Source organism: Talpa europaea, assembly GCF_964194135.1.
Source record: "Talpa europaea genome assembly, chromosome: 3".
Classification (NCBI taxonomy): Eukaryota; Metazoa; Chordata; class Mammalia; order Eulipotyphla; family Talpidae; genus Talpa; species Talpa europaea.
The window spans coordinates 462,123-585,312 of NC_140069.1; the positions used below are offsets into that span (position 1 = coordinate 462,123).

Consider the following 123,190-nt stretch of genomic DNA (forward strand, 5'->3'; position numbering starts at 1 on the left):
TGGGGGGTCCAGAGCTGGGCCCCTTCCCTCCCCTCTCCCCAGGGGGGTTCCGTCCCGGGGAGGCTCCCCTGCCCTTGGGCTGCCCCGGCAGACCCCCTTCCTCCCCGGCGGGGCCCGCGGCTGGCGTCCTGTTCCCGGCCGGTCAGCTCGCTCAGCGGGCCCCGCCGGGGAGGAAGGGGGTCCCGCCCGGGCCCTCCCCTCCAGCCTGCCCAGAGAAGCCCCTTCCCCATGGGAAGATGAGGGTCCAGTCTGCCGAGCCAGCTGGCCCGGCCAGCCCCCGGCCTGTCCCCGCCCCCGCAGGCTGCGCTTGCTTCATTTAGCTGCTGACCCCGCGCCCCTAAGGCCCCAGGCCTCTGGCTCCAGCCCTCTGGCTCCAGCCTTCTCTCGCCTCAGCTCCCTCATAAGTGCCTTCTGTGTTCTCCCTCAGGCCCCGGTTCTGGGGGGGAGGGGCTCACCCCGCCCAGCTCTCAGGCTGCGCTCTCCTGGGCTGCCCCACTCTGGGGGCCGCCTGTCTTGTCTGGGAAGCTCCAGCCCCTCCATTCGGCCCCGAGCTGGGCGTCTGCGTCGCCCCTCCCGCTCCAGCAGCCCCTGGCCTGGGGGCTCCCGCTGCCTCCACCCCCTGACTGAGTTTTGCATGTCCCATTGACCCGGGCCAGTGGGGTGGGGCCCCGGGCTCTCTGCTGCCTCCGGGAGGGCAGAACACTAACCCGACCAGGGTGGGCCTGCGGCGCTCGCCCCAATAAAAGCGATTCCAACCTCCCTGGAGTCCTGCGGCCTTTTCTTTCCTGGGGCCCTGGTGGGGCAGGCGGCGCCCGTGTCCTGGCTGACGGGCGGTGGGGCCAGGTGTCGGGCAAGAGAGGGCCTGGGCCTGGGGCCACTCTGCCTTGCCCCTTGCGCAGGCCAGGGTGTCCCTGGGGGCTCGCCCTGTGCCTGGAGGCCACCCCCTGCCTTGGGCGGGGAGCAGCGTGCTGCCCTGCCTACCCGCTGCGGGTGGGCGGCCTCCAGGGAAGGGTGTGGTCGTGGCTGGCCAGCTGAGGCTGCCGGGTGGGCACCTCCCATCCTCGGGGGTTTATTCCAGCTCCTGGGCAAGCTCACAGGAGGGGTGAGTGGGGCTCAACGCAGGGGACCCTGGCCCCGAGCGGGGCCGGCCACCCACTCTGCTGAGGGAGGGGCGGGCCTGAGGCCTGGTTTTCTGCTCACTTGAGGGGCGGGACGCCGACTGCCCAGCGTGTGGGGCCTGAGCCCACAAAATCTGGGCTGGAGCAGGGGTGCCTCCTCAGGGCCGAGTCCCGAGCCCAGCGAGTCCGCGCTGGTGGCCCTCCAGCCCCTTGGGCCTCCCGCCAGGGCACTGGGAAGGCCGAGAAGCCAGGCTGACCTGCAGTGGGCACCCCCTAGTCAGCCCTGGGCCAGGGTGCCCGGCAGCGAAAGTGCAGGTGCCAGCGTGTGCCCGTCCACGTCCAGATGTGCCCCGAGGCCGGCGGCCCCGCCCTCCCCCTGAGCCTTCACCCCGCGGGGGCCCCGGCCCCGGCTTCACGGCGGGGACTCGGCCAGGGCCAAGGCGGCTGCAGGGCCGCGCGAGGGGCGGGCGGGGCGGAGCCCCAAAAGGCCAAACCCGAGCCGGGGGCGGGCGCAGCGCGACACCGCCGGGGCCTGCGGCTGTAGCTGGGCGGGGGCTGGGCCGCGGCGGCTGGGGAACCCGGGCTCCGGAGCGGGCGCCCTCGGGCGCGTCGGGCCGCGGCGGGGATGGGCGCCGCCGGCCGGCAGGGGCGGCAGGGACGACGCCGGCCCCGCGCTTCACAGGCCCGACCCGGCCAGCGACGGCAGCCGCCGGCCCTGGCTTATAGCGGCTCTTGGGTGCCCCGCCCACAAGTCTGATTGGACCATTTTTCAATCCTGTGGCTGATTGGACCATTTAGCACCAATCACCTCATAGCCCACACCTGATTGGCCTATTCCACGATCCCGGAAGTACACAGTTGCATAAAAGGGCTCTGCGGGCTCTTGCTTATGGTGGAGCAGCAGGGTCGGGGCGCGGCTGCCCCCGCCCCCCCGCCCCCGCCCCCGCCCCCGCCCCCGCCCCCGCCCCCGCCCCCGCCCCCGCCCCCGCGGCCCCGGCTGAGGCTGCGGCTCGGGTAACAGCCCGGCTCCTCCGCTCAGACCGGCCGCCCCGGCGCCGACCCCGCCCCCCGCGAGGACGCGTCAGGGCCGCGCACCCCAGTCGCCCTAGCAAGGCCGCGCCCGCCCGCTCCGCCGGCACCCCGCGGGCTGCGGCGGCCTGGGGGCGCGCGCCCCAGCCCAGCCTCTGCGGAGGGGCCGCCCGGGGCCCAGGGCGCTGACCGAGGGCGGCGAGGGGGCAGGTTTGGGGCGCGGTGGGGCTCAGGGGCCTCCCCCAAAACGACACTTGGGGGACCCGCGCGGACCTGGGAGCAGAGGTCGCGCCCCGAGGGCTGCGCCCCAGGGGGGGCCTGGCCGAGGCCCCGCGGCTGCCCGGGGCGGGCGGGGCGGGCGGGGCGACGCCCGGCGCGGCCCTGGGAGACCGGGAAGGTCCCGGCGAGGGGGTCTCCGAGCAGGCGCGACTCGGCCGCGCTGCCCCGCCGACGGCCGGGACCTGACCCACGGGCCCCCCAGTGAAAGCGGGGGTCAGCGAGGCCCCCGGCCCCCCGGGGCACCGCGCAGCGGGGTGGGGTGGCGCTCTCGCTGCCCGGGCCGGGGGCGCGCTCGGGTCTGTGTCGCCCGCCCCCCGCCCCCCGCACCCCGAGGGAAGCGCGGTCTCCCAGGCCGAGCGCAGGGAACGGGCGTCCGCGGCTCTCCCGCCTCGCCGGAACCGCGGCCTGGGGGGGGGTGCGGGGGGCCTCGGCTTGGGGGGGCCTCGGCGGCGGGGGTCCCCTGGGCGGCGGGGGCGCGGGGACCCGAGGCGGTGCCTGTGGCGCACCCCCGGGCCCAGGGCGAGGGGACCCCAAGACGCGCAGCGTGTGAACGACACCCAGAAAGAGAATATGGTTTCGAGGGAGGACAGACACGGAAGAGGGAAGGGGGCGCCCGCCCAGAACCCGACGCCCGGCCCGGCCCGCCCGCGACCCGCGGCGCCAGGCGGGAGCCGGAGCAGCCTCGGCTGCCGCGGGGGCGGGCGCGGGCCTGAGGGGGGCTGCGCGCAGGGCCCCCCGGCCCCCCGGCCCCTTCTGGCTCTGCCTGTCACCCCAGATCACCACGGAGCCGCCCAGCAAAGCGGGGTGCGCGGCCGCCCACCTGTGACCGCAGCCCCCCGCTGCCGCCGCCCCGCCCTCGCCCCCCCCCTCTGTGAGGTCGCTGCCTCGCGGAGAAACCCGCCGGGAACCTCACCCGGGGACGCCTTTCCCGAGTCACCCCGAGGACCCCGGCTCTGCAAGACCCCGTCACTCTCACCTAGAAATTCCACTTTGGGTCGCCGCCCGGGAGCAACTCGAGGCTCCCGCACTGTGCAGCCTGGTCAAGTGGCCACGATGAAGGGGGTGTGCACACACACACACACGCCACACACACCACACACACCACACCAGCCATCCCACACCACACCGCAGACCACACACACACACACCACACCACCCCCCACCACACACACACCACACACACCACACCAGCCATCCCACACCACACACACACCACATGCACCACACACACCACACCACACCACACACACACCACACCACACACACACCAGCCAGCCCACACCACACCGCAGACCACACACACACACCACACCACCCCCCACCACACACACACCACACACACCACACCAGCCATCCCACACCACACACACACCACACACACACACCAGCCAGCCCACACCACACCGCAGACCACACACACACACCACACCACCCCCCACCACACACACACCACACACACCACACCAGCCATCCCACACCACACACACACCACACACACACACCAGCCAGCCCACACCACACCGCAGACCACACACACACACACCACACCACCCCCCACCACACACACACCACACACACCACACCAGCCATCCCACACCACACACACACCACATGCACCACACACACCACACCACACCACACACACACACACTACACCACCCCCCACCACACACACCACACACCAGCCATCCCACACCACACCGCAGACCACACACACACACCACACCACCCCCCACCACACACACACCACACACACCACACCAGCCATCCCACACCACACACACACCACATGCACCACACCAGCCATACCACACACACACACTACACCACCCCCCACCACACACACCACACACCAGCCATCCCACACCACACCACAGACCACACAAACACACCACACCACCCCCCACCACACCACACCACACACACACCAGCCATTCCACACCACACCACCCCCCACCACACACACACCACACACACACCACATGCACCACACACACCACACCACACACCAGCCATCCCACACCACACCACAGACCACACACACACACCACACCACCCCCCACCACACACACACCACATACGCCACACACACCACACCACACCACACATCACACACATATACCACACACACCACACCACACACATCACACATCACATCACAGAACACACACACCACACCACACACACCACCATACCACACCACAGACCACACACCACACCATACCACGCACACACCACACCACACACCACCCATACCATACCACACACACACCACAGACCACACACACCACACATACACACCACACCACAGACCATCCATACCACACCACACCACAGACCATACACACACCACACACACACCACACCACAGACCACACCACAGACCACACACACACCATACCACACATCACCCATACCATATCACAGACCACACCAACAGCACACACACCTCACCACACCACACATCACCCATACCATATCACAGACCACACCAACAGCACACACACCTTACCACACCACACACACACCACACCACACCACATACCACCCATACCGCACCACACCACACCACAGACCAAACAGCACACAGCACACACACCACACCACAGACCACACACACACCACACCACACCCACCACACACCACACCACACCACACACCACCCATACCACACCACAGACCAAACAGCACACACCACACCACACCCACACCAGAAACACACACACACCACACATCACATACCACACACACACACACTTATAAATATTTAACTTTTTAAAAAAAGATTTATTTATTTATGCATACAATAACTGGGGTGCTGGCCAGAGTTGTGGGGGGGAGAGGACTCCCCAGAGACAGAGTGGGGAGCAGACCAGGCGGATCCACTAAAAACCACTGCTGAGGGGAGCAGCGGGGAGACAGGAGAGGTCTGCTGCGCCCTGTGGGTTGCTCCCTGCCTGGGGATGGACTCAGGCCGCAGAGGCTGCTGGCAGCTCCATGTGCTGGACTGACCCTGCGCCCCCAGGGAGGCCCGGGAGTATTTGACCCTGCGCCCTCGTGGCAGACAGGAGGCTCACGGTCCTCACTGCCAAACTCCCTGTCGCCGCCGAAGGACGCGCCCTTCCTGCCGTCGCCCCCTCAACGAGGTGTCCCCATTGACACCCAGGCACTCTGCAGATGTGGGGGCATGCCAGGGGGCCTCTCCCACTCGGCACCACCCACTGGACAGCGAGCAGGCGACCCCCAGGTTTACACACATGGCGAGGGCGCTCACGGAGGGGCCGGCACCGGCAGCTGTGACGCCCCCGCACTGCCCGGCAAACCTCAAAACCGCGGTGCCCTGTGACCCTCTGCTCCAGCTCTGCAGATCCCGGGAGTGGAGGGCACCTGGGTGGGGGTGCAGAGCCCTTAGTGATGGGGCCCAATGTGTGGGCCCAAGGGAGGTTGCCACTGGGGAGGGACCCACTGGGAAGGCCCCGCGCAGGGGGCACCACGTGGCCAAGTGGCTGTGTCCCATGCACAGAGCTGAGCGGCAGAGGCGGTGGCACCGGCCTAGATGGCATGAGAGGGGGGTGCTCGTGCCAGGGGCTGAGGGTGAATCGCCTCAAGGACACGCGTGGCCTGGACAGTCTGCGGGCGCCACCTCGGGCCGCAGGAAGAGGGGGAGCGCTGTCCTGCCCGGCCAAGCAGAAGATGTGTCTGGAAACTGTGGAACGTGACTTCTCAGGAAAGGGGAGGGGGGCGGCCAGCGGGCACCCAACAGGAAGCAGTGCTGGAGGAACAAAGGGATCCTTTGTCAGGAAGCGGATGGGGCTGGCAGGGCAGGGCAGGCAGCATGGGGGGCAGGGGTAGGGCCTGCCAGCACTTGCAGTGGCTGGTTGCGGAGCCATCGCCACCCCCCCACCCCGCCGCTGTCTCTGCTGCTTGCTGTTCTGTGAAACCCCCGGGAGACAATTCAACATGCAGAACATCGTCCCTGAATCTGCGGACCTGCGTCGAGGACTCGCAGGCAGCCGCTGGCCCTAACGGCTGGGCCCTGGACATGGTGCTCAGGACCAGGCCCAGGGTGAGGCCTGTGAGGCCATGGCCCTCCCGGCTCACGTGGGTGGGCCCGGGGCGCCCCACTTGTCCGGAGGCCTCCCTGGGCCTGTCCCCAGGATGGGGGCATGTCTGCAGCCTCCTGGGAAGTAGCTCCCCACTCTGGTCTCCTCACAGAACATGAGGCTCGAATGTAGAATGTGCTGGAAGGTGGGCTGACGTGGGCTGCAATGCACACGCTGGGAAAACACCAACTCATCTTTCGGGAACCACGGAGACCGACTCGCTAGATGTATTTTGTGTATATTTTGAAACTGACGAAGAGAGGAGAGAAGAACAGCCGTGCCAGGAGCCTGCGTGGTGGTGGCGGCAGGCCCCGCGCCCGTCTGCTGCTGCTGCTGCGGGCTGGGCGGCTGCGGGAGTCGGCGGCTTAGATGGCAAAGTGCGGTCCACGCGGTCAGTTCCAGCTACTCACCCCACACCCACTGTGTGCGGCAGCTCACTGCGTCCCCACACTCGGCTTGGGGGGCCGACAGGGAGGCAGAGGCGGGAGCCATCGTGGCAACGTCGACCGCGACGGCCGTGACGATGATGATGGTGAAATAGCAGACCCGGGGGACGGAGCGGATCTGATTTCCGGAGTCGGTGTCTCCTTAGAGCCAACTCTCCGATTCTCAACAAAAGCAGTCCCAAGGCGGACGAAGAAACAGGGCCGCCCAGGCCGCTCTCAGGAGGAAGTGCGTGCACACAGCTGCCCGGACAGCCTGCTGTCAAATGCACGCGACAGACCTTCAAGCAGGAGCTGAGTGGCGCGCAAAGAGCTCGGCGAGGTGGTAGGGCACGTCCGGAGGATGGCGCGAGCGGAATGGAAATACTAATAGACGGAGAGCCGAGGAGAAACCGAAAAGAAACAGAAATGGAAAATTCCCTGGTAGGTTTCGAAGGCCGATTTGGGTGCCCGGAAGAATCGGGGCCCTGCAGAGAGAGCACTGGAGCAGACCGGGAAGGCTGGAAGACGGGGAACAGCCCCAGGACCAGCCAGCACGCCTGGGGCTCCGCGCAGGGGAGGGAGGCGGGGCAGGGAGAGAGAACACGGGAATAAGCGCCCGAAAACTCACCAAGCGGGATGAAAGGCGTGGAGGCGACCGATCCCAGAGCGCGCACAGAAGAGCGAGCGACCGAGCCTCGGCGGGCTTGCCTGGGCACCCGCGTCCGAGCCCTTGCAGGCAAGAGGCCGGCGGCCGGCCTGGCCAGCTGCTGAGAGGGAAAGCGCTGCCCGCCAGGAATCTCGGGGGTCCTTCAGACGTGAGGGATAAATCAAGAGAGTCCGGATCACCCGGCGCCGAGGGAGTCCCCCACCAGGGAGTTCCTCCTGAGGGGAGCCCTCGCCGGGGTCTGTGGGCCGACCCGGGAGGCCGCCGGACAGAGACGGACAGAGACGCGGCGGCTGATGTCCTGGGCGGCGGCTGATGTCCTGGGCGGCGGCTGATGTCACGGGCAGCGGCTGATGTCTTGGGCGGCGGCTGATGTCTTGGGCGGCGGCTGATGTCACGGGCGGCGGCTGATGTCTTGGGCGGCGGCCTGCGAGCGGACGGCGTGGCGCTGACACGAAGACAGGCGCAGAGGCCGAGGGACGAGCCGCGCTCGCGGGCGCCGAGGGACCCTGCACAAGGGCGCCGAGACCGATGCGCGATGACAGACTTTTCCGTAAATGACGCCGTGACAACCGGACACCCCCGCGCAAGATGAAGAGGCGCCCTCGCCTCCCGGCAGGTGTAAGAAGTGACTCAAAATGGATGAAAGGTGAAAAATACAGAGAACCCCCAGAAGGCCTGGCGGGACGAGGCTGCCTGTCTCTGGCCGGGCAGCGGCGGCTCAGCTGTGGCGGGCGGGCGGGCGGGCCGCGGCAGGGCAGGACGGACTCTGCGCTGGTGAAAATGTCGGGTTGCCCGGAAAGGCACCTGCGCCAGGAGCGCCCACGACGGCAGAGGACCCGCAGGCCAGGCAGGAGGCTCACGTCCGGAGGACAGGAGGGGCCCTGAGTGGACATTTCTCCAGAGAAGGCGGGGGCTGGCCAGGGGGCGCGGGACAAGGCCTGGTCGCCAGGGGGCCACCACCTCGCAGCCGCTGGGGCTTTATGAAACCCCGGAGACAAGGCTGGTGAGGGTGCGGAGTGAGAGTGTCGGCGGGCGCCGTGGGGCAAACACAGAGTAGGATGCCCCTTCCCTGAGGAATCAGAGGGGCCGCCCCCCACCCCGTGCCCCCCACCCCCCGCCGGCTCAGGAGACAGGCGGCCTCGCCCTCGGGCTGCCCGTACCTCATCGCCACGTCCCCGCAGCTGCAACGTGGTGAGGCGGGCACCTGCCGCGGACGCTGCGTCAGAGGCATTGCCTGGGCGTTGCGTGGGGCCTCGCGGGCACCGCTGGGCCGTCCTGCTGCGGCCTGGGTGGGCCTGAGCGCCGCCCGTGGAGTAACTGCCCAGCGCCCTGCACCGCGAGAGTCGGGCGTGGGGAACTTGGGGGCGTCAGAATCAGGGAGACGGAAAGTGGGGGCGCCAGGGGGCGCTTGGTGCGTGGTCGCAGCTTCCCCAGGTGGAGATTGCGGGGGTGAGGGGTACCGGCTGCACAGTGTGATTTGGGGCCAAGCTGTCAATTTCCTGCTGTGCGCTTTACATTGGGTCTGTTTGTTTTCCACAAGGATGAAATAAAGGGAACGGGAACAACTGTAGAACATCCGAGAAGACCGAAAAGCCAAGAATTGGAGAATGACTGAATCAATTTTTAAAATTGAATATAAAAACCAAGAGCCTCCCTGGGGGCGCAGGGGTTAAGCACCGCACTGTGAAGACCCACCCCGGCCAGGGCGCTCCCCACAGGGCGCAGCAGCCCTCTCCTGTCTCCCCGCAGCAGTGTGTTTCAGTCAGTCTGCCTGTTCTGCCCCCCACTCTGTCTCTGGGGAGTCCTCTCACCCCTGCACCTCTGGCCTGCACCTCAGCTCTTGTGTGCTTTTTTTTTTTCTTCTAAAAAGACAAAGAAAGAAAAACCAAGCATTTACCGGCTCTCCCGGCCACACCTGCCCCGAAATGAAATCTTCCCACCTGTGACCCAGGACGCCCATGGGCCCCGGCCACCCTGCACGCTGGCCCCGCAGCCCCGGGCGGTCTCGCGCCTTCGGGCTGGAGCCCCTTGGGCCGCGGGCTCCTGGGGCAGTGGCTGCCGCCAGAGCTGGGGGCCCGCGGAGCGCCGTTCCTGGGCCCCATGTGGGGGCCCCCGCCGGGCCTGGTCTGAGGACCCTGGGCTGGGGGCCATGCCGCCAGTGCCCCAGGTGAGGAGGGCTCCTGCTTGCGGGCGTTCTGCCCACACCTCCGTCCCCCTTTGTGGCTGCCCCAGGGCCAGGGGGCCCTCTGGGCTTCTCGCACCCAGGGGGAGCCCCCCCTCACCCCGCACATCGGGGGGTCGCTCCAGGCAGGCTCTGCCCAGGGAGGGGGACTGTCGGGCAGGAGGCAGCAGCGAGGAGCCCGGAGCAGAGCTGGCCTGGGGCGTGGCCGGCCAGAAGCTGCCCCCCCAACCCCCTCACCATGCCCAGAAGAGCCCACAGCTCAGGCGCGGGTATCCCCATACTCGCCCCCAGACTCAACGCGCACCCCCCAGACTTTGGTAACAGGAAGGACTTTGTGGGAACCTCGTGAAGCCTAAGTTGTTTTTTTTTAATTAATTTTCAATCCCGTGGGCTGAGAGAAGCTCCGCTGAGGCAGGGGCCCCGCGGAGTGGGAAAGCTGGGGAAAGCAGGCGCCTTGTTCCAGAATAAACATGGGGCGCTGCTGCCGACCCCCATCCCAGGGCCTCTCCCGTTTGATGTCAGAACCTTACCTAAGAAGACAGCCCCCCAGTGTCCCTTGGGGATCCGCTTGGAATGAGAACAATTCACTGTAACTGAGAGCCAGCCAGGCGCGGGTGCCGGGGTGACTTAGCACAGTGGGCAGCGCTGGACCCCTGTGGCACCTCGGTGGGGGTGGGGGGGTGAAGGGGTCCAGCAGGGAGAGGCCTCCTGCCCCAGCCCCGGCTCCCCTCTCTGTGGCCCTGTGGGACATGCCTGGAGGGGACCTGGGAGTTCCCACACCCCGTTTTATTAAGTTCTTTTATTGATAGGGGATATAACTTTAAAAAGCTCACACTATGAAGCTGACGGCAGCCACTGCAGCCTGAGTCCATCCCCAGCCAGGGAGCTGCCCACAGGGCACAGCAGACCTCTCCTGTCTCCCCGCTGCTCCCCTCAGCAGTGTGTGTCAGTGGATCCGCCTGTTCTGTTCCCCACTCTGTCTCGGGGGAGTCCTCTCACCCCCTGCACCTCTGCCCTGCACCCACGTTCTGTGCATAAATATATAAATCATTTTTAAAAAATTACCTCACAATCGATGGACACGGATGTGAGAGCTGGACTGTGCACCTGCAGCCGTTAAACTCAGGAGAACACACAGCCGTGACTTCCTGCCGCTTTGAGTCGGGAGAGGCTCCTTCCAGACGACACCGCGAACATGCGACACCACGGGGAGAATCATCAGACTCATTAAAATTAAAAACTTTGTTCTTCGAAGGACACCGACTATAAAGCAAAAAGACAACCCACAAAACGGGGGAGAACATTGGAGATCGTCTGATAATCGCATCTAGAATTCCTCTCAGAAGCCCTTGCGGCTCAGTGATAAACGACAGCCCGGCTACCAGCTGGCGGAGGCGAGCAGGCGTCCCCGGGGAGACGCGGCCAGACGTCGAGCCAGACCCAGCCGGCCCCGGGACGGCCACGTGGGGAAGGACAGGCGCCTGCGTGGCTGGAGGGAGTGACCTGGGGGAGCCGCCGGGGGCCAGCCCCGGCACCGGGGCCAAGCCAGGGCCGCAGGCCCCACGGCCCCTCCCCCAGAGACTGGCCGCCCGGACCTGGCCCGGCTGAGCCGGGTCCGCAGCAAGCCCACGGCCCAGGCCCCGCAGCAGAGAAACGTGCTCGTCCACACCGTGAACAACCCTCTGCTGCCGGGAGCCCCGAGATCCCACAGGGAGCCGGGCGCCCACTCATTCAGACGCTGGGCGGGCAGACACCGGGGACAGGAGGGCGACGGGGCATCCAGGCCCGGAGAGTGGACTGCATGGGGCTGTTGGGCCGGGATGGCGGAGAAGGCCCTGCCACCCTGTGCCAGGCCACACTGGGGAGCGGCGACTTCCACGGGGGTGAGGTGCGTTTCCAGGGGGCAGTGCTCAGACTTCTAGGCCTGCCGGCAGGCAGGAGACAAACCATCCCTGGCTTCAAGGCCTGGGGCTCTTCCACCCTGCCCAGGGCTTGGGGGACAAAGCACTCTGTCCTGTCCTAGCTCAGCCTCCAGTCAAGGGTTAGGTGAAGGTGCCCAGCACCCCGCAGTGAGCCCGAGGACTGCAGGCCAGGCAGCGAGATGGCCCAGGTCCCCAGCGCAGACCTGGCTTCCCAGGCGGCGACGTGGCCGTGCTCAGCCCGCGAGGAGATGTGCAGGGCCGGCTGCGGGGCCGCGCAAGAAGCCAATTCATTTAATTTAAGGACTTTTAGAGACTTGCCGATGTTGAGCCCGGAAACCAGCCAATGCCGACCCCGCTGCTCGTGGCCCTCGGTCCCCGCCCCGTCCGCCCAAGCGCCGCCACCGGGCAGGTCTCTCAAAGCCCAGGGCTCCTTCGTGAAATAGCGTCCACGGTCCCCTCATCGGACCCAACACGCGGTCGTCCTGCCGTCACCGCAGGGTCAGCCCCTGCCCCGCAGGTCCAGCGCGGCTGCACAGGCAGGAGCCAGCAGGCCTGCTGCCCGGGCTGGCCAGCCCTTGCAAACCGGAGCGTGGGGCCCAGAACAGGATCCGGGCTGGGTCCTTCAAACTCCAGCTTTCAACCCAGGACCCCAGGCCTAAAAGGTGTCCCCAAACCACCACACTGAGGGGCAGGGCAGGGCTGACTGGGGACGGGAGCCCAGGCTGAGCTTTCCCTGCAGAGGCCACACCACGGGTGGCGAGGGGTGGTGTTGGGGCTGGGCGGGGCTGGAGAGGCCACCCACTCTCCCTAGTGGTGGAGGGCACCTCGCCCGCTGGTCCTGGGCCTTGGTTTCCGGGCCCGCTGCGCCAGGTGGGCATGGGAGGGTGGGGCAGGCCGTGGGCGGCAGCATCTGGGGTGTGGCTTCCGGCCTCACTGCTTGGCCGGCAATGCCGCCTCCACTCTGTCTCCCAGCCTCGGCTTCTGCGTCCAGCGCCGCACAGGCCACGGACACTCTCTCCCTGGGTCACCCTGGAGATACACCCGCGGTCGGTCACAGCGCCACGGGGGGCTGGCGGCACCCTAGGACTTGTGGCTTGCGCCCCGCCCCATTCTCTCAGTCCGTGAGCTTTTCAAAAAGACTTCACAGTGTCGCAGTCACGCCGCGGGCTCCCTGTCTGACCCACCTCGCCCAGTGCCGAGTCTGCCTGAGCCTCGCAGAAGGCTGGACACCGTCGCACCACCCGCCCCTTTCTTCTCTTTCGGGAGTGTGTGAACACAGCCCCCACCCCGTGCAGCTGGGTCTCCCACTTCTAGGGAGACCGCGGGGTCAGCACCCCTGGAGTGCAGAGAGGAGCCTTGCCCGGGGGCCTGCCAGGCGCTGCTGGGGCTCCCTGCCAGGTGAGTGTCACCTCGTGTCTCCTTTACCCACGTGCATCCATGGCCCTTCTGCTGTGTCCACATCCTGGTCACTCTAAATAAGGCTGCAGTGAGCAAGGCCCGGGGCCCCTGGACTTGGCATGACAGAGGGCGGCGGCCGGATCACGTGGGGTCCTGTTCCTGGCTTTCACGGGCGGCCGTGCCAGCATTCCTCCCGCAGTGGACACAAGCCCTCCCACACGCCGCCGTGCTCCTCTCTGGGGTGGCCGCTCACGGGGCGAGGGGGCATTGTCGTGGTTTTGATTTGCATTTCCCTGATGATGGGTGATGTGGAGTAGTTTTTGAGTACTCATTGGCCATCTGTACATATTCTTTGGGAAAATGTCTGTTTAGATTTTCTGCCCATTTTTTTTTTAAAAAGATTTATTTTATACAAGAACCAGGGCACAGGCCAGATGCGCAGGAGGGTGAGAGGATTCACCAGAGACAGAGCGGGGAACAGAACAGGCAGACTGACGAAGAACACTGCTGAGGGGAGCGGCGGGCGAGACAGGAGAGGTCTGCGTGCCATGTGGGACCCTCGCCAGCCGGCTGGGATCAAACTGGCACTGTGGAGGCTGGGGACAGCTTCACAGCGCTGTGCTCAACCGCCTGTGCCACCAGGGGAGGCCCAGATTTTCTGCCCATTTTTAAATCAGATATTTCTTTTGCTTTTGGGTCATGTAAGTTCCTTATACATTTTAGATATTGACCCCTCGTTAGCCTTGCTGCAAGGACATTCTCCCTCCAGCTGCCTTTTTGCTGTGACATGGTTTCTTCTGCTGTGCAGAGAGGCCTTTCGGTTTGATGTGACCCCACCTGTTTAGTTTTGCATTTATTGTTTTTGCTTTTGGTGTCAGGTTCAAAAACATCCTTGCCAGGGCCTCCCTGGTGGCGCAGGGGTTAAGACGCAATCTATGAAGCAGGCACCGCAGCCACTGCAGCAAGTGTTTGATTCCCGGCCCACCAGGGAGAAACCAACATGGTGGGACAGAACTCTCCTGTCTGGCCCGCTGCTCCCCTCAGCAGTGTACTTCGGTCCGTCTGCCTGTTCTGTTCCCTGCTCTGTTTCTGGTGAATCCTCTCAACAACCCCCCCGCCCCGCATCTCTATCCTGTACCCCAATTCTTGTATAAAAATAAATAAATCTTGGGCCTCCCTGGTGGCGCAGCGGTTGAGCGCTGGGTTGCGAAGCTGCCCGCGGCCTCTGCGGCGCCGGTTCAATCCCCGGCTGCTCCCGGCCACCGGAGGAGGGTCCCACATGGCGCGCAGACCTCTCCTGCCGCCCGCTGCTCCCCTCAGCAGTGTCCTTCGGTCCTTCTGCCTGCTCTGCTCCCCGCTCTGGCTCTGGTGAATCCTCTCACCCTCCCGCGCTTCTGACTGTACCCAGTGCTTGAATAAATAAATAAATCAATCTTAAAAAAAAAAGAGTAAAACCTTCTAATTAAAAAAAAAAAAATCCTTGCCAAAATTGAGGTCAATGAGTTTACCACACTGCTTCCTTGTAGGAATTTTATGGTTTCAGGTCTTCAAGTTTTTAATACATTTTGAGTACATTTGTGTGTGTGATGTGATGTAAGACAGGAATCCAGTTCTCCCAACACCATCTGTGAAAGAAGCTGTCCTTTCCCTGTTGTACATTCTTATCTTTTTTGTCATAAATTAAGTGAACAAATGCACATGGGTATATTTGGGGGTTTTCTGTTCTGTCCATTGATCATGGTCTGGCCTTACGCCGATACCATACTGTTTTGATTACTGTAGCTTTGTGATATCGTTTGAAATCAAAGTGCACGACGTCTCCAGCTTAGTTCTTTCTCAAGGTTTTTTGACTTTTCAGGGTCTGTCGTGATGCCATATACATTTCAGGCTTGTTTTATTTCTGTGGAAAATGCCGTTGGAAGTTTGGGGGGAAGGCGCTGACCCCGGCGGCTCTGCCCCCGCACCTCCGGGCCGAGCGGGGGGACCCCCGCCCCCCCTCTGCAGGCGCCCGTCTGCCCGGAGATGCCCGCGCGCGCGTAAATCTTTGCTTAAAATCGTCTGTTGTGTTTGTTCCTTTTCAAATCCATCCAAGGCGCTTTCAGGGGGTGCGTTTAACCGTCCCTCGCGGCATCTGCTGCGGGGTGGGGCCGACCTCGCGCCCCCGTGCGCCCCCCCGCGCCCCCTGCGTCCCCCGCGCCCCCCGCGTGCGCCCCCCGCGCCCCCCGCGCACACGCCACACCGACCCCGCGGACTGTGGGGGCCTCGCGCGTCCTCTCTCCTCTCCTGGCTGCTCTGAAGTCACTTGCGGGGAGCCGTTTCCTCCCGAGGGGCGGGCCGGGGAGAGCCCGGTCCGGGCGGGCCGCCCCCCTTCGCGCCCGAGGCCGGGGCGCCGCCCCCCGCGCTCCCGCCCCCCGCCGCCCCGCCCGGCCCGACTCGCGCGGCCGCCGGCGCCCGCCCTTCCCGCGGGGCGCCCGAGGGGTTTCCCGGGGCCCCCGGCCTCCCTCCAGGTCAGCCCGCGCAGGCCGCGCCCCCTCCCCGCCGCCTCGCGCCGGCCAGCGGGGCTCCCGGGCTCCGCGCCCCGCCGCCCTTTCCGCCCGCCCAGCCGCCACCGGGGCAGCAACCCGCGGAGCCGCTGCCCCGGCTCCCCCCGGAGCCCCTCCCCGGAGCCCCTCCCCCTGCTCCCCCCCAGGTCCCCCGCTCCCCCCAGCCCCTCCCCGGAGCCCCTCCCCCTGCTCCCCCCCAGGTCCCCCGCTCCCCCCAGCCCCTCCCCGGAGCCCCTCCCCCTGCTCCCCCCCAGGTCCCCCGCTCCCCCCAGCCCCTCCCCGGAGCCCCTCCCCCTGCTCCCCCCCAGGTCCCCCCGCTCCCCCCAGCCCCTCCCCGGAGCCCCTCCCCCTGCTCCCCCCCAGGTCCCCCGCTCCCCCCAGCCCCTCCCCGGAGCCCCTCCCCCTGCTCCCCCCAGGTCCCCCGCTCCCCCCAGCCCCTCCCCGGAGCCCCTCCCCCTGCTCCCCCCCAGGTCCCCCCGCTCCCCCCAGCCCCTCCCCGGAGCCCCTCCCCCTGCTCCCCCCAGCCCCTCCCCGGAGCCCCTCCCCCTGCTCCCCCCCAGCTCCCCCCGCTCCCCCCAGCCCCTCCCCGGAGCCCCTCCCCCTGCTCCCCCCAGGTCCCCCGCTCCCCCCAGCCCCTCCCCGGAGCCCCTCCCCCTGCTCCCCCCAGCTCCCCCCGCTCCCCCCAGCCCCTCCCCGGAGCCCCTCCCCCTGCTCCCCCCAGGTCCCCCGCTCCCCCAGCCCCTCCCCGGAGCCCCTCCCCCTGCTCCCCCCCAGGTCCCCCGCTCCCCCCAGCCCCTCCCCGGAGCCCCTCCCCCTGCTCCCCCCCAGGTCCCCCCGCTCCCCCCAGCCCCTCCCCGGAGCCCCTCCCCCTGCTCCCCCCCAGGTCCCCCGCTCCCCCCAGCCCCTCCCCGGAGCCCCTCCCCCTGCTCCCCCCAGGTCCCCCGCTCCCCCCAGCCCCTCCCCGGAGCCCCTCCCCCTGCTCCCCCCCAGGTCCCCCCGCTCCCCCCAGCCCCTCCCCAGAGCCCCTCCCCCTGCTCCCCCCAGCCCCTCCCCGGAGCCCCTCCCCCTGCTCCCCCCCAGCTCCCCCCGCTCCCCCCAGCCCCTCCCCGGAGCCCCTCCCCCTGCTCCCCCCAGGTCCCCCGCTCCCCCCAGCCCCTCCCCGGAGCCCCTCCCCCTGCTCCCCCCAGCTCCCCCCGCTCCCCCCAGCCCCTCCCCGGAGCCCCTCCCCCTGCTCCCCCCCAGGTCCCCCGCTCCCCCCAGCCCCTCCCCGGAGCCCCTCCCCCTGCTCCCCCCCAGCTCCCCCGCTCCCCCCAGCCCCTCCCCGGAGCCCCTCCCCCTGCTCCCCCCCAGGTCCCCGCTCCCCCCAGCCCCTCCCCGGAGCCCCTCCCCCCGGAGCCCCTCCCCCGCTCCCCCCCAGCTCCCCCCAGCCCCTCCCCGGAGCCCCTCCCCCTGCTCCCCCCCAGCTCCCCCCCAGCTCCCCCCAGCCCCTCCCCGGAGCCCCTCCCCCTGCTCCCCCCCAGCTCCCCCCAGACCCTCCCCCGGAGCCCCTCCCCCTGCTCCCCCCCAGCTCCCCCCCAGCTCCCCCCAGACCCTCCCCGGAGCCCCTCCCCCCGGAGCCCCTCCCCGCTCCCCCCGCTCCCCCAGCCCCTCCCCCAGCCCCTCCCCCCCAGCCCCGCTCCCGCCACCTCCCCTGCTCCTCTCCCCCCACCCGTGGCCCCCCCCCCGCACCCCCTACCCCGTGGTGTCCCCTCCGAGGGCTCCCCCACTCCTGCCCCCTGAGGGCGCCCCCCTCCCCCCCTCATCACCCCTCCCCCTGCTCCGCCTCAGGCCAGTCCCGCCCCGGTTTTCCCACAGCGCCCTCAGCCAGGGGGGGGGGGGCTCTGCGGCTCTGGCGAGAGGACGCGCCCCTCAGGCGCGGCCCTGCCCCCCTCGGCCTGCCGCGCGGTGCGCCCCGCCTCGCCCCGCCTCGCCCCGCCTCGCCCCGCCTCGCCCCGCCTCGCCCCGCCTCGCCCCTGCCTGGCCGCGATCGCCCGCCGCGGCAGGGCAGGGACGGGGGGCTCGGCGCTCCCGCGGGTGGCCGCCCCGGCGCCGGCCCTTCTGCTGCTTCAGGCGGGCAGAGGCGCATCGGCGCGGGCTCCGTGGGCCCGGCCCGGCTCCGTGGGCTCCGTGGGCCCGGCCCGGCTCCGTGGGCTCCGTGGGCCCGGCCCGGCTCCGTGGGCTCCGTGGGCCCGGCGCGGCTCCGTGGGCTCCGTGGGCCCGGCCCGGCTCCGTGGGCTCCGTGGGCCCGGCCCGGCTCCGTGGGCTCCGTGGGCCCGGCGCGGCTCCGTGGGCTCCGTGGGCCCGGCCCGGCTCCGTGGGCTCCGTGGGCCCGGCCCGGCTCCGTGGGCTCCGTGGGCCCGGCCCGGCTCCGTGGGCTCCGTGGGCCCGGCCCGGCTCCGTGGGCTCCGTGGGCCCGGCCCGGCTCCGTGGGCTCCGTGGGCCCGGCCCGGCTCCGTGGGCTCCGTGGGCCCGGCCCGGCTCCGTGGGCTCCGTGGGCCCGGCCCGGCTCCGTGGGCGCGGCCGTGGGCGCAGGAGCAAGCGGGCGAGGGCGGCGCTCAGGAGGGGCCGCGCCCCCCGCCTGCGGGCCCACCTGCTCCCCCAGGCCGCAGAGAGGCGCCGGGAGGCCCGGGCGGCCGAGGCCAGGCCCTCGCAGGACTGCGCTCCTGACCAACCCGCCCCACGTCGGGAAGAGGCCACCAGGGCACACCTGCAAATACCCGCCGGCCTGGCCCTTCGGGGCGATGACCCCCGCGGCCACAGCGGTGGCGGCACGGCCCGGGGCTCCCCGCCCTCCTTGCCCGGGCCACGTCTCCGGGCTTCTGGGGGAGTCCTGGGCTCCCCTGCCCTCCTGGCCGGGAGATGCCCCTGGATCCGCACCCCTCGGGGCCCAGCTGGCAGCAGGCGCTGCAGGCCCAGGGGCCAGAGCCTGGGGCAGGCTGGGCTCCCACAAAGGGAGCGCTTGGGTGGGCCCTGCGGCCAGCCACCAGGGCACCTGCCCTCTGCCCCGGGCACCATGGACGCCAACCGCCAGGGCAAGGAGGTCAGTGGCCGCGGCTTCTCCGTGGCCCATGCCGCTGGCCAGCAGTATGGCCCAGCACGGGGCGGGGTGGGGGTCAGCCCTCCCATTTGATTTGACCCGGGCCTCACAGCCTCCAACCTGGGACCCGGAGCTGAGGGGTGCCGACCTTCTGAGGAAGGACACCCTGTAAGTCCTTTGTCCACACGGGGTGCCCAGGCCTGGGCCCAGGGCCAGTGTTGGCCAGGCCGACCTGGTCCCTGGAGTGAAGGCTCTGGAGGGAGCAGCTGCGTCCTGGCTCTGGAGCCAGAGGCGAGGGGCAGGGTGGGGGCAGGGTCTGAGGGGCAGCGCCTTGTGCTTTGCTCTTGGGGTCTCAGATGGCGGGTGGTCACCCCCCGCCTGGACCACCTGTAGGTAGGTGTCCATGTCCCCGTCGGCCTTCTCAGGGCTCCGGCCCTGGGCTCCGGCAGCTGGTTCCATCTGCAGGACTTGCCAAGTGAGGCCGTGGTCAGGCGGACGGCACGAGCGAGGGTTTGCGCCCTCGCGGCCAGCCCTGGCCACCCTGCGGACTTGCCCCTCCCTGAGCTGCCCAGGCAGCGGCGCGGCCTTTGCTCTGTCCAGAGGCAGCCTTGGCCGCCGCGCTCTGGAGGCCGGGCCCAGGGCGGGAGCCGGTGGTTTGGTCTCCACCTGATTTCACTGAGCAGGAGGGAGATGACCCATGGGGGACCTGCAGGGGCCCGTCCTGCTCTGCGTCCACGCACTTCTCAGAGGACGGTCCCCTGTGTCCCTTCCGGGGACAGTTGGGGTCTGGCCCTGACCAACAGATATATAAAAAGGGTAATTTGTTGGCAGGATAAGGGGCCTGGTGAGTCGTGGGGTTTGGGGGGAAATTGGGACAGTGGGGTACGGAGGGGTCCCCCAAGAGATGGGTGGCGCAGCTGCCTGGGCCCGACGGCGGCCGGTAGGGTGGGGGCTGAGGCCTGGTGCCACAGAGGGACAAAGAAATTCGGGCAGCGCCTTCCTTCTGTGTGGGGGGCCCCCAGGTATTCCCTGCCCACTCCCTGCCCCGACCTCGCCCCGAGGGCCACATCCTCGCCACCCAAGTGGCGTCACTGACCTGTCCTCATGCCCCAGGGCTCTGCTGTGCCCCTGTGCTGCGTGGCACTGGGGGCCACAGGCCCTGCCAGCTTCCGCAGTGAGGGGGATGCTTGCAGGAGGGAGGCCCCTCCCTGAGAACCACTTGTGGGGACATGGTGCCCCTGGGGTGGGGGCCTGGGCCTGGGCTCCTGAAAGCACACAGGGTGACCAGGGGCCATGGGGTCTGGGTGGAGGAGGCTTGTCAGGAAGTGAGGCCAGGAAAGGCCATGGGAATAGCAGGGGGGAGGGAGGGGAGTGGGAGGAGCTTGAGCCCCTCCTGGGGGCCAGGCCAGGAGGCTGGGGGCTCCCTGGGGCCGCAGTGCAGGCCTGCCAGGGACCCCAGCCCTGGGGGGATCTCTAGACCTCGACCTCTCGGCACAGGGCCTCCTGGGAGCCCCCGAGGTACAGCCAGCCGCTGCCCGTCCTCCCTGGCCTGCCCTCTGGTGCCCATGCCCGTCCTGGCGTCCCCTGGCCTGTGGCGCCCTGGCGTGGCCGCATCTCGGCAGGCACCTGGATCAGGCCCCGCCATGGAGCCTGGCTCCAGGGCAAGCCCCGCACAGTCCCCCACAAGGACGCGCCAGCCGGGGGGAGCTCTCCACACGCCTCACGGGAGGCCACTCAGCCGCTGGCCGCAGGTAACCCCGGAGCCTGCGTGGGGAGGCTGGGCGTGGGCACTGACCAGCATTTGGGCCCTGGCCAACCCCCATGCCTGGCCCCGCCCCCACTGCAGCTGCACGACCCCCCTAGAGCCAGGGATTGGGCCCTGCAAGTCAGGGCCTGGGAGGGAGGGGCAGGGCGGGGAGGCCTCTCCCGGGGGTTGGCGCCTTCTGCCCCACGTGCCTCAGCGGGCGAAGGCGAGGGGGGCCTGACCCTCGCGTCCGAAACCACAGCTGCAGGGCGGCCGGCCTTCTCCACGCCGCCCGCAGTCGGGGCACTGCCCACACGGCCGCCGCCCAAAGGTCTGGGCATCGTGGCAACCCCTGTGGGGGCGCTGTGCCGTGCGCCCCGCAGCCTCCAGGGCGACCTCCACGCTGGAGTGGAAAATGGGCCCCTGGGCCCGCTAGGGGCCTCAGGTGGGTGAGGTAGCCGGGAGGGCCCTGCTGCAGGGCGCGGATCCTCCAGGGGCAGCGCCTTCTCTGGGTCCTCTGGGACGAGAGACGCTGCCTTTCTGGCCCCCCCACCCCGTCGCTGGGCCACGCAGTCCCACTCCTCCGCGCGGGGCGGGACCAGGAGCCCGGCCCAGCCCCTCCTGCGAGCCCTGATCAACCAAGGGGCTGGGTTCCCTCCGCCTCTGCCCGTTGCTCTCCCCGCTGCCAGCCACTGGGCTGGGGATCCCACGTCCCTGAGCCCCACCCGCCACGGCCCCTACTCGACCCTGACTCTCCCAGGAAAGCCTCTTCTTGGCTCAGGGCCGCCTCTGCCGTCCAGGGGCCGTGGGGCCTCAGCCTGGATGGCTGTCCTGGAGGCACACTCCAGGGGGCTCGCAGAGGCCCAGGGACCAAAGCCGCAGGGCGGAGGGTGGCCGGTGTGGCCTGTGGGTGCAGGGTAGGGGGGGTGCGTGCGGGTGCCCCCACCCTCGGGCACACAGCACCAGTGAGGGGGGCTTGGGGAGCAGCCCACAGGCTCAGCCCAGGCCCTGATCTACAAGTAGGCCAGGCGCTGCCTGGAGACCCCAAGACCTTCCCGGGCCCCTGGCCAGCTAAAGCCCCCACCGCACCGGCCCTGGGGCTCTGGCGAAGTCAGGTCCAGCACCCTTGGGTGGGGACAAGTCTGCGGGCCAGGAGCCGGGGCACCACAGGAGGCCTGAGGAGGGGCCCAGGGTCAGATGGGGCTGGTCCAGGCCCCCTGGCCCCACAGATCTCCTGGTGGCGGGTGGACTCGAGGGCTGTGCCCTTCTAGCCCACGGCAGGTGCCCGGCTGGGGCGGGGGCTGAGAAGGGAGCAGGCAGGGCGGGTGGGCCGGGCGGGCATGTGGGACAGAAAGCCCCTCGGGGACAGGCGCCCGCCACCCTCCACCCACTGGCCTGCCCTGGCCTGCCTGCCCGCCCACCCCACCCAGCATTTCCGCGGAACGTTCCCCGGGCAACGGCACCACAAACCCAGGGAGGGAGCCAGCCTGGGCAGGGGCGGGAGCCCAGGGGGCCTGATGGGCGGGGCGGGGCCGGGTGGGGCGGCTCAGGCTCCGGGGCACCCATGCCCCCCAAAGGCCAGGCACCCCTTTCCCAGGCAGCGCCGGCTCCTGAGAGCCTGGCCCGACGGCAGTGGCCTGTGCCGGGCTGGTCCTGTCTGTTGGACGGTCTCCACCCCCGCGAGGGGCCCACGCCGGGTGGAGGAGCCAGTCAGACGTGGGTGGGGGCCACACCTCAACACCCAGCCCGGAGCATGTCAGGAGCTGCAGTGGCACCTCCCGGCGTCGCCCCTCGGCGGGCCAGGGGAGGGGGCTTCCTGGCCGGAACGGGGACTCTAGGTGTGGGGGCGCCGCGCCATGAGGCTCCTGGAAGCCAGACCTGACCAGTCTGGGGTGGGGGGAGTCCCTAAGGTGGGCGGGGGACGGCAGGGCATTGGGGCATGTGGAGGTCAGGGGGTGCTATCAGGGTCTGCTGAGGAGGGGCTGGTCCTGGCCCCTGGCTCCCCCAGAAGGGCTTGCAGGGGCGGTGAACGTCCCGTGTCCTCCACCATCAGGGACCCTCCGAGAAGGCCCGGCCCCAGCCAGCTGCCTCCCAGGCAGTGCGGTGGCCGCATGAGGGGCTTGGTGAGGCATGGGAGCCCCCCTCCAGCCCCCACTGCTCGTGCAGAGGGCCCCTCTCCAGCAGCGCCCCCCCTCCCTCATGATGAGGCTGGGGCCTGTTTCCCAGGGGGCTGGTGGCCAGGCAGGGGCGAGGCTGCGGCCTGACTGAGCCCCGGCTGCACAGGGGTGTCAGGGGGCCCCAGGGCCCCCAACCTCATTTCGATCTCCCTGGCCCCACCACAGCAGGGTCCCTCCCCCGCAGGCCACACCCCGGGGACACCCCCCGGCAGACTCCCTAGGATTCTGGGGCTGCGGAGCCCATGCAGTGGAGCGAGGGGCTGCAGGGACGGCCCAGGCCAGAGGCGGCGTCCTGGGTGGGGCAGCCTGGTGGGCGGCTGGCAGGCGACCCTGTGGCAGTCCCAGCCCTGGGCATGCTGGGCTGCACTGGACAGTGTGAAGGGGCTGCAGGCCTCCCGGGGAGCCCCGTCCCTGACCCACAGCCATCGCCGCTGCCCAACTGCCGGAGCAGGCAGGGTGAGGTGTCTGGACCCTGAGCCAAGGCCGGCTGCCCACTCGCGGAGGTGCATCTGGGCAGCAGGGGGGTAAAGAGGCCCCTCCCAGGCTTGGCTGTCCTCCCCAGCTCAGGGCGGCTGCCAGCTGGCCGAGCGGCTGGAGCGGCGGGTGCAGGGGGGGGGGAGGCCGTGGGCGCTGGCACACTCGTGCCTGCTCAGTGCGAGCCCCGCTCATCCCAGACGGCGGGACTCGCCGGGCCCGGGGGGCTGGACCAGGCAGGAGCTGGGGGCCACGGGCGAGGTGGGGCTGGGCGCTGTCCGGCCCTGTTCCTCTGCTGGGCAGCCTCTGGGGGTGCTGGTCAAAGGCTCGGTCCACCTACTGGGCTGAAGGCCACGTGGTAGCGGTGGCCGACTGGGCAGACCTGGAGGTTGGGGGCAGACAGGGCGGCCGAGATGCCACTGGGGTCGGGGAGGGGCGTGCCCCAGCCGTGGGGCTGAACCAGGTGGGCCGGGACCTGCGCTCCGAGGGGCTGTCTCAGCTGCCGGGCTGGGGCCAAGCTCCTGGCGTCCGGCTGGTGCCCGGCAGAGGGCCGCATGGTCAGGGCGCTGGCAGGGCTGGCGTGGGAGGGTCTGCTCCAGCCTCCCGTCAGGCTACCTGCTGCTCTGACCCCACCCCCCTGAGGCTGCACCTACAGGACCCTGTTCTGGATCTGGCTGGGTCCAGAGCGGCCCCGGGGTCAGGCCTTCGAGGACAGGTGTAAACTGGCCCCGCTGGCCTTCCCCACCCCGCCCTGAAGCAGGGCCCCTGCCCTGCCTGCCCCAGCAGTGGAGGGCCACTGAGGCCCAGGGCAGAGGTCCTGGCCATGGGCCGAGGGGATGGGCCGTAGTGCCCCTTGGAGCTCGTGGTCTGGCCCTCCCAAGGCCGTGCAGCCGCAGGTGCAGGCAGGAGGTGAGGCCCCTGATACAGGAGCTCCCGTGGGGGCCATGGGGTGAGTTCCCACACCGTGGGGTCAGCCTCCACCTGCCTGCCCCAGCCCCCCACCCCAGCCGCCCCACTCCAGACTCTGCCCCGGGTTGCACCTCCCTGGGGGAGCCGCAGGTACTCACCCCCCACGGCTGGGCCTGAGGGAACCGTGGCCGGAGGCTGCCTTCCCCGCAGCCACCACTGCACCGAGCCGTGCAGTGGGGCCTCTGACCTGCTGAGCTGGGCACAGCTCTGAGGGGCTCTGGGTGCCCGGCGGCAGCTTGGGCAGGGACACCAGGCCCAGGAAATGGCAGGTAGCATGGGAGGCAGGGGTGGGAGTGGGCCTAGGGTCCCCTGGGTGGTCTCCTGGCACCCCAGCGCCAGTTCCCTGGGGAGCCTCCCTGCTGCCTGGGGGTTGGAGGAGCTGCACGGGGCCCTGGTGCCTCCTGGGCCGAAGCGCTGGAGCAGAGGTGCCAGGAAAGCTCTGAGGCCAACCAGGGAGAAAGCAGGGCTCAGACTAGGGCCCATGCCCAGGACAGCCCCCTGGGGTGCCTAGAGGCTCTGAGCTGGAGGCCACTGCGGGGAGCTAGAGCCACCAGGAAAGAAGCAGCAGGGCGAGGACCGGCAGGCGCGGGGCAGGCGGGAGGCATGCGGCTTGTGCCCGCCGGAGGGGAGGGGCAGGCAGACACTCTGCCTGGGGTGCCGAGGGTACGAGGGATGCCATCCTGTGGCCTCCCCACTCTGCAGCCAGGGGCAGGCACGTGTCTGGATTCCAGGGTCCAGGAGGGACGCTCACTGCAAGGGTTCAGCTGCAAGAGGGAGCGGCTCAGACCACGCTGGCCCACGTACCGTCAGCACCGCCGCGCCTGCGGGCTCCATGGATGGGTCCCAGTGGCCAGCAAGCAGGGCTGAGTGGCTGACCTGCCCATGCCAGAGGTCAGGGCACCCCCGCAGCAGCCACACAGCGTGGCCAGTGTGGGGTGGGGACAGGGACCGGCCATCCAGTGAGGGCCCAGGGTGCCTCAGGAGGGTGGGCCCGGGGACCATGGGGGGCTCTGACCCCAGCGCCCTCCCTGGAGCACGGACCTGCCCTCTGTGCCTGCGCAGGGCCGTGGGGGGCTGGGTGGCCCAGGGTGAGGGTCTGGTGAGAACCACCGTGTGGGGGTAAGACGGCGGGGCGGGGGCTGAGGCCTCCGTGGGACTGGGAGCACCTTGGTCCTGGCCAGTGGGAGGAGTGGAGGGCCACTGAGACCACGTCACCCCAACCTTTGGGCAGCAGAGCGGAGGACCAGCCGGGAGCGTGCCCTGGGTGGAGCTCCCAAGGCTCTGGCCTGCACCCCTGCCCTGGGGCGGGCGCCTGGGCACCGCAGCTGCCCTGAGCACGGAGGCGGGGCCGGTGGGCTGAGGCCGTCCCTTCCGGACAGAGGCGCCAGCGTTTGGGCGCACAGAGACCTTTTCACTGGCCAAGGGCACAGAGGGGCACAGAGGGGCAGGCTCAGGGGCACCCTGAGGCCACCTGGCCGAAAAGACCCAGGACCGAGCGAGGCAGCAGCGCCAGGAGCCCGGCCGAGCCCCTGCGCGCGCCCTTCCCCGGCCCCCGCCGCCCTGGGGCCGCAGGGCGCTGCACAGCCGCGCGGGCAGGTGCGCCCGGCCCTGGCGGACGCGGTCCCGGCCGCGGGAGCGCCCACCCCGCGCGGGGCGGGAGAGGCCGCGGCCCCGCCGCTCCGCAAGCCCCAGCCGGGGCTCCCTCCTCGCCTGGGGGGCGTGTGTGGGGCGGGGCCGGCCGGGCCGGCTTCCCGGCACCTGCCCGCCCCACCCCCGGGGCGCCCCCGCCCCCCGCCGCCTCCAGGGTGGGAGGGGCCTCGCGCGGCTTCAAATGCTGCTGCCGGGAGGCCGCGGGGCGAGGCCAGCGACTGCCCGCGGAGCCAGCGCGGCGGCCAGCGGGGCACACGGCTGAGCAGCACCGAGCGGAGCCGACACCCCTGCGCGAGCTCTGGGCCTGACCCCGAGGTGGGTGCGGGGCAGGTCGCCCTCGGAGCTGGCTGGCCCCACACGGGGGCCTCCCCAGCCCTGGGTGCCAGGCAGGGGCGGGCAGCGGTGGCCTGCGAGGTGGGGGTCAGGCCTCCAGCGATCTCCCAGCAGGAGGGTGGCCTTCTGGGCTGGGCCCTGCCAGCTGGTTCCTCCCGGCCCCCTCCAGGGTGATCAGTGGAGAGGGTGGCCCCCGGTGCCAGGGGGGAGGAGGGCCCTGCCCACTGCGGGAGCCACCTGCCGCAGGCCCTGTGCCCGTCCCCAGGCCACACTGTCCAATTTGGCCCTGGGTGGGCAGGACCTTCCCAGAGGCTCGTGGCCGGGCAAAGGGCAAGGTGCTGCCTCGTGTGCGTTGGGGCAATCTGGACCCAGCACCCACCCGCCCCAGTCCTGGGCTGGGTGGGGAGCTGCCCTGCAGGGTGGTGGCAAAGGGCGGCCTCACCCAGGGCCTCACCCAAGGGCACCCGACTCATCCTGCTCAGGAATTGCTCTCCTGCCCTGGTGGCCCGAGGTGGGTCCTCCTCCCTGCCCCACCCCCACTCCTGAGGGCTCTGTCTGCCCAGCATCTTGGTTTCTGCGACGTGGGAGGGGCGCCAGTCTCCCATGCCCACCGGCCCCTCCCCTGTTGCCCCCCCCCCGGCTCATGGTCACCACAGAGCAGGGCCACCCCAGGGGCCCGATCCCACTGGGTGCAAGGGCCTCTCCTGCCCCGCCTTGGGCCCAACCCGGTGAGCGCACTGCTCTGACTGCCCTTCCCGGGCCGGCGGCTGCCCCTGGCTCCCGAGAGCACTCGGACCCCCACGGCACCGGCAAAGCCCACCTGAGAGGAGACAGGCCCTCGCGGCTACCTCTGGCAGCAAAGCAAGGTCAGGCAGGGTCTGGGCTGAGAGCCGGACACGGAGCAAGAGGGCAGGGCCTCCTGAGGCCGAGCAGGGTAGCGGGACGTTGTGGGCCCTGGACGGCCAGGGCAGCCGGTGTCAGCCACACCCAGGACACAGGGATTTGTCCCTGGGGGCAGCCCCAGTGGTGAGCAGAAAGCCCGGCGGGCCCAGCGCTGACGGGTCATGGGCCTCCCGGGGTCTGACTGGGCCCTTCAGCCAGGCCTCCGCTGCTGGGTGGTCCCCCGAGCGGCCCTCACCACCTCAGGCAGCAGCGCCAGCCCCGGCCACCCCTCAGGCCGCTCCCTGCAGTGGGTCACCCTCTTGGGCCAGGGCCCTCTGCTCACTGGCCCTGCCACACCCCCTGGTGGATGCGTTGTTCCCGGCGGCCAGAATGGCTGAACTCCCCGGCCCTAGGGCCGGGGCCTCAGGTCCCTGAGGGGTGGCAGGGCCAGGCCTGCCCTCCCCCAAGGCCCCCGTGCCGCCGTCCTGCTGGGCGGGAGTCCCCACGCGGAGCAGCAGCCTGAGCTGGCGCTGGGCGCGCCCTGGCCTCCCACTGGAGCTGCCTCAGCCTGCCCCACCAGGGGTCAGCACCCTCCGCTCCACCAGCCGGTGCTGTCCAGAGGGGCGCGCACAGCTGTTCATGCTTTCCCAAAGCCAGGGCTGCTTGGCAGTGCCCCCCATCCTACCACCTGTGTCCTGCCCACCTCCCAGCGCCTGTAGCTGTGCCTGGGGAGTGGCCGGCTGCTAGGAAGCCCCTGTCCTACTGTCCTACTCCTGCCACCCGCAGCCCCCCATCTCGCAGTTCCCCCTGCTCTGCAGCCCCCACACCCTGCAGCCCCCCCACAGCCCCCACACCCTGAAGCACACCCTCCCCACAGGACCCCCATCCCGCAGTTCCCCCAGCTCTGCAGCCCCCACACCCCACAGCCCCCCCCTGCAGGCCCCTTCCACCCCACAGCCCCCTACACCCTGCAGCACCCCCTGCAGCCCCGTCCAGGCCCAGAGCATCTGTATTGGTGACTGGGCTGGGAGCCAGTGTGGCTGTGGGCACCAGGGAACCCTGAATCAGGGGTGACAGGTGGAGCAGAGCAACCTGCAGGGGTGGGGGTGGGGAGTCACACAGGAAACGCATCTGCTGGGTTTGGAGGCAGAGTCTCCTTGCCAGGCTGGCCTGGGTGCCCTCTTGGCCAGAGCGTGGGTGCAGGAATGTGAGGGGCGGGCTACGGGGCGGGGGGGGGGTGCGTGGAGGGAGGCACAGAGGCAGGGCCTTGGGAAGCAGGGCCTGGCTGGAGGTCACCCAGGGGTGCAGGGGCCAAAGGGTGACTCTGGGGCAGGAAGATGTGAGGCCAGCCCCAGCGCAAGCAGAGCTGGGCTGAGTCCATCAGGCTGGAGGACGGGGCTGGGCCCAGGGGGCGCCCCAGGACCCCAGGGGGAGGGTGCAAGGGTTGAGGGTGCCGCTGGAGGAAAGGCCAGATGGCGTCCTCCAGGAGGAAGCCTGGCCCACTTCCTTCTGGCTCTGGCCAGCCTCAGGCTGAGCCCACCCCCCCACCCCCCGCCACGGGATGCTGACCCTTGACCCCAGGAGGCAGCCGCACAATCCTCACTGGGTGCCCTGTCTCAGCAGGGCCGCAGCTGACACCATGAACGGCCACGCCTCTCCTGTGGACATCCCGGTCACGGAGCCCACCCTTGTCCCCGAGGCCGTGAAGATGGTGCTGGGAGCCATCAGCCCCTCTGGGGCCCCGGCCGAGGTGCCACAGGCCCGGAGCATCGCCGGAGTGTATGTGGAGGCCTCTGGCCAAGTCCAGAGCATCTACGCCGCCATGAAGCAGGGCCTCTTGCCCAGTGGGCTGGGAGTGACTCTGCTAGAGGCCCAAGCGGCTACCGGGGGCCTCGTGAACCACACTCAAGGTCAGCTGCTGCCCGTGTCCGAGGCCCTGCAGCAGGGCCTGGTGGGTCTGGAGCTGAAGGAGAAGCTGCTGGCCGCTGAGCGTGCAGTCACGGGCTACCCTGACCCCTACGGGGGAGGGAAGCTGGCCCTCTTCCAGGCCATGGGGAAGGAGGTCGTGGACCCAGCCCTGGGGAGGAGCTGGCTGGAGGCCCAACTGGCCACAGGGGGCCTAGTGGACCCCACCCGAGGCGAGCGTGTGACCCCAGCACTGGCCTGCCAGCAGGGCCTGCTGGACCAGGAGACCTGGCTCAGCCTGTCCGAGCACAAGCCTGGTACGGGGACCCCAGTCTTCTTGGACCCCAACACTCTGGAGCGGCTGCCCTACCGCAAGCTGCTGGGCAGGTGTGTGCAGGACCCCACCACAGGACTGCCCCTCCTGCCCCTCAAGACCACTTTCTGTACCCTGAGCGGGGCGGTTAGCCTGGAGGAGCTGCTGCAGGCAGGCGTCTTGGATGAGGAGACAGCCCGCGGCTTGCGGGAGGGCAGTCTGGCTGTGTCTGATGTGAGCGCGCGCCCTGAGGTGCAGCGCAGCCTGCGGGGCACAGGCAGTGTGGCGGGGGCCGTCCTGCTGCCCGCCGGCCACAAGAAGAGCTTCTGCCAGGCCGCTGCCGAGCACCTGCTCCCCATGGGCACCGCCGTCCCACTCCTGGAGGCTCAGGCTGCCACCTACACGCTGGTAGACCCAGCCACGGGCCAGCAGCTGGGGGTGGACGAGGCGGTCAGGGCAGGCCTGGTGGGCCCTGAGCTGCACAGGCGCCTCCTGGAGGCAGAGCAGGCTGTGACAGGGTACCACGACCCCTTCACTGGCACCCGCATCCCCCTCTGCCAGGCCATGAAGAAGGGGCTAGTGGAGCAGTCACTGGCTCTGCGGCTGCTGGAGGCCCAGCTGGCCACAGGGGGGCTGATCTGTCCAGTCCGCAGGCTCCGGCTGTCCCCAGAGGCTGCCCTGCGCCTCGGCTGCCTGGACAGGGAGACCCAGCAGCAGCTCTCACAGGCAGCTGGCTTCTCAGACCCCAGCACCGGGAGCAGCCTCAGCTATGCGCAGCTGCAGGCCCGCTGCGTCACAGACCCCGAGACGGGGCTGGCCTTCCTGCCCCTGTCAGGGGGCGGCCTTGGGGAGGAGCCCTGGGGGGCCCCATTCATTGAGCACAGCACCCGGCAGGCCTTGAGCGAGGCCACGACCACTGTCTCGGTGGGCAAATTCCAGGGCCGCCCCACATCCCTGTGGGAGCTGCTCTTCTCCGAGGCTGTCCCCGCAGGGCAGCGGGCTACTCTGGCGCAGCAGCATCGGGAAGGGGCCCTGTCACTGCAGGAGCTGGCGGCCGTACTGAGGACCACCATGGAGCAGGCCGTGGCCACAGCCAAGGTCACCTTCGCTGGGCTGAGGGCCACGGTGACGCCGGGAGAGCTTCTAGAGGCCGAGATCATCGGCCGGGATGTGTACGAGCAGCTGCTGCGGGGCCAGGCCACGGCCCAGGATGTGGGCCGCCTGGACTCGGTGCACAGGTACCTGCAGGGCACGGGCTGCGTCGCGGGCCTGCTCCTGCCGGACACCCAGGAGCCAGTCAGCATCTACCAGGCTCGCGGGAAGGGGCTGCTGCGGCCGGGCACAGCACTCATCCTCCTTGAGGCCCAGGCTGCCACCGGCTTCCTCATCGACCCCAGGGAGAACCGCAGGCTCTCTGTGGAGGAGGCGCTGAGGGCCGGCATCATTGGCCCCGACGTGTTCGCCAAGCTGCTCTCGGCCGAGCGCGCCGTCACCGGCTACACCGACCCCTACACCGGCGAGCAGATCTCCCTGTTCCAGGCCATGCAGAAGGGGCTGATCGTGCGGGACCACGGCCTGCGCCTGCTCGAGGCCCAGATCGCCACGGGCGGCATCATCGACCCCGTGCACAGCCACCGCCTGCCCGTGGACGTGGCCTACCAGCGCGGCTACTTCGACGAGGACATGAGCCGCGTGCTGGCCGACCCGGGCGACGACACCAAGGGCTTCTTCGACCCCAACACGCACGAGAACCTCACCTACCTGCAGCTGCTGGAGCGCTGCGTGCAGGACCCCGACACCGGGCTGCGCCTCCTGCCGCTCAGCAGCACACGGCCCCAGCTGGTGGATGGTGCCACCCGCCGGGCCCTCCAGGGCCTGCTGCTGCTAGTGAGGCATGGGCGGTTCCAGGGCCTCAGGGTCTCCGCCTGGGAGCTGCTCAACTCTGAGTACTTTCGCGAGGACACCCGCAGGCAGCTCCTGCGCGGCTTCTGCCGGGGCCAGGTCTCGCTGGAGCAGGTGGCGCAGCTGCTAGAGACAGAGATGGGCAGGTGGGCGGATATCAGGCTGCCCGCCCTGCGGGGCCAGGTCACCGCCCACCAGCTCCTGGAGGCCGGCGTCATCGACCAGGAGCTGCTGGACCAGGTGCTGGCAGGGGCAGTGAGCCCCGAGGCCCTGCTCCGCCTGGACGCTGTCCGCAGGGCGCTGCGGGGCTCGGGGGCCGTGGGCGGGGTGCTCCTGCCCTCCTCCTGCCAGCAGCTCAGCATCTACCAGGCCATGAAGCAGAAGCTGCTGGGACCAGGCGTGGCCCTGGCCTTGCTGGAGGCCCAGGCTGCCACCGGTGCCGTGGTGGACCCCCGCAGTGGGGAGACCCTCTCAGTGGATGAGGCCGTGCGCCAGGAGCTAGTGGGGCCCGAGCTGTATGGCAGGCTGAGGCGGGCCGAGGGCGCCCTCACCGGCTTCAGAGACCCCTTCTCTGGGGGGCCCGTGTCCTTGTTCCAGGCCATGAAGAAGGGCCTTGTCCCCGTGAAACAGGCTGCCCGCCTCCTCGAGGCCCAGGTGGCCACAGGAGGGGTCATTGACCCCACTGGCCACTACCACCTCCCCATGTCCGTGGCCGCCCAGCGTGGCTTCATCGACCAGGAGATGGAATCAGCCTTGTGCCGCACCACAGAGACCTTCCCCACACCAGACGGCCGAGCTCTCACCAGCTATGCCAGGCTGCTGCAGCAGTGTGTGCGGGACGAGGCCACCGGCCTTCACCTCCTGCCCCTGCCCGAGGGTGCTCCCACCGTCCCCACAGACCAGCAGGTCCAGGAGGCCCTGCAGGCCACTCAGGGGGCCGAGGACGGCTCATCCCTCTGGGAGCTCCTGGGGTCCTGCCACTTCACTGAAGAGCAGCGCGAGGCCTTCCTGGAGGACTTTCGGGCTGGGAGGACAAACGTGCCTCAGCTGCGGGAGGCCGTGTGTGCGCAGCTGCAGGTGGCGGAGCTGCAGGCACAGGCCCATGTCACCCTGCCGGGCCCCAGGGGCGAGGTCCCCGCCGTCTGGCTGCTGGACGCTGGCATCATCACGCAGGAGACGCTAGAGGCGCTGGCCCAGGGCAGGCTGTCTCCCACTGAGGCCACGGAGCAGCCCGCAGTGAAGGCCTGCCTGTGGGGCACTGGCTGCGTGGCCGGGGTGCGGCTGCAGCCCTCGGGGGCCACGGTGAGCATCTCCCAGGCTGTGAGGGACGGGCTCCTGCCCGAGGGCCTGGGGCGGAGGCTGCTGGAGGCCCAGGTGGCCACCGGCTCACTGATTGACCCCATGAGCAATCAAAGACTGTCGGTGGAGGACGCAGTCAAAGTCGGCTTGGTGGATGGGGCGCTAAGCGAGCAGCTCGGGCAGGTGGAGCGGGTGGTGGCCGGACACACTGACCCCTGCTCCAGGGTCTCCCTCTCCTTGTGGCAGGCCATGGAGAAGGGGCTGGTGCCCCGGAGCGAGGGCCTCCCCCTGCTGCAGGCCCAGCTGGCCACAGGGGGCGCAATAGACCCTGTCTATGGGGTGCACCTTCCCCAGGCCACAGCCTGCAGGCGTGGCCTGCTGGATGGGCCAACGAGCCAGGCACTGACTGGGACAGATGAGGACAGCAAGTTCTTCTTCGACCCCCACAAGCGGGACAAGCTGACTTACCGGCAGCTCCTAGAGCGCTGTGTCCAGGACGCCGACACTGGTCTCTGGCTGCTGCCGCTGCCCCAGGATGCAGCGCTCGAGGTGGACGAGCACACGGCCGTGGCGCTGAGGGCCATGAAGGTGCCGGTGAACGCAGGCCGCTTCCAAGGCCACAGCGTGTCCCTCTGGGACCTCCTGCACTCAGAGTACGTCTCAGCCGACAGGCGGCGGGAGCTGGCCACCCTCTGCCAGTCTGGGAGGGCCACCGCCCTGCGCCAGGTGGTCAGTGCTGTCAGCACGCTGATTGAGGCCTCGGCAGGGCGGTCCCCCCAGCCTGCCTTCAGAGGACTGCGCAAGCAGGTGTCCGCCAGCGACATGTTCCGAGCCCAGCTCATCGACAAGAAGACACTGGACGAACTGACCCAGGGGAGGAAGACCGTGCAGGAGGTAACAGCCATGGACGGGGTGCGGCGCTTCTTGGAAGGGGGCAACTTCATCGCCGGGGTCCTGGTCCAGGACACGCAGGAGAAGATGAGCATCTCGGACGCGCTGCAGAGGGGCATCCTGCGGCCCGGCACGGCCCTGGTGCTGCTGGAGGCTCAGGCGGCCACCGGCTTCCTCATCGACCCCGTGCGCAACCGCAAGCTGACGGTGGAGGAGGCCTTTGCGGAGGGCATGTTCGGCAGGGAGACCTACCAGAAGCTGCTCTCGGCCGAGCGCGCCGTCACCGGCTACACCGACCCCTACACCGGCGAGCAGATCTCCCTGTTCCAGGCCATGCAGAAGGGGCTGATCGTGCGGGACCACGGCCTGCGCCTGCTCGAGGCCCAGATCGCCACGGGCGGCATCATCGACCCCGTGCACAGCCACCGCCTGCCCGTGGACGTGGCCTACCAGCGCGGCTACTTCGACGAGGACATGAGCCGCGTGCTGGCCGACCCGGGCGACGACACCAAGGGCTTCTTCGACCCCAACACGCACGAGAACCTCACCTACCTGCAGCTGCTGGAGCGCTGCGTGCAGGACCCCGACACCGGGCTCTACATGCTGCAGATAGTGAAGAAAGGTGAGACCTACTTGTACATCGACGGAGCCACCAGGCAGTTCCTGCAGTCAAAGACCATGGACCTGGGCCTGGGCAGGTTTGCCGGCCTGACAGTGTCTGTCTGGGACCTGCTGTCCTCTCCGTACTTTCCCGAGGACAGGAAGGGCAGCCTGGTCCAGGAGTACAGGGCCCAGAAGCTGCGCCTGGAGCAGCTGCTGGAGATCATCACCAAGACTGTGGAAGAGACGGAGCAGCGAGGGCTGGCGGTCAAGGTGGCGGGCATCGGTGGGGAGGTGACGGCCGCAGAGCTGTTCAACGCCGGCATCATCGACAAGAAGACCCTGGATGCACTGCCCATGGGGAGCTTGGGTGCGCAGGCCCTCTGCCAGCTGAAGCACGTGCGGCCCTACCTGGAGGGCAGTGGCTGCATCGCGGGGGTCACTGTGCCCGACACCCGGGAGGTCCTGAGCATCTACGAGGCCAGCAAGAAAGGACTCATCCCCATGGGGTTTGCGGTTCAACTGCTTGAGGCACAGGCAGCCACGGGGTTCTTGCTGGACCCCAAAAACCACCAGAGGCTGTCTCTGCGTGAGGCCCTGGCTGCTGGCCTCGTTGGTGAGGAATTGGAGGAAAGGCTCCTGGCAGCGGAGCAGGCAGCCAGGGGCTGCAGGGACCCGGCCACGGGCGACACACTGTCCCTCTTCCAGGCCATGGAGCAGAGGCTGGTCAGGAGGGACGAGGCCCTCAGGCTGCTTGAGGTGCAGATGGCCACGGGCGGTGTCCTCGACCCACGATACCACCACCGGCTCCCGCTGGACACGGCCTATAGACGCGGCTGTCTGCGTCCAGAGAGCCTGGCCCTGGTGGCTGACCAGCAGCACATGAACAAGCGGTTCCTGGACCCGAGCACACAGCAGAGGGCCACGTACCAGGAGCTCCAGGAGCGCAGCCGCCAGGAAGAAGGCACGGGCTGGCTGCTGTTCCCTGTGGTCGCAGGCGGGGAAAATGCCCAGGACATCGACGGGGCTACCAGGAGGGCTCTGGAGGCCCAGAGGGTGGAGGTGGCAGTAGGGCGGTTCCGGGGGCAGAAACCCTCAGTGTGGGAGCTGCTGAACTCTGAGTATGTGACAGAGGAGAAGAAGCTCGAGCTAGTGAGGGCGTACAAGCGGGACAGCCAGCGCACGCTGGAGGAGGTGGTGCGGACGGTGTCCCAAATGATCCACGCCCGGGAGACCCAGACTAGGCCACTGTGGTTCCGGGGGCTCAGGAGACAAGTCACCGCACTGGAGCTGTTCCATGCAGGTGTGATCTCTGCGGACACACTCCGGGACCTGGAGGGCGGAGGGCGCTCCACAGCAGACGTGGGTATGGCCCAGGAGGTGCGGCGCTACCTGGAGGGCACGGGCAGCATCGCCGGCGTGCTGCTGCCCCCCAAGGACAGCGCCGGGCGGCCCGAGAAGATGAGCATCTACGAGGCCATGTGGAGGGGTATCTTGCGGCCCGGAACGGCCCTGGTGCTGCTGGAGGCCCAGGCGGCCACCGGCTTCCTCCTCGACCCCGTGCGTGACCAGCGGCTAACCGTGGAGGCGGCGGTGGCCAGAGGAGTGGTTGGTGGTGAGCTCCGGGACAAGCTGCTCTCGGCCGAGCGCGCCGTCACCGGCTACACCGACCCCTACACCGGCGAGCAGATCTCCCTGTTCCAGGCCATGCAGAAGGGGCTGATCGTGCGGGACCACGGCCTGCGCCTGCTCGAGGCCCAGATCGCCACGGGCGGCATCATCGACCCCGTGCACAGCCACCGCCTGCCCGTGGACGTGGCCTACCAGCGCGGCTACTTCGACGAGGACATGAGCCGCGTGCTGGCCGACCCGGGCGACGACACCAAGGGCTTCTTCGACCCCAACACGCAGGAGAACCTCACCTACCTGCAGCTGCTGGAGCGCTGCGTGCAGGACCCCGACACCGGGCTCTACATGCTGCAGCTGGCCCCTGCGGGCTCCGCCCTGCACCAGCTGAGCCAGGAGCTGCGCCGGGCCCTGCGGGAGACGCAGCTGGCGCCGGGCGGGGGCGCCCCCCCGGGCCGGGCCCGCTCCGTGTGGGAGCTGCTCTTCTCCCGGGAGGTGTCCGAGAGCCAGCGGCAGGACCTGCTGCGCAGGTACGGGGCGGGCTCGCTGACCCCGCAGGAGGTGGGCGCCTCCCTCGCCGCACTGCTGGCCGGGGCCAAGACCGGCGGCCCGAGCCCGGCGCCCCCTGACGCCCGGGCGGCCCTGCGCACCGCCACCATGGAGGTCCGGGTGGGCCAGCTGCGAGGCCCGGCGGTGCCCGTGTGGGACGTGCTGGCGTCCGGCTACGTGAGCGGCGCCACGCGGGAGCAGCTGCTGGCCCAGTTCGGCTCGGGCGCGCTGGGCCTGCCCGCGCTGACCCGCAGGCTGACCACCATCATCGAGGAGGCCGAGCTGGCCCTGGACGGCCGGCACGCCGCCCCCGGCCAGCGGGGCCCGGCTGAGGGGGGCCAGGCGCCCCCCGCCGGCCCGGCCGACACCGAGCACGACGCCGCGGCCCGGCACGGCCAGGAGCAGGCCCTGCGAGCCGCCACCATGGAGCTGAGCGTCGGGCAGTTCCGGGGCCGTCCCGTGTCCGTGTGGGACGTGCTCTCCTCCTCCTACCTGAGCGCCGAGCGCCGGGCCCAGCTGCTGGCCCGGCACGCGGCCGGGGACCTGGGCCTGCCCGCCCTGGTGGCCGCCCTCACCCTGCTGGTGGAGGAGGCCGAGCAGCGGCTGGGCCGGCTGTCCTTCACCGGCCTGCGGCGCCAGGTGTCGGTCTCCGAGCTGCTGGCGTCCAGGATCCTGGGCCCCGACGCCCTGCGGGACCTGGTCCAGGGCGCCAAGACCCCGCGGGAGGTGGCGGCCACGGACGGCGTGCGGCGCTACCTGGAGGGCACGGGCAGCATCGCCGGCGTGCTGCTGCCCCCCAAGGACGGCGCCGGGCGGCCCGAGAAGATGAGCATCTCGGACGCGCTGCAGAGGGGCGTCCTGCGGCCCGGCACGGCCCTGGTGCTGCTGGAGGCCCAGGCGGCCACCGGCTTCCTCCTCGACCCCGTGCGCAACCGCAAGCTGACGGTGGAGGAGGCCTTTGCGGAGGGCGTGTTCGGCAGGGAGACCTACCAGAAGCTGCTCTCGGCCGAGCGCGCCGTCACCGGCTACACCGACCCCTACACCGGCGAGCAGATCTCCCTGTTCCAGGCCATGCAGAAGGGGCTGATCGTGCGGGACCACGGCCTGCGCCTGCTCGAGGCCCAGATCGCCACGGGCGGCATCATCGACCCCGTGCACAGCCACCGCCTGCCCGTGGACGTGGCCTACCAGCGCGGCTACTTCGACGAGGACATGAGCCGCGTGCTGGCCGACCCGGGCGACGACACCAAGGGCTTCTTCGACCCCAACACGCAGGAGAACCTCACCTACCTGCAGCTGCTGGAGCGCTGCGTGCAGGACCCCGACACCGGGCTCTACATGCTGCAGCTGGCCCCTGCGGGCTCCGCCCTGCACCAGCTGAGCCAGGAGCTGCGCCGGGCCCTGCGGGAGACGCAGCTGGCGCCGGGCGGGGGCGCCCCCCCGGGCCGGGCCCGCTCCGTGTGGGAGCTGCTCTTCTCCCGGGAGGTGTCCGAGAGCCAGCGGCAGGACCTGCTGCGCAGGTACGGGGCGGGCTCGCTGACCCCGCAGGAGGTGGGCGCCTCCCTCGCCGCACTGCTGGCCGGGGCCAAGACCGGCGGCCCGAGCCCGGCGCCCCCTGACGCCCGGGCGGCCCTGCGCACCGCCACCATGGAGGTCCGGGTGGGCCAGCTGCGAGGCCCGGCGGTGCCCGTGTGGGACGTGCTGGCGTCCGGCTACGTGAGCGGCGCCACGCGGGAGCAGCTGCTGGCCCAGTTCGGCTCGGGCGCGCTGGGCCTGCCCGCGCTGACCCGCAGGCTGACCACCATCATCGAGGAGGCCGAGCTGGCCCTGGACGGCCGGCACGCCGCCCCCGGCCAGCGGGGCCCGGCTGAGGGGGGCCAGGCGCCCCCCGCCGGCCCGGCCGACACCGAGCACGACGCCGCGGCCCGGCACGGCCAGGAGCAGGCCCTGCGAGCCGCCACCATGGAGCTGAGCGTCGGGCAGTTCCGGGGCCGTCCCGTGTCCGTGTGGGACGTGCTCTCCTCCTCCTACCTGAGCGCCGAGCGCCGGGCCCAGCTGCTGGCCCGGCACGCGGCCGGGGACCTGGGCCTGCCCGCCCTGGTGGCCGCCCTCACCCTGCTGGTGGAGGAGGCCGAGCAGCGGCTGGGCCGGCTGTCCTTCACCGGCCTGCGGCGCCAGGTGTCGGTCTCCGAGCTGCTGGCGTCCAGGATCCTGGGCCCCGACGCCCTGCGGGACCTGGTCCAGGGCGCCAAGACCCCGCGGGAGGTGGCGGCCACGGACGGCGTGCGGCGCTACCTGGAGGGCACGGGCAGCATCGCCGGCGTGCTGCTGCCCCCCAAGGACGGCGCCGGGCGGCCCGAGAAGATGAGCATCTCGGACGCGCTGCAGAGGGGCGTCCTGCGGCCCGGCACGGCCCTGGTGCTGCTGGAGGCCCAGGCGGCCACCGGCTTCCTCCTCGACCCCGTGCGCAACCGCAAGCTGACGGTGGAGGAGGCCTTTGCGGAGGGCGTGTTCGGCAGGGAGACCTACCAGAAGCTGCTCTCGGCCGAGCGCGCCGTCACCGGCTACACCGACCCCTACACCGGCGAGCAGATCTCCCTGTTCCAGGCCATGCAGAAGGGGCTGATCGTGCGGGACCACGGCCTGCGCCTGCTCGAGGCCCAGATCGCCACGGGCGGCATCATCGACCCCGTGCACAGCCACCGCCTGCCCGTGGACGTGGCCTACCAGCGCGGCTACTTCGACGAGGACATGAGCCGCGTGCTGGCCGACCCGGGCGACGACACCAAGGGCTTCTTCGACCCCAACACGCAGGAGAACCTCACCTACCTGCAGCTGCTGGAGCGCTGCGTGCAGGACCCCGACACCGGGCTCTACATGCTGCAGCTGGCCCCTGCGGGCTCCGCCCTGCACCAGCTGAGCCAGGAGCTGCGCCGGGCCCTGCGGGAGACGCAGCTGGCGCCGGGCGGGGGCGCCCCCCCGGGCCGGGCCCGCTCCGTGTGGGAGCTGCTCTTCTCCCGGGAGGTGTCCGAGAGCCAGCGGCAGGACCTGCTGCGCAGGTACGGGGCGGGCTCGCTGACCCCGCAGGAGGTGGGCGCCTCCCTCGCCGCACTGCTGGCCGGGGCCAAGACCGGCGGCCCGAGCCCGGCGCCCCCTGACGCCCGGGCGGCCCTGCGCACCGCCACCATGGAGGTCCGGGTGGGCCAGCTGCGAGGCCCGGCGGTGCCCGTGTGGGACGTGCTGGCGTCCGGCTACGTGAGCGGCGCCACGCGGGAGCAGCTGCTGGCCCAGTTCGGCTCGGGCGCGCTGGGCCTGCCCGCGCTGACCCGCAGGCTGACCACCATCATCGAGGAGGCCGAGCTGGCCCTGGACGGCCGGCACGCCGCCCCCGGCCAGCGGGGCCCGGCTGAGGGGGGCCAGGCGCCCCCCGCCGGCCCGGCCGACACCGAGCACGACGCCGCGGCCCGGCACGGCCAGGAGCAGGCCCTGCGAGCCGCCACCATGGAGCTGAGCGTCGGGCAGTTCCGGGGCCGTCCCGTGTCCGTGTGGGACGTGCTCTCCTCCTCCTACCTGAGCGCCGAGCGCCGGGCCCAGCTGCTGGCCCGGCACGCGGCCGGGGACCTGGGCCTGCCCGCCCTGGTGGCCGCCCTCACCCTGCTGGTGGAGGAGGCCGAGCAGCGGCTGGGCCGGCTGTCCTTCACCGGCCTGCGGCGCCAGGTGTCGGTCTCCGAGCTGCTGGCGTCCAGGATCCTGGGCCCCGACGCCCTGCGGGACCTGGTCCAGGGCGCCAAGACCCCGCGGGAGGTGGCGGCCACGGACGGCGTGCGGCGCTACCTGGAGGGCACGGGCAGCATCGCCGGCGTGCTGCTGCCCCCCAAGGACGGCGCCGGGCGGCCCGAGAAGATGAGCATCTCGGACGCGCTGCAGAGGGGCGTCCTGCGGCCCGGCACGGCCCTGGTGCTGCTGGAGGCCCAGGCGGCCACCGGCTTCCTCCTCGACCCCGTGCGCAACCGCAAGCTGACGGTGGAGGAGGCCTTTGCGGAGGGCGTGTTCGGCAGGGAGACCTACCAGAAGCTGCTCTCGGCCGAGCGCGCCGTCACCGGCTACACCGACCCCTACACCGGCGAGCAGATCTCCCTGTTCCAGGCCATGCAGAAGGGGCTGATCGTGCGGGACCACGGCCTGCGCCTGCTCGAGGCCCAGATCGCCACGGGCGGCATCATCGACCCCGTGCACAGCCACCGCCTGCCCGTGGACGTGGCCTACCAGCGCGGCTACTTCGACGAGGACATGAGCCGCGTGCTGGCCGACCCGGGCGACGACACCAAGGGCTTCTTCGACCCCAACACGCAGGAGAACCTCACCTACCTGCAGCTGCTGGAGCGCTGCGTGCAGGACCCCGACACCGGGCTCTACATGCTGCAGCTGGCCCCTGCGGGCTCCGCCCTGCACCAGCTGAGCCAGGAGCTGCGCCGGGCCCTGCGGGAGACGCAGCTGGCGCCGGGCGGGGGCGCCCCCCCGGGCCGGGCCCGCTCCGTGTGGGAGCTGCTCTTCTCCCGGGAGGTGTCCGAGAGCCAGCGGCAGGACCTGCTGCGCAGGTACGGGGCGGGCTCGCTGACCCCGCAGGAGGTGGGCGCCTCCCTCGCCGCACTGCTGGCCGGGGCCAAGACCGGCGGCCCGAGCCCGGCGCCCCCTGACGCCCGGGCGGCCCTGCGCACCGCCACCATGGAGGTCCGGGTGGGCCAGCTGCGAGGCCCGGCGGTGCCCGTGTGGGACGTGCTGGCGTCCGGCTACGTGAGCGGCGCCACGCGGGAGCAGCTGCTGGCCCAGTTCGGCTCGGGCGCGCTGGGCCTGCCCGCGCTGACCCGCAGGCTGACCACCATCATCGAGGAGGCCGAGCTGGCCCTGGACGGCCGGCACGCCGCCCCCGGCCAGCGGGGCCCGGCTGAGGGGGGCCAGGCGCCCCCCGCCGGCCCGGCCGACACCGAGCACGACGCCGCGGCCCGGCACGGCCAGGAGCAGGCCCTGCGAGCCGCCACCATGGAGCTGAGCGTCGGGCAGTTCCGGGGCCGTCCCGTGTCCGTGTGGGACGTGCTCTCCTCCTCCTACCTGAGCGCCGAGCGCCGGGCCCAGCTGCTGGCCCGGCACGCGGCCGGGGACCTGGGCCTGCCCGCCCTGGTGGCCGCCCTCACCCTGCTGGTGGAGGAGGCCGAGCAGCGGCTGGGCCGGCTGTCCTTCACCGGCCTGCGGCGCCAGGTGTCGGTCTCCGAGCTGCTGGCGTCCAGGATCCTGGGCCCCGACGCCCTGCGGGACCTGGTCCAGGGCGCCAAGACCCCGCGGGAGGTGGCGGCCACGGACGGCGTGCGGCGCTACCTGGAGGGCACGGGCAGCATCGCCGGCGTGCTGCTGCCCCCCAAGGACGGCGCCGGGCGGCCCGAGAAGATGAGCATCTCGGACGCGCTGCAGAGGGGCGTCCTGCGGCCCGGCACGGCCCTGGTGCTGCTGGAGGCCCAGGCGGCCACCGGCTTCCTCCTCGACCCCGTGCGCAACCGCAAGCTGACGGTGGAGGAGGCCTTTGCGGAGGGCGTGTTCGGCAGGGAGACCTACCAGAAGCTGCTCTCGGCCGAGCGCGCCGTCACCGGCTACACCGACCCCTACACCGGCGAGCAGATCTCCCTGTTCCAGGCCATGCAGAAGGGGCTGATCGTGCGGGACCACGGCCTGCGCCTGCTCGAGGCCCAGATCGCCACGGGCGGCATCATCGACCCCGTGCACAGCCACCGCCTGCCCGTGGACGTGGCCTACCAGCGCGGCTACTTCGACGAGGACATGAGCCGCGTGCTGGCCGACCCGGGCGACGACACCAAGGGCTTCTTCGACCCCAACACGCAGGAGAACCTCACCTACCTGCAGCTGCTGGAGCGCTGCGTGCAGGACCCCGACACCGGGCTCTACATGCTGCAGCTGGCCCCTGCGGGCTCCGCCCTGCACCAGCTGAGCCAGGAGCTGCGCCGGGCCCTGCGGGAGACGCAGCTGGCGCCGGGCGGGGGCGCCCCCCCGGGCCGGGCCCGCTCCGTGTGGGAGCTGCTCTTCTCCCGGGAGGTGTCCGAGAGCCAGCGGCAGGACCTGCTGCGCAGGTACGGGGCGGGCTCGCTGACCCCGCAGGAGGTGGGCGCCTCCCTCGCCGCACTGCTGGCCGGGGCCAAGACCGGCGGCCCGAGCCCGGCGCCCCCTGACGCCCGGGCGGCCCTGCGCACCGCCACCATGGAGGTCCGGGTGGGCCAGCTGCGAGGCCCGGCGGTGCCCGTGTGGGACGTGCTGGCGTCCGGCTACGTGAGCGGCGCCACGCGGGAGCAGCTGCTGGCCCAGTTCGGCTCGGGCGCGCTGGGCCTGCCCGCGCTGACCCGCAGGCTGACCACCATCATCGAGGAGGCCGAGCTGGCCCTGGACGGCCGGCACGCCGCCCCCGGCCAGCGGGGCCCGGCTGAGGGGGGCCAGGCGCCCCCCGCCGGCCCGGCCGACACCGAGCACGACGCCGCGGCCCGGCACGGCCAGGAGCAGGCCCTGCGAGCCGCCACCATGGAGCTGAGCGTCGGGCAGTTCCGGGGCCGTCCCGTGTCCGTGTGGGACGTGCTCTCCTCCTCCTACCTGAGCGCCGAGCGCCGGGCCCAGCTGCTGGCCCGGCACGCGGCCGGGGACCTGGGCCTGCCCGCCCTGGTGGCCGCCCTCACCCTGCTGGTGGAGGAGGCCGAGCAGCGGCTGGGCCGGCTGTCCTTCACCGGCCTGCGGCGCCAGGTGTCGGTCTCCGAGCTGCTGGCGTCCAGGATCCTGGGCCCCGACGCCCTGCGGGACCTGGTCCAGGGCGCCAAGACCCCGCGGGAGGTGGCGGCCACGGACGGCGTGCGGCGCTACCTGGAGGGCACGGGCAGCATCGCCGGCGTGCTGCTGCCCCCCAAGGACGGCGCCGGGCGGCCCGAGAAGATGAGCATCTCGGACGCGCTGCAGAGGGGCGTCCTGCGGCCCGGCACGGCCCTGGTGCTGCTGGAGGCCCAGGCGGCCACCGGCTTCCTCCTCGACCCCGTGCGCAACCGCAAGCTGACGGTGGAGGAGGCCTTTGCGGAGGGCGTGTTCGGCAGGGAGACCTACCAGAAGCTGCTCTCGGCCGAGCGCGCCGTCACCGGCTACACCGACCCCTACACCGGCGAGCAGATATCCCTGTTCCAGGCCATGCAGAAGGGGCTGATCGTGCGGGACCACGGCCTGCGCCTGCTCGAGGCCCAGATCGCCACGGGTGGCATCATCGACCCCGTGCACAGCCACCGCCTGCCCGTGGACGTGGCCTACCAGCGCGGCTACTTCGACGAGGACATGAGCCGCGTGCTGGCCGACCCGGGCGACGACACCAAGGGCTTCTTCGACCCCAACACGCAGGAGAACCTCACCTACCTGCAGCTGCTGGAGCGCTGCGTGCAGGACCCCGACACCGGGCTCTACCTGCTTTCTGTGTCTTGAGTGTGTAATTTTCTTTGCTCGCCCATATAAAATGCATTTTCCAATCCTCCCTGGTGGCGCAGAGGTTTGAGCGCTGCGCTGTGAGTCTGTCCGAGGCCTCTGCATTGCGGGTTCGATCCTGGCTGGCTGATGAGAATCCCAAGGTGCACCAGACCCATCCTGTCTGTCAGCTGCTCTCCTCAGCTGTGTATTTCTGTAGATCTTCCTGTTCTGCTCTCCGCTCTGGCTCTGGTGAATCCGATCAACCCCTGTGTCCTGGTGGTACCCCAGCTCTTGTATAAAAATAATAAATCAATCTTTACAAGAAAATTAAGAAATTGGGTCTCCCTGTGGCACAGCAATTGAGCGCTGTGCTGCGAAGCTGCCCGCAGCCTCTGTAGCGCCTGTTCAATCCCGGCCGGCAGGCGAGGGTCCCACATGGCGCAGACCTCTCCTGCCGCGCCCGCTGCTCCCCTCAGCAGTGTATTTTGTTTGTCTGCCTGTTCTGTTCCCTGCTCTGACTCTGGTGAATCCTCTCACCCTCCGGCGCTTCTGACTCTCCACAGTGCTTGTATAAATAAATAAATAAATTTTTTTAAATTAAAAAATTAAATGCATTTTCTGCCACATCCCTTTTTCCTGATGGTTTGCTTGTTTGTGTGTGTTGTTGATAGCCGCGCAGCCCTCCCTTGGAAATCCCTTTTCAGATTTTCCTTCTTGCACTTGTGCTCTCCGCCTGCCGCGCCCTGCCCGCTTCCTTGCGTGAGGACCTTCCTGCAGGCCTGAGCTGCTGCCTGTGCTGGCGCCCGTCGTTGGTGTTCCGTGTTTACGCCGGCTCCGTCCTTTCTCGACGACCTCACGTCCATCAGTTCCTGAGTTTTTCTTCAGACTGTCCTCCAGTCCCAGAGCCATGCCCTTTCTGGCTGGACCCAGGGCCCCCTTCCCCAGGCGGTTGGCGGTGCGGGCCCCACTCCAGCTGTCCCTTGGAGGTGCCGGTTCACATGAGTGTCCAGACCCTGCCTCCAGGAGCTGAGTTGGGGCCAGTGCAAGTCCCTCGTCCATAGCAGCTCTTCTGCACAGCAGGCAGAGGCAGACCTGCTGCCCCTTCATTCTTTTACTTTTTTTCAAAAGATTTATTTATTTATTATACAACTGGGGTGCAGGCCACAGGTGCAGGGGTGAGAGGACTCCCCAGAGACAGAGTGGGGAGCAGAACAGGTGGATCCACTGAAATCCACTGCTGAGGGGAGCAGCGGGGGGGACAGGAGAGGTCTGCTCGCCATGTGGGTAGCTCCCTGGCTGGGGATGGAACTTGGACTGCAGAGGCTGGGAAAGCTTCGTGGTGCTGAGACTGACCCTGCACCGCCGGGGAGGCGTGGGACTCATTCTTTCAGGGAACCTAAAAACCCATCCACTTCATAAAGGTTCTGAGGAATCCCCAGCTCAGTGCAAAGCCCCCCCACCCAGGGTGCTCCTGGGGTGCAGGGGTCCTCCTGCGAGCCCAGGGTGCTCCTCGGGTCCTTGGAGCCTAATTCCTTGGTCTCGGGGCTCAGGCCAGCTCCAGAACACGAACTGGTCACAATGTATGGAAAAATCTAGAAAAAGGTGGTCCCTCCAATTTGTTCCTATCAGTACTTCACGCAGGAGTGTCGCTCAGGCAGTCACGGCAGCAGAGCACCCCAGGAGGGGGCACCCCCGGAAGGCAGGCAGTGGCAGCGGGGCAGCCACAGACCGGCACCGCTCACCAGGATGCGCCTGGACACCGAAGCTAAAAGCAACACAGTCCCCCCCGCCCCGCCCTCTGCCCATGCGCACCCCCTGCACCCATGTGCCTGCCCTGTGGGGCCGCCCCGGGGCCCTGCCTGCCCTCCACCGATGCACCCCCCCCCATGTGCCTGTCCTGTGCGGGGCAGCGCATCCGGGAGTCCGGCACCTCCTGCCCAAGGGCCCGGGACTGGGCGCACGAGGCCCGCACCTCTGGCCGACACCCCGTCCTTCTCCAGAAATAGTAACCCTTGGGAAAAAGCAGCGAGAACCTCCTACGTCGGGACGGCTTTATTTGTGTTCTAATAAAAAATGCCGTTTTTGATGTGAGGCTCCCTGGGGGTGACCAGGCCCCGACCCACATAGCCCAAGGCGGCCTCGGGCTGTGGAAAAGTGAATTTCCATCATTCACACCAGGAGTTTGTGGGCAGAGGCAGCGAGGGAGGCAGCGGCTATTTTGAAAGTGAAAAGAAAAACATGACATTGCTTTTTGGTTTGTAAGTAACATTTTCTTCAGTGTTACAGCTCTGACTTGTGGACAGAAACCGGACACCTGTACCTGCCAGCGGGAGTGTGTGTGTGGGGGGGCGGGGTGTGTGTGTGGGGCGTGTGTGTGTGGTGTGTGTGTGGGGGGCGTGTGTGTGGTGTGTGAGTTGTGCTGTGTGTGGAGGAGGCCGCCCCCTCCCTTCAGCTAGGCCTGGCAAGCCGAGCGTGTGCCTGGCACTGGGTTGGCTGGGTCCTCCCAGGGCTGGTGCCCGCCAGCCTGGCCCCAGGTTGACCGCAGGAGCTAAGTACTTGCTGCTCCTGGCACTCAGGAGCGAGGCGGCGCCAGGGTGTCCTGCTGTTCCAGGTTGGTCCCATGGGGCTGCGGGGGTAGCCTGTGGGAAAGGTGGGGGTGGACGCTCTGCCCACCCTCCAGTGCCCCCCCTGGCCACTCCCAGCCAGAGCCCGTGGGCCCAGCTGCTGACCCAGCTGCCTGTCCCACTGGGCCTCACAGATCAAATCCTGTCACACAGTTTTCCCTTTACTGATTTCTCGAGGAGGCTGGGGGACCCCCGTGGGCCAGCAGTTGGCAGGGCGCCCCCATGTGGCTGCCCGGGCAGGCGGGCACCTATACCAGTGGGGTGCCGGTGCAGGGAGGGGCAGGGCAGCAGGAGTGTCCTCTCTCAACCACTGCTGCTGGGAACTGGGGTCTGGCAAGGCCCTCCAGGCACCTGGGGCTCACGGGGCAGGGATGGAGCCAGCTCTGCCCACTGCTGAGAGCCAGGGGCACCGCACATGGCACACTGTCCAGGTGCAGAGTCCTCGCTGTGGACGCTGGAGGGCGGCGTGGCCCCAGGCATGCAGACGCACAGAGCAGGTGCCCAGCAGCAGCTTATTCTTGTCCGAAGCCCACAGCTACAGTGCCAGCTGGGCTGATTCCTCAGGGCGGCTCCAGGCTCCAGGGCTCGGAGCATCCTGGGCTGTGGCCATGCTGGTCCATGAGTTCCAGTCTCTGCCCCTCGCCTGGATGCTCCTGGTAGGTCTTCCCTCGGGGCCCTCTCCTTTCTCTCTGGCCCCCACCAGCCTCGTCTCCTTCTCAGAGGTGTATCTGCAAAGGCCTCTGCAAGCAGAAAGGCCCCGCTGCTGCCCGCGGAGGACCCCTGGCAGGGGCGAGGCCGGTAGTGACCGCGGCAGTGCTCCCTCCTGCCCACCGGCCCTGAGGAGGAGTCTGTGGGCGCCTGCTGCATGCAGAGTCCAAGACCCATGAATGAGGGGGTGACGTGTGGGGGCTCAGAGAGGTGACACTGTGTCAAGGTCGGAGGGGAGTGGCTCTGAGGATGTCTGAGGGGCACCCACCAGGCAGGGGCATGGGCCATGGCCAGCAAAGCAGGGCCCGCTGGCCGGTGGGCACAAGGTAAGGGCAGCAGACGAGGCAGACAGGGGCAGACGCATCCTCAGAGCGGGGCCCGGCCCACCCCCCGGGCTGGCCTTCCACAGGGGCTGGGAACAGCCTGCACTGGCAGCAGACTCGCCACGGTGAAAGGGGAGCCCGAGGCCAGCACCCCGGACAAGCCCACACGCCCCAGATGAGGGTCCCCTCCTGCGGCCACGTAGCCTCCCTGATCCTGAGTGACAACGGCTTTGGTCGGGTCAGCGCGCGGGCTGCCCTCGTGGCGGGTGGCTTGGAGCCCCTGTGGACACCCGGGCGCGGCCCTGAGCAGCTGTCCCAGGACCGAGGCCCTGCCAGGCCGTCCAGGCGCGTCTCTGCACCGCACAGATTCCCCGGGAGGGTCCCGGCTGCCGGCCAGGGCAGGGCAGTGGGGGAGGGCAGGCCCCAGGGGCAGGGAGGGGTGGAGGGTCAGGGGAGGCAGCCGGAGGCCGTGGCTGTGCTCTCTGGCCAGTGAGGGTGTGAGGACTCAGCAGCCAAGAGGGACGGAGACCAGGTGGGGCTGTGGCCAGGGAGGCGCGCGGTCACTCACTGGCCTGCACTGGGCGCCTGTCTGTGTATTTTCCTGCCGCCTTCAGGGAGCCGCCGCGCCCCTGGGAAGGCCAGTGGGGCCGCGGCCCGCCCCGCCCTCGGCCCAGGAGAGCCTGGGCCTGGTGTCCGGCTCCACGCTGGGCGCGGCCGGGACGGAAGCCCCGGGACTGGGCCGCGTCGGGAGGTCCGGCTCCGACCGTGCGCGGCGGGCCCAAGCGGCCGGCAGGGCAGGCTCCGAGCGCCGCGGGGCCCACTCGGCCGGCCCGGCGCGGGGAGCGGGCGGGGCCGGGGCGGGGCGCGGGCTCGGCCCACCCCCGCCTGCTCCACTCGGGCTCGGGCCCCGGGGGGCGGCTCCGGAGGGGCGGGCCGGCTCCTCCCCCGCGCCGCGCCCGCGCCTCGGAACCCGCGGCCGGTGGGGGCTGAGGGCGGCGGCGCTGCGCCCGGCTGGGGTCCGCGCCCGCCCGGGGTCCGCGCCCGCTGGGGTCCGCGCCCGCTGGGGTCCGCGCCCGCTGGGGTCCGCGCCCGCTGGGGTCCGCGCGCGGCGGGGGCGGCGGATCGCGGAGGGCGGCGGCCTGCGCCCGCCGAGCCATGGCGGCCCCGGAGCCGGCGCCCAGGCGGGGCCGGGAGCGGGAGCGCGAGGACGAGAGCGAGGACGAGAGCGACATCCTGGAGGAGAGCCCCTGCGGCCGCTGGCAGAAGCGGCGGGAGCAGGTGGGCGCGGGCGGCGGGGACAGCGCGCCCCGCGGGGGGCTCAGCCGGGCGGGGCGCCGGGGGCCGCGGCCGCCCCAGGCCCAAAATCCGTCCGCGGCCCGCGCCGCCGCCCTTGGGGCCGACCCCAGCCCTTTCACCCGCCCCCGCGCGCCGAGCCCGGGTCTCCACCCAGGACCACGTCCCGGGCTCGGCGCGCGCGCGGGCCCCTGGGGACCACCCTGGCCCCGAGCCCGCTCCAGAGCGCGCGGCCCGCACTGGAGGCCTCGCCCGCCGCCCAGCTTCCCCGGCGAGCGGGCCGGGACCTGCTCCGAGCTCCGCGCCCGCGGGACGGGCGTGGGCAGGGCCGGCCCCCCGCATGCCAGCGCGCTCTCGCCCGCCGCGCCCAGGTGAACCAGGGGAACATGCCGGGGGTTCAGAGCACCTTCCTGGCCATGGACACGGAGGAGGGCGTGGAGGTGGTGTGGAACGAGCTGCACTTCGGCGACAGGAAGGCCTTCGCTGCCCACGAGGTGAGCCCCGCTGGCGCCCCCCACCCCGGCGGTAGCCCCCCGTGACGTCGCCCCCTTTCAGGAGAAGATCCAGACCATGTTCGAGCAGCTGGTGCTGGTGGACCACCCCAACATCGTCAAGCTGCACAAGTACTGGCTGGACGCCTCCGAGGCCCGGGCGCGGGTGAGCCACGGGGGCGCGGGCGCGGGGGGCGCGGGGGCGCGGGGGGCGGGCAGCGCGGGAACTGCCGCTGGCGGAGGCCTCCAGCCCGCCCGCCTCGCAGGTCATCTTCATCACGGAGTACGTGTCCTCGGGCAGCCTCAAGCAGTTCCTCAAAAAGACCAAGAAGAACCACAAGGCCATGAACGCCCGGGTATGGGGGTGGGTTGGGGGGCGCGGGCACGGAGCGTGCGCTCTGGCTGGGCGGGGCGGCTGGGGGGGGCGGGGCGGGGCTCGGGGCCCCCCCGCGGCCACCGCTGCCCTGCGCCCTGCGCCCTGCGCGCTGCCCCGCCGACGGAGTCCGTCCACCGCCAGGCCTGGAAGCGCTGGTGCACGCAGATCCTGTCTGCGCTCAGGTGAGGGCTGGTTCCTGGCCCGGCCCCTCGGCTGCCACCCCTCCTCCGCGCCCTGACCGGCCTCTGCTGTCCCGCCCGCAGCTTTCTGCACGCCTGCAGCCCCCCCATCATCCACGGCAACCTGACCAGTGACACTGTCTTCATCCAGCACAACGGCCTCATCAAGATTGGCTCTGGTGCTGGCTGGGCAGGGCTGGGCTGGGCAGGGCTGGGCAGGCAGGGCTGGGCAGGCAGGGCTGGGCAGGCAGGGCTGGGCAACGCTGGGCAATGCTGGGCAGGCTGGGCAGGGGGCGTGGGGCTGGGTGCCTGCCGGGAGCTGAGCAGAGCCCGGCGGCCGCGCCCTGACCAGCCCTCTCTCCCGCGACCGCGCAGTGTGGCACCGAATCTTCTCCAATGGTGAGTGGGGGCTGGGGGTGGGGGGCGGGGGGCGTCTGCCGGCTCACCCCCGGCTCTCCGCAGCGCTTCCTGATGACCTCCGGAGCCCCATCCTGGCTGAGCGGGAGGAACAGCGGAACCTGCACTTTTTCCCCCCGGAGTATGGCGGTGAGTCCTGCCAGCTGCTGCCCGTGCGGCCCAGCGGCCCAGCCCCCCCGCCCGCCCTGACTGGCTCTCCCTCCAGAGGTCGCCGACGGGACCGCCGTGGACATCTTCTCCTTTGGGATGTGTGCCCTGGAGGTAGCCTCATAGCCGCCCCCCCCCCAGCTGTGTGCTGCACTGCCCCTGCCCCTGCCCCCGCCTGACCTGGGCCGCCCCCCAGATGGCCGTGCTGGAGATTCAGGCCAACGGGGACACCCGAGTCACAGAGGAAGCCATCGCTCGTGCCAGGCACTCACTGAGTGACCCCAACATGCGGGTAAGCAGCTTGCCTGGCCCTTGGGCTCTGGGTGGGGCCAGCAGGTGCTTCAGGAAGGCCTGGAAGGGCAGCAGGCCACGGCCCAGCCGTCCCCACCGAGGACCGGGCCTGAGTGTGAGCTGAGACACAGGCCTGGGGCCTGAGGGGTCTGCGGGCAGGAAGCCAGCACACGCCTCCTGCGTGGGCAGCTCATCCTGCTGCTTCATAGCTGAGGAAACTGAGGCCCACAGGGCCCAGTACTCTGTCCACGGCTGCAGGTGAGCGGGGGCCAGTGTTATGCCCGGGACTGTCCAGCACCATGTCCCGCCCCTCACTCCAGGAGCCGGGCTGAGGTGTGGCCCTGCGGTGGGGGCACCAAGGGTACAGGCTGAGCAGGGTAGGACGGGAGGGAAGCCTCTGGCCGGAGCCCACTGATGCCCTGGGCCTCAGGAGAGTGAGCAGTGAGGCCGGGGAGGAGCTGTTGGACGGGCTCACAGGGGCAGGGCCCCCAAGGCCACGTTGGGGTTGGGCCTGAACTGGGGCAGGCTGGGGCAGTGGGGCTGCTGTGCTGGCCTCGGGACTGGCCAAGCACCTGGCATTTTGCCATGCCCAGGGCTGTGGGCAGGGCTTGGTGCCCTCCCTGCGCATGCAGGCGTCGACTGTGAACTGGGCCCTGTACCCCCGGGGCTTCTGTAAAGATTCAGGAAGTAGCACGAGGGAAGGACCCGGGGCCTGACCGTCGGTGGTAGGGTCGGGGTGGACAGGCCCCCTCTTTGGCCCCTTCCCGAACCAAGGCTGCCCTGGGCACTGCTCCCCTGGGGCTGGGCCCGGGGCAGCCTATCCTCGTGTGGGGTCAGGGCAGAGGCTGCCATGTCCTCTCTCATGTGCCCCAGGAGTTCATCCTCTCCTGCCTGGCCCGCGACCCCGTGCACCGGCCCTCCGCCCACAATCTGCTCTTCCACCGTGTGCTCTTCGAGGTGCACTCGCTGAAGCTGCTGGCGGCTCACTGCTTCATCCAGCACCAGTGTAAGGGGCGGCTGGCTGGTGGCTGGGGGGACGCAGCACGGGCCACCCTCACCGAGACTCCCCGCAGACCTCATGCCTGAGAACGTGGTGGAGGAGAAGACCAAGGCCATGGACCTGCACGCCGTCCTGGCGGAGATCCCCCGGCCCCCGCGGCCCCCTCTGCAGTGGCGGTGAGTCCTGTGGCCAGCGTCCCCTGCGCCCGCGGCCCTGCCAGGCTGCCCGCTGGCCGGCCACCCACTGGTGCTTCCGCCTGTGCCAGGTATTCAGAGGTGTCCTTCCTGGAGCTGGACAAGTTCCTGGAGGATGTCAGGTGAGAAGGGTGTGGGGGGGAGGGGCGCCTGCCAGGACGGGTCCCCAATCACCCCACTGTGCCCCCAGGAACGGAATCTACCCGCTGATGAACTTTGCCGATGCGCGGCCCTTGGGGCTGCCCCGGGCACTGGCCCCGCCCCCTGAGGAGGCCCAGAAGGCCAAGACCCCGACACCAGAGCCCTTTGACTCTGAGACCAGAAAGGTGAGCCCCACGGCTGCTACCCCTGCGGCCAGCCCTCCTCGCGGCAGTGGGGCCGGCCCTGCTGACCCCTGTGGGGGTGGGGACAGTAGGACAAGCCGGGTCACACCTTCCCTGTCTCCTTGCCCCTCCCCGTCGTGCCCAGGCCGTGGCCCTGACTCCAGCCCTCCCCAGCTCTCCCTGCCAGGACCCCTGGCATCTCCTCTGAGGACCCCAGCAGCGCGTGTTGTGTTGCCGGGTCTCCCCTTTTGCACAGCCCCCGCCGGGGCCTCTCCTGACCGGCCAGGGCCCCCAGCCCTTTTCAAGAGTCTCTGGTGTCCGCCTGTGGCGAGCCTCTCTATCACCTTGCTGGCCCGAGCCCCACCTGGCGCCACGTCTGCCTGTGCCACTGCCTCCCGCAGTGTGGCCCGTGCCACCGCCGCCCCCCACCCCTGCAGGGCCCAGGCCTGCCCGTGTTCCCGCCCCATGACAGCCCCTGCTCATCCCTCGCCACTCGGCCTCTGAGGCTTTTTCTGGAAGTTTCTGTAATTTGCCACATGCCGGAGGCGCGTGGAGGGCCCCTCTCCTGCCCAGCCGGGGCGGGGCCGGTGCGCGGTGGCTGACTCCAGCCCGGGGCTCGCCCCAGGTGGTCCACATGCAGTGCAACCTGGAGAGGAGCGAGGACAAGGCGCGCTGGCATGTGAGCGGCGGCGGCGGGTGGGCGCGGGGAGGGGAGTGGCCCGGTGGGCTCTGGAGCCAACACCACCCCCTGCCCCCCAGCTCACCCTTCTCCTGGTGCTGGAGGACCGGCTGCACCGGCAGCTCACCTACGACCTGCTCCCAAGTAGGCCGGCGGCCCTGCGGGGGGCTGAGGCAGCCCCAGGGAGCCCTGGGAGGCCCTGCCCTGCAGGGGGGGGTTGGGAGGGCCTGGGGGAAGCCCTGGCAGAGCCCTGGGGGGTCTGGGAGGGCCTGGGGGCGGGGGGCTGCGGGGGCTTGAGGGAGTGGGGGGGCTGAGGCAGCCTGGGGGAGCCCTGGGGGTGCTGGGGAGCCTGGGGGGGGCCCCCAGCGTGGGGAGAAACCTGACCACGTCTCACCCCGCGCAGCCGACAGCGCCCAGGATCTGGCCGCAGAGCTGGTCCACTATGGCTTCGTCCATGAGGTGCGAGGGCTGGGTCGGCCGGCCAGGAGGGGTGGGTGGGTGGGTGGGTGGGTGCGCGCGCCCCTCCGCCCTCCCCACACCCCCTTCCCGCCCTCCAGGATGACCGGACAAAGCTGGCTGCCTTCCTGGAGAGTACCTTCCTCAAGCACCGCAGGGCTCAGCCTTGACGGCACCGCAGCCCCAGCACTGCCCTGGCCCTTGGGAAAGCTCGGCTTTGGCCACTGGGTGGGCCCCAGGCCCCCTCTGCCAGTGTGCTCGGGGGCTGAAGACTGAGAGCCCTGTTCCAGAGGAGCCCCGGGGTGGAGCTGGGGCAGGGCCGCTCAAGACTCTGGCACGCTGGCACCCCGCCCACGTGCTCCATTCCCAGCCCGGAGCCCACCCCCACTGCAGCTCTCTGGGGGAGCTGCCCTTGCAGGGGTGGCCTGCAGGGAACCAGTGCAGAGACGGGCCAGTCCTCAACAGATGTCCGCCCAGGGGATCGTCTGGTCCCCACTTGGTACCACAGACCCCAGCCCGGGGCAAAGTGCCTGCAGGTGCCACGCATGGTGCTGGGCGTGGGGCAGCCCACAGCCTGGCAGGAGAAGCGGACCAGGAGCAGACACCCCAGGAAGTCCAGTCCCCAGCCCCATGTGGCCCTCCACAGGGCTGTCTTCTCTCTCTGATCCCAGCCTGGAGGCATCGGGCTCTGCCCCCTCACTCGCACCGCCCCCTGGCCTCCCTCCCCACCGCTCTCCGGCTCTAGGACCCTTCCCTCCCGTCTTCCAGTCCAGCAGCCCTTTCAACATTGTAAATCGCATGTATGAATTCCGTGCATTCAGGCTTCTTTTTAAGCATCACGAATGTCAGAGCAGGAGATCTCACTGCCCTAAGCATCTACCACCAACTTGGCGCCTTAGGCCCCACAAGTCCCTGGAGGACCGAGAGCCGGTGAGGGTCGCATGCTCTCTGGGCTCCAGGCCAGACCTCTTCCTGCTCCTTGGCCTGCAGGGGTCAGGCCTGGCAGACGTGGGTGGGTCCCGCTTCCGGCCTGCTGTAAATGTATGGCCGTGTCCGGCTTCCAGGTGCTGCTGCCCGCCTGGGCTCAGGACCGTGTCCTCCCTCCTGGGGGGGGCAACAGTGGGAGGGCTTCTCATGAGCCATCCATCCGATCTGCAGCCAGGAACGCTGGCGTGATTATGTGGGGTCTCCACCATGTCTGCAGAATACCCTTTGCCGTGTAAAGTAACACTTGGGTCTCGGGTTGGGGTGTGGACGTCTTTGGGGGGTGACATGGTCCTACCTGCCACATCCCCCTCACCCAGACAAGCCAAGGCAGAGCAGATGTGATGGGCAGACCTCGCAAATCTTACACATTCCAGCACTTTTACAAAAGTATTCAAATTCTCACCCCTTTCAAATTATAGGCCTGAAGTAACTTGCACATTCTAGTTGGGACTCCTGATGCTAAATTGTTTGATTCTGCAGCATCTTCAAGAATTGAGTGGCAAGTGCCTGACAGATTGTATCATAATTAAACTAAAGAGCATTACCACACTGCTTCATTCACTCACACCTAGGTGGCGGTTTGCATCTTAACTTTTATTTTTTTCAAAGCATATACATATCATTTTAAAAGTGGCCTGGGGTCTTACAATGAATGCAATCTCTGACTCAGATCCACCCCCAAATGCAATTCTTAAAATACATGTTTCACAAAACCACACAAGGTTTTACTGCTTTTTATCTGGTTCTCTACATTGTGTCCCCTGGGGAGTGCGGGGGGAGTCACTGGCCTCCACCCGGTGACCCAGCAGCATCCTAGTGTGAAGAGTGTCACACCCCATGTCATGGGCAATACTACAACTTCATTACCGCTGGTCTTGTCAAAGAACAGTTGTGCTAGGATCATATTTCTTTCCTGGCCAACTTGTTTTCTCTGGAGTTAATAATTGCCTTTGATTTTTTTGGTTTGTTTTACTCTCTACACACAGCTCATCAGTTCATCATCAGACTCTCCTGCCCAACCCTGGGATTCCTGCATAACTGACAGCCCCGTCCCTGTGTCTCCCAGAACCCCCCCCCCCATCCTGTGCCCTCCTCCCACCCTTGCTAGCAAGCTCTCTGCCCCAGGCTGCTGTTATGGGGCACGCTCCAAGGCACCTCCTTTCTCTTGCGTCCAGACCCCACGCCTGCCTTTTCCATTGCATGTGCTCTGAGGAGCGTTTTCCTGGTTTCCTGAGAAAGGCCGTGTGGAAGTTGTGGGCTCTGCTGCACATCCCTATCTACTCTACCTGCTTGCTAGTATAACTAAGCACAAACGTCCGGCTAGGTTGAAAACCGTTCCTACCAAGGATTTTGCGGGTCTCATGTCATTTTCTGGTCCCAGGAACTCCCATGTCTTCCCCAATTCTGGCCAGTGTGTGTTATCTCCTCCCTTGGTCTTCTTTGCCTCAGTGATTTGCAAACAAAGATGTTGGCGTTTCTATGACTTGTTATCCAGACCCTCCCTAGTTCTAGGAAATGTTGATTTCTCCCTTCTTTTCTGGAATTCTTATCATTTAGGTGTTCAGCTTATCTTTTGAGAGGGGCAGTTATGGGCACAGACTGGCATCGCTCTATGCATCTAGCTGGGTGGTATCGGTCTGTATCTCCACTTTCTCATCTATAAAAATGGGGATACAAACAGCACCCCCTCCATGGGGGGCGATGCGGGGATGCACAGGTGTGTGCATGCCAAGGGACAGGAACAGCACCCACACACAGGTGGTGAGTCCTGGCCCCCACCCCTGCAGCTATCCCCTTCGGTCACCGAGGCCTCTGAGGGCCAGGCTGGCTCTCCACTGGAGCGCTGACCAGGGCGACCACCACACACTGTGTTCCTGTGGCTTTGCCGTTACAGCCTGGGAGGGTCCCTCTTTCTCTTTCAACCTCCCTTGAATTGTTCCCTTTCCTCTCATGGTTTTCTTTTCTTTTGCATCTTAAAAGGACAGGCTTATTAGGAGAGGGGAAAGGAGAGGGCCCGTGCCTCTGCCTGCGTTCAGTGCAGCGTCCCCACGTCCCCGAGGCCCTCGTCTCAGGCGCTGCTGCTGCTTTGTCACGTCTGCTCCTGCGCTTCTCCGTTCCTCCCTCTTCCTCACGTGTCTGGTGGGCTGTCCAGTTGCATTTGAGGGAGCGGTTACCCCAGTGGCCACGGCGTATTGCCTGGTGAGCGGGGAAGCAGGACCCGTCCGGCACCCCCTTAGTGCCCCAGCAGCTGCTGCAAAGAGGCGCCCTCTTCTCTGAGGGCTGTGGGTGGCACAAGCTGGGGCCCAGACTCTGGGAGTCGGGGTGGGGGCAGGCCCCACGTCACTTAGGCCCTCACTGTCCAGGGGGCCTCGGTGTGGGGACAGAGACGCTGTCTCCCTCCAAGCGGCTTCCCGCGGGTCCCCCTGCACATGCCTCCGGCGGCCAGGCCCCCAGTGCCCGGCACCTGCAGTTCCACAGCCTTCCACCCCTTTGCCGCCCCGGGGTCTTGTCTCTCTAAGACCTTTTCCCTATCATTGAGGGGGCGAGGGGGTTGCCCCACCGTGTCCAGCGGGACACGCCCCGTCCCTGAGCCAGGGTCCTGGGCCGGGTGTGGCTGGCCCGGGCGCGGGCGGCTCTTCCCACGCCACTGCGGGCGCCAGGCCCGCTTAAAAAGCAGTTTGGGGGCCGAAGGGGGGGCCCCGCCGCTGTCACGGAGGCGGGGCGCGGCGCCCGAGTCGGGCGGGCCACGCTGAGAGGACAGCTGAGCCCGCGCGGCGCCCGGGGCCGGCTCCGGGCCGGGTGCCCGGCGGAGGGGGCTGCTCGCGGGCGCGGGCGGGACAGCGCTGCGTCTTCCCGGGAGGCGCGGGGCCCGGCCCCCCCGCCCCGCCCCGCCCCGCCCCGCCCCGCCCCTCGGGCCTCCGGCCCCGCCCGCACCGGAAGCGCGTGCGCTGCCCGGGCCACGTCGCGGGAGGACCGCACCGCCTCCTATCGCGAGACTCCGTCCTCTGCGGCCGGCGCCGCCGGGCCCAGATCGCGCGAGACCGCGGAGGAGCAGGAGCGGGAGGCGCGCGCGGCGGCCGCTACGGGCGCAAGATGGCGACGGCGGCCCTCGCTCTCGTAAGTGAGACCCCGGGGCCGCGGGCCGCCGCCGGCTGGCGGGATGGGGCCGCCGGCCCGGCCGGGGCGCCGGGGGCCCCCCGAGGCTGCGGCGGTCGCCGCGGGCCGCGGGCCCTGGTCGCGCGAGGCGGGGGCGGGGCGGGCGCCGCTTCCGGCCGCGGGGCGCCGCTTCCGGGCGCGGGGCGCGGGCCGGGCCGCCCGGGCCCCGGGGAGGGCGGCCCGAGGGAGGGGGCGTGCCCGCCCGCAGCCCTTCTTCGGCGCTTCGCTGCGAGCGCGCGGCCTGCGCCGGGGCTCTCGGCCGCGGGTGCATGGGGGCCCGGGGCCCCTGCCCGGCCCGGCGGGCGCCGATGACCGGTGAGGGCTGGACCCGTCTCCCCGGAGCGGACGCCGACGCCGGGAGGGCGCGGCGCTGGCGCAGGACGCCGCCCTGCAGGGGGCCGCGCGGGGCTCAGCTCGGCTGCCGCGCCCTTCCCGAGGGAGCCCCGGGAGCCGGGGGAGGCGAGCGCGGGGGGTCGAGGGCAGCCTCGCCCGCCCCGACTCCCGGGGCGGCGCCGAGCGGAGCCGGCACTGCCCGGCCGGCCGCGGGGCTGGAGCGCGCGGCGCCCCTCGCTGCTGCAGCCGCGGGCTCGGCGCTCGGCCGGGCGGCCTGGTCGCGGACCGGCCTCGAGCCGGAACATCGCGCTGGGCTTTCTGTTTGCGGCGGCCGCGAGCCCGGGCCTCCCGCGCCAGAGTCTGGCGGGCGCGCTCGCGTCCTGCCTCTGGGAGCGGTGTGCCCGCGGGCCTGCTGGGGCCCAGCGAGAGCCGCGCGCTCGCCCCGGCAGGCTGGGCAGCGGTCGCCGTGCCGCCCTGCCGGGCTCTGGCGGAGCGGCGCTGAGGTTGGCTGGGGATGGGGGCGCAGGGAGACGCATACGGGCCTCCCCTGGGTGTCCTCACCTGGCGCTGCAGACGCACAGCCTTTCCCCGCTGGGGCGTGTGCTCCAGGCTTCCCGACTGCCACCCCCTCTTGGGGTCATCGTCCCTGGCCCTCTCTCTTCCCACCGTGAGGCCGCTTCACCTCCTTCCTGTGGGGCCCAGTGTCCGGGGCTCCCCAGCGGCCTCTGCCTGGCCTGCCTCTCGTCTTCCAGCTGCGCTGTGCACAGTGGGCATCCTGTGTGGGGACTGAGCAGGTGGGGCGCAACCTGCTCTGGTGACCGGTGGTCACTGGCGCCCACGGCTGGCTGGCACTGACACCAGTCCCAGGAGACAGGCCCGCAGGGTCCCTCACCCCGTGACGCATCTGGGTTTCTGGCAGGATCAGTCCTTCAGGCTGTTGACCAGCAGCAGGGCTGGAGCTTGGGTCCCAGGGTGGCCCTCTGCCCTGGCCGCCAGAGGGGGCTTTGCCCCTCAAGTCAGTGCTCAGGGGGTGCTTTGTGACCACAAAACTCTCTGTGTTCGTCCCCAGAGGCTGATAGCGAGTGACTGGTGGTGACGATCACAGTTTTCTCTGAGTGCCCTTGGCACCTGCTCCGAGTGGAGCGCTGGGCAGGCAGGCAGGGCCTGGAAGCCCCCCCAGCAGCGTTCCCTCTTCAGCATGGTCCCGGGTCCCGTGTTGGCCATAACCGTAATTTGGAGGAGCAGGAAGTTACTTAGGACCGCGTCCCCTCTCCAGTCTCTTGCCCGTGACGTACCTGCCACCTGCATTGCCCCATTACCCTGCTGAGCCAGGTCTGGAGCTGCTGCCCACGTGGCCGACTCCGTACACCAGAGCCCCTTGGTCTCGCCTGGTGTGCCTCAGGGGCATGACCCAGCTGTCGACTGCCGTCCTGGAGTGGCCCTGGGCAGTGGCACCACGGAGGGAGCCCACCCGCTGTGCGCACCCCCGGGACAGCCCTCCGGTGTCTCCGAGCGGCTGGGCAGGCACTGGCGTTGCCACTCTGCTGTGGGCCAGGCCAGGAGTCGTCTACCAAGGTGGCCTCCCTGGGGTGAGGGGAGACAGCCTGCGGGCCAGGAACTGGCCTTGAAGGCTCGAGCTGTGTGGACAGAGGGCCGCTCTGATCAGGAGAGGACAGGTGCTCTCCCAGCTGACAGGAGCACGGGGAGCTCGCTGCCCTCTCTTCCCGCCCCTCTGGGCACCTGCTGGCGACTTGGCTGCCCTAGATTGTGCTGTGGTTCCTGCCAGCCAGCTGCTTGTGGCAGCTGTGGTGGCCGCGGTGTGCCCGGGCGGGCGCAGAGCGGTGTGGGCTGGGTATGGTCAGGACTCGGGGCTGAGCCAGACCGGGTCACGCCCAGGCTCCCACCAGCCTCCCAGGCCGGCCGTGGGGGAGTTCAGCCCTGAGCAGGGAGACGAGCGAGGGCCTGGGGGGTGTCTCGGGACTGTCCCTTACCGCTCTCCTTCCTGCCTGCAGCAGGTCAATGGCCAGCAAGGAGGGGGGTCCGAGCCGGCGGCGGCCGCGGCAGTGGTGGCAGCGGGAGACAAATGGAAACCTCCACAGGTACTGACCTCAAGCAGGCCCGCCCGCCTGCCTGCCGGCCGCCCTCACACCCTGGGCCCAGAGACCTGGCTGGGGCTGGGCGGGAGGAGCCAGCGACCCTCCTCTGCCCCCCTCCCCTCGGCCTGGCTGCGGCCTCCTCCTGGGCCTGCCTCTCCCCTTCGCGTCTGCCCCGCTGCTGCGCGGGGTCAGCTGTGCGTGTCCTGGAGGCCGGGCAGATGCGCCGCGTGGGGCCTGCCCCTTGCCCGTGCGCACGCACGCGGGGCCGGGGAGGGGGTGCACCCTTCCAGAAGGTGCAGCGTGGCGGCGGCGAGAGCGGGTGTGCCTGTCACGTCTCTGAGTTACTCAGCCGGACCAGGCCAAGCGCAAGTCAGCGCCCGGGAGGCCTTGCCCTCCCTCTTGTCTTGGAGGGCCTCAGGGTGGGCTGGGTTGGCACGTTCTGGCCTCCAGGCATGCCCTTGGGGGCGAGTCCTCCGGGAGGCGGAGCTGGGCCGCGCTGCGGGCCAGGGGTTCTTTGTGCTTCTCCGCTGCGTCCGAGGGCTCTGGCAGGGGCCTGGCGAGGCAGCCGGGCCCTGTGGCGCCCTTCTCCGCCCCCAGCCTGCTCAGGGGAGGGGTGTGGTATGCAGCTTGGCTCCTGGCAAGAAATGGGGCTGAAGCTGGCGCAGGGGAGGGCAGGGTGTCCTCCGGCCGGCCGGCCGTGGGTTGGTGGGAGAAGGGCCTTTTGTTTGCCCAGACAAAGAGGAGATTGAAAGCTTGAGCCTGGGAGGCAGCTGGCGTTGCTAGCCCTGTGCGACAGGCTCGCGAGTCCCAGCCCTGCTCGACGGCCGCTCCCACCGAGAACCTGGCTTGGGCCCAGCTGGGAGGGGCCTGCAGGGCCCCCCTGCCCCGGGACCCCAGCCAACGCAGGGGCGGGTTTGGGCCAGCCGGCCCCTTCCTGCCACCTCTGTCCCTCTGTCCTGGCTCATCCTCGTTCCTGGGCCAGGACCCTGCCCATCTGCTCCCTGTCCTTGCCAAGGCTATGTCTTGGGGGCTGGTCACCCTGCCACTAGACACCCCGGGCCCACTGAGCTGGCGGCAGAGGCCCGGCTCAGATGTCCCCCTGCCAGTGGCTGTGCGGCTCCCCCGCTCTCACGGCTGTTTCTCTGCAGACGGCTCGGGTGGGTTTTGACAGAAATGTAGACGTGGTCCTCGTGGCACCTGCTCTGGCCTGCAGGGAGCAGTGCCTGCCCCCACCCCAAAGCCTCTCCTGCTCCAGTTTGGCTCGGGTGTGGGTGGGTGTCCACCTGTCCCCCTGGGCCGCTCCGCTCCCGCCTTCTCTTCTCGGGGTGCTGAGCACAGCCCGGAAGGAGCTTGACAGAGACGGGACTGTGGCCTTAGGGACACTCCTGGCCAGGCCCACAGCATGCAGGGTTGGGTCACAGGGTGCTGCCTGGGCTGCGCCCCAGAAAGGTGCTGAGAGGCTCTGTCCCTGCTTTCTCTTTCCTAGCTAGGAAATCCCTAGCTAGAGAAGAGTCTGTGGGAGGCAGGATCAGGGCCGTGGGGAGTGTGGGTGCCGGGGTGCCAGGCAGTCCGGGAGCGCGGAGGCTCTTGCCTGGACTCGAGGGGCGTTCTGGGGTCAGGCCTGCTGCGGGCTTGGGCCCTCGTGGGCTGGGCTGGAGGCCGGGGCCCGCGGTGGGGTGGGGGCCCGCAGGGAGGTCTCAAGCGAGCTCTTAGCAGTGTCCCCACTCCCACCCCCAGGGGACAGACCCCATCAAGATGGAGAACGGCCAGAGCACAGCCGCCAAGCTGGGCCTGCCCCCCCTGACGCCCGAGCAGCAGGAGGCCCTGCAGAAGGTGAGTGTGTCCCTGGCCCGCAGGCCCCGCGCCCGAGGCCAAGGCCGGCCCCCGCGCCTGACCGCCCCTTCCCACAGGCCAAGAAGTACGCCATGGAGCAGAGCATCAAGAGCGTGCTGGTGAAGCAGACCATCGCGCACCAGCAGCAGCAGCTCACCAACCTGCAGGTGAGCCGCGCCGCCGCCCGCCGGGGAGCCCGCGCCCGCGCCTCCTCCTCCTTCTCTTCCTCCTGTGCCTGCGGCCGGCGTCCCCACAGGCGGCGGTGTTCTCTCGGTCTCTCAAGGTCTCCTCGGGACCCCAGGGTCCTCCCCGCGGCCCGAGTGGCCCAGCCTTGCCAGCCGTTGAGGCCCACGCCCGCTCCCTGCCCCTTCTCCGGGCCCTGCCCAGCTCCCAGTCGGCTCTTCTCGGACTTCCTGCTGCGGCCTCAGGGTCACCCCCGGCCCCTGCCCCCCAGGCCGCGCTGTGCAGCCCGTGCCCAGCGGGTCGGCTGGGCCTCCCTGCCCCCACGGCTGTCAGGCCCTACCGCCTGGGCTGCGCCCGCATAGAGAGCAGGCTGGGCCCTGCACCAGACCTGCGGCCAGAGGCTGCGGGCCTGGGGAAGAGGCCAGGGTGAGGCCCACAGGTGCCTGGGCCTCGAGCCCCCGCCCCCCCTCCCGCCCCCCCGCCAGTCACACGGCCAGGAGCTGCCCTGGCTCTTCGCCGTGTTCGTCCGCCCCTCCTCCTCGTCCTCCTCGTCCTCCTCCTCGTCCTCCTGTCCCTTTCCTTCTCCCCCGGCCGGCCGGCCCGGCTGCGAGGCGGGCACCTGGGGCTCTGAGGCCCCTGGGCAGGTGCCAGCGGCCAGCCAGTCGGGCCGCAGTGTGGGAAGGCAGGCGGGCCCTGCAGGCCGGGCGGGGACTCCGGGCCTGGCCGCCGTCTGCGTGAGGTGTGACGAGAGCGGGGACTGCTCGGCGCCAACAGACTGAACTCTGTCTTTACTGTCTTTCAGATGGCAGCAGTGACAATGGGCTTTGGAGATCCTCTCTCACCTTTGCAATCGGTCAATAGACATGCTCACTTCTTCCGGGGCTCATGTCCTTAGTCAGGCTAGAGGGGGGCAGTGCAGCCCGCGTGCTGGGGACCTTGCTCCCCTAGCCGGCCCTGCCCGCCAGCTCAGGACAAGCGCAGCAGAGCGCCAGGCGTGGCGGGGCCAGTGGTGTGGGCGGGCACCCACCGGGACGCCCGGGGAGGCCTCCGTCTGCTGTGAGGGCCCGCCTTAAAACTAACCGGCCAGGTAACTGCAGCGGGCAGCCGGCCAGGAGGGTAGCTGCCCACGCCAGGCCACCTAGCCCAGGCCACCTGCATGCACGGCGGTGCCTGGGCCTCCAGCTCTGCCGTCCCCAGGCTGCCCTGGCTCCTGGGTTGGGTCAGGAGGAGAGGAGGGTCCTAACTCGTGGCCCCACTGGAGGGTGGACGATGGCCGGGGGTGGGGGGCGGGCACGAGTGAGCGAGAAAGGTGAGGCCTCGGGCCTGGCTGTCAGCGCGGGGTAGTGGCCGTGACCAGAGCGGGCCAGGGAAGAGGCCGTGGCCGGGCCTGGGCTGCTGTGGGCAGAGGAGTCTGGGAAGGAGACGCCCCTCCTTCCCCTGGAGGCAGGCTGAGGAGGCGGCCAGGCCCCCCGGGAGCCTCCGGTGGGGACAGGGCCCTCTCTGGGGGCCAGCCCGGGTGTGCTGCACCCCAGGAGACTGGCCGGCCCTTGAAGGCTGGGCAGCTCCAGCGCCCTCTCTGGGAAGGTCGGCCGAGCCCTGGTCTGGGGGTGTCAGGGTATGGGCTCTCTGTCCCGGCTGTTGGGGCGTCCACGGTGACAAGACAGGTAGCCTTGACCTGGGGGCAGCTGGTGATTTGTGTCTAGACTGCCTGGTGTAAAAGGGGGTGCAGCTCCACCTGTGGGGGTCCTTGGTCTCAGCAGGTCCTTGGTCCTGAGGCCTGGTGATGGGGGGCCCCATTGGGGGATTTCTGAGTTTGGGGGAGAGAGGGCTGTATCTTTAGGGAGGGAGGCCCAGCCTGTCCTAGGCCTGCTGGCGTCTGAGGAGGAAGCTGGTTGCGGGTCACGGGGGCCTTTAACGTGGGTGCGGGAAATCTTGTTTGTGGAGGGCTTGGAGCCAGGGTCCCCTCATATTTGCCTGCCCCGGGTCTGCAGCCCCCTCCTGGAGGCCTGCTGTGTGTGGCTCTGGGGAACCCCCCCTGCCTTGGAAGTGGCAGAGTTGGGGACCCCCATCCCTAAGGCACGATGGTCAGGCTGTCCGGGAGGGGGGGGGGTCACATCTGCCCATGCAGGACCCTGGGCCTGGCCCCTTCCCAGTGCTGGGAGCCCTGCTGCCTCTTGGGGTGCCCCTGGCCTCCTGGCGCTGCAGGAAGTGGCTGCAGAGGTCCTGTGTGGGGGCAGGGCCTCCACTGCGTCCTCTGTAGGGCGCCCCTTCTGGGCACCTACTCTCCTCCCTGGGGGTCTCTACTGGGTGGTAGCTGCCCTGTCTTCTGCTTCCCCTTCTGCTCAGCCCCAGTGGGTCCCTCCAGCTTGGATGGCTGCCCCTGCCCTCTTCCACGGCGCATTTGGCCAGGGCCCCGGGAGGACCTCGCACCCAGCCCAGGGCGCCTGACCCAAGGCTGGAGGGTGGGCCGGGCAGGCCGGCATGTGCCCCTGGCTCCTGCCCCGCCGCCATTGCTGCCAGTCTGCCTGGGACCTGGGCTGGCTGCGTCTGTGACCTGCCTTCAGGCCTGGCCTGCCTTCCTGGGGGTGGGGTCCTGCTGACCCCGCCACCCTGAGTCACTGCAGGGGCCGAGCCTGCGCCGTGCTACCGTGGGGAGCCCTCCCCACAGGGAGCTGCGGGGGGGGCCGGGAGAGGAGTGGGCTACCCGGCCTCTTCCCCACTCACTTACAAGCCAGTGGCTTTCTCTCCCCTCTGTCCTGCTCCAGATGGCAGCTCAGCGGCAGCGGGCGCTGGCCATCATGTGCCGGGTGTATGTGGGCTCCATCTACTACGAGCTGGGGGAGGACACCATTCGCCAGGCCTTCGCCCCCTTTGGCCCCATCAAGAGCATCGACATGTCCTGGGACTCCGTCACCATGAAGCACAAGGTGAGGCTGGTCCTCCTGCCCTGCCCTGCCCCCACGCGGGCTCTCCCAACTTAATGTGGGTGCCTCGTCCAGGGCTTTGCCTTTGTGGAGTACGAGGTCCCTGAAGCCGCACAGCTGGCCCTGGAGCAGATGAACTCGGTGATGCTGGGTGGCCGGAATATCAAGGTGAGGCCCGGGCGGCGCGCTCCGCTTGTCACAGTCCGTGGCCTCCACGGGACCAAAGCTTACCGGGGCTCCTGGTGTCTGCCCCCAGGTGGGCAGGCCCAGCAACATCGGGCAGGCCCAGCCCATCATCGACCAGCTGGCGGAGGAGGCACGTGCCTTCAACCGCATCTACGTGGCCTCGGTGCACCAGGACCTCTCGGACGACGACATCAAGAGTGTGTTCGAGGCCTTTGGCAAGATCAAATCCTGCACGCTGGCCCGGGACCCCACAACTGGCAAACACAAGGGCTATGGCTTCATTGGTGAGCCTGGGGGCCGGGGCGGGGCTGGCCCTCACACCGCTCCCGGACGGGCAGGGCCGGTCCTCACCACCGCACCCCACCCCCACCCTGCAGAGTATGAGAAGGCCCAGTCGTCCCAGGATGCCGTGTCTTCCATGAACCTCTTTGATCTGGGGGGCCAGTACTTGCGGGTGGGCAAGGCCGTCACCCCCCCTATGCCCCTGCTTACACCTGCCACGCCTGGAGGCCTCCCACCTGCGGCTGCAGTTGCTGCGGCTGCCGCCACAGCCAAGATCACAGCTCAGGTGAGGCCCGGGCAGTTCGACTGTGGGCAGCACAACACAATCCTCTGGGGCTGCTGCCTTAGGTGGGCCTGTGAGAGGCAGCCAGAGCGGAGCTGAGCACGGCGGCCTTTTGGATTTCAGGAAGCAGTGGCTGGAGCAGCGGTACTGGGCACCCTGGCCACTCCTGGACTGGTATCCCCTGCACTGACCCTGGCCCAACCCCTGGGGGCTCTGCCCCAGGCTGTCATGGCAGCCCAGGCCCCGGGAGTCATCACAGGTGAGGTGACAGGTCAGGGCTTTCCTCTCCCCCTTGCCCATCTCTTGGCCTGCACGTGCCGGGGTCACCTCTGTGGGATGTGCTTCCCTGTGGGACATCACCTCTGTGGGACATCGATGATGACCTGGAGGGGGAGGTGACAGAGGAGTGTGGCAAGTTTGGGGCCATCAACCGCATGATCATCTACCAGGAGAAGCAGGGCTCCTGGGGTGGGGCGAGGTGGGTGTGACCCCTGGACCTGTTGGATTTGCTGCAGGTGTGACCCCCGCCCGGCCTCCCATTCCGGTCACCATTCCCTCCGTGGGGGTGGTGAACCCCATCCTGGCCAGTCCTCCCACGCTGGGTCTCCTGGAGCCCAAGAAGGAGAAGGAGGAGGAGGAGCTGTTTCCGGAGTCGGAGAGGCCAGAGATGCTGAGCGAGCAGGAGCACATGAGCATCTCGGGCAGCAGCGCCCGCCACATGGTCATGCAGAAGCTGCTCCGAAAGCAGGAGGTGGGCGCCGGGCCGGGCGGGGGCGGCTGGGAGCACGGGGCAGTGGCTGCAGCTCTCGGCTCTCCCCACAGTCCACCGTGATGGTTCTGCGAAACATGGTGGACCCCAAGGACATCGATGATGACCTGGAGGGGGAGGTGACAGAGGAGTGTGGCAAGTTTGGGGCCGTCAACCGCGTGATCATCTACCAGGAGAAGCAGGGCGAGGAGGAGGACGCGGAGATCATCGTCAAGATTTTCGTGGAGTTTTCCGTCGCCTCAGAGACTCACAAGGCCATCCAGGCCCTCAACGGGCGCTGGTTTGCCGGCCGCAAGGTGGTGGCCGAGGTGTACGACCAGGAGCGCTTCGATAACAGTGACCTCTCCGCGTGACCGCGCGGCCCCTGGACCTGCTCCCTGTCCCTGCGGGTGTTGAGAGTCCTGGGTGGTGTCTGGGGCCTGCGCCCCGCGCGCGGATAAAGGTGCAGATGCTGCTGGCCCTGAGCGTCCCCCTGGACCGTAGTCCTGTGTTTATTGGGCAGGGGCCCCGGCCTCTCCCCGGGGCGGGGGCGGGGCGGGGCGGGGCGGGGCGGGGCGGGGCGGGGCGGACCGGGCTCCTGCGGGAGGCGGCTGGCGGCGCGGGCGGGGCCGCGGGGGTGGCGCCGCCGCTCGCGGACTTCAGCTCCCGTCCTGCCTCGCGCTCGGGGACGGAGCGCTTCCCAGCAGGCCGTGCGCGGGCCGCTACGGGTGCTCGGAGGCGCCGGCGCGCGGGGCCTTCTGGGCATCGCAGTTCCCGGGGCGAGGGCGGGCCTCCCTTCCCGGCGGGCTGCGCGGCGGCCGGCGGGCGGCGGCGGGGCGGGCCGGCGGGTGGCGGCGGCGGCGGGTCCGGCGGCGGCGGGCGAGCGGACGGGACCGGACGAGCCGAAGCGGGCGGGCGGGATGCGGGGCCGCCCCCGCCCCCGGAGCGCGTGAGCGCCGCGGCCGCGCCCCCCGCCAGGCCGGCGGCCGAGCCCCCCGCGGGCCCGTGCGGGGCGCCGCCCGCGCGCACCATGCTCAGGTGCATCCCGCTGTGGCGCTGCAACCGGCACGTGGAGGCGGTGGACCGGCGGCACTGCTCGCTGCAGGCCGTGCCCGAGGAGATCTACCGCTACAGCCGCAGCCTGGAGGAGCTGCTGCTCGACGCCAACCAGCTGCGCGAGCTGCCCAAGGTGCGGCCGCCGCGGGGCTCGGCGCGGGCGGGGCGGGGCCGGGGGGCGGCGGCGGGAGCCCCTCGCGGCCCCCCCCCCCCGCGCGGCGGAGCCCGGGGGGGCGCGGCCCCGGCCGAGGCCCGGCCTGACCCGCCCGCCCGCCCGCAGCCCTTCTTCCGGCTGCTGAACCTGCGCAAGCTGGGCCTGAGCGACAACGAGATCCAGCGCCTGCCGCCCGAGGTGGCCAACTTCATGCAGCTGGTGGAGCTGGACGTGTCCCGCAACGGTGCGCGGGGTCCGCGGGCGGGGGCGCGGCGGGAGGCCGCGCGGCCTGACTCCCCTCCCCCCGCAGACATCCCCGAGATCCCCGAGAGCATCAAGTTCTGCAAGGCCCTGGAGATCGCGGACTTCAGCGGGAACCCCTTGTCCAGGTGGGTGGCCGCCGGGGCCGGGCCGGGGCGGGCGGCGCGTTCCCCCGCGGGCGTCTGAGCGCCCCTCCGCGCAGGCTCCCGGAGGGCTTCACCCAGCTGCGCAGCCTGGCCCACCTGGCCCTGAACGACGTGTCGCTGCAGGCGCTGCCCGGGGACGTGGGCAGGTGCGTGCCGGGGGCTGGGGGTGGCCGCCCCATCCTGCCCTCCCCAGGCCCCGCTCGCCCTCACCCGGGTTCTCCCTCAGCCTCGCCAACCTCGTGACCCTGGAGCTGCGAGAGAACCTGCTCAAGGCCTTACCTGCGTGAGTGCCCCCCGCCCCCATCTTCCCCCTGCGGCTGCCGGAGGCCTGGCGGCGGGGCCCACAGCCACGCGCCCCTGCTGCCTCCCGCAGGTCCTTGTCCTTCCTGGTCAAGTTGGAGCAGTTGGATCTGGGCGGCAACGACTTGGAAGTGCTGGTGCGTGGGGGCGGGGCCGGGCAGGGCAGACAGGGCGGGCAGGGTGGGCAGGGTGGGCACTCCTCTCACACCCTCTGTCTCTACAGCCTGACACCCTGGGGGCCTTGCCTAACTTGCGCGAGCTGTGGCTGGACCGGAACCAGCTGTCCACGCTGCCCCCGGTGAGTGAGGGCGCGGCTGCCCTGGTCTCCTGTCGGGCTGCCCCTTGACCCGTGTCCTCTCAGGAGCTCGGGAACCTGCGGCGCCTGGTGTGCCTGGATGTGTCCGAGAACCGGCTGGAAGAGCTGCCCGCCGAGCTGGGCGGCTTGGTGCTGCTCACGGACCTCTTGCTGTCCCAGAACCAGCTGCAGCGGCTCCCCGACGGCATCGGTGGGTCAGCGAGGACTGAGCAGCACGGGACCAGATGAGGGGCTGGGCTGCGCCTGCCCGGCACCAGATCTGAGCTCCCAGGCTGGGGGGCCAGGCAGGGGCTGGGGCCGGGGGGGGGGGGGGTGGGCTGGCTGCCTTCTCTCGGGGATGGGAAGCTGCAAGGGTACCCAGGGGGTCGCGGGTCAGGTGGATTGAGAGACGGCAGGTGGCTTTATCCGGGGCTTGGGGATAGGCCATGGGGTTGGGGGGGGGTGCCTGGAATTCATGTTTGTAGACCCGGGAGCTGTTACAATATTTCGAGTCTCGTATTTCTGTACATTCGCCACTAGGTCAGCTGAAGCAGCTGTCCATTCTGAAGGTGGACCAGAACCGCTTGTGCGAGGTGACGGAGGCCATCGGGGGCTGCGAGAACCTGTCTGAGCTGGTCCTCACGGAGAACCTGCTGACGGTGGGGCCCACCCTGGGCACAGGACAGGCTTCCGGGGACCTGGGTGGGGGCGCAGTGCTCGGCGAGGGCCCTGGAAGACCCCGTCAACTGGCCCTTCCCCACAGGCCCTGCCCCACTCCTTGGGGAAGCTGACCAAGCTGACCAACCTCAACGTGGACCGGAACCGCTTGGAACTGCTGCCCCCCGAGATCGGGGGCTGCGTGTCCCTCAGCGTGTTGTCTCTGAGGGACAACCGTCTGGCTCTGCTACCCCCTGAGCTCGCCCACACGGCGGAGCTGCATGTGTTGGACGTGGCTGGGAACCGGTGAGCACCATCCCCCCATCCCCCCAACCCCACCCCCGCACGGAGCCCCAGGACACACGCCTGACGCACGGTGTCCGCAGGCTGCGCAGCCTGCCTCTGGCGCTCACCCACCTCAACCTGAAGGCCCTGTGGCTGGCCGAGAACCAGGCTCAGCCCATGCTGCGCTTCCAGACAGAGGATGACGCCCAGACCGGGGAGAAGGTGCTCACCTGCTATTTGCTGCCCCAGCAGCCAGCGCCCGACCTCGGTAGGTGTGGGCACCCGGGGGGGTCTGGCCCTGGCGTGGGCTGCACTGATGCTCACCTCTTACAGACGCACCCGGGCCAAGGAGCAGCCCTTCGGGGAGCTGGAGTGACGCCTTGCCTGGTCGCGTCAGCGTCATCCAGTTTTTGGAGGCGCCCCTGGGCGATGAGGACGCCGAGGAGGCGGTGGCCGAAAAGCCGGTATGGGGGGGTGGGGTCCCCCCACCAGCCGCCCGCCCGCCTGTCTGCCTTACTGGCCCCACCTGACGCGGGTCTGTCTCCCTCACTCTGGGCCCACGGCAGGGGCTGCAGCGCCGGGCCACACCCCACCCCAGCGAGCTCAGGGTGATGAAGAGGGGTGTCGAGGAGCGCCGGGGCGAGGCTCACGCCCAGCAGCAGGATCCCAGGCCACCCTCACCCTCGGAAGAGGTGCTTACGGGCATGCAGGGGGTGGGGGCACCCCAACTAGCTGCATTTTGCCTATGGCTGGGGGGTCTTTTTCGGGCCCCAAGAACTGTGTGGGGCGGGAGCTCAGGAGGACCGGCCCAGGGCGGTGGTCCCGCCTCTGCCGCTTGGGGTGTCACCAGCCGTGCGAGGGGCCAGTCTTAGGGCCAGGCAGACCCCACCCTGTCTGTGAGGTTCTGGTCATTGCTCGGCCATGCGGCTTCTGCTTTTTTGGGGGTGTCCTGGTCCTGTCGCGGCGTCGCTGGGGGTGACTGCAGGGGCAGCACCTCACCAGGGACGCCGGCCGGGGCAGCCGAGAGCTGTCGGAACCATCCTGAGCCACGGGTGCTGGTTCTGGGCCTCACCCACCCGCGCTCGCCCGGCTCCGCAGGAGAGGAGGCTGAGCACCTCGTCGGGCCTGAGCGGAGACTCGCACCCCTCTGCCGGCACCTCCTCTCAGGGGGATGCCGAGGCTGCGCCCGCCGAGGCAGAACCCGACCCACGGGGAACCCCGCCCGCCAGTCTGGAGGAGGTGGCCGAGGAGGCTTACGAGGAGGTGAGGCCCAGGGTGGGGCCGGCCAGTGCCGCCTGCGGGCTTCCCGGGCTGCGGAGCCAGCGGAGCCGAGCCCCGCCTGCCGCTCTGGCCTGGGGCGGCCCCTCCTCGGCCCTCAGGGTGGCCCCGTCTCTGCTTTCCCCGCAGCCCACAGTGCGCTTTGCTGAGGACGCCCTGCTGCCCAGGGAGGACGGCGAGCGGGAGGAAGGGCAGCCTGAGGCGTCCTGGGCTCTGCCGAGTGGGCGGCAGCGCCTCATCCGCAAAGACACGCCGCACTACAAGAAGCACTTCAAGGTGTCCAAGCTGCCCCAGCCCGAGGCCGTGGCGGCCCTGCTGCAGGGGGTGCAGCCCGGCGGGGGGGGCCTGGCAGGGCCCGGCAGCTGGCACAACGGCCCCCACGCGCCCTGGGCCCCGCGGGCCGAGGAGGACGAGGACGAGGACGAAGCTCGGGAGGCGGCGGCGGGCGAGGAGGAGGAAGAGCCCGCGGCCTCCGCGCCCTCCGTCAAGGTAGGTCTCGGCCCTGGGGCCTGCCGTTCTGGCCACAGGTGGCCCCTGGGGCTGCTGACCGGATGAACGGGCCTTGTGGCCCCCCCCGGGGGCCCGGTCACTCCCTCCTCTCTGACTTACGTCTCGGGCCCACCTGAGGGCAGGGCCACGGGGGCCGTGGGCACTGGGTGCCCCCAGGCCGTGTCCACGTGGAGCCGCAGGCCCGGCCCTCGCCCGGCGCGGCGGGGGTGGCCTGGCGCTGCGGAGCTTGGTGTGGTCTCCCGCTGTTCTCTCGCGCCTGGGGCCTGGCGGCTCACTGCATGCTCGCTGCTCCCGTCCCGACAGGGGGTGTCGTTTGACCAGGCCAATAACCTGCTGATAGAGCCCGCTCGCGTGGAGGAGGAAGAGGTCTGTACTGTCGCTCTCTGCTGGCCGCCCCGCCCGCGCCGCCTCCCGCTGCTGCCCGCGCTCCCCCCGCTCCTGCTCCTGCTTTTCCTGCTCCTGCTCTCCCTGCTCCCGCTCAGGTCTCCTCCGCGCCCGCCGCAGAGCGAGGCTGGGCCGACACGTCCCCACGCGGCCCTGAGGCCGGCTGACACCACCAGACAGGGACGGCGCTGCCGCCGGGCAGCCCTACCCCGGGATTGGAGGCCGAGGGCCGAGCCGAGGCCCTTGTCCCCGAGGCATGGACCTTACGGACCCGGCTGCTCGGTGCCCTGGGCCTCGCTCTGCCGCGCCTGGACGGGCTGCGACAGAGGCGGCCACTGAGAGGGCTAGCCCCTGCCCCTTGCTGTGCCCCCGGGAGGCCTCGCGCAGCCCGGGCCCTCGCACATCCCACATCCGTTCTGTTCCAGCTGACGCTGACCATCCTGCGGCAGACCGGAGGCTTGGGCATCAGCATCGCGGGTGGCAAAGGTTCCACTCCCTATAAGGGGGATGACGAGGTGAGCAGCTACTCGTCAGGTTGGGGCTCCCCTGAACCCGCAGCTCCCCTGGCCCCGCGGTGGGCACTCAGCTCTCGCCGCTCCCTAGGGCATCTTCATCTCCCGCGTGTCCGAGGAGGGCCCGGCTGCCCGGGCTGGGGTGCGCGTGGGCGATAAGCTCCTGGAGGTGAGCCTGGCCCGGGCCTGTCAGAGCAGCAGCTGCGCCCCGGTCCGCAGGAGGCGGGAGGCACGGGGCGCCCAGGGCACAGGCTTCTCGGGGAGGGGAGAGTGAGGCTCGGGTGCTGGTGGGTGCCCCCCGGGGCCCTGGCAGGGCGGGGCCTGCTCTGGGGAGCGGGGGGTCCCGGAGGGGACAGGCCTGAAGCCCCCACCCACAGGTGAACGGCGTGGCCCTGCACACGGCCGAGCACCACCAGGCCGTGGAGGCGCTGCGGGGCGCCGGGGCCTCCGTGCAGATGCGGCTGTGGCGGGAGCGCATGGTGGAGCCCGAGAACGCCGTCACCGTCACACCGCTGCGGCCAGGGGACGACTACAGCCCCCGGGAGAGGCGGGCGGGCGCCCTGCGCCTGCCCCTGCTTCCCCCCGAGGCGCCAGGCCCAGGGCCCCTGCGCCAGCGCCATGTGGCCTGCCTGGCGCGCAGCGACAAGGGGCTGGGCTTCAGCATCGCCGGCGGGAGAGGCTCCACGCCCTACCGGGCCGGCCACGGGGTGAGGCGGCGGGCGCAGGGGGTGTGGGGCCGCGGGGGGCGGCTGGTGCTGACCGCTCCCGCCTCTAGGGCATCTTCATCTCCCGCATCGCGGAGGGCGGCGCTGCCCAGCGGGCCGGCACCCTGCAGGTCGGAGACCGCGTCCTCTCGGTGAGCACCCTCCCGTCCTGCTCCTCTGCCCTGCTGGCCCGCGGGCCCCTGACCGCCTCTCCTCTCGCAGATCAACGGGGTGGACATGACCGAGGCCCGGCACGACCACGCCGTCTCCCTGCTGACCGCTGCCTCCCCCACCATTGCCTTGCTCCTGGAGCGGGAGACTGGGGGCACCCTGCCCCCCAGCCCCCCGCCAGACTCGCCCTCATCGCCATCTGCTGCCACCACCTTCGTGGTTCCTGCCACCCTTGGGGACCCCGGGCCGCTGCGGCTAACCCCCAGCCTGCTGGCCGCTGCTTTGGAGGGGCCATACCCCGTGGAGGTGAGGTCCCGGTGCTCGTGTTGGTCCCCGGGGAGCGGGCACCCCAGCCCCCGGCCCTGGACACCAGTGTCGCGTCCTGTGCGGTCACCTGTACCTGAGTCCTCCCGCCACAGCCGCCGGGCTAGGCCCCACCCGGGCCCTGACCGACACCCTCTGTGCTTCTCACATGCAGGAGATCTGCCTGCCCAGGGCTGGGGGCCCACTGGGGCTCAGCGTGGTCGGGGGCTCCGATCACTCCAGCCACCCATTCGGCATCCAGGAGCCCGGCGTGTTCATCTCCAAGGTAGGGCGGCCCCGGGCTGGGGGATCCCGGGCGAGGGTCTGCGGCCCCAGCCATCGCACGCTCCCTTGTTGACAGGTGCTGCCGCGAGGCCTGGCTGCACGCGGTGGCCTGAGGGTCGGGGACCGCATCCTGGCGGTGAACGGGCAGGACGTGCGCGAGGCCACGCACCAGGACGCGGTCAGCGCCCTGCTCCGGCCCTGTTCGGAGCTGGTGCTGCTGGTGCGGCGGGACCCGCCCCCGCCCGGCCTGCGGGAGCTCTGCATCCAGAAGGCCCCTGGGGAGAAGCTGGGCATCAGTGTGCGAGGGGGCGCCAGGGGCCACGCGGGGAATCCCTGTGACCCCACGGATGAGGGCATCTTCATCTCCAAGGTAGGCCTGCCCCGCCCGCCCGCCCGCCGGCCCGGCCCTGGTGTCCGGCAGCCCCTGTGAGGACGGTTTCCCACAGGTGAGCCCCACGGGGGCCGCTGGGCGCGACGGCCGCCTGCAGGTGGGGTTGCGGCTGCTGGAGGTGAACCAGCAGAGCCTGTTAGGCCTGACGCACGGGGAGGCGGTGCAGCTGCTGCGGAGCGCAGGCGACACCCTGACCGTGCTGGTCTGCGAGGGCTTCGAGGCCCCCCCGGAGGTCAGTGCTCCCCGGCCTGTGCCTGCCGGTGCAGGTTCTGATCTGGGAGGGGGCGAGGGACCTCCAGACGGGCAGCGCCCCAAGGCCATGGCCCTCAGGCCTGGGCAGGTGAACACGCCTGAGGTGGGCGCGGTGCCTCCACCTGACGTGCCACCAGACAGCAGCTCAGGCTGACCCAGCAGGAGCCAAGACTGGGGGGCAGCTACTCTCTCAGGCCAGCATTGTCTCTTGGACGGGCCCCCTGGGTCTTGCTGTCCTTTCTGCTTTCATATGCCCCGGGGTTCCTGGGCTGATGTGGCCACCCCACGCTTCCCGCGCTGACACCTGCCCCCATGGTGGGCGCGTTTTCTCTGTCACGGAGGAGCGGCCGAGCAGGGTGGAGGTGCCCCAGCTCTGGCGCCGGGGGCTGCAGGAGGCACCCTGGGGAGTTGGCCAGCCCTGCGTGGCTGGACGGTAGTTCCCCGCGGAGAGCAAGAGTTGCTGCCCCCAGGGGGCAGGTTGGGGGTGCCGTCTTCCCTGGTACCTTTGGCACCCACGCTGCCTCGCTCTGCTCGCACCATGGTGTCCTCGGCAGTGAGGCATTGGGGTCACGGCGAGTGGGGCTTGTGCAAATCTGCCGCCTTTTCCCTCACAGCTTGCGGGATGTGGCTCTTGCCGAGGAGAGCTTGCCCCGTTGGGAGCTCATTGAGACGGTGTGTGTAGCATCTTACAGCCCCTGGAAGCGCAGCTGGGCCCGGTCTCTCCTCTGAGGGGGTGGCTAGTGCCCCACGGGCCCCACGCCACGGGAGCTGTGGCCTGTGCTGTGCCGCAGCCTGCACTTCTGGAGGGCTCCCACTGGCACCGCCCTTCGCTCCATGTCCTGTCATCCGCTGGACAGGTCGCTCGCTCCCCTTGTGGAGCCTGGGGCCGTGCAGACCTGCAGTGTCCACATAGGGCCTGAGGTCGCGGTGCTGCCAGGATAGGGCTCGCGGGCACAGCCGGGTGCTTCGAGAGGCTAGTTAAGGTGGCTGGACATGCACCCCATTTCCCACGGGTCCAGAGCATCCCTGGGGCCTGGGGGCCCCGTCCTCGGCGCTTCTGCCTGCAGCGGGTCAGTGTCCTCTGGCGCCGGAGCCCTCCACGTGTACACGTCCCCGTCTTGCCTGCTTCCGAGGGCTGCGGCCCCCCCTGTCCCAAGCACGCAAGCGCCCGCCCGCCCCACGCTGTAGCCCAGCCGGGCAGTGGGCACCCTCCTGCCGCTCCGGCCGAGCTGCCCTTGTTCTCTTCTGAGAGACACAAGCAGAAGCGTAAGATGATCTTGAAACTCGGAGGCCGTGCCGGGCGCCCTGGGCAGAGCAGCACCCCGCTGCGGGGGTTGTGGCTGCTGGCGTAGGTTGCCGTGGCCAGGCCCGTCCATCGGTGACGCCATGTCCGGGGCCGCCAGGTCGGTCTCCTGGGGTGGAGCGGCCACTCCCCACCAGGGCTCCGGGCCCGCGCCGGCTCCGCTGTGTGGGGCGACAGCTGGCCGCCTTCCCTGCTGTGTTCGAAGCTCAAGCTGCCCGGGGCTGCGGCTCCCCTCGCGCACGAGCTCCTCTGGCCTGAGCGTCCTCCCGGGGGGGGCCTGCCCGGCCCGCGGCCCTGCTGCTGGGGAGACCTGGGACCGGCTGCCGCGCTCAGCTGTCTCCCAGGCCCTGTTCCTGCCCGGCAGGCCTTCTCTGGCCGCTCTCTGCCGGCTCTGCACAGCCGTAGTCGTCACTGCCCCCGGGGTCTCAAGCGCAAGTGTGTCCAGCGCCCACGGCCCGGCCCACCCCCGCTTGCGCAGTCGGCACCCAGCGCCCCAGCGGGCGGGGCACGGCCGGCCTCTCCCAGGCCAGCCACCGCTGCTGCTCGCCCGCCCCCCCCCCTCAGCCAGGCGTGGCCTCTGGCGCTTCTGGCCCGGTCTCCAGCCCAACCCGGGAGTGGAGCTGAACGCCAGCCCCGTCTGCCCCGCAGGTGTCGCCGGGCGTCATCGCCAACCCCTTCGCGGCCGGTGCCGGCCGCAGGAACAGCTTGGACAGCATCTCCTCCGTCGACCGGGAGATGAGTCCCGAGGGCCTGGGCAAGGTGAGAGCCACGAGGCGGGCAGCCCCGGGCCGGGCAGCCCAAGGTTGGCCCCTGTTGACCGGTGCCACTCTGCTCACAGGAGAAGGAGCTGCCTGGATCCTCCCTGCCGACCCCGCCATGGGGGCCGGAGGCCCCGGTGAGTGGCAGGGCCCACCACGGGGTCCCAGGGGGCCCGCCTGCCAGAGGCGTGGGTGGGGGTGTCCGCGTCGGGGCGTGGATGCAGAACCAGAGCGGGAAGCCCCCGGAGGAGCCCAGTGTCCACCGCCAGGATGGAGGGCGCCGTGGGCAGCTGGCGGGAAGGTGGCTGGTCTGCTGGGCAGTGCCAGCAGAGGGCCCTACCTGGATGCCAGAGCCCCACCCCGCCGCCGCGTCCCTGCTCTCCGCTTTGTCCCCCATTCGTCTGGGTCTGCCTACCTGTCCCACCTCTGCCATGAAGCTCTCCGCTCCCCCGCGGCAGTCCCTTGTCCTGGACAGATGGCCGCTCACCCCGGGCCTCCCACCTGCTCCCCACCTTGGGGGACAGGGAGAGCTGCTGATGGCAGGCCGAGGACAAGCCCCTGGTGCTGGTTGAGGGCGCCTCCGGGCCTGTCTGGGGACAACTGGGCTGTGACCAGGGGGCCAACTGTTCTCGGGCCCCGCGGCTGCCCCTCATCCACCGCTGCTCCTGCAGGCCCCGCCTGGGACGCCTGGAGCGACGCTGGCCAGAGCCTCCTGCTCGCCCGGCCAGCAGCAGGTGAGCTCCCACAAGATGGTGTGGACAGTGCCGCCCCCCCGCCCCGTGACCTGGGACTCGGGGCACCACCATGGAGCCTGTGACGGCTCACCCTGCCCTTGGGTGTGTGGGGTCCTCGGGGCCAGTTGCCTACCCCTCCCCGCTGCGGAGTGGGGTTCTGCTGCCGAGGCCAGGCCTGGGCCCACTGTCCAGGTGGGCAGCAGCGGACCCCCGGGTTCTAGCACACTCTGTCTCTCCCTCACCCTCTCACCCTCGTACCTGGACCCGGTCCCCTCCCGGTCTCCCGCCCCTGTCCTCTGCAGACAAAACCGGGGGTGATCCAGCCGCTGGCTCAGGCCTGGCCTAGGGGCCCCCCGGCCCCCGGGGGCAGAGGTGACCCCCGCACTGTGAGTGCCCCGCCCGCGGGAGTGGGGTGTGGGAGGAGCAGTGACGGCCGCGGGGCAGCTGTCCAGCACGGCTCCCTGTGCCGCCCCAGCCCCCCTCCCCGCCCTCCCCCGACGCGCTGCCCACCAACGTGAAGCAGGCCTACCGCACCTTCGCCGCTGTGCCCGGCCCGGCCCTGCCCCTGCCCCAGGATGGACCCGCGCAGGTAGGTGCCGCCCGCTCCCCCTGCCCCGCCGGCCCAGAGGGGCCTGGGGCGTTGTCTCAGGGCCCGCTCCCCCCAGACCGCCCTGCCCGGGCCCGCCGCCCCCCCGGAGCAGCTGTCCTTCCGCGAGCGGCAGAAGTACTTCGAGCTGGAGGTCCGGCTTCCCCAGGCCGAGGGCCCCCCCAAGCGCGTGTCCCTGGTGGGCGCTGATGACTTGCGGAAGATGCAGGAGGAGGAAGGTAGGCGGGGGCGGGGGGCAGCTGGGGTCAGAGGGCCGGGGCCGCGCGGTCCTGGGCTGACCCGCCCGCCCCCTCCAGCCCGGAAGCTGCAGCAGAAGCGGGCGCAGCTGCTGAGCGAGGCGGCGGCCGAGGCGGGGCCCCCCCTCCGCGCGGTGGGGCCCCACGACGAGGAGGAGCCCGAGGAGGAGCTGCCCTGGGCCGGGTCGGGCCCCGCCTCTGGGTGAGAGCCCCCGCCTTCCCCGGCCGTCCTCCGCCCGCCCGCCCCAGCCCTTCGAGCCCCCACGCCCTGTCCCTTGTCCAGGCCCGGTCCGGTGTCCTCGCCACCCCCGGGGGGCAGCGCCCCGGTGCGGACGGCCAAGGCGGAGCGGCGCCACCAGGAGCGGCTGCGTGTGCAGAGCCCGGAGCTGCCGGCGCCCGAGCGGGCTCTGTCTCCGGCCGAGCGCCGCGCGCTAGAGGCCGAGAAGCGGGCGCTGTGGCGGGCAGCCAGGTATGGCCGGTGGGCGCGGGGGGGGGGGGACGGGCGGGTGGGCAGCAGGCGCTGGCGGCCCTGCCCACCCTCCCTCCACGGCCCCGCAGGATGAAGTCCCTGGAGCAGGACGCCCTCCGCGCCCAGATGGTGCTGAGCAAGTCCCAGGAGGGCCGCAGCAAGCGTGGGCCCCTGGAGCGGCTGCCCGAGGCCCCCTCGCCTGCGCCCACCCCGTCGCCCACCCCCCTGGAAGGTCCGTGGGACCCCGGCAGGGGGAGGGCTCAGCCAGCGAGGTGGGGGTCTCTGCCAACGGCACTTCTCGCCCCCCCAGACCTCGGCCCCCAGACCAGCACCTCCCCGGGACGCCTGGTGAGGAGCCAGCGCAGCTGCCTGCCCCCCCAGCCCTGCGCGCCCCGGCTGGGGCTCGGGCCCCCCACCCGCTCACTCTCTGCCTTCTCCCCTCACGCTGCGAGGCCCCGCCCGGGAGGAAGCGCGCCTACCGGCTGCTGGCCGCCCTCCCCTCCTCCAGGCCCGTCTGTGGCGTGCAGGTACCGGCGCCCACCCGGCGCCGCGCCTGGCCCTCCGGTGCCTTCCCCGCCTGTCAAGTGCTGATGCTGGGGCATGGGGCACCCCCCACTTTCTGACTGGGCTCTGGGCGGCTCGGGGGAGTTCTGGGCGCCACCCCACGCCCTCCTTCTCCCCGTTTCAGTCCCCGGACTTTGTGGAAGAGCTGAGGTCCCTGGATCCGTCCCCCAGCCCTGGTGAGTCGGTGGGTCAGGGCCGGCGGGCTGCGGGCACCTGCCCCTCAGCTCACTGCCCCCGCCCACAGGTCCACAGGAGGAGGACGGAGAGGTGGCCATGGTGCTTCTGGGCCGGCCGTCACCAGCTGCGAGGCCCGAGGAGGTGGCGCTGTGCAGCAGCCGCCGCCCCGTGCGCCCCGGCCGCCGCGGCCTGGGCCCCGTGCCCTCCTAGAGGAGCAGCTGCCCGCCCCCCCCGCCCCCCCTGCCCCCCCTGCCCCCGCGCGCGTCTTCTAGCCTGAGGTTAGCGTTTCCAAGAGACCCCTCCAGAGTCCCGGCCACCCACTAACTGCCCCCCAGACGGACCTCTTGGCAAGACTGTAACTAGTGACGTTTGTACAACCAAAGACTCTATTTTGTGGTTTAAGGAAAATAAAATTGATTACGTTTTACCTCGGGCGGTCAGTCTGTCCACCCTGCTCCTGCGGGGCTGGGGCCAGTGGGCGCCCCCAGCCCCCAGGGCCCATGCCCGGCGGCGGCTGCACATACACGGGGAGCAGGCGCCGCAGCTGCTCGTCCGGAGGCCGCGAGGCGCGGGTGACGAAGATGAGCCGGAAGCGGCGCAGCCGCGCCTCCTGGAACCCGGCGGGGTCATACTCGGGCCCGTCGTGGGGCCGCCACAGCGCCTGGTACCGGCCGTGCGCCAGCAGCGCGCCGCTCAGCAGCTCCTGCGCCAGCCCAGGCTGCACCTGCTCCAGCTGCCGCTGCACCACCGCAAACAGGTCCGCCTCGCGCAGGTCGAACACCAGCGGCTTCCCGTACCTGCGCGGGCGGCAGGGGCGAGGGTGGGCTCGTGGGGGCGGGGCGGGCGGCGCTTCCTTGGCACCTAGCGGCCTCACCTGAGCGCCCCCAGCAGCGCCAGCCGAATCCGCTCTGGGCGCAGGTGGCCTGGGTCCATCGTGTCCACGTAGTTGGTGTCCCGGTAGCGCAAGAAGGCGGCCGCCTGGCCCGAAGGGTCGATGACAAGTGGCCATCTGGTGGCGGCCACCAGGTCACCGTCTCGGCGGCAGCCTGGCTCTTCCCACGCCCACCCCGCCAGCCCTGCCCACTGACCGGCCGTCGGCGTGGATGCGGCCGCCCACGTCCTCCATCAGCACGTCGTGCAGCTCGGCGACCTGGCAGCGGAGCCCCGGCTCCTCCTCTGCGGGCCGTGGGCCATCAGAGCGTGTGGCTCCGCCCCGGCCCGCCTGCCCGCCCCCGCCCGCCGCACCCACCCTCTGGGTCCTGGGTCTGTTCCCGCAGCTCCAGCCGGGCCATCGCCAGCATTTCCTCCGCACTCCGGGCCTCCTGCCGCAGCCTGTCCACTTGGGCCTCTGCGTCCTTGATGGCCTGGAGGAGGGGCCCCCACTCCCCTCAGCACCTCGCCAGAGCTTTACCCCACGTCCTGCCCGGTCCCAGAAAGGTGATACCCCCAGTTTGGGAGGGGAAGGTACCCCTTGGATGCCCACCTGGAGCGTCAGCTCAGCCTTGCCCATGCTCCTCTGCTGACACTTGTTGTGCTCGGACACCCTCCGGCTCAGCTCACAGCAGGCCTGCTGCAGCTGGGGGGACAGGCCTGCTCCAGCTGGGGGGGACAGGCCTGCTGCAGCTGGGGGGACAGGCCTGCTCCAGCTGGGGGGGACAGGCCTGCTGCAGCTGGGGGGACAGGCCTGCTCCAGCTGGGGGGGACAGGCCTGCTGCAGCTGGGGGGACAGGCCTGCTCCAGCTGGGGGGGACAGGCCTGCTGCAGCTGGGGGGACAGGCCTGCTCCAGCTGGGGGGGACAGGCCTGCTGCAGCTGGGGGGACAGGCGTGCTGGAGCTGGGGGAGACAGGCCTGCTGCAGCTGGCGAGGGACAGGCCTGCTGCAGCTGGGGGGACAGGCGTGCTGCAGCTGGGGGAGACAGGCCTGCTGCAGCTGGGGAGGTGATCCCCAGGCCAGGGCTTCTTCCCCTCTCACTCCCCGACCCACCGCACCCCCACCTGCAGAGGCTGGCACCCACCTCTTTGTGGCACTGCTGCTGCCCCTTCACCAGCCGTTGTACTTTGAGGTTCAAGCTGGGAGGGCGGGAAGGTGCTCAGTCAGAGGGGCTTCGCCACCCACCACCCCTACCCCTGGCCTCACCTCTTGGCCTCCGCCTCCTGGTTCTGCTCGGCCTCCCGGGCCTGGCGCTGCCGCTCGGCCTCCATGTTCTGGAGCATGGTGTCCGTGAGGCTCAGGTCCCACGACTGTAGCACGCTGACCACGGCATCCAGTGAAGCCACCTAGTGACAGGGAGTGGTCAGGCATGGTGGGTGTGGCCTGTGGGGGTGTCACAGCTCGTCCCAGAGGGGCCGGAGGGTGTGCCAAGGTGGAGAGACTCGCAGCCACCGGCGCTTCCCTCCTGCTGTCTCCCGCTGACCTCAGTAGGACGCGGGGGCACTCCTGCCCCGGCCCTCCCCCTGCTGCCGCCTCTCGGGGGGCAATAATGGGGTGCAGGCTGCCAGGAGGTCTGCTGTGGGCGTCCGGCCAGCAATCGTTTCTTGCTTGAGAGGGTCAGCACCACCTGCCTGCTGCTCCCGGGCTCGTCCTGAGGCCACGCCCTCCTCCTGTGGGGGCTCCTTTCTCTCTCTGGCTTTATTTCGAGTGCACGGGCCCCACCAGGCCCCACCAGCCCGCAGGGACAGCCCTTGCCTCTCTAGAATCTGGTGTGGACATTCGCCCCGCGCGGACACCGGGCGCCAGCCGGGACTGTCTCGGCTGCCTCCCCGCGCCACGGTCTCCTGGGGTCTGGACAGACGCCGCGCTCGTCTGGGCGCCTCCCGTCCGCCTTCCGGACTCTGGCGCGGCCGGTGGACCACGAGCGTGTCACCCGCGGGCCTCGCCCCAGCGGTGTCGGGCCCTCCCTGAGCACGCGCTCCCCGAGCAATTCTTCCTCCCGACCGCCCTGCCGCCCGCTCCCCGCCGCGGGTCCGCCCTCCCTCCTCGCGCCACCTGCCACGGCCGCCAGCCGCTCCCCAGGCCGCCCCTCGGCCCGCCACTCCGTCTCCGGGCTCGCGGCCGCCCCCCGCCACGGCCTGGCCAGCCGGGCCCCTTTCCCGTGTCCGGCCTCTTGGGGGTCACCGGCGCATCGCCCGACAGCTGCCGTCCCGGAGAACGTTACTTCTCACAGTCTGTCTGGGGTTGCCGCGCAGTTCCCAGGGGGGCGGCCCCGGGCACGCCGGCTCGGCTCGCCTCGCCGCCTTCTGTGTCTGCTGCGCCCCCTGCAGCTCCGCGCCCGGGCTGGGGGTGCGGCCGGGGCGGGTGCCCGCCCTCCCGACTGGCGGGCTCCAGCAGCTCTGCTCCTCTCGGCGGGCCGCGGCGTCCTGCTGCCCCGCAGCCTGGCCCTTCACTAACGTATTTCAAGACAGTCGCTGATTCCCGGAAAGTCACAAAAACCGCACGTTCCCGGCAGCGGCGCCCGGCACCCTCCTGCGCGGCAGACGCTTCTCCAGTGCCCGTGTGTGGCGGGAGCTGCAGGGCGTGGACGTGCCCGGGTGGGCCCGCGTGGGGGCGAGAGGCTACGGGTGCAGGGGGGTTACCCACAGGGGGCCCCGCTGTTCCGTCCTGCTCAAGGAATCGCCCTGCCTGGAGCCAGAGGCGGCGCCGCGCGGCCGGGGGGCAGAGGGGAGCAGCGGCCCCAGACTCGGCCGCAGACCGCGCGGGGGCTCAGGGCTGCGGCTCCCGGACCCTGGAGAAACGCCCCTGAGGGCCCCCCGCGTGGACCTGCCCGTCGGCGCCCCTGCTTCGGCTGCCGCAGCCACCAGACCAACACCCCAAGCCTCCGCCCCAGCGCCTGCCGCGCGACCGCCGACCCCGAGTGAGGGCCGCTTCCCGCTGCGGTCACCGCAGCCCCTCCAGGGCACCCGCGCCCCCTGCTGCTCTGCCGCCCAGCGAGGCCCGTCGCCGTGGGCGGGCAGCGGGCACTCTCGGGCCCTGTGGGGTGCGGGGTTGGCAGCCCCTTCCCTCTTCACGGGGTCTTTGCTGAGCAGAATGTTCAGATTTTGCCAAGTCCAGTTGGGCGGCATCCTTCCGGGCACCTGGGCAGGTGCGACCCCTTCCAGCCCTGGCCCTCAGCTCTGCCCGGCCGGCCCGAGGGTGCCCCCCAGCAGGCCTGGGCTTGGCCAGGCCGCCACCCTCCTCCGTGGGTCTTTTGTGTGGGTGGCCAGGTGTGGGGGAAAGCCCCCCACGGGAGGGGTGAGACCGGGCCCCGGGGAAGAGCAGAGGGCAGCACTCCAGCTGGATGGGGGGACCCCAGCCACAACCTTGGGGAGCCCGGGGTGGAAGCCTGGAAGCAGGGCTGCTAGTGGGGGGCAGGCCCCAGATTCTGGCCTCAGGCCTCAAGCTCCTCGTCAGCCCTGCAGTTGCCAGCCTCCGTTTCCCCACCTCCCTGCCACTTCCTGAGGTGGGTGAGGACTGAGCCCCGGAGCCCACGCAGAGGCGGCCGCCCGAAAGGGCCGTGGGCTTGACCGTGCTGGGCGGTGTGGAGGGTGTTCCACCCGCCAAGGGGCGGCTCCCGCCTGCGCTCCGCACCTGCTCCGGGGTGCTCCCGTCATCCGCGTGCACCCGGGGGTCGGCGCCCAGCTTCAGGAGCAGCTCCACGGCTTCCAGGTGGCCTCCGAAGGCCGCTCTGTACAGCGGAGTGCGTCCGAAGGCGCCCTGCCGGAGGGGCTCCCTGAGTCGTCCGCGGTACCTGCCGACGCCCGCACCTCGCAGCGCCTGCCCGCGCCCACCTTGCAGTTAGGGCTGGCGCCCAGCTCGGCCAGCAGCTGGATGGCCAGGGGCTGCCCGCCCGCGGCCGCCTCAGACAGTGGTGTGTTCCCGTTGCGGTCCTCGCACTCCACCATGGCCACGCGCTGCCGCGAGCGCCGCGCAGTCCCCGCCTCGTCGTGGCCCACGCCCTCGCGGGTCAGCGCCTCCTCCACCTGCGGGCGCCGGGTCAGCGCGCGGCCGCGCCCTCGGTGCCCCCACTGGCCACGCCTGCGCCACGCCCCCCTGCCCCCCCCCCGCCCTTGCACCCCACGCACCTCCTGCAGGACAGCGCGGATCTCGCTCAGGTTGCCGTCGAAGGCAGCTTCCAGCAGGCGGCCCCGGCGCTGCTGCTCCTCCCGCCGACGCCGCTCCGCCTCCTCCTGCTCCTCCAGCCGGCGCCGCGCCGCTGCCTGCTCCAGCCGCACCAGCGCCAGGAAGGCCTGCGGGAGGGCCCTCCTGAGGAGCTGCGCCCTTGGCCTTGAGGCACCGCCCTCTAGGCCACCCTCCCCTCACCTCCCTCTGCTGCTTCTCCATCTGCTCCAGGTGCTCCTGGCGCTCCCGCCGGCGCCGGCACAGCTCCTTCCTGGCCAGCAGCTGCCTGAAGGCGCACTGGATGGTCGTGGCTGCCCGGGCCTCTGGGCCTGGATCTGGGGAGGGGAGCGCTGGTGGGTCCCCGCTCCCTGCAAGCTGCCTGCATGTACCCCCAGCAGGTAACGGGGGGAGGACATGCCCCCAGAGGATCAGTATCCTGGGCCACAGACTCAGGGAGTCGAGCCGGGGACCCCAGCCGGTCTCCTGGTCCCCACCTGGCACAGAGGGAAGGAGAAGCAGCCTCAGGTGAGCCTCTCAGAGGGTCCCAGGCCAGGGGACACCCGTGCCCACGCCGGGCCACAGGGTTCAGCCTCCCATGCCAGGCAGGGATGGGCTGGGGGCTCGGCGGGAGGGCCACCCCAGGGCCAGAGCTCCACGCAGGTGCAGGCGAGGGCGGGTGGGGACCCACGGAGGTCCCAGCAGCAGCACCTCGGGGACATGCAGAAACCAGAGCCCAGGGCCAGGCCCTCGGGTCACTCAGAGGAAAGAGCCCGAGACACAAGCTGTGAAGCGGGGGTGGGGGGTGGGGGGGAACAGCGAGAGGGACATTGACTGTGGCAGCAGGACCCTGAGGGGCAGGGCCCGGGCAGGAGGAAGGCCCCAGGAGCTTGGGGGCACGCTCGTTAATCTGAAGTGCAGGTTTATTTTTTTTTTACTATCTACTCCCCTGGCCTGGGTCGTCTTTCTACAGTCACCGCCGCCCGCGTGCCCCGCCCCGCGCCCACGCGGACAGCCGGCGCCTGGCCTTCTCCTGGCGAGGCCCTGGGCCCTGGGTGGCAGTGGCCGGGCTGCCGTGAGGCGGGCGGCGGAGCGGAGCCATCGGGGTCCCCGGGGTCCCCGGAGTGTGGGGGGTGCTCGGATGCCTGGATTCTGCAGCCCCCTGCGCTGGGGGAACGCTGTCCGGCTGTGTCGGCCGATGCGGCCTCCGGGTTCCGCACCTCCTTGTCCACGCCAGCTGTCCCGCCCTCCCCGGTGACCACGCACGCGCTAGGAAGAAGCGCTGCGTCCTTGGGCAGTCCCTCGGGTGGGACACGGGGAACCCCAGCCTTCAAGGGGCCCCCCTAGCAGCCGCACCCCAGCTTCCAGCCCCTCAGCCAGCCAGGCCCACTGCAGGCCAGGGAGCGGCCTCGTCCAGCAGCCCAGCAGCCCATGGAGGCCAGCGCGCAGCGGTCGCGGGGGAGGGGCCCTCGGGCAAGACATGCGGGGAAGTGGGAGGCCGCAGGGCAGCAGGTGGCTGAGGGTGCGGAGTGGAGTGGACGCGGCTTTGGGGCGGGAGGGCGAGAGCGGCGTGGCCCAGGTGACTTCCGAGAGGTCAGCGCAGGGGAGTTGGGCTGGCGTGGGCCCCTCTTGGACCGTCCTCCCAATGGGGGCGGCCATAGCTCCCAGGCCTTGTGCCCCACAGCGGTTCTGGCTGGAGACGGGTCTCCCTGGGAGGCCACGTTTGGAGCCGCTTGCAGAGAGAGCTGGGCCCAGGCTGAGGGCGCCTCCAGGGCTATGCCACCCCTGCCAGCGGCCAGCAGAAAGTCAGGGCTGGCCACCTCGGGCAGCGCCCACACCCCGACAGAAGGGCCCTCTCTCCACCCAGCCACAGGCCCTGCCTGCAAGAGCCAGCGCGCTGGTGTGCAGCTTCGCCGTCAGGGACTGGTGAGGCCGCCAGGGGACACGCTGCCGGGCTGTCGGCTGCCAGGAGTGCAGCGGGTGAGCCGGCAGAAGGCCCCGCGCAGGGGACGAGGCAGAGAGGCGTGGGGAGCGGCCAGCGGGAGGCCTGTCCAGGAGCAGAGAACAGAAACGTGAACAATAAGACAGGACACATTTGAACCGGAGCGGGTTCGGCCGTGTCGTTCAAACACCCAACAACGTGAAGTTTAAGGCAGGGGGGTTACTAGAGTTAAAGAAAAATGTTTTGCAAGTCCATCCAGGTGAGGCGATGCTAACAAAGCTGCACGTGTCTAACGGTAAGGCTTCAGGAGAGGTAAAGCAGAACTACAGGTCGACACGTCTCCCTCGCGCTGCAGGACCAGCAGGCCGGGGTGACGCCGGAGGGAGCCCCCGAGGGGCTCGGCCATGTGCAGAGCTGCGAGGCAAGTGGCCAGCAGCAGCCGCTGGGGGGTGAGGGCAAGGGTGTTCTCTAAACACAGCGATCCAAGCTTCACACCAAGTGCCAGGGCATGGCCAGAAGGACGTGTGTTTTTAGAAGTCCCAGAATCCACTTTACACGAAATTTTGGGACGCGCCCCATCACAGGCCTCCAGCTGCAGGCGGCCCTCAGGCCCCCGCCGGGAATACGGCCTCAGTGAAACCGCCCTTGCTGCTGCAGACCAGCCTGGCTGACTGCTTGAGAAACTGGTACCAGAGCAGGCCGTTCCCATAGCAACGGTCCAGCCAGAAGCCACAGCGTTGGCAGGTGGGTCCAGGCCCTGTCCCTGGGGCCGTGCCCGAGCGCTGGGTACTGGTCAGGAGGACGAGGCAGGTGCGTGTGTCGTGTGCTGGGTGTTACTGGCTGCTTTGATAAGTTTCTTTTTATTTCTTAATTTATCTTTGTGTACAAGAGCTGGGGTGCAGGCCAGAGGTGTGGGGGTGAGAGGATTCCCCAGAGACCGAGTGGGGAGCAGAACAGGCGGGTCTACTGACACACACGGCTGAGGGGAGCAGCGGGGAGACAGGAGAGGTCTGCTGCGCCCTGTGGGTCACTCCCTGGCTGGGGATGGACTCAGGCTGCAGTGGTGACGGCCTGAGACTAACCCCTAGGCCAACGGGGGGGTCGGGGGGCCTTGACAAGTTTCTTTTTCAAAGCGATGAGCTCAGAATCGAGTTGTGTGTTCGGCCAGGAGGAACGAAAAGGTGGCGTTCCTGAGGCCTGGGCCACTGCTGGGCAGCAGTGACGGTAAAAAGGCCAAAACTGACACCAAGGCGTGCTGGCTGGATGTGCTGGGCTGTGCCCGGCTGTCCCTGCCGCCTGGTCCCCGCCCGAGGCACCGGCAGTGAGGGGCAACGCGCTGTCTCCAAATACCCACAGTCAGAAGCAGCTGCAGGCGCGGGCGGGTGAGCCCAGGGGAGGGGGCGCCTGCAGGAGACACCCCTCAGTTGGCCGACTCGCACAGTGACCCTCCCTCACAGACAGAAATAAGCCCTGAAGGAAGGATGCGCCGCCTTGCCCTGCGAGGCATAGCCCAGGCCCCACACGGGGGGGGGAGGGGGGGGTTGGAAACACGGTGCTGACAGGCGGGTGCCCCCCGGTCTAGACAGGCCCCAGGGGTGGCGCTCGCTCCTGGGTCTCACCCAAAGGAGGGCACGCCAGCACCCCGTGGCCAGCGCACAAGCCCTGTGCCCCCATGTCCAGTCCACGGGGGGTGGGAGCATGATTCCTTCCAGCCGGCCAGAGGCACAAGCCGTGGGCTTTGGCCAGGGGTGTCAGCCCTGGAAAGGCGCAGCAGGGTCAGAGGGCGGCCCGGTGGGGCCTGGCCTGACAGGCAGGGGCTGGGCAGTGTTGCCCCTCAAATGTGCTGTGACCCTAAAGCTGCAGGAGGTAAGGCCTTGGTTGGCGAAGGCACCCGGGGCAGCAGGCCACGTCTCGGGGAGGTCCAACTGCCTGGCCCAGACTCCAGCCCTCGCGGTGCCCTGCACCCCTGCCCAGCGGGCGGGTGCTAGCATGGCCAGAAGGACCGCGGCTCCCCGCAGGCAGCGCTGCTCTGGGCCTCGCCTGGGCACCAATGGTTCTCGGCAGGAGGCAGGAGATGGACGAGGACGCTGGACGAGCAGGGCCCATCACCGCCAGGCCCTAAACGTGGGGGGCTGCACGCAGGGCTGGACCCGCCGGGAGGGGGCGCCCTTGAGGAGGGTGGGGCCGCAGCCTCTTGGAAAGCAAAGAGGCGCCCCACTCCTTCCCTGGCAAGGCGAGGGTCCTGGCCTCACCCCGGCTTCTCACCCAGACTTGGGACCCCAAGAAAGCGACAGCAGGACCCACGCTGGCCAGGGAGCTGCAGCCGGGAGCTGGTGCCAGCGTGGGCCTCGCGTGGCCGGTAGACACCTCGGGACAGTCAGCTTGCGTCCTGGCTCCCGGCCACTCGGCTCCTCCCCGAGTCTGCAGCGGGGCCCCTGGGCGGCCGCCTCTGCTGCCGCCTCCCGGCCCGGTGGCCTGGCTCCCGCCGCACACGGAGGCACGCCGGGTCAGCTCTGCCATCCACCCTGGCCTCAGGATGCGATCAGCCCCGGGCCTGGCCTCGGGCGCCCGGCGGCACAGATGGCGGGGTTATGGGCAGAAGGAAGGGGACCCTCCCAAGCACGGCAGCAAGAGCAGCACCCCCAGGCAGCAGCCCGCACTCCGCCCGCCCGGAGCTCTCGCCTGTGGAGGCCCCTGGGTGCAGGGCAGAAGCGGGCTCTTGCACCTGCTGGCCAGTCCTCCACTGTGGCTGGCGGTTCTGTCCTGGCCGTCCTGAGGAGGCCGGGAGTGAGTTTGGGCTGTGCACCACCCTCCCCAGCAACCTGGGGGGCTCCTGCGGTCCTCGGGGTGCCCCAGGCAGCCCGTCGGCTTTAAGGAGTGATGGGCCACATCTCTACGGCCAGAGGCCTCCCCTAGGCCTCCTCTTGGGGGCGCCGCTGAGCCCAGCAGGTAGGGGGCCCACAGCAGGCCCCCAGGAAGCCGGAGCTCCGGGGCCCCCCACCCCCGGGTGACCCGCTGCCGCCACCTGTGGGGCCCCCACCGGCCACTTCTGTCCCGCTCTGTGTCCACTGAGCTTGCCGGTTGCCGGCCGTCCGCTCTCCTGAGGCCTCTAGAGCCTGCGCTGAAGCGCGGGTGCCCACGCGGGGCTGGGCCGGCAAACCAGTCCAGCCAGTGCAGCAGAGCGGCTGGGAAGGGCCGGGCGTGGGCGTGAGTCAGAGGCCCCGGGCTGGGGAAACACTGGGGAGCAGGCTCAGGAAGCCCCCGGAAGCCCAGGGGTGCCGGCTCCAAGCCCACTTACGACTCCAAGGCCTGGCTGCAGTTGGCAGGACAGTCGGACCCCAGTCAAGGACAGCCTAGAGGGCCCCGCCCGCCCGGGGAGGCCGACTCTTCGCTCTGCCCCTCTGTCCGCGGGTGCCTCGGAGCCTCAGAGGCGCCTCTTCCACCAGTCCGGGCCTGGCCCAGCAGGGACCATAACCCCAAAGGCCCCGGGCAGCCTGGGGCCCGGGGTCTCCTTGTGGGCGCTGGCGGGGGCTGGGGACACGGGCAGGCTGGGCCGGCCCCGGCAGTCAGTTGGGTCAGGAATGTCCGTGGCCAGTGGGGTCCAGATGGCGGCGTGGCTGGGGGTGCCGCCGGCGGCCTTGGGGCTGGAGCCTGAGCGCTGCGGCCGGCTGGGACAGGCGGGCGGGGCCGGGGGGGGGGGGCGCGGTGCCCGCCCAGGGCAGGACCAGACTCGTCACAGCCGCGGCCTGGCTGCCGAAAGCCACCCCCTCCAGTTTCTCTCTCTCTCTCCCTCCCCGTCTGGCCAGCGGGGCCCGTGGCCGGCCAGCCCCGCGCCCTGTGTCAGCACGTTGGTTACTCAGCCCTCGCCGGGGGCCGCCACGCCACCAGGGCCTATAAACTCGCGGTGGCCCTGCCTGCCCAGCGCGGCCGTGACGCCCACAGGCAGGGCCGGGGCCCGGAGCCGGCGCCGTGGGCACCAGCCAGGGGCAGGGCAAGAGCACAGGGTCCACTGAGGCGTCCCGGGAATGCCATCCGCACCCGCCTGACCAGGCTGGCAGCCGATGAGGCAGGCCCGTGGGCACAGACGCCGGCGACGGAGGCAGCGACAGGCATGTCCGGGAAGCGAAGCCGCGCTCGCAGACCCCGAGCCAGGAGGGCGGGCAGGGCCCCGCAGGCCACAGGCCAGCAGGGCCCCAGCACCCAGCCAACGCCCCCTGCCGCAGGGGGCGCTCCAGACGAGGTGGGGGCGGCCCCCGTGGGGCACGTGACCTCTAGCCAGCCGGCTCCCCAGGGCCACCCCGGGGCGCCTGGCTCAGAGCTGGCACAGGCAGCCGAGAGGCCAGTGCAGGCCGCCGCTCTGGGGTCAGAGCTAATGCTGGGGCCCCCCGCGGAGATGGCCAGCTGCGGGCCGGGGAGCCTCGCGCCGGGCCTGGGCCCCGAGCTGCTGCGGCTGCACGAGGTGCAGCTGTGCCTGGCACAGGAGCAGCTCCTGCTGGAGGACCGGCGCCGGCAGGTCCAGCTGCAGATGCAGCTGTGGCAGGAGGAGCAGCTGTGGCAGGAGCAGCTGTGGCAGGAGGAGCAGCTATGGCTGCAGCAGCTGCAGCAGGAGCAGGCCTGGGTACGTGTGGAGGGGCTGGAGCTGGCCCTGGCCCTGGAGCAGCTGCGCACCGAGGGCCTCGAGGGGCTGCAGACCCCAGGCCAGGTAAGGACGGGATATGGGGAGGGCTCCCAGCACCCCGGGGGGTGTGGCCGTGTCAGCCGCCTCCAGGAGCCACGGTGGCCACCACATCACGGCCGTGTCCACGTTTGCAAGGGCAGGCTGGGCTCCGGCTGGCCTGGCACTCAGGCGTCGTGGGAGGCCAGGGGAGTCGAGGCAGAGCTGCTGCTGCACCAGCCAACTGGGAGCCTGCCCAGAGGGCTAGGGAGGGCTGGTGTGGGGGTGCGGGACGTGTGGGGGCGAGAGCTGGACAGCAGCAGCAGTGGCGCCCCCCGCCCCCCCCCCCCCGCAGCCTGCCGCTTCCAGCCGCCGCGCCCCCTGTTTATTGCGGCGTGTGCCTGGGCTTGAGATTGCGGAAGCCGCGCGGCACCTGCACCTCATCCTCATTCCAGCAGGATGTGCCTCAGACGCCGCTGGGGCTATTTTTGGGAAGCAGGGGCCAGCTTGGCCTGGGAGCGGCCACCACCCTCCCAGCAGGTGCCGGGCTGGGAGCCCTCTGGGTCCAGGACTGGGTGGGCCTTGAGCAGAGGGGCTCTGCCTGGGGGCGGGGGGCTGCTTGCAGCAAACACAGACCCTCGCTGATCGGCGGGGCGCAGTCGGGACCAGCTGGGTCCAGCCGGGGCGGGGGGCAGGAGGCCCCCTCCCTGACACACAGCAGGGCTGAGGCTGCGCCAACCGGGGCCAGGAGAGTGGCCAAGGGTGCAGGGCAGGCAGCAGGGCAGAGGTTGAGGGGCCACGTGCTGAGCCCGGGAACCTCCAAGCCATGGCCGCAGGGCAGGGGCAGGGACGTGCCCAACTCTGGGGTCCCCAAAGGCCACTCCTGTGGCGGTGGGGCTTCTCACAGGAGTGTCCCTGGGTGGCGCAGAGGGTGTCCAGAGTCAGAGTCAGAGTCAGGGTGCCCAGGGGCCAGAGCGTCTTACTCACCCGCGGAGGCTCTCGCCTTGGCCCTGGGGAGGGGTGCCGGCCGCTTCCCTGGCACAGCTTTAGAGCCCCTCTTGCTGCTCATTCTCCTGAGGGGTCGGAGGTCAGAGAGAGTGTGTCCCCGACACAGAGGTGGCAGGGATGGTGCCCCTGCTCCGCGGGCCATCGGCAGGTGTGAACTGTGCCCCACAGCGGCCAACTGTGCGACTGGCGTGTGTGCCCAGCAGCAAGCCTGCCCTCGCCCCCAGTCCCCCCTGGGCCAAGTGTCCAGCACTCACCTCCCTGCTCAAACCATGGTGCTGGCTGGACACAGGCATGCGCAAGCAGGTGCGCTGCACGGGGATGCCATGCTGGGCCCGCCAGCCCTGGCCTCCACGCCGCTGCCCTCCCCACCCCGGCCATCATAGGCACCGTCCGCGTCCCAGAGCGGCGCCCACTCCCTCGTCCATGAGGAGCCCCAGAGCTCCTCTGCCCTGGGAGCCCTCCCTGCCCCAGGCTGGGTGCCCAGACCCGACCCTCCCCTCCGCACAGGTAACCTGCTTGGGCACCATGGCCTGGACACTGGCCTGCCCCTCTGTGAGGTGTTGCTGAGTGTTTGGGGGGGGAGCTAAAGAAACTGGGGGTGGCCCTGGGAACAGGAGAACAGGGTCGTGGTGAGAGGGCAGGGCTTTGAGGGGGCCTGGCCCCACCATGGTTAAGGGCTGGGAAGGGCCCAAATGGGGTGAGACCCCCAGAGGGGCTGGGGCTCTGAGCCAGGCCCTGAGTGTTTGGGGACAGGGGCCCTAGGGGCAGCTGGCCCCCCTGGGAAGCTGGTGGCAGCAGGTGCACTGTGCCAGGAGCGCCCCATGAGGTCCAGCGCCCCTCCTGTGAGGGCGTGTGCCTGCGGGTCCAGTGTGGGGGAACTGACACAGAAGCAGAGCGGGGAGCCCTGGGAGCGGCGGGCCCGTGCAGGGGCCCACAGCTGGGGGAGGCCGCCCATGTGCCTCCTGCCTGTGGGGACAGCGGTGGACTTGGGAGATGGCGTGCCCGCAGGGGGGTGTCCCCTGTGTGCTAGGGCTGGGGGGGTTGTCCCCTGTGTGCCAGGGCTGGGGGGGTGTCCCCTCTGCACCAGGGCTGGGGGGGGTATCCCCTGTGCGCCAGGGCTGGGGGGGTATCCCCTGTGTGCCAGGGCTGGGGGGGTGTCCTCTGTGTGCCAGGGCTGGGGGGGTGTCCCCTCTGCACCAGGGCTGGGGGTGGTGTCCCCTGTGTGCCAGGGCTGGGGGGTGTCCCCTGTGTGCCAGGGCTGGGGGGGGTGTCCCCTCTGCACCAGGGCTGGGGGTGGTGTCCCCTGTGTGCCAGGGCTGGGGGGTGTCCCCTGTGCGCCAGGGCTGGGGGGGTGTCCCCTGTGTGCCAGGGCTGGGGGGTGTCCCCTGTGCGCCAGGGCTGGGGGGTGTGCCCTGTGCGCCAGGGCTGGGGGGGGTGTCCCCTGTGCGCCAGGGCTGGGGGGTGTCCCCTGTGCGCCAGGGCTGGGGGGTGTCCCCTGTGCGCCGGGGCTGGGGGGTGTCCCCTGTGTGCCGGGGCTGGGGGGGTGTCCTGTGTGCGCCGGGGCTGGGGGGGTGTCCCCTGTGCGCCAGGGGGGTGTCCCCTGTGCGCCAGGGCTGGGGGGGTGTCCCCTCTGCACCAGGGCTGGGGGTGGTGTCCCCTGTGTGCCAGGGCTGGGGGGTGTCCCCTGTGCGCCAGGGCTGGGGGGTGTGCCCTGTGCGCCAGGGCTGGGGGGGGGTGTCCCCTGTGCGCCAGGGCTGGGGGGGTGTCCCCTGTGCGCCAGGGGGGTGTCCCCTGTGCGCCAGGGCTGGGGGTGGGTGTCCCCTGTGCGCCGGGGCTGGGGGGTGTCCCCTGTGCGCCGGGGCTGGGGGGTGTCCCCTGTGCGCCAGGGCTGGGGGGGGTGTCCCCTGTGCGCCAGGGCTGGGGGGTGTCCCCTGTGCGCCGGGGCTGGGGGGTGTCCCCTGTGCGCCAGGGCTGGGGGGGTGTCCCCTGTGCGCCGGGGCTGGGGGGTGTCCCCTGTGCGCCAGGGCTGGGGGGGGTGTGCCCTGTGCGCCAGGGCTGGGGGTGGGTGTCCCCTGTGCGCCGGGGCTGGGGGGTGTCCCCTGTGCGCCGGGGCTGGGGGGTGTCCCCTGTGCGCCAGGGCTGGGGGGGGTGTCCCCTGTGCGCCAGGGCTGGGGGGTGTCCCCTGTGCGCCGGGGCTGGGGGGTGTCCCCTGTGCGCCAGGGCTGGGGGGGGTGTCCCCTGTGCGCCAGGGCTGGGGGGGGGGTGTCCCCTGTGCGCCAGGGCTGGGGGGTGTGCCCTGTGCGCCAGGGCTGGGGGTGGGTGTCCCCTGTGCGCCAGGGCTGGGGGGGTGTCCCCTGTGCGCCGGGGCTAGCGCGGGGGTGTCCGGGCGGGGTGGGCGTCCCCCGTGCTCACGGCCCCCAGGTGCGGCCCCGCCTGCGCGGCTGCGGCCTCACCTGCCTCACCTGTCTCCTGCCGCCCGGGCGAGGCCGCCGGCCCCGCCCCTCGCGTCGGGCTGGCCCGTTTCCTAGCGACCGAGCCGGAACTTCCGACTCACCTGGACTTCCGGGGCGAGGGTCAGGGGTCAGGCGTAGGGACTTTGAGCCCGGGGTTCACCGATGGTGTCCTGGGGCGCGGGCCCCTGGGAGCGGGGCCCGGGGGGTCTGTAGGGGCCCCGGGGCGGGGCGGGGCGCGGGGCCGGGGGCGCGGGGGCGCGGGCGCGGGCGGGGGCGCGGGCGGGGGCGGGGGTCGGGGCCGGCGGGGGTCGGGGCCGGGGCCGGGGCCGGGGCCGGGGCCGGGGCGCGGCGCGGGCGGCGGGGGGCGGCGGGGGGCGGCGGGGGGCGGCGGGGGGCGGCGCAGGAATGCGGGCGCGCCGCGGGTGGGGCCGCCCCGCCCCCAGGTGCTGCCCGGGCAGGCGGCGGCAGGCGCGGCGGGCGGGGCGGGGGCGGGCGCGTGAATCAGGCCGCGGCGGGCGGGCCGCGCAGGGAGTGGCTGCCGGACCGACCGGACCGCGAGGCCGCTGGGCGGCGGTCGGCTGCTGCTGCCCCTGTCCCGAGACCCCGCGCACCTGGCCAGGTAGGCCCCCTCCCCCGGCGCGGGCGGGCGGGGCGGGGCGCGCCCGGGGCGCCTGGGGCGGGGTCGGCGCCCCCTCCGCGCGGGGCGCCGGGGCCGGGGCGGCGGGAGGGCGGCGCGGCCGCGTGCGCCGGGCCGGGCCGGGCCGGGCCGGTGCCGGCGGGGGCCGGGAGGAGCCGAGTGAGAAGGGGCCCGGGCCCGGCTGGCCCAGGCCGTCCTGGCGCCTTCGTGCCCTCGCGGCGCGACCTCGGGGGGAAGGACCGGGCCGAGCTGGACCCTTCCCGGGCGCCCCGCCCCGGCCGCGGTGGACCGGGGTGGCCGAGGCCGCCGGGGTGCGGTCTGGCTCGGGAGCGGTGCGGGGAGAGCGAGGCCCCGTCCTGACCGGGCCTGCGAGCGCGGGACATGTGGGCCGGGCGGACACTTCCTGGGGCGCCGACTCCCTTCCACGGCGGGAGCGGCCCGAGCCCCGGCCCTGCCCCTGAGCCCCACCGCCCAGGCTGCCCGCCGCTGGGCGTACCCCCTGCGCCCAGCCTACTCGGCAGGGTGGCCGCGGTGCAGCACCCCAGATCCTTCCCACGCGGCCCTCCTTCAGGTGCCTGGGCCCCACCTCCGCGCTGGCAGCGTCGGGGCTGGGAGTCCTGGTCAGGGGCCCACTAGCTCCCTGAGGGCGGACTTGAGGTCGGAGGTCAGCACAGGAGAGCACCCTGCTGAGTCACCGCCTGGTGGGATGGCGCCCTTCCTCCCCAGAGGCGGGTGGGAGCCGCCCGGTGGGGGCAGCAGACCCTGGAGGCCTCGGGCCCTGGCCTGGTCGCTCGGGGCTGCTGGCGGCTGGGCAGTCTCCTCGTGCAGCCAGGCAGTCAGGCTGGCCCGGCCCAACCACCCCGGCAGGGACGCTGGCCCTGCACTCTGCCTCTCGAAGGAGGTCAGCAGGACAGTGCCTCCCAGGCCCGCAGGGCCAGTCACTGACCCCACAGGGCCAGATGCCCCATCGCCCCTGAGCCCCCCGGACAGCCCTCGCCCCATCGTGGACCGTGTGGCCGCTTCAGGCTGGCCCAGGCCCAGCGAGGACCGTATGGCCACCGCCCATGTGGGTCAGAGGACAGCGTCGCCTGGTGCTGTCAGCCAGCTGGTGTCTCCAGCGGGTTGTGGACTGGGTGGCCCCAGGGTGCCCCACCTGGCAGCACCACGTCATGTCAGCTGCCCGCCGGCTCTCAGGCCTCTCCTCCCTGGTGGAGCACGGCGCCCAGCGAGTTCAGGGCCTGTACAGGAGCCTCCAGGCTGGGCTTCCTGGAGACTGGGGTGGGGCGTGGCTGGCGCTTGGGCGGGGGCGGGTGGAGAGCCAGGAAAGGCTCCCTCTGGAGGGGAGCAGGGGTGGCCAGGGCCGGGCCAGGCCAGCTGGCAGGAGGCAGGACTGGAGGCTAAGAGAAGCCAGTGGGAAGCACTCCCTGGGGGCAGGTGGGCTGAGGGGGAGAGGTGTGTGAGTGGCCAGGGGCTCATGGTGGGGGCGGTACGAGTGGGGCTTGGGGCTGCCAGGCAGGACACACCCCAGAGCTCTGCCGAGCCGTCACATGCCAGGGCAGCCTTGGGGCCACCTGCCGTAGTGGTGGTGCGAGGGTGGCAGCTGCCTGGCCTGGCCAGCACCCGGGCGGCCCAGGACTCCAGGAGACAGAAATGCTGTGCAGACGCGCGCAGCCTGGGTTATGTTTTATTTATCGGAACAGCCATAAATTGTCGCTATTTATCTACATGTACCTGTCTGTTTTATGGGGGAAGGGGTCTGCAAAATGCAAGTGCTTGGGGCACAGGCCATTGGTGCCCCCACGTGGAAGCTGGGGAGATGGCACCTCCACCTGGACTTCCCTGGGGTGGGTGCCTGGGAGGCCTCCGGCCAGGGCGCCAGGAGCGCGGTCAGCCCCCCAGATCCAGCGCACAGGGGCTGTCGCGTGTCCAGGGCTCCTGCCCCGTAACGCCCCTGTGCCCTCCCCAGGTCCCCGGCCCCAACATGGCCCGTCGCTCCCAGAGCTCCTCGCAGGGGGACAACCCGCTGGCACCCGGGTACCTGCCGCCGCACTACAAAGAGTACTACCGCCTAGCGGTGGACGCGCTGGCCGAGGGCGGGCCTGAGGCCTACAGCCGGTTCCTGGCGTCCGAGGGGGCGCCTGCCTTCCTGTGCCCTGAGGAGCTGGAGCACGTGGGCCGCCACCTGCGGCCCCCACAGCATGTTGCCCGCGAGCCCCCGGAAGGCAGCCCTCCCACAGTGGACTTCGATGGCTCCTCGGGCACCTACTGGCCCATGAACTCAGACCAGGCGATACCGGAGCTCGACCTGGGCTGGCCCCTGACCTTCGGATTCCAGGGCACTGAGGTCACCACACTGGTGCAGCCCCCGCCACCCGACAGCCCCAGCATCAAGGATGAGGCCCGAAGGATGATTCGCTCTGCCCAGCAGGTGCGCCGCCGCGGGGAAGGGCTGCCGGGGGCCTGGGGAGGAGAAACAGCGCCCAGCTGGGGTGCGGACGAGGCCAGAGCCGCGGCCGCCTCTCAGGGCCCAGGCCACACCAAGGGCACCCTGGCCGCCTCCCAGTCTGCACATGTGCGCTCCTGGTGGCTGCCACTGCCCACCGCGCTGGGCTCTTGCTCTGCTCTTGACCCACCCGAGAGTTTCCTACCCCTCCCGAACAGCCGGCAAGCGGCAGAGAGCCAGTTAGGCCGCGGAGACTGAGGGTGCGGGGCAGGCCCTAAAGACCCTCTGACCCCAGGCAGTGACCCCCTCCCAGGGGCAGAACGGGAGCCTGAGGCTCCGCCCTGACCCCCTGTACCAGGGCGTGGTGGGGACGTGACTGGTGTCTCGGTGCTTCGTCCCCACCCCCTCCGGGCCGCTCTGGCGAGGGAAGCCCTGGCCCCCAGCGACAGGACAGCCTGGCCCTCCCCTGACACGACGCAGGCCCTGTGCCACAGGGCCATCATGCACCAGCCGCCTGGCCAGCGACCCGGCCTTCCTCAAGCCCCACACTCGGCCCAGGGGCTAGAGGCAATGGTGCAAGTGTGGCTGGAGCGTGGTGGGAGCAGTGGGGGTCTGCCCTCTGTCCCTGACCTGCCGCAGGTGGTGGCTGTGGTGATGGACATGTTCACCGACGTGGACCTGCTGGGGGAGGTGCTGGAGGCGGCTGCCCGGCGTGTGCCCGTCTACATCCTGCTGGACGAGATGAACGCACAGCACTTCCTGGACATGGCTGACAAGTGCCGGGTCAACCTGCACCACGTGGATGTCAGTGTCCGGGGTCCGGGCGGGTGTGAGGAGGGGAGGGCCCTCGCGGGCACCTGACGCCTCTCGTCTCTGTCCCCAGTTCCTGCGCGTGCGCACGGTGGCCGGCCCCACCTACTACTGCCGCACCGGGAAGTCCTTCAAGGGCCACGTGAAGGAGAAGTTCCTCCTGGTGGACTGCGCCGTGGTGATGAGTGGGAGCTACAGGTGTGCCCTGCCCGGCTGCCCTGTGGCCCCTGACCTGCCGCCCCGCCCCACCCTGCCCCGACTGTCGCCCCGTGCCCGCCTGGCCCTGCCCCTCCCCGCCCCCGCCCCCCCCGCCCCTGCCCGCTGCCCCGGCCCCGCCTCTGACTCGCGCGTCCCCGCAGCTTTATGTGGTCCTTCGAGAAGATCCACCGCAGCCTGGCGCACGTGTTCCAGGGCGAGCTGGTCTCCAGCTTCGACGAGGAGTTCCGCATCCTCTTCGCGCAGTCCGAGCCGCTGGTGCCCTCGGCGGGGGCATTGGCCCGTGCGGACACCTATGCCCTGGCCCCATACCTGGGAGCCGGACCCCTCATGAGCAGCCAGATGCCGGGGGCTCCTACCCCCTTCTCTTTCCCCAAGCGAGCGCACCTCCTGTTCCCGCCGCCTCGGGACGAGGGCCTGGGCTTCCCCTCCTTCCTGGACCCCGACCGCCACTTCCTGTCGGCCTTCCGTCGGGAGGAGCCCCTGCGGGTGCCCGGGGGCGCCCTGGAGCCGCACGCGGGGCTGCGGCCGCTGTCGCGGCGGCTGGACGCAGAGGCCGGACCCGGCGGCGACCTGGCCGGCCCGCGGGGCTTCTTCCAGGCGAGGCACCTGGAGGTGGACGCCTTCAAGCGGCACAGCTACGCGGCGGCGGACGGTGGCGCAGCTGTGGAGAACTTCGCGGCCACACGGCAGGTGTCGCGGCAGACGTTCCTCAGCCACGGCGACGACTTCCGCTTCCAGACCAGCCACTTCCACCGCGACCAGCTGGCCCAGCAGCACTACCAGTGGGACCCGCAGCTGGCGCCACCGCGGCCACAGGGCCTGTTCGAGAAGTTGCGCGCTGGCCGCGCCGGCTTCCCGGCCGACCCCGACGACTTCACCCTGGGCGCGGGGCCTCGCTTCCCAGAGCTCGGCCTGGACGGACACCAGCGGCTGGATTATGTGCCGTCCGGTGCCTCCCGCGAGGTGCGCCAAGGTTCAGACCCTCCGATCGGGCCCGGATCTGGGCCTCGAGGCCTCGACCCCGGGGGAGCCTCGCACCCCAACCTAGGCCAGCGTTTCCCCTGTCAGGCGGTGGGGAAGCTGGGCCCCGAGGCCCCTCCGGACACAGACCCGGAGCGCAGGGGCGGGCCTGAGGGCCGCGCGGGGCTGCGGCACTGGCGCCTGGCCTCCTACCTGAGCGGCTGCCACGGGGAGGACGCGGGCGAGGAGGGCCTGCCTGCGCCCATGGAGGCCGAGCCCTATGAGGACGACGTGATGGCCGCGGGGGGCCGGGGGCCGGCGGCAGACCTGTTCCCCTCGCCCTTCCGCTCGCCGGCTTCCTTCGCGGGCCCGGCAACGGGGGCCGGTGGCACAGAGGCCGCAGAGGGCGCGGAGGAGGCAGGCGTGGCCAAGCAGGGGTCCTTCCGCTCGCGCCTGAACCCGCTGATCCAGCGCAGCTCCAGGCTGCGCTCCTCGCTCATCTTTAGCTCCTCTCAGACCGAGGGCCCCGGGGCCGCAGGGCCCACCGCGGAGAAAGTGCAGCTGCTGCACAAGGAGCAGACGGTCAGCGAGGTGCTGGGCCCCGGGGGCGAGGCCGTGCGCTCCTCCGCCTCCGCCAAGGTGGCCGAACTCCTGGAGAAGTACAGGGACCCCGGCGGCGCGGGGGCGGCAGCCACTGTCGCCCGCCACAGCAAGGCCGCCGTGGGCCAGGCCTGGCGAGAGGAGGTGGGGGCGCCGGGGGGCGAGCGCCGCAGCCTGGAGAGCTGCCTGCTGGACCTGCGGGACTCCTTCGCGCAGCGGCTGCACCAGGAGGCCGAGCGGCAGCCCGGAGCCGCCTCGCTCACCGCCGCGCAACTGCTGGACGCGCTGGGCCGGAGCGGCACTGACCGGCTCCCCTCCCGCTTCCTCTCTGGCCAGGGCTGCTCCACCTCCCCGCAGAGGCGCAACAGCCCCCCACCGGCGCTGCCCGAGGGGGATGGGGGGCACCAGGCACCCCACTCTGAGCCAAAAGGGAGCCCTACCCCGGTGGCCCCTGAGCGGAAGGGGAGTCCCACACCCGGCTTTCCGACTCGGAGAGGCAGCCCAACCCCAGGATTGACTGAACCAAAAGGGAGCCCAACGGCGGCCTACCCTGAGCGCCGGGGCAGCCCGGTACCCCCAGTGCCCGAGCGCAGGGGCAGCCCGGTGCCCCCGGTGCCCGAGCGCAGGGGCAGCCCGGTGCCCCCGGTGCCCGAGCGCAGGGGCAGCCCGGTGCCCCCGGTGCCCGAGCGCCGGGACAGCCTCACCCTCGCTTTCTCTGGGGAGTCTCCGAAGACCGCGCCCGCAGAGGAGGCGGCCAGCAGCGCCATGGAGGCCCTACGCAAGGGGTCCCTGCGCTTCCGGCAGCTGCTGAGCCCTAAGGGGGAGCAGCGCGCAGAGGAGGAGGGCGGCTTGCCCGCGCCGCAGGAGAACGGGCAGCCCGAGAGCCCCCGGAGGCCGTCCCTGGCCCGGGGCGACAGCGCCGAGGCCGCCCCGGGAGACGAGCGGGGCCCCCGGGCGCGCGTGGCCTCCGCCACGGCCAACGCTCTGTACAGCAGCAACCTGCGGGACGACACGAAGGCCATCCTGGAGCAGATCAGCGCCCACGGGCCGAAGCACCGCGGGGGCCCCGCGCCCGGCCCCGCGCCCGCCCACAGCAGCCCGGAGCTGGGCCGAGCCCCCGCTGCGGGCGGCCTGGCCCCCGACATGTCCGACAAGGACAAGTGCTCGGCCATCTTCCGCTCGGACAGCCTGGGCGCGCAGGGCCGCCTGAGCCGCACGCTGCCCGCCAGCGCCGAGGAGCGCGAGCGCCTGCTGCGCCGCATGGAGAGCATGCGCAAGGAGAAGCGCGTCTACAGCCGCTTCGAGGTCTTCTGCAAGAAGGAGGAGGCGGGCGGCCCCGGGGACGGCCCCGCGGAGGAGGACCCCAGGGACAGCAAGGTGGGCAAGTTCATGCCCAAGATCCTGGGCCCGTTCAAGAACAAGAAGTGAGGGTTGCGCGCCGCGGCGCCTCCGCCCCTCACCTCCTCCCCGGGGCGCCAGCCCCGCCCTGCCTGGTGCCCCCACAACTGTGCCTCAGCCCCTTTTGGCCCCTCATTCACCTCAGGGACCCCTCTCTGTGCCTTGGCCCCACAACCTGCGGGGGGGCCCCCCCTCTGTGCCTTGGCCCCACAACCTGCGGGGGGGCCCCCTCTCTGTGCCTTGGCCCCACAACCTGCGGGGGCCTGTCTGCTTCCGCCCCCCTTCTTGGCCCCCTTCTCAGGGCTGTGTTCTCTGTCCCCCTTCCTCACGCCCTCCTGGATGTGTTGCCCCTCAGGTCTGCTCTCCTGAAAGGGTCCCCACCTTCACCTCCGGGCCCTGGCTGGATTGCAGGGTGTTGGGGGGTGTGGAGCCAGGCCACCAGATGCCCCTCTTGGGGAGCACTGCAGGGCAGGCTGTTGGGGGCTGGATGTGGGGGCCCTGTGGAGGACCCCCAAGGTGCTGCCCTGACCACACCACCCTGTGAGGTGCGGGCCCGGATTTTGGGGCGCAGTAAAGCCCAGCCTCGTGCGGAGGGCCCCCGCGTGCCCAGAGAGCCGCAGTGGCAGGGCCTTCCCCCGCCATGCCAGCTCGACGGGTGAGGACAGAGGTCGGGGCGCCTGGCCCAGGCTGCACCCCCCACCTCCCCCCTCATCGCCACCCTGGCCACAGCCTGTTGGATTTGGAGCCACACGCCTGGCACCCCCGCGCCTACTGGTCCCTGCAGGTGCTGCGGCGGGAAATCACCCTCCGCCATTTCTCTTCACGTGCTTGTTGGTTCTAAGTATTAAAGAACATTCCCAGTTGCTCAGAGTAGTTGGGATTCCAGAAGCGCCCGCCAGCGGGTGGGCCTGGGGCGGCTCCTGAGGCTCTGCTGGCCTGGCCGCCCCGGGTGGGGGTGCAGGGGCATCCATGGAGCTGACCGGCAAGCGCTCTGCCTTGTGCAGGCGGCTCCTGAGCACGGGCTGGGGGTGGGGGGCGGCCTCCCAGACCGGCTGCACGCTTGGGTGTCAGCCACGCAGACCCCCGGCGCTTCCTGGAGGTCAGCAGCCCCGCCCCGTGACATCATGAACTTAGGCGCCCTGGGCACCACAGCCAATGCTTGCGGGGAGTCCCAGAGCCCTCCCCACCGGCAGTGTGCCCGGTCACCATGCTCCTTGCGCCCCCAGCCCCTCTCTGGGGGGCCGCCCACTCCCTCCTCAGCTGCTGCGGCTGCTGGCACAGCCCAACATCCCCAGGGCCCTGGCCACCCAGCCCTGCCCACCCCCCTCGCAGCTGCTGTCTGGCCAGTCCTGCCCTGCCCTGGGGCCAAGGGCCAGTGGCCAGCTTCCCTGGACCCCTTTCGCTCGGCCTCTGCTGGAGGACTGGCCTTCTTTGGGCCGGCTCCCTCCTGGGTGGTCTCTAGTCCACCCCCTGGGGGGACAGGCCCCCCCCTCCTCGACCTCCCCGCCCATGCTGAGGCACGAGGGGTCACTCCTGTCACCCCTTCTCTGGCTCAGGGTCGCAGAGGTGGGCGCGAAGCGGCTGGCACCCGGCCAGGCAGGAGGTCCACCCTGGGGACAGCGCCCCCGGGGGCTGGGGGGTGGTCAGGAAGCCGGCCCCAGGGGTCTGCGTCGGGGCCCACCGCAGCGCCCGCCCTCCCGGAGCCGGTTCTGGCGGGGAGGGGGCTGCCCAGGTAGGGGCCCCTCACGGGCATGGAGGGGGCAGGCGGGCGGGCAGAAAGGCTTTATTGGAGGAGTTGGGGTGGGGCGGGTGTGCCGGCCGCTCCCGGGGGGGCCAGACGGGGGTTCGCGCAAGCCGGGGAGGGGGCGCAAATCCCGGCCCCGGGGCCCCGCGGCCGGGCTGGCGGGGGCGGGCGGCGGCGCTCAGGCGCGGGGCCCGGGGGGCAGGGGCGGGCGGCCCAGCGCCGAGCGGCGCACGGTGCCGAAGGCCTGGGCGTAGCCCCCGAGCGCGGCGCGCGCGGCCGCCTGGGCGCCCTGGGCGGCCGCGGGCCCGAACATGCGGCGGCCGGGCCGGGGCTCGGGCGCGCGCCCCCGGGGGAGGCCGGGCGGGCCCTGCGCGGCGGGGGGGCGCGGGCCGGGGGGGGCCCCGAGGCGGGGCTGCCGCGTCAGGACCCGGTCGGCCGCCGCGGCCGCGGCCTGCGAGGCCAGGGAGGGCGCGGGGGCGCGGGGCCGCTGCCCGGCGGGGTGCTGGCGGCGCGGGGCGGGGGCCACCCCCGGGGCCGCGTCCTCCCCGCTCCTGGCGGCGGCCGGCGGGGGCTGGGGGGCCGGCGGGGGCTGGGGGGCCGGGCTCCGCCGCGGCCGGCCGTCGGCTCCGCCGGGGGCTTCTGCGGGTCGGGAAACCCAGCGGGGTCAGGCGGGCGGGCGGCGCCGACGGGCGGGCGGCACCGAGGGCGGGCGGCGGGCACGCACCGTGCGCGGGGCTTCCGCGGCCCCCCTGCGGCCAGGGCCCGGGGTGCGGCGCGCGCGGGCCCGCGGGGGTCGGGGGCGCCGCTCCGGGCTTGAGCGCCGGGGCCGCGAGCTCTGCCCCCGCGGGGCCGCCCCCCGGGCCCTTCTCTCCGCGATCCAGGATCAGCTGCGGGAGGGGGGGCTCAGGGGTGCGCGCGGGCGGGGGTGGGGGCGGGCGGGGGCGCGGGCGGGGGGCGGGCGGGGGCGGGGCGCGGGCGGGGAACCTGGTAGAGGCGGCTGCGGTACTCGGGGGCCGAGAGCTGGGCCGCTTCGTCCACCGGGAGCCGGACCTCGGCCTCCAGCGACCACTCGCGCTCAGGGCGGTGAAACCTGCGGGCCGCCGGCCTCGTCGGAGCGAGTCCCTCGGCCGCCCGCGCCCCGGGCGCCCCCGCGCACCTGCGCACGTAGGGGTGCCGCAGCGCCCGCGCCGCGCTGAGCCGCCCGCCGGGCGCGAACACCAGGAGGCGCCGCAGCAGGTCCAGGGCCTCCGGGGGCGTGTCGGCGGGCAGGAGGGCGTCCAGCGTGCGCCGGGGCCTGGGGCCGAGCACAGGGTCCCCCACATCCTCACCGGTGGCCCCTGCTGCCCTCGCACCCCGGGCGCGCCCGCCTTGGCCTCCGCGGCCCGCCCCGCCTGCCGGAGGGCAGCTGGGCCGGTCCCGGAGGGCGCCTGGACGCCGCCCGCCCCCCCCCCCCCCCCCCCCCGCCAGCGGCGCGGGGCGGCGGCCGCAGGAGGGGCACTCACCGGGCGCCCCTGCGCTGCAGAATCCAGGCGCCGCGGCCGGGGCCCAGGGCAAGGAGGTCTGGGTGTGGGGACAGAGGTGGCGCGGGACGGGGGTGGGACGGGGGTGCTGGGGGACAGCCTCGCCTCCCCAGGCCTCACACCCCCTGCCCAGACCCCGCCCTTGCACCCCCGCCCCTGCACCCGCGGCCTCCAGCCCCTCCCCGCCCAGCTCTGGAGCAGAAGCCTGGGGGCTCCTGGCCCCGCCACCCCTCGGCAGCAAGGGACTAGCGTTCCTGCCTCTGCCGGCTGGACCCCTCTTGGGCTCTGAACCTCATGGGCCCCATGATCAGGCTCCCAGCCTTTGCACTCCATCCAGTTGCCCCCCACCCCCAGCATCTCCCCAGGGGCCCACCAGCTGCCAGGCCTGCCCCTGCCTGCCCTGTCCTCCTGAGGCTCTGGACCCTTCTCTGTGCGCTGCCCCCAGCTCCAGCTGCCAGCCTGGCTTCCCCCGGCAGCATGCTCCAGCCCGCTGCACCCCAGCCTTGGTGGACCCCCTCAGGAAGCTCACCGTCCTCGGAGGGCAGGGGGATGGTCTCCAGGATCAGCTCCAGCTGGTGGAGGGTGGAGGTGCCCGGGAACAGGGGCCGGCCCCGCAGCATCTCCCCCAGGATGCAGCCCAGGCCCCACATGTCCACCCCAGGGGTATACCTGGCGCAAGCGAGGGAGGCGAGGTGGGGACCCCAGAGACGGGGGGTGGGTGGGATGGCAGGCATGCCAGGGCATGGGGTGGGGTGTCGGAAGGTGCTTGTGGGGCAGAGGAGGCCCGTGCCCAGCGGCGGGTGGGGGGTGTCCCAGTTACCAGCTGGAGGACAGCAGCACCTCCGGGGCTCGGTACCAGCGTGTGGCCACGTACTCCGTCAGGGCCTGGCCCTCAGGCCCTTCGGGGAGGCCACTCAGGGAGCGGGCCAGGCCAAAGTCGCAGAGTTTCACCAAGCAGCTGGCATTCAGCAGGACATTGGATGGCTGGGGAGAGGGGGTGGTGAGGGGCCCGGCCCTGACGCCGGGCGGGGGTGGGGGCGCTCAGGAGGCACCTTCTGGTCCCGGTGGACGACGCCGCCTGAGTGGATGAACTTGGTGGCCCGCAGCAGCTGGTAGAAGATAAAGCGCTTGTGGGTGTCCCTCAGCAGCCGGCCCTCTCGGATGACGGCGTGCAGGTCAGTGTCTGCAGGACAAGTGGCCGGGGGAGAAGCTGGTCTGCCCCACCTTGAAGGCCCCGGGGCTCCCATGCACGGCCCCGGGCCCCTGGGGTCCCTAGGGCTGGTGCCCTGCAGGCTTCTTCCTGACCGCGGTGCCTGCAGCCACAGCGCTGTCTGCCCGGCTGTTTCATGCTCTATTTCGTGCTGTTTGTTTCATGAACTGAGCCAAGAGAGGGGAGCACAGCCACATGCAGTGGGCAAGCCAGGCGCTTCAGGGGCACTCGCTGCCAGTCTCAGGGCCAGATGTTTGTCTTTGGGCACAGGGCACTACCCCCTTGGAGGGGCCTGGGCAGGGCGGGGTGGGCGGGCCGCCCAGTAGGGCTCACCCACCCATGGACTCAAACACCAGGTAGATGTCCCTGTCGTTCTCTGCCCGGATCACGTCAAGGAGGCGGATGATGTTGGGATGGCCCCCGAATTCCTGGGGAGAGAGTAGGGGTCAGGCTGGGGGTCTGGGGGCTGGAGCCCCCCCCTTCCCTTGCTGGACAGAGTCGCCTGGGGAGTGCCTGGGCCACTCACCTGGAGCAGCGCGACCTCCCGGAACGTCCTCTGCAACGAGACAGACGCAGCGTGGGGAGGGGCGAGAAGGGCCACAGGGTTCTGTCCTCGTCACCCCAGCACCCATGGCCCTGGGGTGACAGGGGCGGTGCGCTGGGCCAGAAGCCCGCCGCCATCAGGAGCCTTGGCTCTCTGCAGAAGGGGCTCCCCTACGCCGGTCCCCACGCTCTCACCTGGGCGTCCGTCTTATTCCTAAAGGCATCAAAGATCTTCTTGATGGCCACAACCTCGCCCGTCCTCCTGTCCACCGCCTTCCACACGATGCCATAGGCCTGTGGACGAGGCGGGTCAGCCTTCCTGGCTCCGAGCTATACTCTGCCGGCCTCCCCTGCCCCGGGGCTACCCCTGCAGACACAGGCCTGGCCTTGCTCTGGCCCTGGGGAAGGCGGGGCTGTGGTTTGGGGGGCCCCACCCTGCACAGCAAACCAGCCCCTCTTGAGGAGGGTCGCAGGGAGCAGGGGTCGGGGTCCGAGAGGCTTCTGGAGTAACGGAGGTCACGGAGTGGAACTTTCGCGGGACCTGATGACTGGGTGGGTCTCACCGCCTGTCGGCACGGGCTGGTGGCTCCACCCTCAGATGCCATCGCGTCCTGCCGCCTTTCCTGCCCTGCTCTCCAGGGCCCGAGCACGGGGCCGGCTCAGCTCAGCTCAGCTCAGCTCCTCTGGTCTGGCCCGACTGATTCTGCTCCCCAGCTCCGGCAGGTGCCCCTGCTCGGGGCAGCACTGCTCTCCCTCCCCGTACACACGAACCGCCAGGCGCCTGCCGCCTCGCCAGCCCCCACCAGCCTCGCCCCCCCCCCTGGCAGCCCCGCCCTCCCCGCAGGCAGCCTCCTCCCGGCCTCTGCACCTGCCCCATGCAGGTGCGCTCCAGGTGTGCCCGGCTCACACGCGGTCTCCTTCCTGCACCCGTGCTGGCGACTGCCCGCCCTCGGGGTCTGGAGCGCGCCCTGGGCACGCACAGGGGTCCGGCACGGGGCGAGGGTGGGGGGCGGGCGGGACCTGAGACCTGGGGGGGAACCTGGCTGTCGCCCGCCCCAGAGCCCTGGGCGGACGCCTCGCTGGAGCCCCGTGACTGGACGCCCAGGCAGCGGGGACGCGGGCCTGGCAGGGCCGGCCGGGCAGCCCGGGAGCAGCGCCCCCGCGCCCCGCGACGCACCCCTTTCCCGAGCCGCCGCTTGAGCAGGTATCTGCGGGCGACGTGCCGGTCCAGCTCCGCGGCGCTCATGCTGCGCTGGGCCCGCGCGGCGGACGCGGTTGCCGTGGGAACGCGCGGCGCCTCCTCCCGCCCGCGCCGCCCCGGGGGGCGGATCCACGGCTCGGCCAACCGGGGGCGCCGAGGAGCCCCGCCCGCGAGGGGGTCGGGGCGCTGGGGGGTCCGGGTGCTGGGGGGCGGGGCGCTGGGGGTCCGGGCGCTGGGGGCGGGGCGCTGGGGGGGTCCGGGCGCTGGGGGCGGGGCGCTGGGGGACGGGGCGCTGGGCGTCCGGGCGCTGGGGGGCGCGGCTGGGGGGCGGGGCGCTGGGGGGGTCCGGGCGCTGGGGGTCCGGGCGCTGGGGGGCGGGGCGCTGGGGGCGGGGCGCTGGGGCGGGGCGCTGGGGGCGGGGCGCTCGGGGGCGCGGCCGGGGTGTGGGGCGCTGGGGTAGCGGCGCTGGGGGGCGGGGCGCGGCCTTTCCCACCGCCCTCGAGAGCTGGGGGCCCGCGAGGAGCCCGGCGTGCGCCCCGCGAGTCGGAGGCGGGGGGCGGGGCGGGGCGGGGGCGGGGACTCGGGGGCCGGGCCGGGCCGGGCCGGGCCGCGGGGCGGGACAGGCGCGGACCTCGCAGGGCGCGGGGGAAACTGGAGGTGCGCGGGGGAGGCTTCTGGCTGCGACGGGCCCTGGGTTTTCATGGCAGGGGTACGGTGTGAGAGAAAGGGGAGCCAGGGGAGCCCCAGAGCCGCGGTGGGCATCTGGAAGGACAGAGGGGGGTGGGAGGCGTTTAGAGGGGCGCTGAGAATGGGGGCGTTTCCCGCCTCAGTTGCTGACGGACTGTAGGAAGACATGGCCTTGGGGTTCAGGGACGAGGTGACGGGCCAGGATGTGGTGTGGGGTGTCACTTAAAGCCGCAGCGGGGCTGACGCACCCCCACAGCCCGGCTGGCCCTCGGGGCGCCCCCCACTCGCCCAGGGGCCGGCAGCTTTAAAGTCTCTCATCCTGTCGTGGAGGAACAATTCTGTGAAATACAGCAGCAAAGGAATCATTAGAAACCAATGTGAAAGGCCATGGGGTGCCAAATAAAAGCCCACGCGGTACTGGACCCCGCGCGGACATCCTCGGGCTGCAGACCCCCGCGCTCCCCCCTCGCCCGTGTCTGCGTCCCTCGTGGCGGACGGGCGGGCGCCGGTCCCTGCGCTGGCCCAGGCGGTGCGAGGGAGGGACGTGGCAGGGGAAAGCCAGGGCGCTTGACAGCTTTGGCCGGTGGCCAAGGGCCGGCGGCGTCCCGCGGGAGGGGCCCGCCATGCAGGACAGGGGCTACTGCTGGGCACGCCAAGTGTGGGTGGCACAGCGGGTGGGAGTCTCCCCAGATGGAGCCCATTGTGCATATACTCACAGATGGACCCCGTGCCGAGGCCAGAGAAGGCCGGGAGGCGCGCTGATGGAGCCGGGGCCACTGGAGCTCACTTGCCGGGCGAAGGACCCGAGAGCTGGACTCGCTCCGGCAGGGCCCACGGTCAGGCCCTGGCTGGGTGGGGCCAAGGAACACCAACGCGCTGCACCCCGCATGGCGCCCACACCCCTGGCACAGCAGGAGCAGCCACCTGCAGCTGCCGGGACAGCGGGACCAGCTGCCCCCCCAGCACCAAGATGTGTGATGTCTGGAAGGCCACCCCGCCTTTTACCAGGCACCCTGAGTCAGAGGGTGTAGCCACCAGGAATGCGGCCAGCAGGCAGGACCAGGCCGCCAGCGGTGAGTCTTCAGCGACAGGGCTCTGCAGAATGTCCCCTGCACTTAACCAGCAAATCGATGACAAGATTGACGTTTCAGTGGGCACTTGACGCACCCATTAATGGTTTTTTTTTTTAAGATTTATTTATTTATACAAGCACTGGGTACAGTCAGAAGACGGGAGGGTGGGAGAACTCACCAGAGCCAGAGCGGGGAGCAGAGCAGGCAGAAGGACCGAAGGACACTGCTGGGGGGAGCAGCGGGCGGCAGGAGAGGTCTGCGCGCCATGTGGGACCCTCCTCCGGTGGCCGGGGAGCAGCCGGGGATCGAACCAGCGCCACAGAGGCCGCGGGCGGCTTAGCAACCCAGCGCTCAACCGCTGAGCCACCGGGGAGGCCCCCATTAATGAGTTTTAAACATGCTATTTTGGGCCTCCCTGGGGGCACAGGGGTTAAGCACAGCACTATGAAGCTGTCCGCAGCCTCAGCATCACGGGTCCAATCTCCGGCCAAGGACTGACCTACAGGGCGCAGCAGACCTCTCCTGCCTCACCACTGCTCCCCTCAGCAGTGTGTGTCAGTGGATCCGCCTGTTCTGCTCCCCACTCTGTCTCTGGGGAGTCCTCTCACCCCTGCACCTCTGGCCTGCAGCTCAGTTCTTATATGTATAAATAAATATTTTTTTACATATAGAATTATTTTATTTATACAGGAGCCAGGGTATAGGCCAGATATGCAGGAGGATGGGAGGATTCACCGGAGACAGAGCAGGGAACAGAACGGGCAGACTGACTGAAATCCACTGCTGAGGGGAGCAGCGGGTGCGGCAGAAGAGGTCTGCTGTGCCATGTGGGTTGCTCCGAGGCCGGGGGGATCGAACCCGCACTGCAGAGGCTGTGGACAGCTTCACAGCGCTGCGCTCAACCGCCTGCACCACCAGGCAGGTTAAGTGCTGCGCCCTAAATAAATCTTCAAAAAAAAAAAAAAAGGTGAAAGCTCCAGGGACTCCGCCTGAGGGGAGATATCAAATACTGTACAAAAATGAAGAACGATGTAAGAAAATTAAATTTAATAATAATAAAGAGTGTTTTCTGGTTGGTTGTTGGTCAGCAGTAAACACTCCTGTGACAGATGTGTGTGCAGGGCCTGGGGAGGCCATGGGCGGTTTCTTGGGGGCTGGGAGGTTTCGGGAGGTCTGGAGGGTTCAGGTGGCCAGGCTGAGGTGGGTGGGCCTGGGGGCCTCTCCTTGCCTGGCCAGGTGTATGCTAGTCCGTCAGATGGGACAGTGGCTCCCCGTGGGCCCCGAAGGTGGGGGAGTCTGGGGCCCAGGCAGTTGCTGGGAGCAGAGAGGCCTGGCTTAGAAGCGTGGAAGACAACACTGCAAATATGCTATGTGGAGGGCCCCCGCTGCAGGGTCTTGGGGGATCTTTTCCAATTCTTGGGAAAAACTTATCTTTTCCTGATTTTCTCTAAGAATCTGGGTACTGGGCCTCCCTGGTGGCACAGGGGGTTAAGACGCAACCTATGAAGCTGTCCACAGCCACTGCAGCACAGCACGGGTTGGATCCCTAACCAGGGAGCTACCCACATGGCGTGGCAGACCTCTCCTGACGCCCACTGCTCCCCTCAGCAGTGACTTTTGTCAGTCTGCCTGTTCTGTTCCTCACTCTGTCTCTGGTGACTCCTCTCCACCCCCGCCTCTGGTCTGTACCCCAGTTCTTCTATGCATAAATAAATCAATCTTTGGGGGAAAAAAAAGAATCTGGGTACTAATTTCATATGAAAAGTCTGTATTGGGCCTCCCCGGTAGCGCAACAGTTGAGCACTGGGTTGCGAAGCTGCCGGCAGCCTCTGCAGCACCAGTTCGATCCCCGGCCACTGGCGAAGGTCCCACATGGCGCGCAGACCTCTCCTGCCGCCCGCTGCTCCCCTCAGCAGTGTCCTTCGGTCCTTCTGCCTGCTCTGCTCCCCGCTCTGGCTCTGGTGAATCCTCTCACCCTCCCGCACTTCTGACTGTACCCAGTGCTTGTGTAAATAAATAAATCTTTAAAAAAAAAAAAAAAAAGAAAAGTCCGTATCACTGAAGTTCAACATTCAGATGCTGTTTTAGGATCAACATTTCTTTTAAAATGTTAATGTTTAAAAAAAATGGAGAGTCTGTATTTTCTTGAAGTTTGTCATTTTGCTTTTATTCATAAATCACATTTCTTAGAGACAAGGCCTGTGTGTTCGGGATCAGAGCTCCCTTGCAGCCCGGGGTGTGGCTGCGCGCCAGCCTCCTCCCCATGGTGTCTGTGCTGAGCACCTCGCGGATTACCAGGTGCAGCCCTCAAACCTGCCCACCACGTTGCCGCCAAAGCAGACAGGCCTGGACGGAAGCTCAGCTAAGCGACCACAGGGCCAGAGTCAGTTTATTTATTTTATTATTTTTTAAGATTTATTTATTTATGCATACAAGAACTGGGGTGCAGGCCAGAGGTGCCGGGGTGGGGTGTGGTGAGAAGATTCACCAGAGACAGAGCGGGGAGCAGGACAGGCGAATCTACTGAAATCCACGGCTGAGGGGAGCAGCGGGGAGACAGGAGAGTCTGCTGCGCGGAGGGGGTAGCTCCCTGGCCAGGGATCGACCTCGTGCTGCAGCGGCCGAGGACCGCCTCATAGGTTGCGTCTTACCCCCCTGCGCCACCAGGGAGGCCCAAAGTCGGTTTAGATTTAAGGGGCACGTGCGAGGGGGTGGCCCAGCTGTCCCCAGGCAACTCCTGGGTGCCCAGTGGGCAGCCTGGCAGCCCCAGCCGAGCTTGAGTTAAACAAGGGGCTCCACGGGGTTCCCACAAGGCCTCCGCGCGGCACAGAGGCCAGGCTCGGGGCCCTCTCCCCTCAGCCGTGGCCCAGCGGGGGGTGAAGCAGACGAGCAGGTGAGCCCCAGGAGCTGGAGAGCTGCCCTGTGCGCGTGCGCGTGGGGGCCGAGCCGAGACGGCAGAGGCTCGGCCGGGGAGGGCATCCCGACGGCCCCGGGGCTCCCCAGTAACCCCAAGTCTGTGGAAACGCCACAAACAGCCAAAGGAGTCACGAAACGCTTCAGGGGGAGCTCGCGGCCCAGGCACAGCGGCGGCTCTCGGCGAAGCCTCCCCCACGTGGGCGACAAGCGAGGGGCCCCACCTGGCCGGCGGGCGGGGCCCCGCGGGGCCCAGGGCGCCCACGTCCCCCGCGAGCGCGCGCGGACGGCCCCGCCGCCAGGGGCGAGGGCGCGGGAGCTCGTTGGGGGGAGGCGGCCGGGCCGGGTCCAGACACCGGCGGGCGGGCGTCGGGGCGGGCGACCGCGTTCTGTCTCCATAGAGACGGGCGGGCCGTCAACAAGGCGCCCCGCAAGACCGCCGGTCCCGAGGCCCGGAGGCCCCCGTCCCCCGACAGGCCCGCGTCCCCCCCCAGTATCCCCGCGGGGGCGGGGCGAGCCCGAGCGCGCAGGGGCCCCGCCCATGGCGCCCAGGAAGCCGCGCGGGCCGAGCGCGGGCCGGCCGGGCGCGCCGGGGGAGGGCGCGGGCGCGGGGCCGCCGCCGTCGGAGCGCGCGCAGTTCCTGCGGCGGGAGCTCGCGCTGCTGGCGGGGAAGCTGGCGGCCAGCGAGGCGCGCGCGGAGCGGGTGCTGCGGGAGAACGCCCTCCTGGACGGCGAGGCGCTGCGGCTGCGCGAGGAGAACCGGCTCTACGCCAGCTACGTGAGCGCCCGCGCGCAGCGCTGCGCCCGCGCCGTCGTGCGGCTGGACGAGCAGAGCCGCGCGGACCTGGCGCAGATCCGCCTGCAGCGCGCGGAGCTCGAGGCGCTGTACCGCGGCCGCGAGGAGGGCGTGCGCGCGCAGCTGCTGGAGATGGAGGGGCGCGCGGCGCAGATGGCGCGGCAGGTGCAGGAGCTGCAGCCCTTCAAGGCCAGTGCGCGGGCGGCGCGGGCGGCGGGGGCCGGGGACGGGCGGGGGCCCCCCCCCCCGCGGGCGCGGCGGGGGGCGGCGGGGGGCGGGCGGGCGCGCGCGCCCGGGGCTGACCCGCGACCCCGCCGCAGGAGCTGCAGCTGGAGCAGCTGGCGCGCATCCGGGCGCTGGAGCGCGAGCTGCTGCACAAGCGCGTGGAGCACACGCAGCTGCTCCACCGCGTCAAGCGGCGCTTCCTGGAGGACAAGGCGGCCTTCGAGCGCGAGGCGCGCCAGCGCGTGCAGTCCCTGGGGCGGCGCGCGGAGCGGGAGGCGGCGCGCGCGCTGCTGGCGCACACTCAGGCCATCAAGGCCGACAACGGGCGCCTGCGGCAGGAGCTGCTGCGGCTGCTCGGCCGGGCCCAGCTGCTGCACGTGCTGCGGCGCCGGCTGCTGGAGCAGCGGGACCTGCTGCGGCGCGAGCACGAGGACGCGCGGGACCTGGCGCGCGTGCACGGCTGGCTGCGCCGCGGCCCCGAGGGCCCGCCCCTGTGGCAGCCGCCGCCCACCTCGCGGCCCGGGTCCTCGGGCGACTCCGAGGAGTCTCCGCGCGCGCCCCCCTGGAGCCCTTCGGGGCCGGGCTCGGGGCGCGCGTCTCCGCTTTCCTCGCGCGCGGCCTCGGAGTCGGGCCTGGCGCTCCCCGCGCTCTCGGCCGGGGGGCTGCTCTCCAGGGCGGACTCACGGGGGCCGCCCTGGGCCCCGTCCGGGCCTCGCTCTCGAGTCCCCTCCTTGGCCCCCGCCCCCCGGGCCTCCCGGGCCTCGTCCCTGCTGCCCCCGGGGCCTTGGGCCCGGGATTCCCTCTTGACCCTGCGGGGGCCTGACTCCCGGGTCCGGTCGCTGACCCCGGCTCCCCTGAGCTCCGGGCACCCGTCCTTGACGTCGGGGGCCGCGCGCTCTTGGAGGGCCTTGGTGCCCGAGGCCTCACAGCACAGCACCCTGGCGCGGGAGGCCGGGCCGGCTCAGGCTCCTCCCAGCCCTTCGTCCTGGGCGCCGGGGGACAGTGGCTCTGTGGCCAGGGGCTGAGCCCCCCCCAGGCCGCGCAGGCCTGGCGCCGCGGGGCCACCGCTAATAAAGGCGCCACCGGCCTGCTCCTCTGGCCCTGGCTCTGTGCACGGCTCTGGGAACCCAGGCGCCGGGGTCCGTGTGGCCTGGGCAGGATGGCGAGGTGGGCCCCCGCAGGGCTGAAGACGGGCTGTGGGCAGGAGGACCAGGGGCGAGCGTCCACCGCCCGGCCCCGGGAGAGGCAGCGGCGTCCCCAGCGTCTGCAGGAGCCGGAGCTTTCAGGGGCGACCTGTTGGGGCTTGAGGGTGACGCCCTTCCCCCCTTCCCGCGGCACCTGCCTCAGGCCGTCCCGGGGAGCATTTCCCCAGCGGCCGGGCGGCCCCTGCTGTGTCAGGCCCCTCGGTTCTCTCCTGTTCGCGGGCAGCGGGCTGTCCCGCCTGCAGCTGGGCCCGCAGCATCCTGTGGCCACCGGAGAGGTGCGGCCCGCCGCGAGTCAGCGGGCACAGGCTGCCCAGGCTGCCCCTGCCGTGGCTTGTGTGCCGCAGGGGACCTCCTGGGGCAGGGCTGGTCGGGGCTCAGCGGCTGGAAGGCAGACCCCTCCCTGCGAGAGCCGGGGGTGCCCACGGGCCCCCTTGGCCCAAATGTGGTGTGCGGGGGGGCACTGCAGGGAAGCAGGCCAGGACCTGGGCCTGCAGGGTGGACCTCAGACCCCGGGCTGGACGGAGCCCTCGCTCCCCGAGGGCGGCCCCGGGGGATGGTGGGCCTGGCCCTGGTGACCCCTGGCCTAGTCCCGGGAGCCGGTGTCCCGGGTCGGGCCGCAGCAAAGGCCTTTCTGGAAGTGTCCCTGGAGCCAGGCCAGGAAAAGCTCCCGCAGCCACTTCGCTTTCAGAGGAACCAGGGCTCCTTGGAGATCAGGAGGGAAGGAAATGGACAGCATCTCGGCGGCGCTGGGACGCGGGCCCCAGGCCGGCCAGGGCGCGGGGCAGGCCCCAGTGCTCAAGGCTGCCTCGCCTCGCGGCCCCCACACAGACCAGCGAGTGGCGGCTGCCCAGCCTGGAGGCCGGTGCGATGGGCACCTGGGCAAGCTGGCCGCAGAGGAGCTGCGACCTGGTGTGACCCAGGAAGAAGCTGCCCCCACCCCCACCGCAACCACAGGCCCACCGGCCCCCAGCTTCTGGGTCTAAGGACCAGAGAGTGCGCAGGGCAGGGCCAGGGTAAGATGCGGGGCTGCAGCCCGAATCCCCTGCGGGGCAGGTGACCTCTCGTTTTCTAAATTAACAGCAGTGAATTAAGAAAATCCGGGGACAAGGAATCATGTGGTTCAAGAGACTCAGGTGCTTCTGAGTGCAGCTGACAGCCCTGCACCCCAAACTTCCTCCTCCCAGGCCACCTCTCCCCTCTGGACACCTCTAGACGTAGCACCGGGAGGCGCTTGTCAGTTTCTGTCCTTCCCCTTGAGGTGTCTGGGCCTGGCTGGCCGCGCGAGCTGGAGCATGGACTCGCCCTTCCCGAGTGGAGCCTCCCCTCACCTCTGCCCAGGGCCCGCCCCATCGCCCACACCCCGTACCCCCACACTCTGCAACCCCACCCCCTCTGTTCTCACCCCCATACTCCCAAGACCCCCCCACCCCCGCCCCCTGCGGCCCCTCTGTGTGCCAACTGCAGGGTGTCCTGGAAGGGCACAGGTGGCCAGGGCCGGGGGGGCGGGGGGCGGCAGCTGGCACACCCGGAGATGTGGTCAATCAAAACCATCCAATGTAACAACAGGCCCCGCTCAGGGCAGGCACAAGACCGTGCGCAGCTGCCGCAGAGGTGTCTGGGGGTTCTTAATAAAGATGCGTTTCTCCTTTAACCCAGAAGTGGAGTCCCCAGGTGTTCACCCGCCAGGTGAGCGCCTCTGCACAGGTGCCCGCGCGGACCCCTGGCCCAGCTGAAGCCCGCATCTCCATCCACCGGTGACCCGTGGCAGTGACCCTCCGCCCGCCTGAGGGCCGGACGCCAGGCAGGGGGCCAGGGCGCGGCCCCGCAGGGCCTTGTGTGCTTGAAACAGGCGCTGGCCGTATGAGGCTGAGACCCCAGAGAGACGGCCAGTGCCCCATTTGTGCCCCGCTCTGCAGGAAATGCTTGCCCCGGGCTCGCAGGGCTCCAGGGAGGACTCAGACTTGGCTCTCGGGGCAACGGCGGTTGCGTGGCCTTGGAGCTGCTCGTGGGTTGTGCTCAGAGAGAACCCGAGGATGGCCAAGCCCGTGCCTCTCCAGGACGCCTGGCCTGGCAAGGCTCCGCCCTCTGGGCTGGCTCCAGCGCGCCTCCCTGTGAGTCCCCGGCCCGGGCCTGCAGCTGCCCGTGACCCACAATGGCCTCCGCTGGCCATGGCGAGGCCCCCGGCAGGCTGCGAATCCCAGGGTGGGGCCCCGCCCGCCTGTTCTCCCCAGGCCGCGTTGGCCCCATGACCTCCCCGCGGGTAATGGGCGCAGAAGTGCAATGAGGGGCGCACAAGTGCACCATGGAACTGCTAAGGCAGAAACGGGCTCCACAGCGCGGGGGCTGGGCGCCCCGAGCGAGCCAGGAGCCACAGAGGACACCCTGGGGCGAGCGGACAGCGGGGTGCCGGGGTCACGGTGCCTGCAAGCTGCGTCCGCGAGCAGAAGCCTTGGCGGGGCTGGACCGCACGGCCCGTGGAACGGGTTATATTGTTTGCAAACATCCAAAAATTAAAAAACATACAGAGAGGACTGAGACGTGCAACGACACAGACGGGGGCATCCCGGGGACCAGGGACACACGAGTGCCCCAGAGAGCACCGGCGCGCGCCCCACACAGCCCGATGGGCGGGGAGGCGGGCGCCGTGGGCAGAGGGCGCGGGACCCTCCCAGGCCGCGTGGTCCGGAAACGGCCGTGGAGAGGGGCGGGCGGGGGCAGCGAGCCCTGGGGCGGCCCCGGCCGGCTGCGTGGCGGGGACGGGGAGCTTGGAGCTCACGCTCCGGACACTCGACGCCCACTCGCCTTCTCACGGCTGCGGTTTGCCGCGTTACTCTCAAGCGCCAAGACTCGACGCGCAGCTCTGCTCTGAGAGGGGTCAAACCGGGGTGCACGAGTCGTAACTGTGACCAAACACAGAGCCCCCACCGTCCGAGCTCCGGATCTGAGGCGTGCTCGGGCAGCCCACCCCCCGCCCAGGGCAGCGGCCAGAGCCCCAGGTGGTGGGTGGCAGCTGCCCCCAGGGGAGGGCCCCGGCCTCGACGCAGGACCCTCCGGAGCTCACCAGGACAAGGCCGGGCGGCGGCGCCTCACTGAGCTGCAGCGTCACCGGACAGGCCCCGCGTGTGCCCCTGCCCTGCGGGCACCTCGCCCGGGGGCGCGGAGCTCTTCCCCAGGGAGAGCCCCTCTTGGTGAGGGGCTGGGTGACTCTTAAAGTTCAGGGTCGCGCTGAGCTCTTTCCCATACTGACTGCGCTCACAGAGTTTCTCTTCGGTGTGGATTTTCTGGTGCTGGAGGAAGTTGGACCTCTGGATGAAGCCCTTCCCGCAGTAGCTGCACACGTAGGGCTTCTCGCCCGTGTGGGTGACCTGGTGCAGCAGCAGCTTGGAGCTCTGGATGAAGGCCTTGCCGCAGTCCCTGCAGGCGAAGGGCCGGTCCCCCGTGTGGATCTTCTGGTGCTCCGTGAGGTGGGCTTTCTGCAGAAAGGCTTTCCCGCACTCCTTGCACTCGTACACCCGCTCTCCGGTGTGGATCTTCTGGTGGCGGATGAGGTACGAGCTGAGAAAGAAGGCCTTCCCGCACTCGCCGCACGCGTACAGCTTCTCCCCGGTGTGGATCCTCTGGTGCTGAGTGAAGTTGGAGGTCTGGCTGAAACGCTTCCCGCACTCGGTGCACACGTAGGGCCGCTCCCCGGTGTGGGTGCGCTGGTGCTGGATGAGCTTGGAGCTGCGGATGAAGGCCTTGCCGCACTCGCGGCACGCGAAGGGCCGCTCCCCGGTGTGGATGCGCCGGTGCTCCACCAGGTCGGAGCGGTGGCGGAAGGCCTTGCCACACTCGGCGCACTCGTACTGCCGCACCTCCGTGTGGGTCTGGTAGTGGCGGACGAGGCTGGAGCTGCGGATGAAGGCCTTGCCGCACTCGGTGCACTCGTAGGGCCGCTCCCCGGTGTGGATGCGCTGGTGGCGGATGAGCAGGGAGCTCTGGCTGAAGCCCTTGCCGCACTCCTTGCACTCGAAGGGCCGCTCCCGCGTGTGCACGCGCTGGTGGCGCACCAGGTCGGAGCCGTGCCCAAACGCCTTCCCGCACTGCGTGCACTGGAAGGGCTTCTGCCCGCCGTGGGCGCTCTGATGCCGCGCCAGCTCTGCGCAGCCCAGGAAGCCGCTCCCGCACACGCTGCAGGCGTACAGCCGCTCCGCCAGGGGGGGCCCTGCGGGAGGCCCCTCCCCTGCGGGGGTGAGCGGGCGCCTGAGGAGGTCGGGCCGGGGGGTGATGCCGGGGCCTTCCCCACCGTGCAGATCGCTCTGGAGGCCCGAGCAGCCCGAGCTCCCCGCCTGCGCCGGCCCTGCAGTCTGGATGGCCCAGTGGGTAACAGCCACCTGCCCGAAGCCTTGTTCTCTGTGCGGGGGGCTCCGCAGGCTGTGCCCGTCCAGGTTTCCCAGCAGCCCCCCAAATCTGGGTTCAGGCGTCCCCCCAGACTCCGGGGCGGGGAGCTCCATCACTGCGCGTGTTTCCGACATGCTCTCACGTGGGCCCCATCCTCAGCAGCTCAGGCTCCAAGTCGCTGGTCTCACAGCTCCTGCATGAGAATCACAAACAACATCTCGCCTCTGCTCACCGCCGGATCTGCTGGCCGGTGGGGCAGAACCCCTGAGCAGCAAAGAGGGGGATGCACCCCTCTGCCCATGTGGGGCTCGCAGGGGCCCAGCCTGGCACCCTGCAGGGAACACAGCCCGGCGGGTGGCAGACAGGCAGGGAAGTGGCTTGGACCCCACCAAGTCAAGACACATTTCCAGACACACCGCGTCCGACCTCGCCCGGCCCCTCCTGCGGCTCCTGCGGGCGGTCAGCCACCCTCCTGCGTGTTAGCGCTCACTCCCTGCCTTCACGCCCGACTGGGAGACCCCACCTCACTTCCTACCCGTCTGTGCCCTTGTCCCTGGAGCTCTCTGCACCGCAGCCAAGCCCGGCGGTCTCTGCCGCTCCCCCACGCTCCTGGAGCCGCCTCCCGTGTCCTCTTCTCCAAGTCCCACCCGGCCGAGCGGTGGCCGCTGGCCACACTGTGACACCTGCCCTTGTGGCCACCGGCTCAGGACACCCCAGCCAGTGCCACAGGGAGCCACTGCTGCCGTGGGCCCGCAGGCCTGTCCGCCTCTTCCCGAGTGGGTAGGCCCGGGTGGCTGCCCTGGGTGCGGGCCGGGGAGAGCAGCCGCGAGCGTGGCCTGCGTGGATGAAGACGCCAGACCACGGCCTGCTTGGGCAGGGACCCACAACTGCACCGCCTGCGTGCCCCCAAGTCAAGTCCTGTTGACAAAGGGGGCACAGAGGGGCGCCCGCCCGCGGCTGAACAGAGAAGGCACAGCTCTCAAAGGCACGGCCGCCAGCCACTGCGGGAGGCGCATCAGCCCAAGAGGCCCCCTGGCTGACAGCCCCGCCCCACACCGGTGAAGTGGCTGCCATGGCGGCGGCTGGGGGGAAACGTCTGTTTTAAAGACCCACGAGCTTGGTTCAAAAAGCCTCTCTTGCTTAGAAGGTCACTGCTCACGCCACAGGCCCGTAGGCTGCTGGAGGGCGGGAGATGGGGGGAGGAAACGCCCCGGCCCCCATCCAGTCTCCACCCCGCAGCGCTGCTGTGCTTCCTGCCGCCTTCGCTTTGAGTTTTTGGGTCTTCAGCAACTGAAGAGTATTTCGAAGGATGGACACCATATGGGGCAAAAATCCCTGCTGTTTCCACCACTGGCCGTTCCACTGACACAGGTTCCTCAGGCCGGGCCGGGCGGCAGGTGGGGCCTCCGCAGCACAGCCACCTCCTCGGCTCCGGGAAGGCCCAGGGCCTGAGCGGTTTTGGGGTGCTGGGCGGGGTGGCCCTCAGGCGGGGCCTGTACTTCTGGGAGCATCTTGCTCAGAGGCCGCCCTGCTCCTGCCTCGCTCCCTTCCCGAGGCTGACTCTTTAAAAAGGGCAGAGCTGACTGTGCCCCGGAGACCGGCAGGTCCCCCAGCTGCTGCAGGTGCGGCCCTGGTGACAGCCCCTGCTTCTAAGGACAGAGCCTCCAGACCCCGCCTGGGCCCCACGGCTCACTGTAGCTGCCTGCTCCGGGTACACGTACCTGGAGACCAGCCACCTGCAGGGTCTGCTCTGCCCCTTTCCTGCATTCAAGCAAAATCTGACTGTGGCGTTCCATTTGGAGATCCTGGGGGCGTGGGGGGCTGAGACCAGGGGGGCCTGGAAGGGACCTGCCCGCGGGCAGACGGGGGCATGCAGGGCTGTCTCTGCCCACACTGGCCAAGGGCACCCGCTGCCCGTCACCATTGCCTCAGGCCCACAGGAGCCGCATCCTGGCCTGACCAGCAAAGAGCAAGGCCAGGCCGCCCGGCTGGTGCTCCCTGGCGGCGCCGCCTCCGGGCCGAGGGCCGCGGCGCACAGTCTTCCCGGGAGACGCGCGTCGCTTCAGTCACCCCCGCCCGGCAGCAACGGGCAGGCCTGACGTCCCTGGGCGGCTCGGCCGGCCCCTGGCCCCGGCCCCCGCCGAGGAGGGCGCGCCGCGCTGCCGCAGGCTGGCCCCTCACGGCCCGCGGCCTCCCCCGGGAGGGGCGCTGGGCCCGGGCCGGCACCGAGAGGCCGTCGCCGAGTCCCGCGCCCGGGGGGACGGAGGCCCGTGCGCGGCGGGGCATCCCCGAGGTCGGCGCTGGCGGGCGGGACCCGCGCGGCCGTCCCGGGAACGCCCTCCGCGCGCCGGCGGCCCCCAGGACGCGCGGGCCGGAAGCGGCGACCCCGGCCCGCCGCCCAGTCCCGCCCCGACGGTGCGCGGGGGCAGCCGGCGCGTCCCGCCCCGGCAACACGCCACGGGGCGGAGGAGGCCGCAGCGGGGGCCGCAGGGCGGCGCCCGCCCCCCGCCCGCCCGCCCGCCCGCCCGCGCCCACGCGTGGGGAGGCCGCTCTCGGGCGCCGGACACGCCGGGCCGGGCCGGGCCGCGGGCGGGGAAGCCGGGGCCGGAGCCGGACACGCGCGCCTGCAGCCCCGCCCGGCGACTCACCCGCGCCTGCGGCCAGAGCGCCGCGCCGGCCCCACAAAGCCCGCTCCGCCGCCGCGCGCCGGGCCGGAAGCCGCGAGGCCCGCGCGGGGACTTCCGGTGCCGCTCTAGGCCCGGCGGCCGCCCCTCGGTGGTGCGCCTCCGGCCGGCGGGGCGGGGCGGGGCGGGGCGGGCGGCGCGGCGCGGGGCGGGCGGGGCGGCGCGGGGCGGGCGGGGCGGGGCGGGGCGGGGCGGCGGGCGGGGGCGGGGGCGGGGCGGGGCGGCGGGGGGCGGGCGGGGGCGGGGCGGGGGGCGGGGCCGCCTCACCCACGCGCGGAGGGGCGCGGGGGGAGGGCCCCGCCGACAGCCGACTGGCCGCCTCCCCCGCCGCGGCCCGCGGGCCTCCGGGCTGCCGCTGCGCGCAGAGCTGGCCCTTCCCTTCCTCGCGCTCCTGCTCCTGCGGCGCCCACGCGGCCCTTCCCCGCCCGTCCGCGCCGCCCTCCCTGCTCTTCCCCGTCGCGGCGGCGCGGACGGCAGGGTCGGGCAGCCCCGGGCAGCCCCGAGGCCCCCACGTGGGCGACGCACACACAGCGGGGCGGCCCAGGCCAGGCCCCAGTCCCGAAGCCGCCCGCCCGAGGGCCCCGGCGGCCCGGGAGGGCGGGGCCAGGCAGGTCTGGGAGGGGCAGCATCAGCCAAAGGCCCCGCGGTCCAGGGCCCGAGTCCCAGGGCCAGGCCGGCGAGCCCGGCCGCCCCCGCGGGCCAGTCTCGGCCTCGGAGGGCGCGGAGGGCGGGGAAGGGGCGGCGCTGAGAAGGCGGCGAGGCGAGGCGTCCGGGGCTTCAGGGGACGAGGCCTGCCCCCCGGGGCCCGTGTGGCCGGGGAGGCCGGGTCCAGCCCCGCGGGGTCCAGCCTTCTCCACAAGGACGGCCTGGGGCGGCCAACGTGGGCCCCGCCCCGCCCGCGCCGTCGCCCCAGGGCAGCCCGGCCTGGCGCTGGCTGAAGGGAGGGGAGCCCCGAGGGCGGGCGTCCTCCGAGGGCCCGTCCCTGCCGGCTGCTCTGGCCCGCTGGGGGGGACTGCGGTGCGCACGGGAGCCGGTGGCTCCTTCACACGTGCTCGCTCCACGGGCCTCCCCAGGCCTCTTCCCTGCGCCCCCTCCGCCCTGCTCCCCGGATGCTGCCTCCCTCCCTCGACGGCACCCACGAGCCGGCGCGTCCTGGCCCCCCGGGCACGGGGTGTGGCGTGTGCGCGGCGGGTCCTTGGGAGCTGCGGGAGGACCGGGCGGCCCGCGCAGGGGCGGGCGGGGGAGGCGCTGCACGCGCTGCCTGAGCCCCGACGGGCGTCTGCGCGCTGGCCACACGCCCACGGGGCGCGGGCGCGACCTGGGCTCCCCGCCACGAACCCCGCCCCGGCGGGCCCCGCCAGGCCTCCGGAGGCCGCCGGCCAGGGTGCGGGGCCGCGTCCGCCGCGCGGGGCTCCACACGCGCGGGCGCTGGAAGCAGAGGGGCGTCCGAGGGGAGGCGCCCCGGGACGAGCCTGGCGCCTCCCGGGTCCCCGGCCGCAACTCCCGGTCCGTCTCCGCCTCCCCCCTCCGGCGCCCCGGCCGCAGCCCCGGGGGGACGCTCCTCGGTGGTCCTGGAGGCGGATACCCCCCCGCCCCGGGAGGCGACTCCGGGCGCCCAGCGAGCCGGCGGCCCCAGCCCCTCCGGACCCGCGTCCCAGGAGCGGGGCCCCGCCAGCCCGGCGCCCGTCTCCCCTGCGGCTGCGGAGCCAGCGAGGCGCAGCCCCTCGCCGGCCCTCGCCCCCCGCCCCCCGCCCTCCCGGTGCTTGGCTGGGGCAGGGTGCCCCGGTCACCCAGCGTCCCGAGGCCAGCGACCCTGGACCCTGACGGCCCCGCGGGGCCCCCGCCCCCGCCGGCCGCCGAGCGGGAGGCGGAGAGAACTACATTTCCCAGGCTGCCGCGCGGCCCCGGACTCCGCTTCCCACGAGCGCTCGGGGCCGCT

General features: G+C 70.7%; 8 protein-coding genes across 8 annotated transcripts; 6 read left to right on the forward strand and 2 right to left on the reverse strand.

The window, feature by feature from the left end:
* Positions 1–28,610: 28,610 nt before the first annotated feature.
* On the forward strand, positions 28,611–43,568 carry EPPK1 (epiplakin 1; the record flags this gene model as incomplete). The annotated part of the gene is made up of 1 exon (XM_084229652.1): positions 28,611–43,568. The coding sequence occupies one exon, from the start codon at positions 28,611–28,613 to the stop codon at positions 43,566–43,568; it is 14,958 nt and encodes a 4,985-aa protein (XP_084085778.1).
* Positions 43,569–48,242: 4,674 nt separating this feature from the next.
* Positions 48,243–53,843, forward strand: NRBP2 (nuclear receptor binding protein 2). Its single transcript, XM_084229653.1, has 17 exons — positions 48,243–48,483; positions 48,870–48,992; positions 49,054–49,155; positions 49,256–49,345; positions 49,507–49,547; positions 49,629–49,723; positions 49,920–50,090; positions 50,167–50,222; positions 50,305–50,400; positions 51,273–51,405; positions 51,473–51,575; positions 51,665–51,715; positions 51,784–51,919; positions 52,542–52,595; positions 52,676–52,739; positions 52,999–53,054; positions 53,153–53,843. The coding sequence occupies exons 1-17, from the start codon at positions 48,361–48,363 to the stop codon at positions 53,219–53,221; spliced, it is 1,563 nt and encodes a 520-aa protein (XP_084085779.1). The 5' UTR covers positions 48,243–48,360; the 3' UTR covers positions 53,222–53,843.
* Positions 53,844–57,109: 3,266 nt separating this feature from the next.
* Positions 57,110–66,558, forward strand: PUF60 (poly(U) binding splicing factor 60). Its single transcript, XM_084229133.1, has 12 exons — positions 57,110–57,155; positions 59,540–59,626; positions 61,361–61,456; positions 61,534–61,623; positions 62,442–62,492; positions 64,405–64,566; positions 64,639–64,731; positions 64,820–65,033; positions 65,127–65,317; positions 65,438–65,573; positions 65,830–66,065; positions 66,137–66,558. The coding sequence occupies exons 1-12, from the start codon at positions 57,132–57,134 to the stop codon at positions 66,434–66,436; spliced, it is 1,680 nt and encodes a 559-aa protein (XP_084085259.1). The 5' UTR covers positions 57,110–57,131; the 3' UTR covers positions 66,437–66,558.
* A 534-nt stretch (positions 66,559–67,092) lies between these two features.
* SCRIB (scribble planar cell polarity protein) lies at positions 67,093–79,064 on the forward strand (the record flags this gene model as incomplete). Its single annotated transcript, XM_084229655.1, has 37 exons — positions 67,093–67,251; positions 67,399–67,516; positions 67,583–67,661; positions 67,736–67,825; positions 67,906–67,962; positions 68,053–68,116; positions 68,203–68,277; positions 68,341–68,485; positions 68,815–68,933; positions 69,038–69,237; positions 69,318–69,484; positions 69,550–69,680; positions 69,783–69,908; positions 70,315–70,479; positions 70,624–70,983; positions 71,308–71,370; positions 71,814–71,903; positions 71,992–72,069; positions 72,278–72,607; positions 72,676–72,756; positions 72,827–73,081; positions 73,254–73,364; positions 73,440–73,733; positions 73,810–73,986; positions 75,958–76,068; positions 76,148–76,204; positions 76,739–76,801; positions 77,104–77,187; positions 77,277–77,390; positions 77,467–77,626; positions 77,705–77,846; positions 77,928–78,113; positions 78,203–78,345; positions 78,424–78,461; positions 78,566–78,640; positions 78,802–78,861; positions 78,930–79,064. The coding sequence occupies 37 exons, from the start codon at positions 67,093–67,095 to the stop codon at positions 79,062–79,064; spliced, it is 4,902 nt and encodes a 1,633-aa protein (XP_084085781.1).
* A 214-nt stretch (positions 79,065–79,278) lies between these two features.
* On the reverse strand, positions 79,279–90,001 carry IQANK1 (IQ motif and ankyrin repeat containing 1; the record flags this gene model as incomplete). The annotated part of the gene is made up of 14 exons (XM_084229656.1): positions 79,279–79,651; positions 79,729–79,863; positions 79,943–80,030; positions 80,104–80,218; positions 80,338–80,430; positions 80,870–80,924; positions 80,992–81,131; positions 83,419–83,544; positions 83,619–83,810; positions 83,913–84,077; positions 84,151–84,443; positions 88,929–89,073; positions 89,358–89,556; positions 89,931–90,001. 14 exons carry the CDS (start codon positions 89,999–90,001, stop codon positions 79,279–79,281), a joined length of 2,190 nt encoding a protein of 729 aa, XP_084085782.1.
* Positions 90,000–101,100, forward strand: FAM83H (family with sequence similarity 83 member H; the record flags this gene model as incomplete). Its single annotated transcript, XM_084230293.1, has 5 exons — positions 90,000–90,590; positions 96,607–97,068; positions 97,723–97,887; positions 97,967–98,091; positions 98,253–101,100. 5 exons carry the CDS (start codon positions 90,000–90,002, stop codon positions 101,098–101,100), a joined length of 4,191 nt encoding a protein of 1,396 aa, XP_084086419.1.
* A 1,892-nt stretch (positions 101,101–102,992) lies between these two features.
* On the reverse strand, positions 102,993–107,333 carry MAPK15 (mitogen-activated protein kinase 15; the record flags this gene model as incomplete). The annotated part of the gene is made up of 12 exons (XM_084229658.1): positions 102,993–103,385; positions 103,603–103,701; positions 103,799–103,904; positions 103,971–104,108; positions 104,317–104,374; positions 104,864–105,003; positions 105,155–105,318; positions 105,387–105,517; positions 105,882–105,972; positions 106,071–106,100; positions 106,283–106,381; positions 107,265–107,333. 12 exons carry the CDS (start codon positions 107,331–107,333, stop codon positions 102,993–102,995), a joined length of 1,518 nt encoding a protein of 505 aa, XP_084085784.1.
* Positions 107,334–112,502: 5,169 nt separating this feature from the next.
* Positions 112,503–114,007, forward strand: CCDC166 (coiled-coil domain containing 166; the record flags this gene model as incomplete). The annotated part of the gene is made up of 2 exons (XM_084229659.1): positions 112,503–112,946; positions 113,078–114,007. 2 exons carry the CDS (start codon positions 112,503–112,505, stop codon positions 114,005–114,007), a joined length of 1,374 nt encoding a protein of 457 aa, XP_084085785.1.
* Positions 114,008–123,190: the final 9,183 nt, after the last annotated feature.

Excerpts from the sequence above, each read along its gene's own strand:
- PUF60 (XM_084229133.1), top strand. The coding sequence starts at position 57,132 with ATGGCGACGGCGGCCCTCGCTCTC. Across the intron at positions 64,567-64,638 it reads CCGTCACCATGAAGCACAAG|GGCTTTGCCTTTGTGGAGTA; the intron begins GTGAGGCTGGTC and ends TGCCTCGTCCAG. Across the intron at positions 65,318-65,437 it reads CAGCCAAGATCACAGCTCAG|GAAGCAGTGGCTGGAGCAGC; the intron begins GTGAGGCCCGGG and ends TTTGGATTTCAG.
- NRBP2 (XM_084229653.1), top strand. The coding sequence starts at position 48,361 with ATGGCGGCCCCGGAGCCGGCGCCCAGGCGGGGCCGGGAGCGGGAGCGC. Across the intron at positions 48,484-48,869 it reads GGCAGAAGCGGCGGGAGCAG|GTGAACCAGGGGAACATGCC; the intron begins GTGGGCGCGGGC and ends CGCCGCGCCCAG. Across the intron at positions 49,156-49,255 it reads CCTCCGAGGCCCGGGCGCGG|GTCATCTTCATCACGGAGTA; the intron begins GTGAGCCACGGG and ends CCCGCCTCGCAG.